The sequence below is a fragment of the Rhyacophila brunnea genome, unplaced genomic scaffold (assembly GCF_057557595.1).
Source record: "Rhyacophila brunnea isolate RB1 unplaced genomic scaffold, BYU_Rbru_1.0 scaffold_15, whole genome shotgun sequence".
Classification (NCBI taxonomy): domain Eukaryota; kingdom Metazoa; phylum Arthropoda; class Insecta; order Trichoptera; family Rhyacophilidae; genus Rhyacophila; species Rhyacophila brunnea.
The window spans coordinates 4,616,668-4,760,846 of record NW_028232806.1 but is presented as its reverse complement, the minus strand read 5'-3'; the positions used below and the strand labels follow the sequence as shown (position 1 = coordinate 4,760,846).

Here is a 144,179-nt window from a genome sequence, read left to right as displayed (position 1 = left end):
GTTTCAATTATTCTTTGTAAATACAGGAAAAGTATGAATGTAAAAATTATTACTCATTTTTATGGAAAAACATGATCTATTTTCAACTGTATTCATGATTTTTCTCTAATACATAATATATTATATTCTTTTTAACACTACAATATAAGTAGAAGCCCAATGACAGCAGTGTATTTAGTAATAGAAGTAAAACAATCGCAAGCACCCAGGATTTGAGAAAATCACATGAAAATGTTGTGACCTCACCAAGTCGAACCCATAGCTCCAGGATGAAATTCAGCGCTTTATGCACTGCACTTATGTATTTAAATTAACTATATATATTCAATAATGAATGTTATATTACTTCATATTATGTTAAATAAGAAAAATAACTTAATAAAAAAAAAAACAATGAAGAAACAAGATAATCACAGGGTCTCTCTAATCGTATATAATGTAATTAAAATTCTCATGAATGTGAAGAGACATTTACTAAAGTCTGACTAGTAGTAGAGGAAGAACATTTTCTTTTGGCGTTGTAGCAATGACGAAATCACTTTGCAACTGTGTAAGTGTCATTTTAAAGTAAATATACCAACACCTAAATGAATCGTCTGAACTGCCACAAGAACCTGACACAATCTTACTTGTTTTATCATCAATTAAAGTAGAAACTAAAAATATCGAACATTACTTAGGGTAAAACAACACAAAATATAATACTAACTACTAACTGAGTCATACAAGAATGTCCGGATATACCAACCACATAATTTCTTTGAATTTCTTTCGCTTTCTTCAGTTTCTGGGTCACTCGGTATGAGCCAGCTTAAAGCGTGGGTTATTTATCCTTTTAGGTAGGATGTGTTTTGTATTGTGATAACAGCAAATTTTAGCTTCATCTGGGTCAGTGAGTGCTAATTTTAGTGGAATCCTGTTATTTGTATATTCATATTATTATAGGGAAATACGTTATATAATTTCGTGGGGTTACTGCCAAACGTTGGTAAGTCGATAATTTAGGTATTTACAGTTAACAACGGATTGTGTGTCTATATATAAATATATATGCTGAAAAAAAATTAAGGTCATCATATATATAGAACATGCACATAGAGCACAAATAAATTATCATTATGACTGATTTTAGAGGGCATATCAAACTTAAAATTATTGCAATTACTCCATAACATGATTACTGAACTCACCAGTGGCGAAGGATGGAGGTAGGCTATTAACATCCGACATACATAGCGCACAGTAAACTTTGTCAGTCAAACGTATTTGTTTTAATTAACTATTTCTTTTATTCAACGAATAATTCACAAGATTTAAGAATGTATCATTCTAATTATTGAAAATACATAATTTTGAAAAACACTTTGTGAGAGAATATGGTATTAAAATTGACGAACAGTTAAAGTTTATTGCAACTAGTATGTCACTGCGTACTATAGTGGTAATGCACGGATGGGGCCCGGTAGATGCAGGGTTCGATTCCCCGCCGGGGTGGCTTACTTTTTTCAAAAAAGATTTTTTAGCGCTCTTTTAAATCAAGCTACTTTGGCAACCGATTTTTGTTTCTTAAATCAAAGTAGATACCTATTACTTCGATTACTAATCGACGTCGTGGATTTCTCCAATATTTTTTAGCACTTGCTAATAATTTATAATTAACTATTTCTTTTATTCAAGGAATAATTCACAAGACATAAAAAATATTGGAGAAATCCACGACTTCGGTTAGTAATCGAAGTAATAGGTATCTACTTTGATTTAAGAAACAAAAATCGATTGCCAAAGTAGCTTGATCTGGAAGAGCGCTGATGAGTAGGTATTAAAATTGACCAATAGTTAAAATTTGTCGCAATTAGAATGTCACTGCGTAGCATAGGGAATGGGACGACTGGCCTCCGGACAATTGGACGCCGCACTGTCGTAGACACGTGTAGACGAGGTATTTTAATCAGTTTCTATCTACTTCTTAGTAGTTTGAATTCATTTTACTCTTAACATAATGTATTCTTTATCGCGGATTGAGAATTACCATGCCTAAGGCTTTATATTAAATAAAAAACTCTTTTTTCATTGGAACTTAAACATATGCACGATTAAATCATTGTTTACGTCTGCATATTTACATTCTTACCAACTATTAAATCATAATATAATCATTGAAGTATAAATAATAATATTGAATATTTTTTTTAAAGTACCTATAAGTACCTAACCTCTATTTATTTTAAAATTCCGTGGCGTCCAGTTGTCCGGTGCCAAATCGTCCTAGACCCGTAGCATAGTGGTAATGCACGGATGGGGTGTAAACTCGATAGATGCAGGGTTCGATTCCCCGCCGGGGTGGCTTACTTTTTTCAAAAAAATATTTTTTCTATTGGTTATAATAAATATTCTCTCAGAAAGTGTTTTTCAAAATTATTTATTTTCAAGTATTTGTTTTAATTGAACTGAGACTACAATCTCTAAATACATAATATGTACAGTGTCCTTCAAAACATCACATTCATCGCAGAGCTGTGAATCGCTTCTTCCCATGAGGACATCAAATCTTTAACCCATTGTGTGTCCTGTTCTTAGCCTCTACAAACCAGGGCATCAACTGTAGGGAATAAGCATATTAAAATTACTGGTATTCAACGTTTTTCTTCATACATAAAATAAATTTTATAAAAAGTTGAATCATTTTGTACAGTTAATTTATCAAAATTTTAAGTTAAAAACTACAATTAATTATTGTACTTACATGATATTATACAATAAACTACTTACGTAAATTATTTGTAGTATTTTAAAATTATTCATTGACTTCCGGAAAACTTTGCATTGATTAGATTTAAATGCACTCTTTTATTACGAATCAAAACGAAAGTGAATGTTAGTTTAGGCTTTGATTCCGTATTCTTAGAAAAGAAAATATGATCATAGACGGATGCAGACTCTTCTATCTATGGCATACTACTTTCGAAATGGTTTTACTGAAAACTAACCTAACATGTTAATTTAAGATTAATCATTGAATACTATTAATAATGATTAGTCAGTATAATTACTATTTCGAAAGTATAATTTATTCATCCGGCAGTATAATTTAATTTGTCGACAGTATCAATAGTCAATAACATTTAATTTGAAATATTATCGCGGGGTTGCTGTCAAAAGTTGGTAAGTCGATAATTTAGGTATTCAGAGTTAACAACGGATTATGTGTCTAGATATAAATAATATGTATGCTAGATAAAATTCAAGGTCATCCGATATATTATAGAACAGGGGTTCACAGACTTTTTCGTCAAAGGGACAATTATTTTGAAATCAATAATATTTGGCGGGCCGCCCTTTATTTTGTAAATATTTTCTGCTTTTAAATATCGTAAGGCAAATAAAATATTTCATTATGTAAACTTACATTTTTAACTAAATCTATATTATTATTACTCTTATTAATATACTAAAAATAATTCTAATGGATTTAAGCTCTGTACTATTCCATTTAAGTCGTTATTTGCGACCCGGGTTTTGCCTTTCGGCATCTTCAGGCGTCGTGTACACTCACCAAAAGCAAACACACACTGACAGTCATGGTGAGTGTGTGTTTGCCTTTGGTGAGTGTACACGACGCCTGAAGATGCCGAAAGGCGAAACCCGGGTCGCAAATAACGACTTAAATGGAATAGTACAGAGCTTGAATCCATTAGAATTTAAATTCAAATTCCATCAAATACCTTCGGTCGAAAGTATTAATATACTAAAAATAATATTTAAAAATTTTCACTACGTGATGTATGCAATTATTTGTTTGAAACTAAATTCTACAATCTAGGCTCAATTTTTGTGGTGTGAATACGCAAAACAGATGCAATATGGTTGTCTGGTAATTTTGATCATAAGTTTGATTTATTAATGCTCATGATAAAAAAGGTTTTTTCACAAATATAGGTAGGCACTTCCAAATTATAAAGAAGTGATTTGATGAGCATGTTTAACTATATTTGGATATATCTCAAACGAACGTCCTCATTCTTGCAAGATGATATTTAATTTCAAATGTAATTTTTAATATTTGATATGAAGAATAAAAAATAATACAGATTTAACATAAATCTCGTGGGACACATCCGAAAAGTCACGCGGGACATAATTGGCTCGCGTACACACTTTGTGAACCCCTGTTACAGAACATGTGCATGTAACAACAAAGCACAAATAAATTAGCATTATGCTTGATTTTACAAGACATGTCAAACATTAAAATTGCGATTACTCCATAACATGATGAGACTTACCAACTTTTAGCTATAACCCCACGATGTTATCTAATGCCTGGTCTTTAGTAAGAATATTTGTACGTGAATAATGTTTTCCTCAAGAAAACAAAACTTTTACTAGTAGGTATCAAAAACAGCGAAACCAGACACCAACACAAATTTTGTCATTAACAGCGAACCAATCGAACGTGTGACCCATTATAAATATTTAGGTACATGAGTCAATGAGAAATGGGACCAGTCTCAGGAAATAAAAACTAGAATTGAGATCGCAAGGAGCGCCTTTCTCAAAATGAGACGTCTCCTTATCAATCGAGATCTTAACCTAGGTTTGAGACTGCGTATGGTACGTTGTTATGTGCTCTCAATTCTTTTCTATGGTATGGAAGTATGGACGCTAAACCAAGAGATGTCACGGACACTTGAAGCTTTCGAGATGTGGCTGTATAGACGCATCCTCAAAATTCCTTGGACTGACCGGGTGACAAATGTTGAAGTTCTCAATCGAATGGGGAATGACCGAGAAGTTCTACGTAGTATCAAAACTAGGAAACTACAATACCTCGGCCACATTATGAGAGGACAAAAATACAGCATTCCCCAACTTGTCATTCAAGGAAAGATCAATGGGAAGCGTAACAGAGGACGGCGCCGCATTTCGTGGCTTAAGAGCCTCCGTGATTGGTACGAGTGCAGATCCACCGAACTGTTCCGGGTAGCAGACGACAAAGATAAGATCGCCTTGATGGTGGCCGACCTCCGCTAGGGGATGGCACAATAAGAAGAAGAATGTTTTCCATCCGCAGCGGAATGCAAAATAACTTGGACGATTTTATCTGAACATTTTAAATGTTATAATAGTTGTTATACGTTATATTTATTTTTTCACGAACATGTCTATCTTGGTCTGGAATAGTAGCCAATAACGTAATCAATTACAATAGGATAATTGGCCCCAAACATTTAAAATTTATTAAAAAATAGAAATTCTTGATAATTTTATTATTGGGGACTTCATGATCGCATCTATAATGTTGAGAACGTGTCCCATGTAAAATAACAGAAAAAGATTATCGAAAGTCACCCTATAAAGTTGGTACCTAATCCCATCATAATTGTTTTTACTGCTAATGTAAATATGTGCAATATTTTTGTCGGATCGCCCATAGCATACCTAAACAATTATGGTTTGGTTTAGGCAGGGTTCAATTTAATTTTAAAAACTAACCAGCACCATCTGAAAATTGTATTCCTAGTTTAATGAAAACAAATAATTATGACTGACAACGTTTAGTGTGCACTGTTTATGTTGAATCTTAAGGCTATACCTCAGCTGAGGCATGGTCTAAAACAATTATACTCAACCTTTTTTTTCTTCGGGCCAAATACATATATTTGTAAAGTAACGCGGGCCGCATCACTACTGGTGTGACGAAAAAAATCATGAAACCGTTTTTTACAAAACGTTTTTTTAAATTAATCGTATGCAGTAGCAACACTCTTATACCAGATTTGATGTGGACCATAATGACAATCCTCTTCGGGTGTCGAAAAAGTCGGAACGAATCTCAAGATATACGAAATTCCTGATAATAAATGTGTTTCGGGCCGCACATAAAAGCTTAAAGGGCCGAATGTGGCCCGCGGGCCGCAGGTTGAGTATCGCTGGTCTAAAAGATCGAGAACGAAATATAATTTGTCATGAAAATTCAACATGCGTCCTTTTTATGTTATGTTTATTATTATATTCGTAATAATAATAGTATATTCATTAACATGTTTTCTTTTTCAAGTACATGCGGAACGTTTTTTAGTCATCTTTACACGATTTAATATATTCCCCCGACGCCATCACAAAACAAATTGACGTGCAAACAGATCGATTATCGCTCTCCGAATGACAACGCGGCCGAAATTTCGTACCACATACAGTTTAAAATTATTTGCCGTTTCACTTATGTACGCTCTTAAGGGGGATGACATCACAAATTGTGATTTTTCCCATTGTATTTAGATGGGTATTGATCGATTAAAATATGTTTAAAACTTTAATTAGATAATAAATTATAATTAATTTCTATGTCTCTCCCCCTTAACAGCTTACCTCCACCCCTTGCCAATGGTAGGTTGAGTTTAACGTTACTGAAAATATGCGCGTACAATCTTTACCATACTGCGAATGACAACAATGATACTATATCCATTAATTGTGTGTATTTGTAATTGAATTCAAAATAATGTTTTTAAAATTGGAACTGCACAGAAAATACGTGTGCATTTCCGGCTTCATTTTTTGGAAAATTTAAACTTACATACTTAATATAAGATGTTAGCAATCGGCGCTATAGTACTTTATTTAAAACATCAATAATTTATGTACATTATTATTATTTCAATTTTATTGTTTTATTAGTGTTTTTTATTTTTAATTAAAGTTGCTAAAGTTGTCATAATTTAATATATTTTCTTTCATTTTGTTTCAGTATCTCCTAGTGCTCGAAACATCAGACATCTTCCCTGCGTATCGAGAAGAACAAAAGAAGAAGGAATATGCATGTTCGCGATAGACTGTCTCAAGGCCAATGGCACCCACCTGGGCACCTGCATCGACAGGTTCTACTTTGGATCCTGCTGCCAAGTACCTGACGCGCAATTAGATCCAGAAATCGCAGACAACAGAATAGAAGATGACACTGTACAAGGAAGACCAGTTTTAAGCGGCAATCAAGGAAGTTACGACAATAAGCCAACTCTGGAAAAGACTGACCCACTCTTGGCCAGTGATCTAGGATCAGGTATTACTAATCAGAAACCTAGTATCGTGAGTCAACGACCAAGTATTGGTAATAAGCCAGAAAGTCATAAAGATGTGTCAAGTCAAAAACCTATTATCACTATTACAAGACCAGGTGTTTACATTCAAAAACCATCTGTTTCGACTAGTAAACCTGGTGTAGTTAGTCAACAAAATTCATCCAGCCAAAAACCAGTCGTTAAACCAAGCGTTAAACCAATTTCTGTAAGCATTATACCAAGTAATGTATATCAGTCTTCGACGCACTTTACGAGTCAAAAACCACTCACGACTGAGAAAAATAAACCAATTGTCAATGTAACAAAAAAACCAGTCGGCAGCAGTACATTTGCGTCAAGCCAAAAACCAGAATTTAATAACCAAAAGCCAGGCTATTCTAGTATAAAACCTACAGTTTCAACTCAGGCCACTACCACACAAAAGAAACCAGAGTTATCAAGTCAGAAACCAATAGTATCTTATCAGAAACCTAGTGGAGGACATTCAAAACCAGGAGTATCATCACAACAGCATAATACTAAACCAATATATACAAAAATAAACTCTACTGTAAATTCTCAGGCTTCAAAGCCTGGGTATAGTTCTCAGGGTACAAGAAAGCCGTATCCATCAACATATGGAAGTTCTATTGCTACAAAAAAACCAATTACAACTGGAGTTGTTGTCAATAATACGTACACAACTAATTTTAATATGAGTAGTAAATATCCTTCGAGTACTATGGTGCCTATTGATAGGACGGAAGAAAAGGATAAAAATAAGGTACCAGATCTGATGCCAAGTCTAAAACCGACGCGTCTTAATGTGACTAGTGTTCAACCATATACGACTAGTACTTATAAACCGTTTTACTTACCATCACGGCCTACTAAGGTTACAACTCAAAAACCGCAATCTACAATCAGTGGTCAAACCAATTTGTATGTGAATAACCAATTATATAATTCTACAAGACCGAATTATAGTACGGTCACTAGAAGGCCAGTTGTTACTAGTAATTCTCCCACCACTACAGAATTCCCAATTAAACTGACTACATTCCAATCAGTGCAGCTTGTAAAAACAACGGAAAAACCGACTACTGCTAATATTATATCTTCAACGGTTAATGTGATATCTGTAAGACCGAGTAATAAGCCAACGCAATATGATACAACTAAAAATCCATCATCAAAACCGATATCAGATATTCCTTTCGGTACAAGACTTCCATCGTCAACTGTAGCTCCATTAAAACAGAGTTCTACCTACGGAACAAAGCCATCGGTAAACTTGAGTACAGTTTCACAGAATACGCCGTCTTATGTATCAACGACTACGGCATCTTCGACGCATACTCAAAGGCCGATACAGAAACCAACGCCTTCTCTAAGACCTGACAGACCTAGCACTGTAACGAATCGTCCTGCAGTACAGAGACCTCAAAACTCAACGTTGTCAAATCGAAGAACCACCACAACGCGACCAACTACTGCTTTTATTAAAGATCAACTATTAAATAATCAGTCAAATAGTATATTAGGATCTACTGGACCCACTAAAAGACCAGTGACTACTGTAGTTTACAGACCTTCGTTATCTACACAAGGAGCTGTAAAGCCTCCAAGTTCTACTTACGGTGCAACCCAAAAACCAATTACGACGGTTGGTTATCAAAAACCGTCTACAACAGTATCGCAAAAGCCTATAGCTGGAACAACTACATATCCTTCAAAATTAAGACCAAATATTACTACTACTTCAGTTAAACCGACAGTAACTTCTCAAAAACCAACTGAAAAACCGAAACCAAAACCTGATGTTTCCACAACTGTCACACAAGTAATTTCAACAGTTTCTACAAAACCTAGCACAGCTGTGTACAATTTTACTACGGTTGGTATCACAACGTCTACAGTTAAACCGACTATCAAGCCAACTGATGCAACTAAAAGACCTATATTAAAACCGACAGTGGTTCCGATTACCACGCGACCAACCCAGGCTACTGTAAGTACGATTAATAATGAAATTGATGGATCCACAGCGCATAAACCAACTGTTGGAGCTCAAAAACCGTCAGTGGTTACTACAGAAAAGGTCGGACTGGTGACGTGGACCAACTTTGTGGATCAAGCTGTCACTCAAGGAACTGTTTATAACACAAGCATTAAGGGTAAGTAGTGTATTGTTTTTACTAATCAAATTGTATGTACATCGTTATCTTTATTAGATTTCAAATTAATTATAATGTGTTATTATATAGCAGAAAGAAAAGCTTCCAATTGAAGAGTACAGTCAGCTAAAATTAAAATAGATATTGAACATAATATCTACATAACTTGAAAACACCTCAGATAAAAAATCATATTTGAAAAAAAATCGGCGGGAGTTGAATCCGTATAACCATTGGTGTCTCGCCAATCTGTACATTAACCAATTATGCTACGAGCCTCTCATCTAATTACGACAATTTAAACTAGTAGGTCACACATGAAATGCTTATCAAATTGTGGTAATATTGACTATTAGTTTTTGTGTATTAAATCAAGGAATATTAATTACCTTAATTACTAACCGACGCCCGGCTCTGGCCAAATGGTACACCAATGGTTATACGGGTTCAAATCCCGTCGAGTTTCGTATATTTTTCAAATATGTATTTTCTATATGGAGTTTTCAAATTATTTATGTTCAATATATTATGGAATGTTACATTCTCAACATCTTTTCAATTATTCATTGAATAAAAGAAATGGTTTATTAAAAATTGTTAGCAAGTTCAAGTAGACGTTATCACTAAAATATTTGGCTTGAACCGGGCGTCGGTTAGTAATTAAGGTACCTAATTAATATTCTTCGATTTAATACACAAAAACCGATGGTCGATATTAGCGCAATTTGATATGCGTTTAATGTAGGACCTACTAATTTAAAGTATCGCAACAAAATCATATTACCTACTTGATTGATTTTTAGAAATAAGTTATATGGCAATTACTGTAAACTGCAAATCAGATTTTCGACTATCTTCGGGTAATTTCGAACAAATGAAGTCACTGCATATCAGTTTATTGAGTTTTATTTAAATTTTATTTATTTGCTATTCTCAGGGCTTAATTTTTAGTAATCAAGTACAAAAATAACATTGTCTGAAAGCGCTACATAATATCTATTTATCTATAATATCTATATACACATCACATAATATCTATATATCGATACACGGAGTAAGCCGTAGCAGTTCCATATTTGAATATAATCAATCTGAGTTACAATTAATTATTAAAACTAAAGTGTATTTATTTATAAAAGTGAACAATACAATAAACAGTAAACATATATTTAAAAAAGCAGGTTGAAAGAAGATATACAAAAATAATTACAAGATAAAAAGAACTTTTTATATACCACTTTTTAAATTTTCTGTTGTATCATATAAACTTGACAATTCTATGTATTAATGAATACTTTTTTTGTACTTGAATACTGAAATGTCATTTTAACATTACATATTATGTATTTCCATAGAAACGCACGTATATATTATTATTAATTTAGTTGCTAGAACCCCCTTGCAACCAATAATAGTGTTTTAATTTTTACGATTTTTGCCGAAATAACTTTCCATACAAAACAGAATCAACTGAAAATGAATTCAATTCTGCTTAAAGATGGCTAAAAGCATTAAAAAATGCATTGTCATCGTGTTCTGATATATTCTAAAAGTTTCAAATGTCTAGCTAGTCGGGAAGTTAGTTAAAAATCTTCAATCGTCCAATACAAATCTTGGACAAACAAGAAAAATGTGTACTGGATAAACAAGAATACGAGCTAATAAAAACGTGGTAATAATACGAGGTCCAAGAAAATACACTGAGTGAGCTAAATAGACCCTTGATTAAGAATTTACAAAATAACGTACCAATTTTAAATGATTCCTAATTACAGATCCCCAAGAAGAATGGAGTCCAGCCACTCCTCCAGATGGTTGGGTTCTTCTCCAGACAGTCACAACAAACAAAAACAACATGACAACATCAACACTTGTGCCTTCGATTCAATTAACAACAAAACCGGTGACATTTTCAACAGAGAAACCTCTGAAGACCCCTTCCCCGAGTCCTACAAACGCCACGACAATTGATAAGCCAGCTAAAATACCTGCTGAATCTAGTACAGTATCTTCGACTCTGACCCAAAGGCCAACGAAGCCCATATTCACTGTTCAAGTGACGACTAGGCCAGCTGTTACTTCGGCGCCTAGCAACGAATCTTCGACTGAAGTTCCAACCGGAGTAGAGTTCAGCACTTTCATGTCGGTTTCTAGTGGACCGGGTACTGCTGAATCTGCGTCAGCAGCGGATAAAGACGAAGTCACCACTGTTGAATATTATGATGCTGATAATGACACGATTACAACTGATGCTTTTGATTATGGAAACGATACAGGTGAGAGAATCATTTGTATCTATTTTTGAAGTTATACTTCTTCTGGGGCGTTTGGTAGAGAGTGAAATTGAGAGCTGCGCGCGCACACCGTTACGAAAGTGTGTATAAAGTATGAAGTTAGCTGCGAATCAGCTGTGTACAAACGCAAGTTTGATAGTAGAATAGTTCCGTTGCGTAGGCAACGAATTTATTAATGTCGGCCATTTGAATTTCCTTACGTAAACAAACGATTAAACGTCAGAGTGACAGTTGTTACTTTAAAAATAAAAACAACGAGAAATAATTATATAATATAATAATATAAGTTAAAGTGTATAGAAATAAACCAACGGTGCTCCAATAAGCGGCCCATTTTCTTGCGTGTGTAATTTAAGAAGATAATTAAGAGCTAGTCGAAGTATTTAGGTTATCACAAGTTTTGTTTTTGTTTTGTTACGCCAAAGAAGTATAACTTCTAACGCGCGTACATAAGTATACACACAGATTTTTTTGACCTTGCCCGATCCTGAGATAATGAAAAATTCACGTTTTTTAGACTTTTCTTAAGAAATTTTTCGATAATGTGGATAAATCTTTTGATTTATGGTATTAGCAAAAACCAATGAACAATTTGTCCATTTTTATATTGATATAAATTTTATACTGCTTTTGACTTTATGTCAAATGCTTCAGAATTTTACGTCGAGTGTACTATAGGGTACACTAACTCAATTCGTGATTTTTGTCGAAAAGCTGATTTTTTCCTTATGGGGGGGGGGCAGCATAGTAGGTGCCTGAATTACCTGTCCAATTATTTCCTCATAAAAATGGGGGGAAAAAAACTACAATACGTATATTATGTCATGGAAAAGCCTCAATTCCACAATCTAACCCACCGTGTAGTTTCTACACCTGTGGGTCTATTCTATACTTATAGACAGCTAAAGTGATAGATATTATCAAACTTAGAGTAGGTTTGTATCAAGGTATTAGCACTTATTGTAACAATTACAATAAGTGCTAATACATTTAATATTAATTATTTTAATATAAATTAATTAATATTAATTAAAATTACAATTTTATATTTTAACAGCAGCAAGAGAGGCGCTGTTAAAATGTAACACTTATTGCAACAATTACAACCAACGTATTATAATTGTTACAATAAGTACTAATACTTTGAGACAAACCTACCCTAAGTTTGATAATATCTATCACTTTATCACTTCAGCGGTCGATAAGTATAGAATAGACCCACTGGTTATAATTGATCGTATCATGAGGCGAAAATATATGACACAAGATATTTACAGTTTTCATTCCTAGCAATGTTTCATCAGCAGTCATCTGACTGACGTTGGCACGCACTTGAATGTTCTTTGGCTTGAATCTAAATCTATGAGGTCTTCCATATATGACGTGTTGCTCGAAGGGGAGTCTGAAATAATGTAATACTAATAGAAAAAAGGCAAACTAAGAATCATTTTCGACGTTTTTTTTTTTACAAATCCTCTACTCACTGGGGTACTTATTTTGAAAATACTGGATATTGAATTTCATGTTTTATAATAATTCCATGTCAATTCCTTCCTCATTGATTTTGATGATTGGCTATGGATGTTTTTTTATTCTAAGAATAATTCACAATAAAATAATTTATTTTCTTACAGAATCCAGTGGAAATGTGACATTATCACCTGATGATTTTGGCTCCACAGAAAAGTCAACAGTTTCTCCAATCGAGATCATCACATCGACCGGCTCTTCAGTTGTATCTGCCGACTCCCTCAATATGTCCGACTATAAAGATGGTAAGAATTTAATTATATTTTGTATCACATTCAAATGGAAAAAAAGGTATATACTAACAATGTTTTTAATTTAAGGTAATTTTATATAATAACCAATACATACCAGCCACAAAACGTGGTCGATTTTCGTCTGTACTCTGTAATCAAGCTTCAATATTGGGACCATACCTAAAATAAAATTTGATAAAAATAAAAAGGATTACAAATTATACACATTTATATTTTTAAATAAAATCGACGTTTTTTGAAATAAACATAAAAATTATTAAAACGATGAATTAGTCAAAAATCTACACGGTAAAAATTGAAAACTTAATAAACTAAATTTTAATAATAAATATGACCTTAAAATATAATGTAATAATAAGATATTATGGTCCTGTCAAATTCACATTTTATAACATTTTTTTACAATTTGTAACGTTATCTTTTTCATATTTTCAGATACATATTTATTAATTAATACAGTTGAAATTGTAAATTATCAGAAAAATGTCTCAAGTTGCAAGCTTCGTATTTTTCCGCTAGGTGCCTCTGCTGGTATTCTGCTGGTATAAGCTTCGCCCTTAAACCAAACTATTACATATAGTTCAAAATTATTATTCTATCGCACCACTTGTACAATAATATAAAAGTAATCAACTCTATATTAGACGATTTTTTTAAAATATATTTTTAAGATATGAGGCGTCTAATTATAAAGAGCGACACATCCACAATTTGATGTTTGCGGGAAACAACGTTTTTTTATTTCAAGCTTCAATTATTTGTTTTAACGTGAGATTATTTTTTCCGTTGTATTCTACGTCGAAATTAAATGGCAATTTATTTCAGCCGATAAACTCTTAAATGTAATAAATATAGGCAAAATAAAATTGGACGTAGCGCCACTTGAACCTCACTTTTTGATTTATTCCGCATAAGGCACATATTTCCGTGGCACTGTCATGAGTTTACAGGATGCTACAGCATGGGAGACGCCATTTCCAACATTGAACGTTCCCTTATTGGCTAACTTAAACAACCGCGAAATCAACCAAGCTTTAAATAATATGAAACACGGACTTGGCGCTTTTTGTAATAAATCGAGACATAAAATATTTTTTTTCGTAGGGTTTTGTCGCGTTTTGGAATTTAGAGATTAATGCATATTGTGTAAAATTATACAAAGAATACGTGCGTATTTTTTTCTCGATTTTGACCAAATGTGGACTTATCGCTTTTTGGAATTAGACGCCTCATATAATATCCACCTTGATAGTATGGGAAATATTGATCCCAGATTAGTTAAACGGCTTTAAAGCCAAAACAGAATTCAGTAATTATAGTTTAAGCCAACGAGGATTGTAATTTTTTTTCTGACTCATAGAAACATCTTACAAATGAAAAGTTTTCAGTTAGGGCAAAAAATCCTCTTGGTTGAACTACGTTTCATACAAATCAGTCGACATTTCATTGACTTCATATCGCATAATACCAATAGGACAATCATTGAACGGCAACAAACTTCTGCGAATTCAGTTAAAATACTTTCCTATATCTATGCTATATCAATAGTTTTAACTAATTTTTGATACGTAATTACCTTTTTTAATATTCGGTATTAAATATAAATATTACTGATTGTTGTATTTAGTTTGGAAGCTTATTAGAATTATTTCAAAATGTGAAAAATATAATATGCTTAGATACACACTATCAATTACCTAATCGGGAAAGTGCTGATATATAAAAATTTAATTCGGCTTGAATGCTTTTATATCATTTGTAAATCATCCCGATGGTTTCGGTCAATTTTCTTTCGTACAAATAACCGCACGCGATGCCAAGTTAGTGTTAAAAATGTTTGTAGATAACGTAACACTGGCGTTCATTTAACTCGTGAGATTTTTTTTAATCAACCGCAAGCCGTGAAAACAGATTCATTGTTTCGTAATATCAGATTTTAATCGTCGACTATCATTTTTGCCTAAGGTCATTGGCTATTATGCCAAACAAATCAGTATTTCCTGCACACTTAACAAGTACAATAATTATTCTCTGTTACTAATTAGGTATAACGTTTACTTAAGACAGATAAAATGTCATTTTTTTTAATGTATAGAATGCAATTAAAACTTGGTATTCACAACATAATACAGAAATTGTTTTACAACACATTATAAGATTAATTATCGACTACATTTATGTTTCTATTAATGTAATGCTAGAATTATTGTCAATTGCCAAAACTATTTGGAAAGGGTAGAAAAGGACCTATTACAATAATATAGTAACATGTAACATGTAAATTGTACATATTACATTTCACCGTGAGCTTTCTTACCGGAAAGAGATGGCCATATACTATACGATGAAAAAATTACGCGTTGTTCGTGGAGCATTGCAGATTCCTTCAAGAATGAAAACCTAATCTAACTTCACCTAACCTAACCTAGCAAATAATCCAGTAGATCGGCTATTTTTTTTTAAACAATATGTTTGCCGCTGGCTTTCTGTAAACCGACAAGAACCGCGTTTTATTTAGACATGAATATTATCTTAGTAGGTACTATACGACCCAAAGAGGTTGGTTAATATACGACCATATGTTTTCGATACAACATTTCACGATGAAGTGTGATACGGCGAACTGCATATGTATAAATTTCCGAACACGCAATAATATATATCAGTAACGAAGGGTGCCTCTTGAAGGAAGGTAGTCTGTGGTAGATAACTGAAAAAGACCTAGGACAGCGATATTTACAGGACAAGAATTTTAATTTGGTTTAATTTCAGTATTTCACTGATATTCACTGAAAGTAAAATACTATATTTTACACTTTTATATATATTTTTACGGCGTCCGGACCTCCACAGGGTGGAGGTTGTATTAACATATTTTTATTTTTACAAGAAGTGGATATTAACGACTTGCTCTAGCTATTGCGTCCATACTCTGACAACAAACACAGATGAAAAACAACATGACTCGGGACTCGAACTTGTGACCAACGACATTATAAGCCTAACGCGTAACTGCCCGGACATTGTGAGCGTCAATAATTCACTAATTATATTTTACTGAAAAAAGCCCTACCGGGAATGGAAATTTTATAAAAATTGATGTTTTGTAAGTAAATATAAAAAAAATCATTACAACTGTTAATTTGTCAAAAATCTTAATGTAGATTAAAGAAAACTTGTTAAACTAAATTTTAATAATAAAAATGATCATAAAATATTAATTGTAATATTAAGATGAGATCATTTAAGGAATTCACATGTTGTAAGGTTTTTTTTGTAAGTTTATATTTGACTTTAAATAAAAAAAACCATTTTGGTTTCGTAATATTTTTAGATTCTTATTTATTAATTAAAACACGTTAAAATGTAAATTTTCAAAAAAAACGTCTCAAATTGCAAGCTTCGTGTTTTTCCGCTAGTAGCGTAAAAGTAGTAGTAGTAAAATAGAGTCAAAATATTGACAATAAAATAGATAGAGTCAGGACACCGCCATCTTTAGATTAATAAAGCCTGAGCATAGCTTATTGCACAAGCAACGAGTGATCCACTGCTATACTATTTATTGACAACGTACTTGCAGGCAGAGTTTGGTATTCTATAATGACTGAAGAGTATAAATAAGGTTATTAGTTATTGTCGTTTAGAATCGACTGTCACATTGACAAACAATCCTAGTGCATTATGATATTATTATACATAGAAGAAGTTTACTTACTTTGATCGTCACTTCCAATTATTAATAACACATAACCACCAAATCAGATGAACTCCAAGGTCTCCAAGATACGTTAAAATAATCTGAAAGAAATCTGAAACTAAGAATACTCCGACAAATGAACACGACAGACGCGTCAGTATGAGCACTCTATAGACAATGACAGGTCATCCATAGACAACGGGAGGGGCGAAAAGTAGGACCAGTCGTGTAATGTATCGGCTTCCTTCTTCAGTGGGCAATGGTCAGGATCATTCCAAATATTAGTTTTAGACTACTCGCACATGCTTATATTTTTTAAATTAAACTATTTTTTTATTAAATGTATAATATAGTCGATTTAAGAATATGACTAAATCTTTAGTATTATATACTGAATTAAAAATAGTTTAACTACAAAATGTTCCCATATTTTATTGTTATTAAAATATTATAAACATTTTAATGATATCTGATTGCTATTCGATTTTAGTTTTAAAACCTTTTCGTGGAAGTAAACATGTCATTACGAAAATCACCTATTTCTGATCATCGGAAAATCAGATACTTAATAATATTGTAACCTGCAACCTTTTTAGAGTTAATGACCTAAAATTAATATAATAAAATAATAATATATTCGCCTGAAACTATTAAAAAAGTAGGATATTGTGGTCAATGGGCATCAATCGCTATTCTGAATCAGTGTTTTCCAATCTTTTTACGTACACTACACCATTCAAATTATAAAATATATTATCTACAGTCTACACATTACTTTTTTTAAAGAATTATTTTTAATGTTTAGGATATTTCACTTGAAGAAATAACCAGATGCTATTCTTTATTAGAAAAGTTTATCATGGTAACATAATAATATAATAGGTATAGTATACTTATAAAAAAAACTAGAGAAACGTATAAAAAATTCATAATAATTAAATGTGTGATGGTTTTCTCGCCTTTTCATTGACGGAAAAATTTGCTTTATATTTGAAGAAGTTAATCATGTTTACAAAATAATATTATGTAAAGGTTGGAAAGCTTTGCTCTAGAGCAGGGGTAGTCAATATTTTTATACCTAACGCTCACTTTTGTATCTCTGTTAGTAGTACAATTTTCTAACCGCCCACCGGTTCCACAGTAATGGTGATATACAAAGTAGGGAAGTAACTTTATTTTATAAAATTTATAAAGTAGAGTTACAGCAAGTTAAAGCATATAATAATAATTAGTTACCAAATATTTTATGTCAGACTTTCGCTAAGTTTAGCAGAATAAATCTTTATACACCATCTTACTGTAGTTAAATCTATCTTTTTAAAACACCTACCGTCCACCATGAAAGCTGGAACGCCCACTAGTGGGCGGTAATTACCAGGTTGACTACCCCTGCCAGAGTCTAGACTATAATATTAGACAGCATAGATATAATGTATACTTTATATTACAACCTTATCTCCAAAAAGAACACTTTAGGAAAAGTACAATATTTTTTAATGGAATTATGGCCCTATTATTTTAAGAATTTCGGGTTTATGTTATGAATAGTCTCACAATGAAAATTCTGCGACAGTTAAGGCGAATCCTCTACCAACCAGAGTCACTTAGTAGAAAATACAATGCTTTCGATTTGAGATATTTTGTTGATAATTGACAATTTGAACTGTATTAATTAAAAAATATGCACCTGAAAATATTAAAAAGAAAAATATTTTTCTCATAAAGTCCCATGTGTTTTAACAGATTTTTGGGTACTGTTCGGTTATCAGGAATACAGCGGACAACAAATTTTGAAAATAGCCGATAAACTGGATTATTTGTTAGTTTAACCTAACCAAACCTAACCTAACCTAGCCCAACCTAACCTAACCTAAACTAACCCGAACTAACAAATAATCCACTATATCGGGTATTTTCAAAATGTGTTTTCCGCTGTATTCCTGATAACCGAACAGTACGGACTTTTGTTTTTACCATAAATGGATGTTAGCCACTTGCCCAACCTATTAGGTCTATACCTACTCTGACTCCAAAAGCAAATCGAAAAAAAAATGTGTATTTACCAGAACGATGAACCCACGACATCATAAGACGACGCGTTAGCCGCTCGGCCATATTTCATTACGCCCAAAAAACTTTTCATAGTCTTCAAAAACATTTACGGCATAATAATTCGACGAGTTCACTTATCGTTAGCAAATACTTTGCGCAATTTTTACGATTCCAATGCGTAATATTAAAAAAATGAGCTATACATCGATCAGCATAAGTTAAGTTGTCCGCTAAGTGAGGGCGCCACATGCTAACATTTGATATATTATTATCATTCAATAGGCGCTTTTTATACTGTGACAAGCTTAGTTCTAAATTCGAATACCTGACAATTTATAATGGTATATCTATAACGTTATCTATTACTCTTTATTATTTTTACATGTTTTAGAAAAACTAAAAGGTAGGTACACAAGATGCTGCAGATGAAGTGTAAAGTTGCTTTAAAAATAATACCATTATAATATATTCATCTGCTTAAGTGTTTATTATTGACATTTAAATACCCTTATCAAAGTGTTAACAAAACTGTCATACATAGAAGAAATCCCATTGAATATAATATTATTATTATGATGTACCTATAATAAATTATTACGATAAATTTTATTCTTGGTATTTATTATAAAGAGACGTTAACCTTTAATAGAAAAAAATGAGACTTTTTTTAATGTATACCTTTTTCATGACAAATATCTATAAATTTAAAACAGATGCATAGACATGTACTAAGCTAATTTAAAAGCAGTAAATGGTTTTATGTGTGTGTGTGTGTTTTACGAAGCCTTTTATATACGTGATATGAGGGATACTAGATAAATACTGCGATAATTGTGCAGGTAATAATAAAATCATGTAGACTGCAGTGGCGAGGGATAAAGGTAGGCTGTTGAGATCCGATATAAATAGTGCACACTAAACTTTGTGAGTCATACTTATTTATTATGATTGAACTAAGAATAGGTACTACTTGCAGATGGTGCCGGTTAGTTTTCAAAATTCAATTAAGCCCTGCCTAAATCAAACCATAATAATTTAGGTATGCTATTGGCGATCCGACAAAAATATTGCACACTTTTTCAGTCATAGGTAGGTCGGTGCCTACTTAGATTTCATATCATACTTTTCGTCGAATTAAGAATAAGTAGGTACACATTACAGATGGTGTTGGTTAGTTTTAAAAAAAAATCATTAAGCCCTGCCTAACCAAACCACAATTGATAAAAAATATAAGTACCTATCCAAAATTATGTAGGTATAGTTTAATGGTATAATTTTAGATATTTTATAGATAAACGAATATTTTCTGACTATTATCTATAGTGGCTTGGATTAGGCCGGGTTTAATGTAGACTGTAGTGGCGAGGGATAAAGGTAGGCTGTTAAGATTCGACAAAAATAGTACACACTAAACTGTCAGTCATACTTATGCGTTTCCGTTGAACTTGGAATACATATTTCCGATGGTGCTGGTTAGTTTTTAAAATTCAATTAAACCCTGCCTAAACCACACCATAATAGTTTTGGTATACTTAGGGCGATATGATAAAATTATACATACTTTTCGTTCATACTTATTTGTTTTTGTTGGATTAAGAATACATATAACACATATTTTTGATTGATTTTTTAAATTCATTAAGCCCTGCCTAAACCAAACTATAATAGATAAAAAATATTATTCTATCTATAAAATATCCAAAGTTATGTATGATTTAATTGCATAATTTTAGATATTTTATAGATAGATGAGTATTTTTTGACTATTCTCTATTATGGCATGGTTTTCACAGTGTTTAATTGATTTTTAGAAACTAACCAACACCATCTGTAAATTGTAGTCGTATTTAAATGAAAACAAATACGTATGACTGACAAAGTTTAGTGTGTATTATTTATGTCAGATCTCCACAGCCTGCCTCTACCCTTCGCCGTCCATATGTAGTACCTTAGTCGGAACTTAACTCGTAATAACTCTGAACATGCCCCTCTAAAACAAGAAGCAAGAGAATATATAGGCGATCGCGCTGGACGATAAAAAAACAACAATTATGACATTGAAATGTTGAGGACCGCAAGTAAGACATTCTCAACATTTATTTACAATGTCGCGAATATAAATATTCAATTAAATTATACTATTAATTAGATTTTATTATCGCTACAGCAAATTAAACCTACTTCCTAGTCCAAAAGTGCACGATGTCATATTATTATGGTTATCTACGTATATTTTATTTCGTCTAATACATCTAAAATAATCGCAGTTTGTTGTCGTTAGTTTTGTAATCTTTTTTTTTCGTATTCATTGGAAATTTTTTAATTTTAGAGTTTTTAAGTAATATTTTTGTTACTTATTATAACAATCAAACGCATTTTTTATCGAAATATTTAAAAAGCATTTTTGATCATTCACATTCACTTTTTCGTGGAATGAAATAAAGATAAAGTACTAAAAACTACGACCATTGTATTGGTATTAATTCTATTACTTAAATTGCTGCACGTGTATTTTTTTGCGAATTTAATAAATCCATCGGCGCCAAGATGACAATAGACCATTCTTCCTGGCACCCAGATGGCATCAACAATTAATCGTCCTCACCCCTACCCGTATTATCCTGTTCTCTCAATTTTCATATCGTCTCTGTTCTGGCAGAACACACTAACTGGAGAATACTAGTTTTGAGTAATTTGACTTTGAAGTTGTTAAAATGTTTGAAATGGTCTATCATGTGAGTTTATTAAGTAATCGTAAAAAGGATGACTTTAAAATAAAGACTGTTTATTTATTAAGAAGGTTTCCAGACGGTATAGTTTGAAATAAGGAATATTTTGGTATAACTAACTCAATATGTCATTTTTTCGAATTAGTGTCTTCTGCCAGAACAGTGACGATATTATAGTGTAATGCAAATTTTGTTATGATTACATCATAATGTTATGTATTGGTGGATTTTTTTTTACAATACAACCTAAAATAGATGATAATAAATACTTCATTATGGTTCTAACTGCACTCCTCAATTTCTTAACAGTCGGTTGGATACCATTGTGGATAACTTCACATTGTCCGTATATTGGTCTATAGATCATTCCAGACTCAAAATATATACCATACATCACGTCATATTACTTAACCATGACTGACGTATTCAACCAATGCTTTTCTCTCTTAAAACTTCCCTCTATATTATATATTATGAAAATTTACACTAATATACAAAAGTATGTAGGCCTCCGAAAGTGAATTATTAACATTTAAATGTGTAATATTTTATGTACAAAAGCTGTACTTAACTAATTTTCTACAAGTAGTGCATTGTAGAGGTTTTGTATAATAACCCTACAACTGTCATGTTGTTGTCTATGGTCATTTATAGACCATAGACGACAACGCAACTGATATGAAACAGTTGTCTTTCGGCCTTCCTATAATGTAGTCGACACGTGCCACTGTTCCGTGTCTCTCACCATATCGAAATTCCAAAGTATAATGTAAACTTGATTAAACAGCACACTGATTCCGAGCTACAGATAATAGATACATCATCATAAGACGGGGATGATCCCTATTATACGAAAGCTTTCATTCCACTCTTATTGGTCCTTAGCTTCTTAGCCACGTACTTTAGGGCGACATTTAGTGCCCCTTGGGTGCCGTATGATAAAGAAGTACCTACATAGACGTCGCGTTTGCTTTTGAATTCATGCATTTGTGACGTGATTGTACCAATTTACTCTTAGCCGGCTCTCACATCAAAACTAGTCTCATAATATTACTGACGTCATCGTTATTCACAAAACACAGGTTGCCAAATGGAGCTCCGCAGATTGGTCGAATGCGTCTTTTTAGTTTGAAAAAAAAAACATCGGCTGTTGCAATCGACAAGTATCATGCTTCTCGGGTTGCGAGTCGAAAACGCCAGAACACATACGAACACCTACGAATTGGTCATTCCTACACCGGCTCGCGGTCTTCATATGAAACACCGGATCGACGTTCTTGGAAGGTTTTATGTATGGTTGTGCGGCAGACGAGGCCAGTTTAGATATGAGAACCGGTTTAAGATTCAGGGAAACTTTCATTCATACAACTAAATAAATGAAACCCTTGAGGTACGAAGCACAATGTATAAAATATTTCGTTAAATCTGCATACTTTTTTAATTCTGAAAACTGTTTATAATAATAATATGATAACACTTGGAGTATAACCAGTGTATCAATAATATCCCTTTTCGCCCACGCACGCCTCGTATATTGTAAATATATATTATTATATATGTGTAGATATATATTTAAAACCACTGCCCGTGTGACTTTGCCGATACTCTGCCATTGTCTTGGGAGATCAGTCCGTCTGTGACTACTTGTTGGTAAACAGCTTTCGGTTCACATCTCCATCTCGTATATATATGTAATATAATATGAACATATTATATATCGCTGCTAAGCGACCGGAAGATTAGATATACGATAGTAAATTACAAGTGCAAATTAAGCACGTGTTTTAACTTTGTGAAGTGTTTTTTTTAATGCCAAATAATTATTGTTTGTGATTAGTTTTTAACATAATATATATCTGAAAAATAATACAGCTTAAAGTTTATTAAAAATAGTTCATAGATTCTTTGTTGTGTGAATCATTGATTGATATCAAAACAATTAATATTATGTACATTAGTGTTGTGAATATTAAACAAGTTTTTCGTGATTTAGTTTTAGTTGTATCCTATCTAATAATCGAAACCGGTCCTGATTGTGTCTCACTGTACGATCTAAATAAAACATAAAATAATAATATAGTATTATATTATGTCATATTATTCATTGTCTAAATATATTTTTAATGTATTTAAATTTTTTCCAAGACTGATAATGTTGCCAGCGATATAAATGTAATATTTCTGTGCAATCAATTTGTTCGCTATTAATTAAAGTTACCGACCATTTAAAAATAAAAATTATATATATTTTTTTGAATTTTTTCAATTCCAATAAGAACATATAGGCCTCCACAGAGTGGAAGTTTGAACAGATTTTGTTTTTACGAGAAATGGATGCTCAACCTATTAGCGCATCTATTCTATACGCAAGACTGCATTCGGTCCGCTACGGCAGCTAAATGGGGTAGAAAAGAATCGAATTATTAACATTTATTGTAACAATTACAATAATTTAGTTATACTTGTTGAAATAAGTGCTATGTTTTAACAGCATCTCTCTTGGCTATGATAAATTTTAGACTGAGATAGACAGTTTTGACAGTTCAGACAGCTTATTGTAATTGTTACAATAAGTGTTAATATTTCGATACTTTCCTACCATATTTAGCTGCCGTAAAGGCCGAAAGCAGTCTTGCATATAGAATATATGCGTAGGTCCATACTCTGACTCATACACAAATTGAAAAACAATATGTGTACTTGCCGACCCAGGATTCGAACCTGGAACCCACGACGCCAACGCTTAAGCCGCGCGGCCATCGTGGATATCTTTCATGGGCACTTTTAATTTAAATTCATGTAAATTCAGTCAAAGCACACTTGAGTTCATGGTGACCTAAGTCTTGAGTAAATGCTCCTGAGACGTTCACAGTCATAAAAAAAATACTGATGCTTTACGTCAAACGTGGGGTCCCATGATACGTCTGATTAAGACCAGGTGTGGTTTGGTAGGGTCATTAACTTCAATGATAAAGGAATTGATTAATGAGTACTCCGCACATGCTTATGGAATGAATGTCGAATATTCTATTAATAAATTGTTTTCAATGAAGATGACTTCATAAATAGTTTTGTTCAGGAGGATATTCTTTATTAATAATTATTTTATTTTACTTTAGTTAATGGCTAACAATTAAACCTTTTATTTAACTAACAACACATTATTAACTTTATGAGTCCATATACCAGTGATACTCTTTCTATAGCAGATATATTATATTAGTAGGTATAAGGACATTTGCGCCCATGTGTGCGAGCGGTAACGTGTGGGCTTATAAAGTTATTGATCTCGTGTTTGAGTCCCGGGTCTGGCAAAACTGTGTGCTTGGACCCAAGTAGCTAACACCGATTTCTCGTAAAAATAAAAATCTTTCACGAAACCTCTTCGTGGGTCAACCAAGATCACCATCTTATTGTAGAACAAATTTAAAAATGTATAAGAACATTCTATCAATTAGCGTATAATTATTTAAGTATATATAAAAAATCAGACAATAATTTATTCAAATTGCCTACTTAAAAATTAACTATTAAACTCAGTGTGATATTGAAGGAAATTAATAATCATCGTGACATTACAATTTGTTACAAAACAATAATTGTTTATAAACTACTTTGCTTCGTCACAAATAATGTTTTATACTGTGGATTGGAGTTTCTACTTTAAAATAATGTGAATATTTCTAGTTTGTAGTCAACTAAATTAGTTACGATAGTAGATTTCTTTTATTATGTATTCCTGAAAGATGTAGGGAAAAAACCCTTTCATACCTATTAGAAAATTCCTTGAAAAAATCAATCTTGAACCAAGTAGGATTTGTGTCCACATTTATTTCAGCTCAGGGAAGCCTTTTGCTAATTATTAAGCCAAAGCCATGACACTGAATAATTTTGAATTACAGTGGTAGTGCAATAAACATACAACATAAGCGTGAAGTTCGATAGTTTTCACAGAAAATATGACGTATTCAGAGTGACGCCGAGCGAGAGAAAACTATATAGCCGGCTCTCACATCTAAACTCGCCTCGTCTACCGCACAGCCATAAATCAAATCTTCTAGGAATGTCAATCCGATGTTGCATATGAAAACCGCGCACATCTACCTAGCGACAGTCTGACACGTAACCTCTCGAAACGTATATATATTTGAATGCGGCGACCAGCGAGCCGGTATAGGAATGACCGATTCGTATGTGTGTATTTACGTTCTGGCGTTTTTGACTCGCAGCCAATGACATTAATATGGACAAATCATCTGGAAAAGAAAGTGACACTCACTTTATTGTCGGGTGTACCGAATGGCATAATCTGTTCTAACGCCATTACAATAAAGGTAATATTGCTATAAATTCCTGATGCTTTTTGTTGGGTCTGCCGAATGGTTCGGTTTGAACGGGTTCGCTCAAATGAACATTGACGTTAGAAACACTGCTCTAACGCCATTACAATAAAGGTCATATTGCTATAAATTCCCGATGCGTGATAACGCATAATGGAAATTGCGTGACGTTTACCTATACATGCGAATGCGCGAATTTACTTGCTTGCTACTGTATTGAGTGCGTCGTCCATTAATAATGTCATTGCTCGCAGCCCAAAACGCAGGCGATTTGTTGATAGCAGCACTAGATTTTTTTTTTCAAACTAAAAAGTCGCATTCGACCAATCTGCGGAGCTCCATTTGACAACGTGTATTTTGTGAATAACGATGACGTCACATCGACGTATTCGAAACGTTGCAGGCGAGACTAGTTTTGCAAATTGTTGCATGCGTGCCAGTGCAGCGACGTCCGTGACAGTGGGGTTATGATCACGGCCTTGGTCAATAATAAGAAAAGTCCATTGTAAATGTAAAGTTCTCACGTCATGTTATTGTTTATTGTACAACTTAATGTCAATATTATCGATTATTTAAATTACAATAACCCGTTTGAAACATGTGATAGTATTTGAAATAGCCGAAACTAGTTTATGATCTAACTGGATGTCATAAATTACATTTTTTTAGACAATACTAACTACTATCACAATCAACATTAATGCCCCAACAATTCTGAGCGAATCTTATCTTCCACCATATCCCTTTATCTTGGACAAGTGTCCTCCGGGTTTCTGCGTCGGCAGCTCTAGCATATTTATTGATCAGCGGCGGAAGGATGGACTTAGGCTGTTAGGATCTGACGTAAATAGTGCACTCTAATCTTTGAACTAAGTCTACAGTTTACAGGTAAAGTTGATTAGTTTTTCAAAATCAATTAAAACCTTCCTAACTAAACCATAATAGTTTTGGTATGCTATAGCCAACGCGTTGGTTTATAATGCCGTTGTTTCCAGGTTTGCATCCTGTGTCTTGAAAATACACATTGTATTTCAATTCGTGATTGGAGTTAGAGTATGGACCTAATAGGTTGAACAAGTGGCTTCTATCCATTTCTCGTAAAAACAAAAATCTGTTAATACAAACCTCCACTCTGCGGAGGCCCATATCGCATATATTCTATACACAAAGCTGCTAACGGCGCCTATCGAGGATAGTTTATTATATGTATGTATTGAAGCGGTTAATTGATACAATAAGTTAACCGTCTGAACTGTCCATATACTAAATAATTACAAGATAAAAAGAACTTTTTATATACTTACAACGTTTTTTAAATTTTCTGTTCAATTATTATGCTCAATATGCTCAAATCTTGTACTTGATATGAAGTAAATAAAAAAAAACAAATAAACAAATATATAATACTGAAATGTCATTTTGACATTTCATTTTCATTTCCATCGTATCGCACGTATATATTAATAATTTAGTTGCTAGTACCACCCCCTTAGCAACCAATAATAGTCTTTTACTTTTTACGGATTTTTCTGAATTAACTTTCCATACAAAACAGAATTAACTGAAAATGAATTCAATTCTGCTTAAAGATAGCTAAAAGTATTAAAAGAATGCATTGGCATCGTGTTCTGATATATTATAAAAGTTTCAAATGTCTAGCTGGTCAGGAAGTTGGTTAAAAATCGTTTGCAAGATTTGTACTGGACAAACAACTACCGGACAAATAAGAATACGACTTAATAAAAACGTTGTAAAATAGACGGTATTATCCGGTTATATGAAGCTATTTTCTTCACATATGATGCATATTATAGCTTCAATTTTATTATTATTAACTTACCTATGAAATATTATACCTTCATCTTTCCAAATAATATAAGCACAGCAACCACCTTTTCTATTAAAAAAATTAAAAATATTGCTTGTTTTCTAATTATGTGGGGGGGTTCAAAATTAGTCAGTGTGTAAGGCCTCCACCACCCTAACAGCGCCACTGAGCCGAATGCTCTCTCACTCGCATGTATTCAATATATCAGTGGCGAAGGGTGACTTTTGGAAACAGGTTGGCTGTGGAGAAAGCACACTTCTTAGATGTATTTACGGGAAATAATAAGATAATCCGACATAACTACTGATGAATAGGTAGGTACAAAAAAACCGATGAAATTTCAAAAGCTCACTGATAGTATAAAATTAAGCAATTAATTTAAATATAAACGCAAGATACGCTCAAAATATATTGAAAATATCCGTTCTTGTGAATTTGTTCCATAACAATTTATAATTTAACCCGTAAGCTAGACATTTTAAAATACTTCTATATTTAAAACACAGACTTAGATACACTATCAGATTTCAGCTTACATAATTGGCTGAATAAATTGTCTTAGTCTATGAATAAACTAACTGACAAATAAAAATCACGAGATAAATTATTTATTATTTTTAACAACAATCAATATGTATATGTGATTGAATCCCTAGAAATTATTTTTTTAAGTTATCTTATAAATTATTTTGAATAAATGTGCACTTACGTAATATGTAAGCGTAAGCGCTCCTTAAATAGCTTACCAATTTATATGGGCCGCCGCAGATTTCTTGAAATTATGAGAAACAAACTTCATATAAAAATGTTTTCGATTCACGCGAACGTAATCCATACAATATGTAAAGCAAAACGAGATGTCGCTTATTTTTTAAACCTTCGAGACATGCCATAAATGGTGCTTATTGAAATAGTGGAAAAGATCGTAAAATCATTATGACAATTATACGATAGATGTCGTTGGGCATATTGAATATATTATTATGTGATTATATTATTTAATATGTCAATATAAAATTAAAAAATATTTTTCTTAGGAAGGTAGGCTTTAAATAATCGCCTAGTATGGAGTCTTTACCACTGCCATATATACCATAATATTATACATTCGAATTGTTTATATATTTTTTAGTATACTATGTACGGTAAAAGTAGCATTGTGTAGTTGAAATGAATACGTCCTTCGTGCCTTGAAATTTTAAATCACACCTGTGAACGTAAATGCCATTATAAAATATAATTCTATGTATGAATTCGCAGAAGATTAGCTACGATTTCCTTCAAACTAGCTATTATTTATTTACTGTCAATTATTGACGTGAGGTCACGGAATACAATACAAAGAATTATAATAAACAGATTTTTAATATTGTTATCATTCTCTACTAGTTTATACTGATTAAATTTAATTACTTATAAAAATAATAACTATCCTAATTGGACGGTATATTCAAATAACAGAAAACGATCCCTGTTTACGATCTGGCCCAATTACCTGCATCATACTAAAATTGGCCGTAATTGATTATGACTATTTCTTTGCTTGCTTTACTTTTGTTTGGAAATTGATAAAAATTAAAATTAAACGATTTACCTACATGAAAGTGTGCACTCACTGCAACGTCCGGCCGTTGTGACTCGACGAGTCTAGGACGATTCAGCGCCGGGACAACTGGGCGCTACGCAATCGAATGAAATTCAAAAATAAATAGGCGTTCGTGAATTATAAACACTTTTAAAAAATATATTTAATTTTGCTATTTATATTAATTAAATTATTATATTAGTATATCATACTTGGTGAGAATTTAAATAAACAACGTAAATAATGATTTAAATGTGCATAAGTTAAAGTTCCAACAAGAAGAGAGTTCTTTTATTTTTATATAAAACCTCAGGCATGATAATTATTGTCAATTCACAATAAAAAAAATGTTAATAGCAAAATTAATTAAAATTACTAAGTAGTGGACAGAAACTGATTAAAATTCCTCGTCTGCTTTCTGTATAAAATCGTAAGGTACGTATATTTATTTCATTCGACACTGCAGCGCCCAATTGTCCTGGCGCCCAGTTATCCCATTCCCTGACTTGACACCGCTATACCCCAAACAAACCTTACACGTTGACTGTCTCCTGACTTTCTGCAGCTAAGGTCGGTATAAATGTATAACGGGGTCAAGTCACAGCGGGCAGATATTTAGTGTTTGCGCACTATAACTTACAAAATTTTGAAGGATCCTGAGGCTGGTTATGAATCAAGGTTATTGGTCCCTTGATCCAAACCACAAAAACCGGTCGCCAATAATAACGAAATTTGATAAATGCTTTAGTGCCATTCATAGCTAGTAGTATTAATTTCGCCATAATTAGATATGATACAGGTGACCAAATTAGTAAAACACATAGGCTAAATACACCTAGCTATATTTTTTGCAAGATTTTCTCTAGTATGTGTATTTCTGATATATTTATGATTTATGTATAACTCAATTAAATGGCTGTAAACTTTGATTAATTAAAATAATTATGAAGGAAATACCTACTCCAATCCGTATTTTTGAACGTAATGTATGATGAAACAATATGATAATTACATAAATATTATTATTTTATAATGTCATTGCGATTAGTAAATATCAATTTTGTGTAGGTAATAGGTAGTTTTTGCATTAATGTGAATCAATCCACATGAATTAGTCAGTGTTGTGCTTGCAGGACCCGACTCATTTCGAAAGAAATTTGTTAGTTTATAATATATAGGATTAAGAATGTATTTTTGGTAACAGGACAAAACAGAACATGACAAAACAGAAAATGACAAAATAGAACATGACAAAACAGAACAGGTGAAAAATGAAACATAATTTTTTGTGAAATCTGGTTAGGTTAGGTTAGGTCATTATTTCGTTGTACCTAGTCACCCAATCATTTTGAATATATTATCCTAAGCTTGCCAGCAAAGTCCCGTTTATTTGAGGCTTTATAGCGTTTAGGAATGCAGAAATTATGTATATAATTTGATTTATTATGGCGTATTGAAAATCTGTGTTATTAAGAATCTATCAACATAATAGATATAGGACAATTATTTCAATATTAAATTAATATTTTTCCTGAAAGGTCATAGTTATATTTATCGTTGTTCTGTTTTGTTACTGTTCTGTTTTGTCATGTTCTCTTTTGTCATGGAACCGTATTTTTGTATCAGTTGAGAATGCCGTATTGAAGCAGACGAAACCGATCCCAATCGTTGTTAAATTATATGCAATAAGTATTATATTATGTTACATTTTTTCTTGATTAATACAATGTCTTCCCATCAAGAATTGACAGTTAACACCATTAAAGTGATTGCAATTATATATGTGAAAAACTGTAACCAACATGTTGCTGACTGTAAACTCAACCATTGCCTTGCTCCTATCAGTGTGTGGACGAAGGCTGTGGCCAGGGGCGCGCGTCGTCGGTGGGGCGAGGGCCCAGTTCGGAAGGTGGCCCTGGCAAGTGTCTCTCAGGCAGTGGCGTACGAGCACTTACCTCCACAAATGCGGAGCAGCGCTTCTCAGTGACAGTTGGGCAGTTACAGCAGCTCACTGCGTTGACAGGTGAGATGAATATTTTTTTTTACTTATTCCTATCATATTGCTATACCTTCAGACTGAGCATATAGCAGTGGCGAGGGGTGGAGGTAGGCGGTTTTTGTAGTGAGTCATATTGATTTGTTTTCATTGAACTAAGAATACAAATTGCAGATGGTGCTACTTAGTTTTTAAAAATAACATAAACCCTACCTAAACCAAACCATAATAGTTTAGGTATGGTATGGGCGATCTGACAAAAATAATGCTCACTTTTTCAAGTATGATGATGTATAAAAATACATACTGTTACAGAATATTTTTAAAATTGATTAAGCCCTGACTAAACCAAACTATAATAAATAAAAAAATATTCTTCTATCTATAAAATGTCCAAAATTATGTATGTCTTAATGGCGCAATTTTAGATATTTTATAGAGCGATGAATATTTTTTGACTATCATCTAGTATGGTTTGGTTTACGCAGAGTTTAATTGAATTTAAAAAAACTAACCAATACTATCTGCAATCTTTAGTCTCAGTTCAATGAAAATAATACGTATACCTACCTGACAAAGTTAAGTGTGCATTATTTATATCCGATCATAACAATCTACCTCCACCATTCGTCACTGGTATATGAAAGCTTGCATAATATTGTTAGCGAGACACCAGTTGTTATCCATTTGCTCAAAATATACTGTGGAAAATAATAACTAGTGGGGATGCATTTACTAAGTTCTGGAGTGACACCCTGTAACCACAGAAGATCCAGCACGACGAAGAAGACTAGAAGAGTACCTAATTGTAGTTGTTGACATTTTTTTCTCACACCCCTTCGTTAGCATCCAGTATTACGAATCAGATAAAAGAACTGTTCGTTATGAATGCGTTTACAATGGTTTTCTCGTAACTACAATTTTGAAGGGATAGAATGAGTAGAATTTAGAAAACCGTTATTAAATCATGATTCATTCATTGACTTAAATAAAAAAAATCCCAATATTAAAGTGGACACGTTAGCAAAGAATGTCAAAAATCTCAAATTTACATGAATTTTCAATATGTATAGGTACACTCTTTATGTAATTTACGTAAATTTAATTTTTTTTAATCAGATTCAAACCATGTAAGATATAGGTAAATGGCAATATTAATTAAGTATTTGCGGCTTGGAAAAAGATGCTAGCTATGAAGGTTACATGTAAGTTGTACGTATGCAGTTCATCGTGGGACACTTATTCGTGCGCCGCAGTACGTGAAATATGAGTTCGTATAACATTTTATCAAATTCTTCGTTGAACATTTCACCGTGAAATACATTTGTACGTATCTTACAAAATGCGGCGATAGTTTGCAAATAGTAATATTCCAATTAGATTAACCCTAACCTAACCTAACCTAGTAAAGACATCTCCACATGTTTTAGCATACGTACAAATACACTCCACGGTGAAATGTTCAACGAAGAACTCGTCATTTGATTAAATGTTACACGAACTCATGTTTCACGTACTGCGGCGCACGAATAAGTGTCCTGCGGTAAACTGTTTACGTACAAATTTCCGGATACGAGCTATGAATGCTATGAATGCGGCTTAAGCGTCGGCATATGACGTCGTGGGTCCCATGTTCGAATCCTAGGTCTGGAAAATACACATATTGTTTTTCAATTTGTGTTTGATTCAGAGCATGGACCTATTAGGTTAAGCAAGTGGCTAACATTTATTTCTCATATAAACAAAAATCTGTTAATACAAACCTCCACTCTGTGGAAGCCCATATGATAATATTATTGGGATTAGATTAGGATGGTGAATAAATTTACATTATTTAAGGAAAGTTTCCATCGGAATTGGACGACGATGCTGTAAACACAATACGAATGAAGATTTGAAAGATGCACTATTATTGCAATATACGTGGAGTTTAACACCGAACTATATTCACTTGTTAACGTAAGAATGTTATCTATGAGTAGACCGAGATCTCTATAAGAAGGTTAGTTTTAAAGGAAATCATTTAGATTCTCTATTAGTAAATCAACGATGTATTTTATTATATCAATTATTTGTATTTTCTTCTGTAGTTCATAGTTCGTTTACTTCAAGATTTTTTCTTTTGACTTGTATACTGATGAAACGAATTAATATGTTTGATTTTAAATTCAATTTCACTCAGTCGATAGTATTAATTTGGATACATTAAACAGATAACATCCACAATATAAAATGTATTAAAGATGTAGATTTGTGAGGTACTGTTAATGATAGTGGTTATTTAATATTTTAATCACTCACATATTAATATTCCCCATTATGAATAACAAGTACGTCGCTGGATGATGCAACTCATTAGAAGACTAATGCAGTGTATTCCAGAAATAAATATGTTGATTACATATTATGGTCTAATCAATTTAGTGTATTTTGGTAGACATTTAGGAGACATCATTAATTGATATTATCTATTTGTACAAATTTAGATTAAATACGATGGTGCTTCATGACTACTGTAGTTAATTGATATTTTAAACTAACTATACTCCTCATTATTAAGAGTGATCCATTTTAATGATGAGAGTGTGGTCACATGAATTTAAAACTCGATCAAATGAGATGAAACATACGTCATTAAGTATTACTTAAATACGTAATGAGATTAATGACAAGACAAGACATTATAGATACCTACCACCAAATTGATTGAAATGGTGACGCAAATTTCTTATGAGCTTATACATAAATACAGGTAAAAAATATACACAATTTGGACAACATAAAAAAATATTTCCATCTGTCACTAATGTCAGGTGATTTTATCCCAGTGCAGGTCTGGCTAATAAATCTTAAAATAAAAAACGGTATCTGTTAAAAATAAATCTATAATTCAAAATGAACAGTGCTTGGTAATCTGTAAGACTATTCTAATTTTGGTATATTTGTAATTCTTGATATTAGCAATACTGACGTATGATATAAGCCAGAGGAGAAGACTCTATACTAGACTTTGCATATTATTAACGTATTTAAATAATAACTTGGTTATTTTATATTCTACAAAAATAATTTAATTTGTCAACGATATCAGACAATTTTGTCGTATAATGTAGAAATGTATTATTATCATCATCAGCCGGGGTCAATCCACTGATGGATGAAGGCCTTCCCAAGCTTTCTCCAACTCTCTTGGTTCTGTGTCGTTCGCTGCCACGTATTTCCGCCGAACTTTACTAGTTCGTCAATCCAGCGGCTTTTAGGGCGGCCCTGTGGCCGTTTCATGCCCCTTGGGTACCACTGGATAACGGCATTTGTCCAGCGGCCGTCCTTTCGGCGAGCAATGTGCCGTTCTGTATAAATTATAAATATATTTATACAGAACCATCTGTCATAGATTAAAAAAATGCAACAGCGCCTGCTCTTTTTAACTAGTGTATGTATCGGATTATTTTAAGAAGAATATCAGTTTTTTTTTGTATGGACTTTACCTCACGGACCTCAGCCACGTCTATCGTAATGTATGCGCCACAGTAGGCTCGAAAGGCGAAGCCTAAAACCTTTGCGCATAATAATATTATTTTAAAAAATAAAAATATTTTTTTTCTAATGATTTTTCATGTATATAAATGTTTAGAAAAATACGTTATTTATAATTTAAACTCAATCACGCCCAATTTTATATTGTCACTGAGGTATGGAAATTTCATCGATTTAGTCATTAGTGTGTACCCTGTAAGTATACCTGACAAGTGTGCTCTTTTTCTCTGATCTCCACAGCCTACCTCTTTCCAAAAGTCACCATTCGCCACTGAAATAGGCCAATCATGAAAGGTGTCGATGTGATTCAATTGGTATATTAAATGTGCAATAGTATTTAATGATTTTTCTCGTACCACTATAATATATGGGGTGATCATGTATATACTACATAGGTAACATGCATAAAAAGTGGTATATTATAATATATATTATGATAAACACGAATAGTCATCTACCCATTATAATAAAATCTAAATGCACGTTTTTCAATTGTTTATTCTACCGGACTGCTCAAACTGGTACCGATAACAAAATGAAGAATTTTCGTCAAAGGTGTCTTGAATATTAAAGATGACTTAATTAAAATTTATTTGTACGACGCGCTCTGACCCACATTTAGAAAGTGGCTTTTAACGACATACCTTACCTTACTAGTAATAACATTACATGGGTACTCACTTAGTTACTATCAGCTGTTAATGTGAAATCGTAATAATAATTAGAAAGAGTTCGTAGTATTTGGGAATTCCTCATTTGTATTTGTGGCATCATCTGTTGCATAGATAATAATTAGATTAAATTTAATGATTAAGAGGCAAACTCGAGTATAATATCGTCTCTGTTCTGGCAGAACACACTAATTCGAGAATACTAGTTTCGAGTAATTTGACTTTGAAGTTTTTAAAATGTTTGAAATGGTCTATCATGTGAGTTTATTAAGTAATCGTAAAAATGATGACTTTCAAATAAAGACTGTTTATTTATTAAGAATGTTAAAGTAAAAAAAAAAGTAAAATTTTCTTTTTTTATGTTTATTTTCTTATTTGCTTAGAAAAAAACGAATTAGTGTTTTTTGCCAGAACACATTTTGTCTTTTTAAGCGGTACTGATTGCACTAAGTGTTTTCTGCCAGGAGAAAAATGCAGAATATTCTCAAGCTATTGTCATAGTTTTAGGGAAAAATTTTACTACGTAAAATTATCTAGGTATTTTTATAAAAAAAATGAGATAGATACATACTGCAATAGTATATTCTTATAGAGCGTAGATATTATAAGTAGGTACATGTGTAAATAGTGACAAGTAGAAGACATATTAATTAAGGGAATTTCAGAGTAACTATCATTGGTGAAAAAGTAACATCGTTAGAGTCATCATCATCAGTCTGAATCAATACACTGCTGGATGAAGCCCTCTCCAAGCTGATTCCACTTCTCTCTGTCCTGTGCGTTGCGTTGCCACGTACTTCCACAGTACTTAACCATTTCATCGATCCAGCGGCCTCTAGGTCTATTTTGCGGACGTTTTGTATCTCTTGGGTACCACTGGATGACTACATTTGTCCATCGGTTATCCCTTTTTCGAGCTATGTATCCATCCCATTTCCATTTGTGGTTTTAGAGACCACTATTACATCGCAAACCCTTGTCTGTTCTCTTATACAATCATTCCGCTTTTGGGTCATTTTGCGTTATGCCCAGCATGCACCTCTCTATACCACGCTGTGCTACTATAAGTTTCTGGGTCTTTCCTTTACTTAGGGTCCATGTTTCACACGCACTTGTAATTACGGGAAGCACACACTGGTTTAACATTTTGCGCTTAAGGCGCGGGTCATTTTTGAAGACATTATTCAGACGGTCAAAAGTTTTTCAGCCCAGCTTCACTTGGCAAACAATTTCATCGAAAATACATCCACCTACAGACACCTTGTTGTCCCAGAAAATATCAATTGAGTTACTGCATATGCAGTGATGTTCCAAGACAAAATGCCGCCCCTAAGCAGTGCCGAAATGCCGCCTCATTTTTTTTATACCTACCGTATTTTTTATCATTCTTTCATGATACCAATATCTAAGAAATGTGTTGTATGGATACATTACTAACAATACCTATACCACTAAATCTAATTTAAATACATCTCTACTTCAATAGACAAAAAATATTGTGAGTCCACGGTTTCAGATAGGTACATTTTAAAATACACGTAACAACTTCCAAAGCTCGCGAATGACTGGCAAAAATATTTGGATTTTTTTTTTAATTAGGGTATGTAAGTATGTAGGTACATACCTATAATTCAAATGCAATACGCTAATCTGCGCATGTGCGCAAGGACGTGACGTCCAAAGACAACGGAAGTAAACTAGGCATCGCGAGACATCGCGAACCCGGCAAAAAATTACAGTCCTATTAAACCTTTTTAGTAATTATGAATACACTTTGTTTCCAACCAGTGAGCTGATTTTTTTTAAGGAAAGATATTTCCGTTATAACTAAGTTTAGGTAGCTATTTCTGTATACACCTAATGATTCTCCTCGATTGTCCGCTCTTCGGGTAACTGCCGCCCCCAAGCGACGCTCAATCTGCCTACCCCCACGGGACGTCACTGTGCATATGGCTCTTGCAGACGAATCATAAAATAAATTGCATCTCTCATAATTATTACGAAAAAGTGTTTCAGCAGTGGCTTAATAGAAAATCAACCATGTGCATGTAGTCAAGTTACGTGGTGATTCGTGAAAGGCATGACCACTTCTACGACTAGAAACATGACTTTCCTGGTTTCCTATTGCCTCGGGTAGATATATCACAAATGAAACAATTGCGTCTTTCATGTTAGAAGAGTCACGTTAGCTTTGTTAGTAGAAGCACATATTGAATTCGTAGTTAATTTGAACACGAAGTTGGGTGTACAGAGGGGTGGAGCCCATATGAGTCACGACCTTCGGCCATGAGGTTCCTACTATGAAGAAGAAGAATGATGGTAACGCCAAAGTAACCAATACACTGGCTGGATACAATGGCACCATGCCTATATTCTTGACAATGGCCAGCGTTAACTAATATACAAAGTCATACTGCATCTCTCATATACATACGAAATTAAGATGCTCACACAGTGTAATTCTAGTTAAGTAGTGAGGAGTTGGATTCACGACTACTTCCGATGCTGCTACCGTGACTTTTCGTGTATTACTTGATATCGTCTTAGGTAGACGAATTACAAAATAGACCGTGTAGGTATATCATATTGTGCAGGTGAATCAGAGGTGCGTTCGCGGTGCCCATCGAGGATGTGAGGAGTGAGCATGGCATGGTGCTATATCTTTTCGTGTATATGTACTATCGTCTCAGGTAGACAAATTGCAAAACAAACTTTATATGATTCCGACGAATCCGATGTACCAAGTTACGGAGGTGAGGATTGAGAGTCACGACCACTTCCCGACCTGGTACCATAACCTTTCGTGTATACTATCATTTCAAGTAGACAAATCACAAAAGTATGTCTCTATGATTATGTATACGGTTTGTTAGGTAACGCACCTGCACTACATGTAAATAATCTTTTTAATATATTTTATACATCAGTGGCTTGTTGTCGATTTTGATTATAAAATAATAAATGTATAAATAAAAGGACTACGATGATTAAAAGCAATATTTATAATTGCTAATCAGGCTCTGTCAATCTCTCAGATCATAATATTGTTGTAGAATTGTAGAGAATATAGACACTAAGTCGCTTGCCAGTATAAGGTGAAAAGCAGAAATGGTTCTGGCAGAAAACACTAACTCAATTAGTTGTTATTTCCAGGCAACATTTCGTAATTTTTCATTTAGTACGTTTGCAGAAAACTGTTTTTAAGTAAATGTATATTTTATAAAAATTAGTGTGTTTTTCCAGACGGTAAAGTTTGAAATAAGGAACATTTTGGTATAACTAACTCAATATGTCATTTTTTCGAATTAGTGTCTTCTGCCAGAACAGTGACGATATTATATCCTCAGTAAATTTTAACTCAGGTTTTTGAATGATTGAGTAAGTGTCTTACGAAAATGAAACACGCATTATACACGTGCAGTTATGTGTGTAATACGCCAATATTAAATGAGCGTCAATGCATAAATCGAGAGCAGTTTGTTGTCAGTATTCGACATATTAAGTATTCTTGACACGTGTTTAAATTTATCCCGTATTCTTCCTTGCTTGAGATCGGTTGCCTGCTTCTCCTTACCCGTTAGGTATTTCAGTTCCCACTATTTCTGAGTTCCCTGGTTATACATCATAAGAATATTACTGAAATGTATCGTAGACATTTTTTATTTAATAGAGCAGGTGTCTGCAAACATTTTTTGTGAAGAGCAAAAAAATAGCATTTTTTTTAGGTTTTGATGATCAAGAGGCAAACTCAAGGATATTGTCTCGCATTAGATGGTTACATGTAAATTGTACGTATTACATTTTACCGTTGCACAGTTAGCCGTGAGATTTCTTATCGGAAAGAAATGACCGTAAAGGTACTATACGGTCATCTCTATAATAGCACCGAGATGAAAAAATACGCCTTGTTCGTGGAGCATTTTCATAGCCGATTTTGATAAAATTCATGAATTTAAGAATGAAAAATTAACAAATATTCCAGTATAATGGCTATTTTCAAAATTTGTTTGCCGCTGGCTTCATGTAAACCGACAAGAACCCTATGTTTATTTAGACATGAATTTATGTCAGTACTATTACGACCCAAAGAGGTTGGACGGTCTTTAATTTACGACCATATATTTCCGATACAACGTTTCACGGTGAAGTGTGATACGGCGAACTGTATACGTACAAATTTCCGGACACGTACTTAGATAACAACAAGTTTTCACCAATTTATTGAACAAAATCAAACAAAAAGGGCAATTCTAGAGGTACGCTAATTGAATAGAAAATCAACTCAAAGTTTTAACGTTTAAAGTTAATAATGCCATTCAATTAAGAAAGGTATTTACTTTATAAAGTCATAAAATCGAATAAAATTTTCTAGGATAAAACAATAATAAATTCAATTATATTCGGGAATATCTGGATTGATTCTTTATTAAACTTTAAAATTTAACTGTTCATTGCTAAACTCCTTAACCTAACCTAACCGATTTTTTTAAACGGTACATGTTCAAACACGCGCGTCACAATGATCTTACTTTCTACTTCATTTATCGTCTGTCAATTTATGGCTACGGCCGTATGATGTAGCTTAACCACTGGAAATTGACAATAAAAATGGCGTATTTCAAAAAAATACTAGGTACCTTATTCTTAGGTCAATAATTATTATAAAGCAATCATTATTCGTAGGATGTTTATCATATTTGAATGGTCAAACACATAGCTTATAATCAGTATCTTTATAATTATCTTCAAATGTGTAATCGTGCCAATTTTTTGAATAATAAAATGCCTAATTCTTGTCAAATTTTGGATCACAAAGATTATAAAACATAATTTTTATCGTAAATATGTCACTATATAATGTTAACATTAGTTTTACTAATGGTTTTGTAAATGCGTTTAAAAATTAATAAATCTAAAAAATCTTGACCACAAAGACCACTGCACATGGATGTACTGAAATATGACCATATTATAAAAAATTAGAGCGAGAGGTTTAAAATAATACTATTTTATGTAATAAAAATACTTTATGCAGTCATCAAATGTTTAAAATAAATATAAAGGATAATAAGCCTTCAAAATTATATAAATAGATTATCTACAGCGTTTAATGAATGTCCAGGATTATGCTCTGAAAATACCATAAAAGCTCCATTTTGACCTACGCTGAGCATGTGGGCCCTTAAACTGAAAAATCAAGTTAAAGTTTCAAACTTAAATGATAATATTGTGCAAAAATTTCAAACCCCATTGTTTTATAGTAGGTACCTAAGTATAGAACAAGGTTTTTTGAGTTGTTTTAATTTTGAACTATGGTATCTAAATGCGGTTATCGTTTCAGAAATATATTTTGAAATTGTTTATTTGTGTCCAGTGTGCCACCTTCGGATCTTCTCCTGCGACTTGGAGAGCATGACCTGGCCAGCGAAGAAGAACCATACGGCTTCCAGGAGCGAAGGGTTCAGATCGTCGCGTCTCATCCGCAGTTCGATCCGAGGACATTCGAATACGATCTGGCTCTTTTAAGGTAAGCTAAATATCAATATTAGAATAATGGTAATATTTAAGACGAATCCTCTACCTACCAGAGGCATCTAGCGGAAAAATACGAAGCTTGCAATTTGGGACATTTTTTTGATAATTTACAATTTAAACTGTATTAATTAATAAATATGTATCTGAAAACATTAAAAAGAAAAATATTTTTTATTTAAGTCACAGATAAACTTATAATTAAAAAAACGTTATAAAATGTGAATTGGTTAAAAGATCCCATCTTATTATATTAAATATTATTTTATGGTCATATTTATTATTAAAGTTAGATTTTTGACTAATAATTAATCACAGTTTTAATATTTTTTTTATATTTATTTTAAAAACATTGATTTTTATAAAAATATAAATGTGTATAACTTCAATAATAAAAAAAAACCATCCGTATTAAAATTACTTTTTCTGCTGTCATGTTGACAGTTTAAGAATTCCATACCTATTTTGCCTAATTCGTGAATAAGGCAACGGGCTTGCATTTTTCATGAAATAGGCAAAATTTTGCCGATTTCATGTAATACGCAATTTCACACATTCGGCAACATATAAAACAATCAACGTTTTCAGGCTGAAGAAAGAAACAATCAAACTATTCTTCCTGGTCCATGGTTCATTAGTAATTTCCCAGTGACAATATTACAAGTGTTTCCTCTCATTGTCGTCTTTAGGTTCTACGAGCCAGTAACCTTCCAGCCGAATATACTCCCAGTGTGCGTACCGACGAACGACGAAGGCTTCGTAGGAAAGACTGCCTACGTCACAGGATGGGGGCGATTATACGAAGGTTCGTTATAACACTTTTACAAGGGTTTTCTTGTGCCATTTTAAAGGTATAAAATTTTATTCACATTACAATTCATTAATAGTCGAATCAATGTCGTGTACATCAGAGTTTTTGTACTACGAAAGATAATATTTGACTTTAGTCATTTTTGTAAACCTCAATAACCACCCGTCTGATACTACAGTAGAACCTCGATATAACGGACTATCTGGTCAAATGTAAAAATGGTTGAAAACGCCCTATTATTAAAATCCAAGTGTCGCATGATAATCATGTCATACCTCTCTAAATGTTTTCAAAACTGGCCGCTAATTCACACAGCTGCACCGTAGTTTAATTTGTTTACTCGAAATGAATGGATGCATTTATTACTCCATTCAATAAGTTTACAATGATTAAAAGTAGATGAAGATGACGCTGAGTATCACATCATGATTGAAAGTGAAATAGTTGATAAAGTTAGTATACGTGTAAATTGTACGTAAAACATTTCACCGTGGCATAGTTCGCCGTGAGCTTTCTTATCAGAAAGAGATGACCGTATACTATACGATATATTTTATTAGATTCAATATGAACATTGATTCAATTTTCATAGCTGATTTTGGCAAAATTCATGAATTTAAAAATGAAAACTTCACCTAACCTAACAAATAATCCAGTATATCGGCTATTTTCAAAATTTGTTTGCTGCTGGCTTCCTGTAAAGTGTAAACCGACAAAAACAGTGTTTTATTTAGACATGAATTTTATGGCAGTACTATACGACCCAAAGAGGTTCGACGGTCTTTAATATACGGATATATATTTCCGATACAACATTTCACGGTGGAGTGTAATACGGCGAGCTGCATACGTACAAGTTTCCGGACACGTTAAAAAGACATCGATATTATTTTTGTAATTATAGAGAGTTGATTATAAAAAAAACATTAGACTTCAAAACTACGTACAAAACTTGATTCTTTCTTCAAATCAGGATTACCGAAAGCAAGCTCGTCGACAGCGTTACTCCACAACGGGCGTGTCTGGATATAGATATAACATCCGAAGACGAATAAACAGATTTTTTTGTGTTTTTATATAACGGACAACCCCTCACCGGCATTAGTCCATTTTATTATCGAGGTTCTACTGTAAGTACTACTCCCCGTTTTATTTCATCACTGATTACATTCTTACAAGGGAACTGAGGTATAGATATCAACACACTCGAAAAGGTACCTAGCTGTTGATTTGAAGATCTGGGTAATTCTTTGCTCGGTTCATCAAAATGGGCGTATATAATGTCTCATTGATTTTTAGACCCATGTTTTTGTAGATGATTCCAAAGTAGACTACTTGTCTAGTTTTGATAATAATTGTGTGACTACCAAAATAGCTATAGAATAATAAACCAATCTCTGGAATCTATTCTATCTTTTTTTATACGGAATCCTTCAAATTAAATACTAAATCAATATGTAATTAAAACGTACAGTATTTATTGTATTGCAGAAACTGACATATGGAAGTTTCTTACCTCATGTATTTCTCTCCATGTTCATTGTATTCGGCTAATTATCTTGCATGTTAATAATTATTCTTGCAGGTTTATTACATCTACATTTTTTTTAAATTATTGTATTTGCAGATGGTCCTCTTCCCAGTGTTCTTCAGGAGGTGAGCGTACCAGTCTTGGAGAACTCGGCCTGCGAGTCCATGTACAGCAGCGCTGGATACATTGAGCATATTCCCCACATCTTCATCTGCGCTGGATGGAGGAAAGGAGGCTTTGATAGCTGTGAAGGTACGTTGTTTATTTTCTTATTCTCCTTTTACACATATTTAATTATAACAAATCATTAAGTACAGCACTGTGCATCCAGGAATTGTCTCCACTCTCCTCTATTTGTAGCTTCCTTCACCTTCTTGCACCTTTGTTTAAATACTTCAATCACCTCTGTTTAGGTCTACCGACCTTTCTTTTCCTTTCCGATCATGTGGGATCTAGGCAAGTAGATGTTACATTAATATAATGATCAATGAAAAAACTAAACGGTCTATCCTCTAAATTAAAAGCAAAAAGAAGGTAAATCAGGCAGTACTACATTGATTATTAATTATATATTTACTTTAATTTCTCAGGTGATTCCGGAGGACCCATGGTACTCCAGCGGGAGGATAAGCGATTTATCCTGGCAGGAATAATATCGTGGGGCATCGGATGCGCAGAACCGAACCAGCCAGGGGTCTACACGAGGATATCAGAGTTCAGAGACTGGATTAATCAGATATTACAGTTCTAGAATTTGGAAACTGTAGGAACAATTTTATATATAAATATAGACATTTTGTGACTGAATATATTGTGAAATATTTTAGTTTTGATCAAGACTAGAATGATTCGAGTCCACGTTGTTATTGAATTATCACATTCAATCATTGGTACTACGATTCACTGTGGGTTTTGACGGACAACGAGAGTTCTGGAAACGTTTCCAATCCACTTAATCTGTTACAAGTTTTATCCACTTCCTCAAAGATGCGTCACAGACCTAGCCGCATTGGTTTAGGCTTCTTGACCATAGTTTTTTCTTTGGATTTTTGTAGGGGCATCTTCCAACTTTGGGTCATGGTATGGGCAGCAAAATCATCCAACTTACACACTTGTTGGACCATTTTCTTCATTGAGTGTCGTCTTCTAAGCGTTGGTTAGTTATTATTGTTTTAATCTCAATTTTAGTCATCGTGGGTCTGAAAAGTGACTCTTTACTTTGGTAGAATCATCGATGAAATGCATCTACTTTTGCTCTCTATCTTCCACAGTATGATTAACTGAAGCAGTATATATTTGTAATTTCACAATTGCAAGATTTAGTTATGTTTGGACATTTTAAAGTCATTCTTTGGAGCAAGATAGAATCGTTATGAATGCTTTGTTCTGATAATATCGTAAGGATTTTCTAATAAATCTTCGTCTGAAAAGCCTTTAATTTATTACTCATTGTTCACACTTCAGTTAAAGTCTATGAGAATAGGGAAGACATAGCATTATTTCGCTAACCATGTCCTTAAAATGCAGGGAAAAATCAAGATTGCACAATATGATTTTAATCAGCGCGGTGACGCATCTCGCCTGTTCAATCCAGTATATTATATCCATGCTTTGCTCCCAGTTTTCAGTTCTTTACATTTTACTTATATTATATTTACTTAATACTGTACCTTAGGGTTAAAATTACGGGAGTCACATTTAATCACTTTTAAGTTAGGTATGCAGATTTAAATGTGTATTCACATTCTCTTAATGCTGAAAATTTGGGAGTCCAATGTCACATGGTTTTCAAAATACTTACTTCCAAAACGACGGTAGTCCATTTATTATACTTTAGAACTGAAAGAGTGGATTTGAAATTTAAGTCATTTTTGCTTTAAGCTATAGCAAAAAGATTAATTACAAAAGTACGGAAGTCCAACATACGGAGTTTAGTGAGTATTTTAACTAGATTAGATTACTCGTAACTATGTTAAAACTGACTTCCAGATCTTCAGCTCTATTATAAAGGCCTCTCTAAGCTTCAATGGGAGAATTTCTAAACGGGATGGGTCGGTGACTGGTGTTTCTGTGGACGTTTATCTGACTATGAATTGGTTTATCGTCAATATTTGGAGCTTTGAAACAGGATTAGGTGTTGATTTATCAAAGTTATTCACAGAAGTGAATTTTGGTAAATCTATTCTAAAATGTCTCTTATTTATTTCCGATGCTATATAGGACATAGGTACTACTAATGAACATCGAGACTTTGATAATAATATTATTTATACCAGTGAAATGAAATTATTTTTTAAATAACGATCGTCATACCAGAGACAAAATAATATATAAAAATCCCATGGGTTCCTGTGTGTAAGGTTCAGCTGTGTCTCACTTGGCCCTGCATACAATAATAACCATGCGATTTTATTTATAAACGTTATTTTTTCTGTGTTATGATTATACAATTGTTTTGTACTTATTTTGACATTTAATCGATAGATGTCATTGTTTTCTATTTTTACCATTTTCATATTATCATGTTCATAATATTTTTTTTACATAACGATCGATTTAATTTTTATCACGTTGACTTATATATCTATAAGATACATAGTTAAATATTATATTATTTAAAATATAAATAGATAAGATGACCGAGAGAATGTATTTATTTATTTATTGAGATTTATTCAACGAGAAGTTGGTCGTGGTATATGAAAGATAAACCTAAACTGTTTTTACATCACAGATAGTAATTACACTGTTTTGTTGTATTTTTATTTATTCAATTTAAGGTATAATACAATACCCTAAAATAATGTGTTTTGACCCTTACATTTTCATAACATTAGATTCCATTAAACTAATAGCGTCTGTCAGTAGCGAATAGTAGAGGTGGGCTGTTTAAATCTGCCAAAAATAGTGCACATTAAACATTGTTCGTCAAAAGTATTTGTTTTTATTGAACTAAAAACTTATCAGCACCATCTGTAAATTGTAGTCTTATTTCAATGAAAACAAATACGTGTGACTGCCAAAGTTTAATGTGCACTATTTATGGCGGATCTTAACAGCCTACCTCCACCCTTCGCCAGTGGCGCCTGTACACATGTATGAATTTACTGGCACCAATAGTGTATAAATTAAATTTAAATTTAACTGTTTACTCGCAAAAGTGCTGACTGCCTCACCAATTTCATTCTTTAAGCATAAACGAGATGCAATATTGTCATTGTATGGTGCTATTTGATAGATTGTAAAAATTGCTAAACGTCAAAATGCTCTGCGCGGTGTAGTTCATATTTTTCCCAGCAGGCTTTCTACTATCGTTCACAGATATTAAAACAAGTTTTAACTATCGCATGAAAATTCAGAAGCCGCTGAACTTTTTTGATCCATGCATGCAATCTTGCAACTTTCACGTAATACGTGTTCACACATGTATTTTCTTGTTTTGGCCGCGATGATACGTACTGTCAGCAGTAAATCTATGTATGTGTAAACGGACTATTAAGTGTCCTGTATTATTAAAATTTATTTTTCATATACCTACTATACCGCTACTCTGTAAGTCCTATGATATTATTATAATTATTTTTTATAATTAAAAATTGTAAATATTTTTTTATAGTTAATTAATTAATCTGTTAGGGAGTTAAGATAGCCATTGTGTGAAGGTTAATTTTTAATGAAAAAGTACTATTTTTATATTATCATTAATGAATGAAAAATAAAGTCAAATGAATAAAATGAAATAAAATATAAATAATTATTGTTTTATTCCAAATGTCAAATAAGAGCCAGGCCACACTGGGTAACTCTGGTTACGCAGTCAGTTGCACGATCATGGTCTCTCTGGCAATTTATTTGGGCAACTTGCAGGCAACCAGGGAGGCAGCTATGAATCCTCTCATTTTCAAGATGAACTCATGCTGTATTTACGGCATAAAAGATTCTAGAGGTGAGTTAGAAATACTGTCACCAGTTTGTGTACTCAAGTCTCGGCATGCTACTACCTATACTCAGTACGTGTGGCCCAATAAACTTGTTCTAAGAAACTTGTTCCAAGAAACTTGTTCCAAGAAACTTGTTCGAAGTTTGATGCGATGAGATCATTGCCACGACTTGCTAGTTGGTACTGTTGGTAGACTTTCAATACTATTGACATTAACGCTTTCGCTGCTGAAGAGATAATGAGATTTTAATTGCCCCCTTTAAAATGCACGTTAATTACATCGATCGGCCGCCTGGTTATTACGCGCCGTATGCGTCTTCCGCGTCCAAAGTATTAAATGCGCGTGAGAGAGCTAACATAACACGTATGTCGAGCCGTGATATACTCAACTTTACTGTCATTGGCGTCATTGCTCTTCCTTTCTCCCCAGTTGTAAAGTTGGTATAGTGAAGGACAGAAATCGTAACAAGTTCGTTTTATAGTAATAATATGGAGTTAGTTTTAGTTTCAATTGAGTATGAGACTGATAAGTATTTACGCGTTTATCTGGTTTCGTCTCGATTTTTTAGTTTTATAATTGGAACTTATAAACTGAATTCAAATTGTATGTGTGATTGTGTAAATGGATAATAATTAATAAAATAAAATAAATAATAAAATATAAACAATGTGTGTGAAAATGGCTTCTAAAAAGCACTGACAGCTTTGCACGCCAAACGCTCGATATAATATCCCAAATACTAGTACCTCAGTATTTTGGAACAAGTTTCGATACTAAGTATTATTTTTATACTGGTAGTAAGTATATTTTTGTCTTCAAAATCAACCAAATTTCCCACCTCTAAATCTGGACTCATCCTTTCGCTGCAACTCACTTTCTGTGTGGAGTTATCATATTGTATTTTTACTTGAGAAAATACCATAGCAAATTCTTTAACCATGTTAGAATGTCAATATTATAATTTTTTATGAATTATTAACTTTGTGCAGTGCAATAATGATGTAACTAAAAATATCCATATTGAACGCCATGGCTGGCAATGAATGAACACGCAATTGGTGATACAGGAGTGAGAAGTGACGCAGGAGGGAGGAGACAATGGGTGGAGGAGGAGGTTAAAAAATAGGCAAAATCGTGTGATGCTATATAGAACATTTTATAATATTATTACTTTTTTTTTTAAAGATCAAACACTTTTATTGCCAAATTTTTTCAAAAATGGACATTGCCGTTTTGTTTCCAAATTCCTCACATACATTTGTTCAATCATCAGCAATATTGTAGAAATATTAAAATAAAAACGCCACAGTACTGTAATATAACGTTTATTTTTCTTTTACTAATTTTCGTAAAGAGCCAAATATTGGCTACGCACATTAAAAATTTGCTAGTCTTTTTAACAACACTCATTTCTCTATAATTTATAAATACAGTATTATAATAAATATAATCTCTAGAAAAATTCTCTCCCACCTTCAATAATATAATCGTAATAGATTCACTATCTTTGAAAAGCACATGAAATCCCAACAATACATTTTTTTATAATAATAATATAACCAAGTGTAATAATTATTAATAATAATATTAAATTTAACATTTCTTAGCAATTGATAATAAATGCACAAGTAATAATTATTTTAATACCTAAAAATAGCTCATTCCAAAAGATTTAAAAAAATAGTTAAAAGCATGACTCATAGATGGCAGTGTCTAACTCAGAATTTTGCAACTGATGTGTGATTGGGTAATTCACGACAGAATTGATGGTAAATGTAAGCCGGCTCTCACATCTAAACTCGTCTTGTCTTCCGCATAGCCATAAATCAAACCTTCTAGGAACGTCGATCCGATTTACGAACGACTAGAAAAATGTGTGACTCCGTTTTAATCGAAAATTGACTTCTAATGCCATCTAGTGGCCGTTGTTAATATCTTTCCGTCTTGCAAATGATTTAATTCCAAAAAAATTGTAACATTGTTAAACTCCATAACCATACATTTTATAGGAAACCATAATGTTTTTTGTCTCTCCTGTAAAGTAGCGTTTTTGGAGTTACACAATTTTCTAGTTCCAACGACGATATAAAGACCGCACCGCGCATATCTACCTAGCGACAGTCTGAAACATAACCTCTCAAAACGTGAATATATTGAGATGCGGTGACCGGAGAGCCGGTATAGGAATGACCAATTCGTAGGTGTGCGTATGCTTTCTGGCGGCTTCGACTCGCAGCCCGAAACGCATGCGATTTGTTGCTAGTACCACAAGATGTTTTTTTTTTTCAAATTAAAAAATCGCATTCCACCAATGTAAATTATTAAAAAATTTAAATAACGATAACGTCATATTGATATATTCAACACGTTGCAGACGAGACAAGTTTTGATGTACGAGCCGGCTAAGTCAGTGGTGGAGGTAGACAGTGGAGAATCAACATAAATAGTGCACACTAAATTTTGCCAGTCATACTTCTTATTTGTTTTCATTAAAACAAGAATACAAATTGAAGATGGTATTGGTTAGTTTATAAAATTCAATAAAACTCTGCCCAGACCAAACCATAATAGTAGAGGTAAGCTGTGGAGAGCCGACAAAAATAATGCACTCTTTGTCATGTCATACGTATTTGTTTTCATTGAACTAAGAATACAAATTGCAGATGATTTTTAAAATTCGATTAAACTCTGCCTAATCCAAACTATAATAGATAAAAAATATTCTTCTATCATATATAAAATTATATATGATTTAATGGCATAATTTTAGGTAAGTAGGTACCTATTTTATAGATAGAAGAATTTTTTTATCTAATCAGAGAATTTTAGCCAATTCCAAGAATTGATAATTATTACTATCATTCTATAGAAAGTGTCTAACTATCCTACGACCACAGTGACATGTTATCAATTGACTTATTCTCCGGACTTCATGCTTTTTACTATTTTTTTTAAACTTATTTGTATGGAGCGTATCTACATAATACATGATGATATTTCGACTATCCCAAATAAAAACACTGTATACGCCATTTTGCATTTTTAGATATACAGTGGAGGCATCTATCATTTGAAATTGAATCTCGCCTAAACCCAGCCTAATTATGTGATGTAGCACTAATAGATCAATGATTTTCAGCTCTATACATTCATATGTACAGATGCATATAGCATTATAATGTATGTATGGATGGCATGTTACTGATTGACATACATAATTTGAAATACCTCAGAAACATATGTATTAGAAAATAAACTAGAAATTTCTTCAACCGACTGAGATCTGATTATACAACTTTTGCTTTCCATACAAAGTGTTAATAATAAGTAAGCCTAAACATTTTTGCGAGGAGTGGTTGTTAGCCATTCACCCGACCCATTAGATTCTATCATTGAATCAAACACAGGTGTAAAAAAACAATATATAATTATTTTGATTACTGCAGGATCGAACCCTTCCAATTAGCCCACCGTTCTAATCTAGGGGCGGCAAGTTATATGAAAGTATGGTGAAGCAAGTAGGTTATATAAAAAATGAAGGGTGAGGCAGGCTGGTAATCAATTTGCGGCATAATTAATGTTAACATTATTAATTATATGAGTATGTTATAATAACCAAAGTAAATCCTCCGTGATGGCCTGCATTTTTTTATCGTGTCACTATTTCTCAGTTGTATCAGAAAGTCGATTCCTTGCCCCTCTTTTTATTTAATACCTCTATGGTTCTAATCCTAGAAAAAATCTTGGACGAAGTGAGATACAAATACAAATCTTTTGCTTTCCACAATTAGTGTTATAACCACTAATCTACCAATTCTAGTAATTAACCTTGCAGATATTAGCTAGTAACTATTTTATCTGAGATATTTTCAAATTCCGCCAATAATAGTAATCCATCTTCGTAATCAAGTACATTACCAAAATGATTCATAGATGGTGTTAATATTAGTCTAAATTTAGATATGACATCCTTTTCTTGCTAATAACCATTACCATATTAGTGATGGGAACACACCGCTTTTTGATGGTGTCAGGTGAAAAGCTTTTACCTAGGTTTATACAGGACAATAAACCAATAGAATAATATGAGAAAGTGGGGTTACTCGAATGATCGTACAATCTGATGCTGAGGAAACCATCCAGCATGTGATGATATGATTACTCGCAGGTGTACCATCGACTACATGTCCGAGGCCAATGCTGCAGTTATAATAGTGACTAAGGCGTAAACCAAAACACAACAGAAGAAGAATTAAAAATATATTATATTGTACTATCTAAAAATTTTATGTATACAGTGATTTTACTTGGCTCAACCGATTTCACCATGTAATCATAATTAATATAATATAGAGAAATTAACAATACATAATAATATCAATGAACAACTTTATAATAAAAATGAACAATATTATAATTCCATGAACATTTTTATAACAATAATTAATGATGACTGATGCATTCTATACAATTCGTCATGATGCGTTGATGATCGACTCCACGATGACTAATATTCTACCTAACCAAGCCGTCAATCTAAGGCTCGAGTGCCCGGTGAAATTTTAAAGCTTTATTTCATAATTTCTATATAATATTTAATTGTCTATTATATTATAATATTTCTATCAAATAAATACGATTCATACATCATTTGCTCATAAAATTAGGAACACAATAACTTTGGTTGAAATTGAAACGATTTTTTACAATGATTATAATTATTTGTTACATCTATTGGTACTACAACTAGGTAACTTAATTTATATGTTGTATTTTGAAAATAAAATTGAATTTGATGCGTTATTTTTCTTTCTCTACCTGCATAATCCAATCATCAGATAACTCAGTGTTTTTTTGCCAAAAGTAATTATTTTTATCAACACCATTGTCAATCCCGTGCAGGTAGGTAAGTCATATGTTGCGTGTGACATCTAGTGATACATCAACCTAGTAGGGGTTCCCTGAGATTTACGAAACACTTCAAGGGTTTCGCAAAATGAAAAATTTTGAGAATCACCGATATAACGCTACAATTGACGACAATATTAATATTTTTAGATATCCAGTCGTTGTTTACTGATTTTTGAGATTCGCGAGATAATCGATTACGACCATAATGAATTGGCAGGATAACTAATTCAACCCAGTTATATAATAATATTATGCACTAAATTTAAAATTCATTTTTAAAATAACATTAAAATCAAAGTTACCTAGTTGAAGTCTTTAGGTGACGAATATAAAAAAAAATTGAATGTAAATTACAATTTTTTCTTTTAAGTGGATCATATAGGCAACCATGAAGGCTTTTACTCGACCCATCGGTTCATTATCTGGATTAAAAAACACATTGAAAAACAACATGAATTTCTATAAGTCACGGGAATTGAACCTGTGACCCATGACTTAAGAGGCAAATACCCTGCCACTACTTCACTGTTTATTACGAGAGTAGAAAGAAAATTATACAAAAATGTATAGTAGCTATTCTATACGACATAATAGCACCTGTACACGTACATGAATTTACTGGCAGCAATAGTGTGTATTTTAAACTATCGTGACGTAAAAGTGCTGACTGTCTCTCCAACCATCTTCAAGAGTATGCAAAACGCGATGTTGTCATTTTATGGTACTATTTGATAGGTTGAAAAGATCGGTTAACCTCAAAATGAATCTTTCCACGGTGTAGTTCATTTTTTTGCCGGCAGGTTTACCACTATCGTTCTACTGCGCAGGCGCAGACCGAAGCAATCTCAACTGTCGCATGAAAATTCAGAAGCTTCCGAACTTTTTTGATTCATGCATGCAATCTTGCAAATGCAATATAATACATGTTTACACTTACATTTTCTTGTTAAGGCCACGATAATACGTACTGACAGCAGTAAATCCATGCACGCGTAAACGGGGTATAACTCTCACATTGTCTATACGAGTATACCATAGTATTAGTAGATACTATGAATAACTAATACATTAATCCCACTAAAATAGACTTTTGTGTACAGTTAATGAGTTTTGTGTACGAAGATTACATAAAATGAAGATTTAATTGTTTTTCATCAAAAGACATTACGCATAAAGCCTAAGCCCAGATTATGCTAGCATTTTAGTCGATTGATTAAAAAAAATACTAGCATAATTTGCATTAGAGATAAATTGTCTTGATAGGAGAAATTAAACAAAATTTACAATCACTCGTGTCAATCGTGATATTTTTAAAAAATATCTCACAATAATAAAAAAATTATATTCTCACTATCATCTGGGAGTATTTTTTTAGAAAGAAAACACAAGATAATAATGATAGGCGAAGATTTACAGCAAAGTTCTATCTATACAACGAATATTAACATAGTACAAAATGTATAAAAAAAATAATGGTAACAAAATGATGTTAAACAATTTTTAGACCTTGCGTGTTTAAAATAGGTAGGACATGGTAGGTAACTGCAAGAAAGTCCATATACAGAACTTCAATTAAAATTTCGTTGATCTTCAGTATGTATTTTACTTTTATATAAGTACTTACTATATATTTCACGAAAAAAGGGCGACAAGCAATAAAATAGATATAAAAAAGTAATGTTCAACCGTGGTTCGAACTTTGAGCTAGAAAATTCTACTGTCTCGGTAATTAGGACTATTTGGCATTGAATCTAGCATAAAAATATTTTGACATTGTATGCGTGTGTTTTTTATAATACATGTGTAATCGTTTGTATGTGTTGTATGCATGAAATTTACCAAATTAGTTTAAGTCTTTGTTATGTAGATTGTGTTTTTTTTGTGTAGACTGCTTAATATGCAAGCTAGAGTCTGTCTTCTATAAGCTGGCGTGCCGGTTTCCCCCCGCTTCGGCATCCATCCTATTGAAAACTTCTAACAGTTGAACGCGATGGCACAATGCTTTCCATGTGACGTGTACGCCAATTTATAGAATACAGACTCTAACTGCACTTTTGATCAAAAAATGAGATTTTGAAGGAATTTTGTTATAAAGCACGTTTTGTATGCTCACACAAAGTTTAAAATTCCTAAACCTACAAACAAAGTGCATTATCGTTCTTCAAACAAAACAGCCAACTGCAGGTGCCAAAGTTCCAATATCGTAATGGAAGTCTGCTTTTTATATAAATTTCCTTTATATATATAAAAGGGTAGCTAAAATAGTGTATCAATTCATAGTGCAGCTTATTTGTAAAAAAAAAATCTCGTCAAAGGTCAAAATTGAGTTTTTATTGTATTTTCAAACCATGATCCTGGACACTCCTTAAACGTTGTAGATAATCTATTTATAAAATTTTGAAGCCTTATTATCCTTTATAGTTATTTTAAACATTTGATGACTGCATAAAGTATTTTTGTTACATAAAATAGTATTCTTTTAAACCTCTCGCTCTAATGTTTTAGAATATGGTCATATTTCGGTACATAACTGTGCAGTGGTGTTAAGATTTTTTACATTTATTAATTTTTAAACGCATTTATAAAACCATTAGTATAATTTATTACGAGATAATTTTTGTAAAATATTCACGATAAAAAATTATATTGATAATCTCTGTGATCCCAAATTTGACAAGAATTAGGCATTTTATTATTCAAAAAATCGGCAAGATTAACACATTTGAAGATGATTCTAAAGATACTTATTATAAGCTATGTCTTTGACCATTCAAGTGTGATAAACATCTTATGAATAATGATTACTTTATATTAATTATTGACCTAAGAATAAGGTAGTGTTTTTTTTAAATACGCCATTTCTTTTGTCATTCCCTAGTGGTTAAGCTACAACATACGGCCGTAGCCATAAATTGACAAACTATAATTAAAGTAGGGAGTAAAATTATGTTAACGCGCGTGTTTGAACCTGTACCTAACCGAATTTTTTTTTATTTTTTTTTAAACGGTTTTTTAAACGAGAGGTTTAAAAGAATACTATTTTATTTAACAAAAATACTTTATGCAGTCATCAAATGTTTAAGAGAACTATAAAGGATAATAAGACTTCAAAATTATATAAATATATTATCTACAACGTTTAAGGGGGATGCTTATACTATGAGAGGCGAAAAGAGGCACCTAACGGAAAAATACGAAGCTTGCAATTTGAGATTTTTTTTGATAATTTACAATTTCAACTGTAGTAATTAATAAATATGTATTTGAAAACACTAAAAAGATTTTTTATTTTTTTTTAAATTTAAAGATGAACTGGCAATTGTAAAAAAATGTAATAAAATGTGTATTCGTTGCAGGGTCAAATCTTATTATTACATTATATTTTATGGCCATATTTATTATTAAAATTTAGTTAATTAAGTTTTAGATTTATGTGGTGTAGATTTTTGACTAATTCATCGTTTTATTATTTTTTATATATATTTTAAAAAACATCGATTTTAAAAAAAATATAAATGTGTATAACTTGAAATCCTTTTTATTTATATCAAATTTTATTTTAGGCGTGGTCACAATATTGAAGCTCGAGTTGATATAAATAAATAGGATTTCAAGTTATACACATTTATATTTTTATAAAAATCGATGTTTTTTAAAATATATATAAAAAATATTAAAACGATGAATTAGTCAAAAATCTACACCACATAAAATCTAAAACTTAATAAACTAAATTTTAATGATAATTATGACCATAAAATATAATGCAATAATAAGATTTGACCCTGCAACGAATTCACATTTAATTACATTTTTTTACAATTGTAAGTTAGAATACATATTTATTAAATAATACAGTTGAAATTATTGTAAATTATCAAAAAAAAATCTCAAATTGCAAGCTTCGTATATTTCCGCTAGGTTCTCTGCTGGCATGCGTCTCCCCCTTAAGGAGTGTCCAGGATCATGGTTTGAAAATACAATAAAAACTCAATTTTGACCTACGACGAGCACGTGGGCCGTTAAATAATTTATTAAGTTTTTTCTCCTTCCAGAACAATTTTCCCAAATGGAGTTAACCGGTATGCATAGTCGACATATGGCAGTAGTCGACATTCAATTATTTATAATGCATACCTACACACAGATGTCATTGGCAAATTATATTTTTTTGTAAAATTATTATTTAAATACGCCAATAGGCAATTAAAAATTAAGAAGTATGAAGTCTTCGCCACAGCATTTCATGTATAATCAACTTAACTTGCCAATTTCAATGGATGCCACAAAATCTGAATTATATTGACTAATCTAGATGTAAGTGTACTGTGACCGGCTGGACAGCACATTTTGCATCAATACGCAGAAGATACTCCTCGGATATTTATACAAATCAATACATTGCTCGAAGCCATTCTTATACTTTGGTAAAAAGCTGTATTACATTACAATTTTACAATAATAATTTAGGCATGATCATAACAATACATTATTATTATAAAATGGAACGGATTTATATAATAAGTATGTAATAATGCAATAAATATTTTAAATTCCCTAACGTCTATTAGTACATATTTTCAACATTCACTATTTTATTTTATTTTATACAAAATGTATGTAACACTGGTGTTATTATAGTCGTAACTCTTCTATCATTATAAAGTTTTAATATTTTGCACATAGATGGCACTATAAAATTATTATAAATATTAATAATTGTTTTTTTTTTTCATTAAATTTATCAACTGGTCAGATTATAATTGATATATTTTTTATGTATATTCATTTTTCAGCAGTGGAGGGGCTCAATATTATGTGTATTTAATTTTATATGGCAACTATATTACCGAAAAATATAGAGTATAAATGTCACTATTGATATTATACATAGTGTTAAATACAAAAGATGAATGTCATTTTTTTTGATATAGTCTTTTTAAATTATTAATCTGAAACCTACGAAGGCTTTAAATATTTGAAATCTATCTTTTCTATAAAATATGCATTATTATAGCTCAAACTTGACAGATTGATAAAAAATACATAAAATTATATACAAATATAATATATTAATTCATAATTCAGCAAAATTTTAAACTACCGCTAGAAAATTTAATTTACTTCTGAATATTATAAGCATTAGTTTTACATAATATGTAAATTAATTTTCTAATTTATAAGTAGATAGGTAATATGATATTGATAAGGTGTATTTTGGACTCGGCTTGTAAAAATTTAGAATCAGTTTACGCAGGGTGAAAGCAATAAAAATACTTTTATAAAGTTTAGATGAAATGTATAGACTAAGTGTCCTATGCATAGTCATATTTATGTAAATAAGTAGGGTCATACGCACTCGGCTAATTTTCCGGCGTATAGCACATAATGAGTGGCTCCTGTGAAATTGGAACAAAAGTGACAGCAGTCAAATCAATACTTATTCTAAACAGAAATCAAGTAAATATGTAAAACTTAATGTCATTTACTCGTATCAGACACATTTAGTATTGATTATCTACACAAATTAATACGAAGAACATGTTGCCATTTCAATAATAAACAAAATTAATGCTATGTACACTGTATACTGCATCCGCTGTGTGTGCCCTTATTCAAATAAACCACTGATAAAGAAGCCATTAAATTATTATTTAATTAGAAATTAAAGATATCAAAATGACTGCAAAAGAAAAAGAATAAATTTAAAATAAGAACATATTTAGACTTATAGGTAGAATTTATGATAAGAATTAAATTATTGGCAAAAAATTATTAATAAAAAATTCGAATTACGGTTTTCGAATTAGTGCGTTTTTTCTATACTATGTAATTTTTGATGCTTTTAAACTTGCCTCAATTTCTCACTTGTAAAAAGATGTTTTTATAAAAATGTAATATAATATTTTTACATCGGGCTAATAAATAATTCTGTAATTCCTTATCTAAGACTATGCGAATAAATAATGCATTTGAAAAGGATAAATATATCTTAAAAGTAGACACAAGATGGTACAATAAAAGAGCAACCGTTTAAAATGCGTAGTTTAAATAAAATTGAACGTTGTTAAATAAACCGTAAAATATAATATAGTGTACATTGATGGTAAGATCTGTAATGTGATTTCATTAAGGCCATGGATTCACAATATTGTGTGCAATATCATTCGTTTAACAATACATAGATGGTATTAGTGGTGTCACCATAATTGAGAGTCCAGCTTAAAAACGCAGATGTCGTTGATGCCTGGACGGAATTCAACATGTAATTTTTTTATTTTTAGCCAATCATAATAATTTAATTTGGTTTCACAAATATTTTTATAATTTTACACATCTATCGACAAATATAATATATATATATTTTTCTACAAAATAGGATACTTTTAATTTCAATATATATTCTGGACGAGACGTCAACTTGACATTTTATTGGACGAAAATTTCTGGACTAATGGAAACTCTTCCAACTAGGTAATTTTTTTAAAAACATTTCAGTTATTTTGTTTATATTAATATGTCTTCAGTGTTTTAATGAATTGACAGACAAAGTTAAACATGCGATTTTAAATTTTACATAACAGTTATCAACATTCTATAAATGAGATCTCATTCTAAAGTAATCCTTTTTTATTTATTGTAATTGGTTTGAAGTAAATCGGGTTAAAAAGTTCAATTTCCATACGAATACTATGAAAATAATAATATTTTGTATACCATTTCAATAAGACAGGGTTGGCAAACCTATGACATGCATGCCAGAGGCGGCACGTACGAAAATTTAGCTGTAGTTCTACAAATTTCCGTACACTTATATATTTTTAAGCTGGCAATACTTCCATTGACATTAAATAAATGTCAATGGCAGTGTAGCCGACTAATTTTGTTATCATTGGAGGTTATGTTAGTTATTGATTACAATAATTATTATTAGATCCAGCTAATGTTCCCCGTTACAAAATGTCAGTGAAAACAAGTGCATGCATTTAATTTAATTTAATAAATCCTATTTAACATGGCTAGTGAAAATAAAAAAATATATTATTAGAATTAAGTAGCACGGACTTTCAAAGCCGCCGGTCTGAAGAGTATTGAATTATTAACGAAGACAATAAAGTAGTATGTATTTTGTATTATAGTACAGTTGTATGCAGAACCTCGTCAATAAAACAGTATTAATCATTCCTTGAGAAAATCAAGGACGAACAAAAAGAATTTATTGAACAGGCAAACAAACAAACCTATTGACATCTATGAGCAGTCGTTCAAATATAACAGCTGCTTGTTATTTTGCATCAAACATAATTGGTAAAAATGGAAAACGGTTCTGTGCTGGGGAATATATTAAAGACGCATAGTTGGATTAATGCTCCCACGATCTCTTTGAAAATTTTGAAAACAAGGAAAAAATTATTCAAAGAATAAAATATATGCCTTCGGCTAGAAACACGGCGAAAGATAGAACTCTTTTCAAGAACTCAATTGTAATTTTTAAACTTTTCTAATTCTTCAGACAGTTGAAAAATAATATTTGGGAAACTTTGGCACGCGCACATAAAAAGGTTTGCCAACCCTGCAGTAGCATATACTCTAATATTACGAATAAAATGGTTATATCGTTAAGACAAAACAGTTTCATGTTTGAATCCTGTTTCATATTTAAATAGGTATGTAAAAACTTGTTTTTTAATCATATGTCACTTGTATTTGTTTAATCCTCAGCACGGCAGCAAATTAACAGTGACAAAAACCATAGAGACTGGACTATTTTATGGCAAGTTCTGGAACATTTTAGGTGTGGTAGAATTTGGTAGCTGGTTATTTTTGTAATAGTGTCATTGGAGTAAAAAATGTTAAATTTACCATTTTTTACTTGTATGCAGTATATTGTTTTCTCTTAGAGAATAATAATTGTGATTGCTAAAATGAGCCAGTTTGAAATTTTCAGGCTGTCCACAAATAGAAAGTTAAATATTTTATATTTCAATTGGACTGGTTGATATTGGTTAGTTTTTAAAATTCAATTAAACCCTGCCTGGACCAAACCAAAATTGTCCGAATTCTTTATTATTATAATTTTATTCAATTTACATGGTTAGCAATAAAGATATGACACCAGATTTTTTGACAGCCAAAAGTGACTAACTTTTATAAAGTGCATGAAGGATACCCTTCTATTCAAAATAACTGACAAAGCTGAAGCACATTGAAAGTTTGCGGTGGCATATTGTGTAAAATACTTAATATTGTCTAATTAATATAACAATATTTTTAAACAATTATTTCATTAATTAATATAAGTATGTTTTTGCAGTCAATAAAACATGTCAAATTCATGTGCTGTGACATTAATGCCATCTGTTGGTAAAATATTCAACTTAAATGTGTAGTGAAAGAATTCAACAACCAATAATTTGAATTTCCAATTATGCAATACACGCCAATAAAATGACAACTTCAAAGCTCAAAAATTTTATACTGATTAATAAATGCATAACTTTTTTAATATATAGGTAGCTAAATATTGAATTCGATGAATCTTATACGGTTATTTTATAAGACAGAGGTGTTGATTTCATCATAAATAGCACATTGAGCATTTTACTTTTAATTACGGTAACATTTACAAGACAAAATGGCACATTTTCATTACGTATTCTTTTAAAAAATAGTAACAGTGTGAAATTAAATTCATGTTTCTTTTTCGCTCTAATTGAAACATAAAATATTACATATTAACAATGTCACGTGCAATAAATCTTCCTATTATAATAAATATATTATTAAATATTGTATATCAACAAAAGTGTTCGGTTTAAAGTAACCAAACATAGCACATCATAAGCCACATATATTCACTAATATATCTACCTATTACTGCTAATTAAATACATTGATTTGTTTGTAATCGTCAATTACAAAAACTCTAGAGCACTATTACATTCATAATAGATATTTCATTTAACTATAATAATAATTAGAAACTTACATTGTATAAATATAATGCAGCAAAAGGGGCATTTTCAGAATATCGTCATTTTTTTATTCAATATAATAATAATAATTTCATCAGTAATTATTTTTATTATTATCAGACCAAAAGTTCTTTTTATTTTACTTATATATTGTCTATAGACATCTATGAGAATGTAGTATAACTACTTACTATCCGAAATGGGTGTGAAACCTTGATAAGACTGAATCGAAATATAAAAATTTATAATAATTTTTGTTTCATAGAGGCTGAACAAAAATTAGACATGATATTTAAAATTGTATCAAAATGCTTACAGTGGTATTACAAATTTGAGTTAAGTACATCAACTAGTCCATCTTTCATTTCATTATTACAGAGGGTAGCACCATTGACGCAACCCGGGGGGGGGGCAAGAACCCTGGCACCCCCCAAACATGGAAATTATCAGAATGATTTTAAACATTGAAACTGAAAGCCAATAAACTATACCTTTGGGCTTAGACAAATAAAAACACGGCAAAAAATGATTAGTAATAATAGCCAGCACCCTTTTTAGAAAAATTTCTTAGATTTTAATTTCCAACACAAAAATTTCGAAACACTAATGTCGAGTTTTTTTAGAAACCCAATCCTTAATGGAACTGTCAAAAAAATCTCGGTGTCCACCCGAATTCCGGAGTGGTGTAGGTCATGGCTGGGGAGGGCTGACAGGGCCCTAGCCTGGGGTCACGGGCTGTGGGGGGCCCGGCGTGTCGGGTTGACCAGATAAGTGAGATAAACACACACATCATAAATTAGCTTTAATAGTAAAAAAAGGCGCTATTATACTTCATAGCCATGAACATTTTAGATTATATGATTGTGCAATATATTTTCTGATTATTATGTGTCGATACTTGACAGCTCCATTATTAAAGTGGATGTATTAAAACTCGTCAATAATTCACTGTATAAGTACCCTTAATTTGAACTAAAACACAATTCGAAAAACGTTAATGTAGTGTTTCACAGTGCCTTTAATCTTAGCGGTAGGTAGGGGGGCCACCAAATATCCTAGCCTGAGGGCCCGTTTCAGGATGTGGGGGCCATGGTGTCGGTACACCGAGTGCAATAGACAGAAGGGCGATAAACGAGAAATTAGGCTGTGAAGAAGAAAAAGAGCCTCTGGGACTAATTTACATTCTCCTCTTTGGCCCCCCCAATATTAAATCCTGGGTGCGCCACTGGGTGGCAGGTTATATGAAAGTATGGTGAAGCAGGCAAGTATGGTGAGGTAGGCTGGTAATCAATTTGCGGAAAAATTTCCACGTTAACGCTCTATTATATGGGTACGTTATAATGACCAAAGTAAATTCTCCATGATACCCTGCATTTTTTTTATCGCGTCGCTATTTCTCGTAAGTTGTCGGCTATTGTTGGCCTGCTTCATTCAGTTGTATGATAAACGAGAAATTAGGCTGTGTTGTGTTGAGTAGGTTTGTGTATAAGTTAAATGCACTAATACTTTTTTTGTCCATTTTCAATTAATATTTTGGAACCTCAATATTAAAAAACCAAAAATCGACAATAAACATTCGGCGAAAAGAACGACTACACCCACTAGTCGGTGGTGGTGTAAATCAAAAGAACATTTTTTTTCAGTGGAATTCGGCATAAATATTGTAGCTCTCTAGACCAAGCGGGTAGCACAGCCGATAATATTTGAGTAATGTTTTAGCATACTAGGGGTACATGTCCAGCATGGTCGCTGTTAGTCACTTCCAATCCGCCAATCGCTGATGACACGCTCAACGGTTACCGCCGTTATGCCTCCAATTTAATAAAAACTAGGAGAAACTGTACAAATATACCGCCGTGTATTGTCAAAATATGTAAAAATAATTATATGAAGAAGAAAAAGAGCCTATGGGACTAATTTACATTCTCCTTCTTGGGCCCCCCCAATATTAAATCCTGATTGCGCCACTGGGTACCATTATACATTGTCAACAGTAGAGTTGAAGGAAACGTATTACATAAAATATGAAGATATGAAACATGTATTGAAATCGGGCAGGCACACAAAAGGGGATTTTTGGGTCCGGATCCCCCCCAGAAATAAAAAAATATAAATTATTTAGGCGAATGAAATAATGCTTTTTTTATTATGAATGCTGCCATCTTGAATTCAAGACGTCACTCTGGCCATCTGCCATGATTTCAAGCAAAAGACCCAGTAAGCCACGTTTGTAGAGGATATAAGGAATGTATTTCACTTAGTCATTCAATTTCTTACTTCAAAATACCACAAACTATAAAAAGCTTAGAACCTATTCTCATAGATGGCATACTAAACACAATTTTAACCAAAAATAATGGTTGACACTATTTAAAATCGGGTCCTTCATTTCACAGGCGACATCATTTATTTGGAGTACAGTACAATACATATTATGTGGTCTATCTGGAGCTGATATTTGATGAATAAAATACCTACTCCTTAGCAATGTTTCTAAGTCTGATGACAAAATATTAATTCTTGATGGTGAGTTCTTAAATAGAATGCTTTTTGCTGCCGGCACTGATGATGGTGATGTGATGTGTGCTGGTGGCGGGTGTTAATCTGCTAACAGTGAGGCAAGAATCTGAGGAGGCCTTTATTTCTCTCCGGCGGGGGTGCCATCAGCATTGGCACTTGATTTTTATGTGTGATAATGATCTGAAACAGTTCAACAAGAAATTTTATTAACGTCACACAAAAATGATTTTAATATGTAATTATTTCATGATAATTAATAATGGTACCCTCTAGGTGGGAAAACTGGTCGATCCTGAAGACTAAGTATACTTTCTACCAGTATAAAAAAATACATAGTATCGATACTTATTCCAAAATACTTTCTATATTTCGAGTGCTTAAAGTCAGACAACGTTATCTACAAAAAAGTGTTTTTTTTTTTTGAGATAACGTTATTTTACATTTATGGCTACATGATAGTCAAACAACGTTATGTCAATCTTTTCTAATTTCTTATTAAATCGTCAGTAAAGTTTAACGCTAACTACATAAGTTACCCTTGTTTTCATATTTTTTAAAAACTATCCCTATAAATTTTAACATCATCATATTAAGCAAGATAAATGTACAATACACAATAAATTATGAAATATCAACATTAGGTTTTAAATAAACATTTCCCTTGTTGAGTTACAAGAATCTAAAATAACGAATTTTGGCTCTCCTGTAAAGTTGCACTTTTGTAGATAGTGTTGTCTGACACTAAGCCTCGATTTGGGATATTATATAGAGCGTTTGTGTGTGCAAAGCTGTGTCAGTACTTTTTAGAAGCCATTTTTACACAAATTATTTATATAATTATTATCCATTTACACAATCACGCATAAAATTTTAATTCAGTTTATAAGTTCCAATTATAACACCAAAAAATCGATAAACTCGAAGTGATGAAACCAGATAAACGCGTAAATACTTTCATAGTCTCATACTCAACTGGAACTAAAACTAACTTCATATTATTACTATAAAACTAACTTGTCATCATTTCTGTCCTTCACTATACCAACTTTACAACTGGGGAGAAAGAGAGAGCAATAACCCTAATGACAGTTGAGTGTATTACGGCTCGACATACACTTATATTATGCTATCTCGCTTGTGCGCATTTAATGCCAATAGTATTGAAAGGCGAGTCGCGATGATCTCATTGCATGCGTTTGAACAAGTTCCTTCTAACAAGTTTATTGGGCCACACGTACTGAGTATGGGTATAAATTACAGGCTTAGGACCACAGGGGCCTATCTACAATAACATAGTTTTGAGATAAACGCAAATAACGATTTTGCTACTATGAAATTCATTAAATAAAGACGTACACTTCACTTAACTATATCTTATAAACGGATATAAATGTACGACATGGACCTTTGTTTCACCAATAAATATGATTATGGCATTATGGAAACTGGGGTTAAATAAAAACATTCATTTTTGTAGTTAGTCACCTGTGATTCTATTATATTCAGTGAAGAATGAATGTATGAAGATCTATGAAGATATAATTTAAGAATCTACATTCTTAAATCTTGTCTGGGTAAAGCGACCGATATATTATATCCGAGTAGCTCTCTTCAGCATCTAGTAGCATATTATTATGTGTGTGTCATGCCACTGCATGTAATTTGCATCCGAGTAATTGCACGGTGTTTGACTTTTGCGCGTGAGAGTCAAACGCGATATAGATGGAAAAAAAGGTGGGGAGCGTGCAGCGCGACACATCAGCACAATTGGGCGTATATTTGAAGTATATTATCTATCTATTAGTAACTAGTGGAGCGTTTAGTGTGTACACTAACCATCAAGCATCCGAGTAGCTCGCATACGATCATACCTTTTGGCACTAAAAAATAAACCATTAACACATGCAAGTTTCTCAAATTTAAAATTTAAATCCTGACACCATCTATGAATAAAAGTTAATAACGTTATTATCTTGATTTAAAATTATAAAAGGTTTCCATTATTGCCAGTCATTATTAGTTCTTGGGTTGATAGCTTAATTGAATATGGTCTAAGTGGGTATGAACTTCTACTTTTATGGTTTCTGGAGCTGTTTTAAATTATGTATATCCAACCAAATATAATATTGTACATAATATACAATAAAATTAGTAAATAAACAACTCTCATATACAATTGTAGTAAAATCTATCACTGAAGGCAACCATTTAAAATCTTCATTACAATAATTATTAATTACAGCTTACGAGTTAACATTTTATGCTATTTATAAAAATAATTTTATAATTTTTCTAAAAGGTATATTTATGTCAGAGACAAATTATGAATACAAATAAGGCATGCTGCATTATTATTTTGTACCCCATACCTGACATGGTGGCTGCATCCAAGGTTCTCCGTCTATCTGCATGGGGAGGGTTTTTCTCGTCACTATTGTCACTGCTTTGCACTGCGCCAACCGTTGCCCTGACGCTCGTAAACCTTCAAATAATCACAAAATGTCATGTCAACACAGTTCTCATAAACTATTTTAATCCACTATTATGTACCAACCAGGAAAAAGTAGGTAGGTAGGTCTTGTTTTCAGATTGTCATAAGTGATAACTTCTAAATTAATTAAGTTATTACTTATTTATCAAACTAGGTATAATACGGCTAAATTTTAAAACTGTATTGTTATACTTTATTTGTATAATTAAATAAACAGATTATTATATAATTAAATATAAAATAACAAAGCTTAAATCGTTCCCTGAAAAGTTGCTTCTTGAATAGTTACCTACTTGACCGTAGTTATACGCAAAGCAGCCAGTCCACACAAACCTCAAACAGAGATAGAAGCACTTTTATGTAAAGTGTGTTTCTTTAAATCCACAAATCCTCTGTATACTGTTTATACATTTTGAATGATAGATATATATGATTTTGTGTAACTTATAAAGAGATAAAAACATAAAATCTATGAAATTTTGGTGTTTTAGCAGTCCAGGCTGTTTTGCGCAAAACAGGTTTTTTAGAATGTTCATTCTTGAATGCAACTAACTCTTATTTTTGTAAGAAAAATCGTTATTTTTGTATCCATTTTCTTAAAAAAAAACCTTCTAAGTTATTCAAGTATTATGGGAATTTCAAAGTTCTGAAAATAATTCGAAGTAAATTATACATTAATATTTAGCTGCCTGGCACTAATTTTTACATGAAAAATCTATATATTATAATATTTTATATATAATAAAATGAAAAACATATAATGTAATTGAGAAAATAATGTTTATTAATTGAATATAGAAAAACACACCTTACTGTCAGGATTTTAATAATTAGGTAAGTACATAATATTATCATGTGGCTACTTTTTACAGATTGAATTTGGCATATTTTTAGAACGCATTTATATGACATTTTTGTATGGCAGCAGCTTGGTTGCTTTATGCGGATCGAAAATGTCATATTCTGCGATTAGCAAAATCTTTAAAACGCATTTATATGAGATTTTTGTATCATAGCAGCTTGGCTGATTTGTGCAGAATGTAAAACAAACGTGTGAGATTATGGAAATCACGATAACTCATTTTTTTCAAAATTGTGGCCTGGCTGCTTTGTGTATAACTACGCTCACTTATTCACGGTTTATACAGTATAGTAGTGTTAAATCCAGGGAACACAGAATTAATGGGAACTGAAATATCTAACGGGTGTGGAGTAACAGGCAACCGATCTCGCGTGTGGAAGAATACGGGATAAACTTAAACACGTGTCAATAATATGCTTGTCTTTCGATCTGACAACTGCTCTCAGTTTACGTTTATTCAATATTGGTGTATTTGAAGGTTGCAACACACACTATTGCACGTCTATAATGTGTGTCATTCATTTGCGTAGGAAACTCACACAGTCTCAGTATACGAGAACACACCAGAGTTAAAGATCAGAGCATGTAAAGCCAGCTTTAAACTCGCAATTATTGTCGCTAATAAATATGTAAAAACTATAGAATTAAAATTAGAGCAAAATGGTTTTTTTTTTTTGACACCATTAGCAATACTTCTCGCGGCGGCCGTGATACCTTATGTATCCTTGATTAAGAACAGTATTTTAACTTTTTTTGTTAAGAATTCTGGGCTACATTTTGAAACAAAATTAACACTAATCAAGATTTTTTAATGAGTTTAAATATATTGTTTACCTGTCCGTACTTGTCCCATATGTAAACAATTCTCCAATCCAATGACTTCAATCAATTTGTCACCAATATCTGTAAAAAAGTATCACAAAATTAAATACAAAATAAATAATAAGACAAAGGTTTACAAAGTGTCCACCTCAGGGCTTTAAAGTGCCACAGGATACAGCAGGGCTATTCTAAATGGTTAATATGGTAACACGTTTCCGGTATTTTTATTGCTCCAAAATAACACAGATATCACTCGGCACAATTCCTTAAGGCTATATTTCAGCTGAGTCATGGTCTAAAACGATCATGACTAGGCGATGCGCGGAGTGTGCAAATGCCGTGTGCCGAACATAATATAATTTGTCATAAAAATTCAACATGCGTCCATTCAATGTTATGTTTATTGTTATATTAGTAATAATAATAGTATATTCATTGACATGTTTTCATTTCATGTACATGCGGAACGTTTTTTAGTCATCTTTACACGATTTAAGAATATATTCCTACGACGCCATCACAAAACAAATTGTCGTGCTCACACCTCGACTGATGGTCTCCGATTGGCGACTGTTGAAAATTATTTGCCGTTTCACTTATATATGCTCTTAAGGGGGATGCTTATACTATCAGAGGCGAAAAGAGGCACCTAACGGAAAAATACGAAGCTTGCAATTTGAGATTTTTTTTGATAATTTACAATTTCAACTGTAGTAATTAATAAATATGTATCTGAAAACACTAAAAAGATTTTTTATTTTTTTTAAAATTTAAAGATAAACTGGCAATTGTAAAAAAATGTAATAAAATGTGAATTCGTTGCAGGGTCAAATCTTATTATTTCATTATATTTTATGGCCATATTTATTATTAAAATTTAGTTTATTAAGTTTTAGATTTTATGTGGTGTAGATTTTTGACTAATTCATCGTTTTAATATTTTTTATATATATTTTAAAAAACATCGATTTAAAAAAAAATATAAATGTGTATAACTTGAAATCCTTTTTATTTATATCAAATTTTATTTTAGGCTCGGTCACAATATTGAAGCTCGAGTTGATATAAATAAAAAGGATTTCAAGTTATACACATTTATATTTTTTTTTAAATCGATGTTTTTTAAAATATATATAAAAAATATTAAAACGATGAATTAATCAAAAATCTACACCACATAAAATCTAGAACTTAATAAACTAAATTTTAATGATAATTATGACCATAAAATATAATGCAATAATAAGATTTGACCCTGCAACGAATTCACATTTTATTACATTTTTTTACAATTGTAAGTTTATCTTTAAGTTAAAAAAAAAATAAAAAATCTTTTTAATGTTTTCGGATACATATTTATTAAATAATACAGTTGAAATTGTAAATTTTCAAAAAAAAATCTCAAATTGCAAGCTTCGTATATTTCCGCTAGGTTCTCTGCTGGCATGCGTCTCCCCCTTAAACAAGGCGGTTATCTACAATAATTGTTAGTACAGTTAACACATCTTAGTTTATTCAAAATATTGTATCCCATTAGAATTGGATAAAAATAAGTCCAATAATTGTAGATTCTCATAGAATACAATTGGAATCAAGCAAAACGTTTTAACTGTGTTACTCAATGTTATTTGACAGCTCGCGGTTAACGCGGCAGTCATTGGTGCCCGTGTTAAAAAAATATATTGTCTGACAGTTAACTTCCCGGGATAATTACGTGACTGAATACGACATATCATGTTTATCACTTTTTTATTGCTTTTAGAGTTAAGTGATATGTTAGAATAGCCCTCACCCTGCTGAAATATTTTAATTCTATACAATTACAATTCAATCCGCACAGTTACAATGCTTCCGTAGCATTCATTTCTTCCGTTGTCGCAAATAATATGCAAGGAGTCAAAATCGGAAATGACTTCACCTCTCTACCTCTTTTTGTCAGTGATGACAGAAGCTATGTCATAATATTCTTATCGATTAACGATTAATGCCTTTTATTGGTAACTTTGCATGCCTTATAACTCCAATCTGTATTATTAAATGTTATTTATGGTAAAACAAAAATTAAGATTAATACATAAGTATTCAGTCATGGTGATTAATAATTCTCTTTGACATCGCAGTGGATGGTTAATAGTTTTCCAATACATCTGTGAATCTATCAGCATGTGTAATTGCTAAAGTACGCCTTACCTTGCATAGCTTGGGCGAGTGTCTGAGGCTGGGAGGGCGCCCTACGCCGTCTGGGTCGCTTTGGTGCCGGCTCCCCCCACAGATTCGAGCCACCATGAGCATACGGGATGTTGAGAAGGGCCACACCTTGGAGACGAGAACCTCTTGAGAGATCTAACGGCACTCCGTCACACTGTAAAATGTAACAACCAGACAATCTAGAAAAATCATTCCATGGCATATAAAATAATATGACCATGGTTTTAAAAAAACCATTTTTTACTTTGTTGGCGAGTCTTATGAATTATAAATCCGACATTCCTATCGCCTTTTCTAAAAAATCAGAAGCATTAGTTGTTTGGTCTTACAATATGTAGAACAATAAATTTGTGATGCCAATTGGAAGGGCAATAGCTGCAATCTACCAAATTCATCGTTTATTTGAATAATTTATGTTGACAGCTGTTTCAGACATATCTTTGGAACGATCCAAAGTAAAATTCGTATTATAATTATATCATTACTCGAATTGTTAGGTATGTTTTATGGCATCGCGTGTGTATGATGTGCACGGTTCGTATCGGGTGGGGTCATGTCATATGGCATGGCGTGTCCTTAATCTGTTCCCACTTTTACTATTTTCCAAAAGAGATATAATGTTTACTTATGCAGACACGTTTCATTGTGTTCTCATTGTGTCATGTTCTCATCAGGGTGTGATAAAATAAATAGAAAAAGAAAAGGAATAGACGAATTTATTAATTTGGTGTAAACTCACCACAATGTCAATGTGCTCCTGCAAATTCTTGCAAGAAGCTGCAAACTGCTCGCTGGTGGCGTACTCAAAGTACCACAGTTTATTCTTCATTCTGGAGCTGAACTTGTCTGGATTCTTTTCTCTCTCCACATGGAACTTTACACATATCGCAGCATCCTGAAAATATTACGGAGAAAGGTCTTCAAAAGTAATGATTTGTGTGCAATTATTCAAAACTATTTTGTCTGTGTAAATTTATATGGCAAATAAAAGCGTTGTGTACATGTAAATAAGCTGTACGCATTACATTTTACCATAGCACAATTCACCGTGAGCTGTCTTACCGGAAAGAAATGACTGTATAGCAATGCAATCAAAAAATTACATGTTGTTCAATAATAAGAACATTTATTTGATAGGTACGACTTGATACTTACGAGCACATACAAGAATTTGATATAAATTATATAGTTACAATACGATCGTATTTTTAATCAACTAATCTTTCTCTTGGTTTTTATTACATATTATATAGTATAAGTGTTTTATTTAAAAATGAATTTGATCTCAATACTATACGGTCATCTATTTCCGATATACAGTGTAATCATCCGCTCACGATGAACTGTAATATGACCAACTGTATAGGTATGTACAAATTTTTGGATATAAAGAAAAAGATTTATACAAGGAATTTGTAACTTGTGTGAACCCGTCATATCAATTGATTCATATTACAGCACTCACAAAGATAGGTTACCCCCCGTTTTAAACTGAGGGGTAATTTCCACTTACCATCGCGCAGTAGGCTCTTTACACAGTATGAGAAATTTTTTTGAGAATTGAGAAGTTTTTTTTTTTTCGACCATGTCCGATCCTAATAAGGTCATATGGACCTCCACAGGGTGGAGGCTTGTATTAACAAATTTTTGTGTTTGCGAGAAATGGATGTCAGCCACTTGCTCAACCTATTAGGTCCATACTCTGAATCATGCACAAATTGAAAAATAAATATTGTGTACTTGCCAGACCCAGAATTCGAACCTGGGACCCACGACGCTATAGGCGCGACAAGTTTAGTGTGCACTATTTATGTCGAACAGTCTACCTTCACCCCTCGCCACTGTTATGGATATCGTAATTATTATGTATATACTTACAACACCGATGGAGAAATAGTTATTGATGATATTATAAGGCGCCATAGATGGAGCAGGTCTTGCGCAGGGCTCTGAAGGAGTCGTCGGAATTTCGTTCTGAAACAAAATAGATCAAAGGGTAAATCACAGGCTGTAGAGGACTCTTTATCAACTTTACAAGTCGATCGCCGGTGAATATGTTAATAGGTAGAATATTATTCTGTTTACTAAATAGGTTGGTACTCAAAGAATTAATATAATAATACTGCCAAAAGTTGGTAAGTTTTCAAATCATGTTATGGAGTTATTGCAATTTGAAAGTTTGACATGCCCTCTAAAATCAGGCATAATACCCCGTTTACACGTGCATAGATTTACTGTGCACAGTAAGAAAATGTATGGGGAAACATGTATTATCCTGCAGTTGGCAAGATTGCGTGCATAAATCAAACAAGTTTGGAAGGTTCCGAATTCAACGCGCAAGTAAGATTATTTTCGATCTGCGTCTGCGCAGTAGAGCAATATGGGTGTATATGCCGGTTAACCGATTTTCCAATACGACCTGTCAGATAGTACTATAAAATGACAACATCGCGCCTTGCTTACTCTTGAAAAATTAGATTGGAGAGACAGTCAGTACTTTTACGTGTAAACAGTTATTGTCATGATAGCTTAAAATAAGCACTATTGCGGATAGTAATTCCAAGCACGTGTACAGGTGCTTTAATGCGAATTTCTTTGTGCTTTATGTATACGTTCTTTAATAATATATCGGATGTCTTTGAATTTATTTTCTAGCATACACATTTATATACGGCCACATAAACCGTTGTTAACTATAAATACCTAAACTATCGACTTACCAACTTTCGCAACACCACAATATATTAAATATTTAACGCATGAATATATTGCAGTTTTGGTTTTTGTTTAATGTTTCTTTTACAACACTAATAAATTCCGTCCATTCCGGTGATGTCACCTTGGGTTACCAACGTTACCGTACGAGATACTTAATTTATTAATTAATTATTAAATAATTAATTTATTAATATTAGTAAAAGCGAAATGCCAATGTTGGCTACATAGATAAGTCTAATATCGTTTCATCGTTATTATTTATTATTAGTTTTATCTAAAAATGATTCAAAGGCACCAAAACTTAATTATAATCGTACGAGTATTTCTATATATTTTTACAACCTACAAGAAGGCCGGTCATAATACTATCTTCGTCGTACTGCTTACTTCATATCTTTTTCTCACAATTAAGTATGTCTCTCTTTACATATTTCACATACTTTTAGATCTATCTCTTTTGTTTATAATGGAATGTGATGCTCTGATGTGAATTTATAAATGACAGGAAAATTAAATCTGACAGATATCTATCAATGGCACGCTATCAATTTTGAATATAATAACATTTTAATTAGATGTAGTATTGATGATTCTAGCAATAGGTGAAATATGAAGATGACCCTCGGGTCTCAAGAGGTTATATTAGAATATATTATTATATTCTTAAATAATAATATGTAAATGAATTTTTGTCTAGCAATTTTTTTCATCTAGAATTCCATTCCACTGGCAACTTTAATTTACTTTTAAAATTAGTTATGGTAACTCACTGCCATCTGGTTGAAACTGGCCAAAGTTTTTAGTAACAGATTTTTAGAAATTCATGGTAGATGCCTTTAAATATAAATAGATGGCGTAAAAGTCACATTATATGTGTTATTTAGGCCAAAGACATCGCCTTAATGGGTCGGATAACCTTAAGGTGACATTACAGTAACAGGAGTGTTAAGAAGAACTGGTTAAGTATATTTCCCATTAAATTCCCATTAAACAGAATAACTTTTGAACATTTGAAACATGAATATCTTACAGATTCTGTAGTGTTAACATCAATCATCCATCTATCCATCATGACTGTTGTGGAGTTGTCAATCTTATCCAAGATCTTGTGAAGAGATTCTCCTTCATACCTGTAAAATAATTTTTTGTCAATACATAATACAAAATCTTAAATATATGGTATAAAAGCAATAGTATCACTGAAAAACATCTTATAAAAAGACAGAAGTATCTTAAATTCATCTCGAATAGAGTTTGGTCTTTTTGTAGTGAAAACATAAACCATAAGTGCGATCGTATCCGGAAATTTGTACGTAAACAGTTCAACGTAGAACACTTATTCGTGTGCCGCAGTACGTGAAACATGAGTTCGTGCAACATTTAATCAAATGACGAGTTCTTCGTTGAACATTTCACCGTAAAATACATTTCACCGTGGAATACGTATTCTACAACATGTGGCGCTGGTTTGCTGTTCCAATTAGATTCAATACGAATTTTATGAGATGTCTTTATTGGTTTTAAATAACTTAATGTTGAAACTACATAAATATATTTACAATATGAAAGTATTTCTAATTTAGTTACCTACTTATTTTCTTCCGTCTTTCCCATATACTCCGATGGTTTAAGTGCTATAATTTTACATACATATTATATGTTACCGAAATAGCATTATTTACTTCAAAATTGTAAATAAAAAATATTATATTTCTTTACATTCGTAAAAGAAGTGGTTATGTCGATATGTCATTTTTTCCAGTACAAACGATTCTTTAATGCCTTTCAAAGTCATTAATTGATAATTTAAATAATAAAATGCCCTATAGTTTTTTTTATGTTGTTTTTAATGCAAGTGAAGTAGTAGAAGTATAGTCAATAACCACGTGATAAAGAATATGTTATTTACATTATGTAAGTATCATGATATGTTTTATTTTGTTAACTTTACTGTCAATTCATGGTGGAACTGCATTGTTGTTGTTATATTATTTCTGTCGCTTTGGAATTTGTTTGATAAATATTGTTTTAAAAAAATGTATTCAGTTGAAAATGTCCCTCTGAGGCGGACGAAACCGGTCCTAATTAAAAGTAGAATAAGTACTACAAAAAATGCGTTTTATTAAATTATAACAACAATATCATAATATGCATTAAAGTTTTTAACATAAACGAAACGCGCATTCAATATTGGCAATATTTGAAGACACTAAACGGGCTTAGTATTTCTTGCGATGCTGGCTTCGAATTCTTGATCGATGGTGACTGGCTTTCGCATTTCTATCTTATTATTCAGTTCTGTGGTATGACCTATAGATATTTAAAATGGGTACTGTTCGGTTATGCGGAATACAGAGGAAAACACATTTTGAAAATAGCCGATAAACTGAATTATTTGTTAGGTTAACCTAACCTAACCTGACCCAACCTAACCTAACCTAAACTAACCCAAATTAACAAATAATCCAGTATATCGGGTATTTTCAAAATCTGTTTTCCGCTGTATTTCGTATAACCGAACAGTACCAAAAAATATATATTAAGTAAGTATATGAAAAATATTCTCTTAGGTATAAGTATAAATAAAACAAATCAAATGTTTCTCCTACACATAATTTTGCGTGCGGACAGTGGACTAATTGAATTAAAACTTATTGTAAGTAGGTATTATTGAAAATACAATACCTACTTTAATTTAAAAAAAATAAATGTTTTTACCTAGGTATATAGATAAATGCTGTTATTTAATTCATTTAGGATAATATCGATCTTTATATATGTAAAGTATGCAGTACCTACCAACATGTCCTAAATATAATTAAAAAATCAATAACTCATGTAGTGTTTTGAAATAAATCAATTACAAATCCGTTGTATTTTGGTGGAATCTTCTGAGACTGCATTTCATAAAAATGACAAAAGACGTATCCAGATGGTAATGATTTTGTATAGAAATTAGGGTCAGTTTATTGTATAGGTATGTCCTTTAACTTTCACGTGCTTCTATTATTGTGTGCACAAAAAATATTTGGCCACTGTAACATACCTAATATCCGGAGTTAGGGTTTATAAATAAATATACCTACAGATATTTCACGGGCCCCCTACCTATCGCTAAAGATAAAGATAGTATGATGATCTTTTCCAAATGGTGTACGCGGTGAAATTAATGTATATATTTAGTGTTTTTGTATATTTGAATTCATCTATTTGTCTTTTTTTACTATTCGAGAGAATTTGTGATGTGTTTAAATCACTTATCTGGTTGATTCGCCACGCCGGGCCCTTCCTGAGCTCGGGCCCTCAGGCTAGAGCCCTACCAGCCCTCCCTTTGTGGGAGCCATGTCCAATGGTATCCAAGAAGTACAAAACGTCCGCAAGGTAGACCTAGAGGCCGCTGGATCGATGAAATGATCAAGTTCTGCGGAAGTACGTGACAAAGCAACGCACAGGACCGAGAGAAGTGGAAGCAGCTTGAAGAGGCTTTCATACAGCATTGGATAGATTCAGGCTGATGATGATGATTATCAAACTTAGGGTAGGTTTGTATGCTATATTTTAACAGCACCTATCTTGCTGCTGTTAAAATATAGCATTTATTGCAACAATTACAAAGATCTTATTGTAATAATTGTTACAATAAGTGTTGGTCTCACGTTGGATTAACACACATTAAAAAAACAACATGTATTTTTTATCCAGTCACGGGATTGAACCCACTTTTTATATGGAACCGCTCTGCCAAGTCGGATACCATACCTGTATTATCAGGATATGCTAAAGTTAAAGTACCTATGTAGTAGTACCTATCTATAAAGTTGTAAAGATCAATCATATCCAAAATGAATTCAATAAATGCAGCAGCGCTCGAAATGGAAAATTTTACGAACCGGAGCGCTTGATAATTTTACGAAAATAATAACACTGTTACTTATCTAATTCTATACATATATGTATTTAAAAAAACTATTGTGTTAGATTTTTTATTATATGACATATCTCGCTCAGACGGTCAAATTAATATTTACACGAGACGGAGCGATAATTTTGGGGATTGTGTGAACCGGAACGGCGCTCCGGTGCGTTCCGGTCTATTTCGAGCGCTGAAATGCAGTCATCTATATAAGTAGGTATATTTATTTTTAAGTTCGTATTTCCAATAATATCCATTTACAAAAAGTTTCAAACCAACATTGTCCATAATATTATTTTATAATAATCAAGTAAAATAATAAGAACACACATTTTTTATAATACTATAATAAAGTTTCAACATATTTGGTAGTTAATTAAAATAAAACGCAATACATAAGCCACATTAGACACATTTAAAAAAACAACGTGTATTTTGGTACATCCAAGGGATCGAACCCACTCTTTATAAACGACCGCTCCCCCAACTCGGGCACAAATATTTAAAATTAAAGTAGGTACTACGTACTTATCTATAAAAATCAATAATATCCTAAATGAATCAAACAACAGCATTTATCTACATACCTATGTACCCATATACATTAAAAAAAAAAAAAAAAAGTAGGTAGGTATTGCCATCTTTGTATTTTCAATAATGCCTACTTAAAAAAGGTTTCAAATCGACATGTCCATTGTGCACACGCAAAATTTATGTGTATAAGAAACATTTGATCTGTCTTTATATACAAATATAAATATACATATTAATACAATAAGAAAACATTTTTCACGTAATTTTTTTATTCAAATGTTTTGGTAAGAAAATATGATTCTGAATAAAACATTTGAAACCATAATATTCTAATAATAAAGATAATCTCCTAATATAATATTTTACCAATTACCACCAATAAATAGCTGTTGATAATTTATACCATTAAAGTGCAATATTACTTACTAATATACTAATACTAGCTAATACTAATATATTACACAGGGAATTATAAATATAATATTATTTATTAATCATATTTAAAAAATATATCTATTTCGGTAACTGACAATACTAATGTCTAAATAAAACACTTAAAACAAAACCATCGTAATATAAGGAACACACATTAGAAAATAGGTAGGTAAGTAGATTATGAATACAATCACATCGTATAGGTATATTATTTACGTAGTTTCAACATTAAATTATTTAAAACCAATGAAGACATCTCATAGAATTCGTATTGAATCTAATTGGAACAGCAAACTAGCGCCACATGTTGTAGAATACGTATTCCACGGTGAAATGTATTCCACGGTGAAATGTTCAACGAAGAACTCGTCATTTGATAAAATGTTATACGAACTCATGTTTCACATACTGCGGCGCACGAATAAGTGTTCCACGAAGAACTGCATACGTACAACTTACATGTAACCAAGTGCGATAGACCAAAAAATATTGATGCTTTTAAAATATGGCATTACTCAAGATTCTCTGGACTGTCATACAATAGCCTACATACAAATACATGTTTAAAGACCTAAAGATAAAAGACAAACTCTCATCCATCAATCTGAGACGGATTCTTTAGTTCTTTGAACATGTGACTCTTTTTTAAATGTCGGTTTATTTCTGAGGATGTATTTAGTTTTAATAAACTATTTATTTTATTCAATGAATAATACACAAGATTTGAGAATGTAACATTGTATATAAGTACTGAATATACATAATTTGAAAACATTTCATGCATATACACACTAGAAAAATTCATTTTGTCGAACAAAATACGACACTCCACGGGACTTGTACCTGTATCTGCTGGATTCGTGCCAGTATGCTTTTCCAATCTTGTGTAAAAGAAATAATTTATTTAACTATTAGCATATTTAAGTATGTTATAAAAACTAAATAATGGAGTAATCCGCAACGTCGGTTAGTAATTAATGAATTAATTGATACCAACCTTAATTTAATATACTAAAACCAATAGCCAACATTATAACGCAATCGTAGTAGATTTTTGGGTTTCCACCGTGTGTCCTTCTTCCTTCTTTACTCAACGTTTCGAGCTCGTTGCAGAGGCCATTATCAATAGATGATATGTTTTTATGATGTTTTTAAATGTGGTGTAGGTATATGAATGTAAACGTTGCTCTAAGAATGTCAAAAGGAATCCAATTAGATAAGAGCAAACATTGCTCAGAGTAATCTGTCAATCGTTACGACCAGACATACCGGCTCGAATATTGGATTTTGCTGATAGTGCCGGAAGCCATGACGTTTTTAACCGTAATCCATCATCCCTATTAATAGGGTTTCTATGGATTTCAGTCGAGTAAAGAAGGAAGTAGGACACACGGTGGAAACCCAAAAATCTACTAAGATAAAAAACAACAGTGAAAGCCTCAAACATTATATTATAACGCAATTCGATAAGCATTTCATGTTAACAACTACTAGTTAAAATCGTCATAATTCAATAAGATGCCCGTAGCTTAATTAGAAAAGCATACTGGCGCGAATCCAGCAGATACAGGTTCATGTCCCATCGGGTGTCATATTTTTTTTTCTTCTACAAAATGATTTTTTCTAGTGTGGATATGTATGAGATGTTTTCAACTTATGTATATTCAGTATTTAGTTTCAATAAGATCGCCATGTGTCTTTCAAAAATGTGTTTAATTCATAAATAGTTATAATTCTCTACAGCTGAGCAATTAGAAATTATTTATCTTTAGAATTTTGCAACTGCGTGCCCTGCTTAGTAGAGTGGGGGTGCGCTTTCATAAAATAAAAGATCTATACCTAAGTACAATATACATACCCTCCGCCCCATCTTAAACATCTTGCGAGGTCGTTTCCTGTTCCAAGAGGAATCACACTGACAGCTGGTTGTATTTCCAATGGAATCTTATCTAAAGAACAGTAAAAAGAGGTTAAATTTGAAATAAATTTGGAGTTCAGAGGTACCTACAGTTAAATGCCGTAAAAATATAAATGTAAATATTAGGTAATTCTATAAAATAATGCGGTATTTAAAGTTGAAATGATACCTACTAAATATTTTTTTTTACATTCTCTTCTCTGTTTCTCTGTTACCATTATAATATTATAGTCTGCTTATATTAAAGTTCTTAAAATTTATTATGAATAAGTACAAAAATATTTTATCTTGGGTCGCGAACCAAAATTATTACCCTAAATTGGGTCGCAGATTAAAAAGGTTAAGAAACACTGCTTTATTTGCATGTCAGTACTATTTTTCATGTTTAAAATTCGCATTTATGTGTATGTTTTCTTTCACATTACCCCTTTTAATACGTCTTCTCCCTGTCTTGCTCTCTCCTACACATTTACATATATTTTCTCTCATTTATTATAGACAGACAGATAAATAAATCAAGACAAATATATTATAATGATGTATCTCTATTATGAGAATGGTAAATGAGAACAATGATATAATCTGATGGACTGAAAAAGTTTCTTTTTCCATTTCTGTCACCTTAGCTCTCAAATCCAAAATGACTACATGGTATAGGTACTGTTATATCTGTATAGTCCAGAATTTTTTAATCTTCCCTTTAAAGCACCTGTGGTAAACCTGTGGCACCACTCTACCTGTGGTAAACTCCTATTACACTAAGGACCAACATAATAATAATTTGACATGTCGCTCCCTATAAACAAAATGCCCATAAATTCATAAATACTATTAAAATAATAGTTACCCATCGTTTCCAGAACCCATCCGACCGTTCCATCACCACCGCAGCAGATGACACGAAAGTTTTTCACGTCTTTGAACATGGAGAGACCTAAACAATAAAAAAATATGGATATACATACATAGGTACATAATTATATTGCATTATAATAACTAGCAAATACCTATTACCAGGTGGCAACATCACCTGTCAACATTCTCATATCTCTTCTCCCTGTATTCCTTTCTCTCATATGTTTACGTGTATGTTCTATCTTACTGTCATAGTTCTGGTGTTGGCAAACTATTATGAGAGTATCATTTGTTTTCTTTCATGATCCAATTAAAAATAAACGATTCCACTGATTTTTCAAATTTAGACTTTGCATTTATCATGTATATTTAATACGCTTTCTCCCTGTCTCTCTCTCTCTTACATATCTTTTTAATATTATGTTTTCTTTCATGCATTACTGATAATCCAGGACAAATGACGTATTTATAAGGTGTCTATTTCTGTAAATTAAATATAGGTAAACAAAAATTTTGTGTGTACAACTGTTTTTCGAAATACTAAACAAATATTATATTTTAAAATTTGAACAATATGCCCATTTTTATATGGCGATAAAGCGTTTATTGCAAATAAAAAAAACTCTCGAGTTGAATTTGAATTTTGGGAGGAAAACTTAAAAAAACAGATATGTTTATAGTAAAAAAGCTCTCATCTTAGATTCTAGACAAAAAAATTGTAGCCATTGATCAAATATTTCCAAGAGGTGCAAGGCATATAAAAGATTGAGAGCTTGTGATTATTAATGATTATGATGATTAATATAATTTTACATGGTGCTGCAACTTGATATATTGTTTAAAGCTATGCTTTCCATCTTCAAACTCTAGAGATTTCGTGAATTTCTCTCACCATTAGCTGGCCCTCCGCTGCTCAAGTCGTGCACCTGCCGAGGATTCAGAATGTATCTAAACTTCCGCATGATCCTGCCGCCTTGTCTCCCGCCACTCTTGGGATTGACGAAGACCAAGAGTGGGCAGGCGCGAGCTGGTAATGGGAGGACACGCATCGAAGGCATCGGTGTCGCGGGTGATATTGATATTGACGTCGATGACGACACTCCGAAGCCCATCCCCAAAGGCATCGATTGGGAGGTTGATAACACAGCAATGTTGGTCTGAAATATGCCAAGATATACATTAGAAAAAGGAAATAGATATATTCATTGTACCTTTAGGTAATTCTATATTGTCTTCTTTTTTATTTCTTCAGCTATGTTCAAACATCAGCCAAATCTCATAACATAACATCATCATGAAAAAAACGAATATTAATTGAAATAAAATTACCCAAATTCCCTCATATTTGAAACACTTCAAACGCATAGCTATTACTTAATTTCAGCATGATCAGTGGTGATGTAGAGCTAAATACAATAGTTCTGGGTCGCTTTCCCAAAAGAAAATTTTTTTATATTAAAATTTTTAGGTGAGTACACAAAATTTCGAATTTCATAGCTCTAATTGAAAAAGGACAATAAATTTTTACATAATCACTTCGGAATTTGACTGACTAACCGCTTCTCTCAAATTTTTATGCCCAGTTTATTAGGTTATAAGTAAATAGGTCTATTGAAGTTCTCGATTTCATCCTAAGTGTAAAATAACATTGAAGTAATTCTGTACATACATTTTCAAGTGAAACAAAATTATTATTATATTCAATTCAATTCAATTTATTTATTTTACATATTGTGAACATTACAAATTATAAGTTTAAGACGTTCACATGACATGAAACAGTATTATAAAGAAAAAAAAAAAGTAATGAAAGGGATAAAAACATAAAATATAAGAAGAGAACATAATATAAACATACAAACGCAGTGAAAATACAATTATACATCTATAGTAGTTCAAAGTAATACACCGAGCTAGCTAAGGAGACCCTATTATAAGAATTTACAAAATAGCGTCCACCTAACCTCACCCTCACGCAAGTGGAATATATCAACACCAGAAGCAATTTGGTTGAACAAAAATAAATAATAAATATATAACATAATATGCAAATGACAACCGCTGGGCAAATGACGTCCTGAATAAATAAACTTATAAAGTTCGGTGAATGTACGTAGCAGCAAAGAATTAAGGACCAGAAGAGTGGAGAGAGCTAGGGGACACCTTCATCCATCAGTGAATTGACCCCGGCTGATGATGGTAATAATAATAAGATAATATCTGTTTGAAGAAGTATCTAGCAAAAAAAACCCTGTGTCGCCTATGCTCCGTGGTGACCTACACAACTAATGATTAGGTATTGTCTAGTTAGCTTAATTTGTAAAGTATATTGGTGACATTCCACATCTTCTATACAAATTCGGCAGTCATATTTTTCAAATAATAATGTGTAAGTATGTTTCTGAGGTGTTTCCAAATTATATGTTCAATAACGAATGCTACATTCTGAAATCTTGTGTATTCCTAATTGAATAAAAAAAAACAGTTTGACAAGAAAATGCTAATGTAATCTCACCTCAGATGGTGTTGGTGGAGGCGGTAAACTTCTCTGTCTGTCCAAAACTCTTGGACAGATGGCACTAGGAGGAAGTATGTGTGTTGCGTGTTGGCCAAGAGTGCATTCCGTCTTTATACCACCGCAACATCGATTGTGAACCTAAAACAAAAAAGATACTACTACTTTAGTTGCAATAATTCACAACTGTACTTGATATGTAAGTTTCACAGTTACAGGGCATTAGAGGCCCTTGTAGTCCAGTGCAGATCCTGGCCTTTCTCCAGGGTCGATTCTTGGTGAGGTCACAGTATATTTATGTGAATTTCTTCAAGTCTAAGTGTTTATAATAATTGTTTCACTTTTATTATTGCACTACTGTCATTGGTCCAGAAGGCCTGTTATAGTGTTGAATAATATATATAATATATATATCATCATCATCATCATCATCATCAACCGGGGTCAATTCACTGCTGGATGAAGGCCACCCCAAGCTTCTTCCAACTCTCTCGATCCTATGTCGTTCGCTGCCACGTATTTCCTCCGAACTTCGTCTATTACATAGCGTACACCTGTCTGCTTCCTAACCCATTCTCTCTCAGTTTCTCTTACGGTCCTTTCGCGTGAATGAATCATGCGAAAGGACCGTATATATATATTTAAATATGGGGTTAAGATATTCAAACAGGACATAGAATATAAATTGATACATTTTATATTCAGCTGGATGAATCATTTTATCTGTTTTAAGTCACGTGGTAGGTATTCGTTCACAAAAGGAACAAAGTTCATAATAATAATATTATCTAAATTAGTTTTTGCAGTTTGTATCATTTTATGTATTTTTAAATGGTTATGATTATTATGTTCTGCTTGTATAAAAAAACAAACTAACAGGATTTAATTACAATATATCATTTTGTACTGACTTTATGTGGGGGCACTGATGAAATGTACGATTTAAAGAAAGGTATCTACACAATCCAAAAAAGATTGGGAAACTCTGAGTCATACATATATTTTAGTAATCACTTTTAGCATTTCTGAACATTTTACTTGTTTATATTATAATATAAAGTGTTTTTATTTAGTGCAGCTCTACATCATGATTATATACTTAGAAATAAGTATGCATGTTATTTCTCTTGTTAAAACTACACTCAACAACATCTCACCAAGGTCTGGCACCATCTACACCGCATTCCAGTGATGCCATCAGCCCCTCTTACGGGAGCTCTGCACCTGGCACACCTCCCTCTGCAATTGCCTTCGACCCAGTGGTGCCTGGGAGGCCCGACGACTCCAGTACCTCCTCGGGCACCAGAATGCGTCTGGATGCAGTTGCTTGGGGCACGCTGGACGCAACGCTCGTGTACTGTGTATTTGCAGACTAGAAAAATAGATTTAAATAATTTTGGTTGATTATGATTAAAACAATATTTTACAGAGACATTAGCAGAAAGAAAATATACGAATGATAGTGAATCTTGTGCTTATATAATCTCTACTGTATATCCACCAGTATAAGTTGTCTACTGAGCAGTGGCGAAGGGTGGAGGTAGGCTGTTGAGATCTGCCATAAATAGTGCACACTAAGCTTTGTAAGTCATACGTATTTGTTTTCATTGAAATAAAACTACAATAATTATTTTCAGTTTTGGTTAGTTTTTAAAATTGAATTACACCCTACGAAAACCAAGCCATAATAGATAATAGTCAAAAAATACTCGTCTATCTACAAAATATCTAAAATTATACAATTAAATCATACATAACTTTAGATATTTTATAGATAGAACAATATTTTTTATCTATTATAGTTTGGTATAGGCAGGGCTTAATGAATTTAAAACCAATAATATGTGTAATATGTATTCTTAATCCAATGAAAACAAATAAGTATGAATGAAAAATTGTGTAAAATTTTGTCGAATCGCCCAAAGTATACCAAAACTATTATGGTTTGGTTAGGCATAGCTTAATTATTTTTTTAAAACCAACCAACACCATCTATAAATTGAAGTCTTAATTCAATAAAAACAAATACAAATGATTAACAAAGTTTAATGTACACTATTTATGTCAGATCTTAACAGCCTACCTCCACCCTTCGCCAATGCCACTACTCAGTGGGTGCAATGAGGTGCAATAGGTGACATAAGGCGTCTGCGGTTTTTTGGTTTTATGCGAGTAATTGTGTGCTTTTATTGAATTTATTTTTAACTAGAAAAAATACAAGATGTTTAACTTAGATAAAATTATTATATTATATACATATAGCGAGAAAGCTTACATATACAGCAGAGTCCTTTCTTTCCAAGTCCTCCCAACTTGGTGAGGCACAAATTGCAAAAAGCTGGTCGGTTGAAGTGCTTCAGTCGCCAGCCGTGCTCTCCGTCTCCTGAGACGCTCGTGTCCAAGCCCAGGAGTACAAGCAGAGGTATTGTTGTCAACCTGTAAGACAAACGTGTAGAATTTAAAATGATTATCTGAGAAAACAATATATTTTAAAATAAATAAATATTATTGGAATGTAACGACGTTGAATCATCAAAATATTATAAGTGTTATCATTAATAATGAGTCATTGATAAGCACTGATTTTAAAATATTGAATAGAATAAGGAATCGAAAGATGTTGAATCATAAATATTCAGAAAAATAGAAAATAGTGTTCGGAATGACAGTGAATCATCTCTAATATAATAAATAAGTACATGTACATTGATTTTAAGATACCTAACTACTGGGATCCATATTAGAAATATTATATTGATTATTAATTTACAATATATTTAAATTCAATAAAATGTGGGAGTCATTGAAGCCATTTTTGTGCTGGTTTAAAACCTGCATCTAGCAAAAATTATAGGTCTTCCATTCTTCATACAATTTCTGCCAAAAAACACTTTGTGGAAGGCCATATATTTTGCTTCACGTAATAGTATATTTTTACTTTTCGTCTTCACATTCATAATAATATTATTATTGTGTCATATGTAATAAAAATGATAATATTATTATTTTCCATTATAATATTATAATACTATTACACTGACATCTATTAGCTTGATTTTTAAGGTAATCTATTAAATAATTTTGTTATACAATATTTGTATTAAAAAAATTCGACAGATGGAAGTAGCAGTAACCAATATAATTATTAGTTTTTATGAAAAAAAATAATAAAATTGTACTGAATTTGATCTAATATTATTATAAACAATGTGAGCTTAATAAAATTAATAATTAATTAATAATGTTGGTAACCATAAAATTTTTTTTAATCTATCTGAGAAAGTGTTGAAAGAAATGTTTTCATGCATTATTATATTATTTAAAAAAACATATAGAAATTAAAATATGTTAATCCTCACCCTCCGCGTTTCCATTCTTCCAAAGAAACGGTTCCATCAGCATCATAATCTATTTCCACCATCATCTCTTGTAAGATCTAGAAGAGCGGAATAAATAATGAAATTATTAGGTACTTACATATAATTTAAAGAATTTCGACTCTATATAGAGAATTATACGGATTCCAGATTAAAAATGTTAAAGTCAAATTCGATTTTGCAATCAAAATTATTGAACGTATTGTATTTGTAATAATTTAATTAATTATAATTTAATTTTCTTCTATTGGCAGTCCCAAAAACAAAATGGGGGTTCACATTCTGGATTGAAGTCTATTGTCTTATCTAACTATCACAGATACCTACCAAGAATGGTAGAGTTTGTACTTACACCACATATAAGTCGGAATAAATATATCGCTAAATATAAATCTCTATAATTATTACAATGTCTCGACAATTATCCATACAGCCTAGAGTAAAGGAGTCTCAAAAATTTCTTCTGAACCCTCTCCACCATATGACCGTACTTTAACTAATACGGAGCCCAGGCAATAGACCCACTCTCAAGCCTACTTCTTGCGTTGATTCCATTCCTTGTAAGATTAAGATTTTATTTACCGGTCTCAGTTCTGATACATCCCATCCAAGATATTCTGCGACGGCCATCATCTGGTTGACTATGCAATCCATCTCGTTTGTGTCCAGCACTCCGTTGCTGTCTGTGTCATATAGCCGGAACATGACTGGAAAAATATTACTTTCAATCAAATATAGTGTTTTGCTTGTGGGTAGTAACAATCCGCCATCTTCAGTGACGTCCCTATACAAAATGTCGCCCCTAAGCAAAGCAAAAATTCCGCCACATTTTTACACACTTTACTTTTTACTTTTCATCATCCTTTCATGACTCCAATATCTAAGAAATGTGTTGTATAGAAAAATTACTAACAAGATATATACCACTAAATCTAATTTAAATGCCATCTCTGTTTCAATAGATAACACTGCGAGGCAACAGTTTCAGATAGCAACATTTAAAAATACACCTGACAACTTCCAAAACTCGCGAGTGACTGGAAAACATAATATTTGGATAAATTTTAAATTAGGTAAGTATGTACCTTACTTTAATTCAAATAAATTTCGCAAATAAGCACGTGTGATTGCTGATATGACGTCCAAGGATGACGAAAGTAAACTAGACATCGTGAACACAACAAAAAAAGTCTTGTCAAAACTTTTATAGTAATTAATACATTTTGTTTCCACCTACAATGGAAAGATATTTCCGTTATTACTAAGTTTAAGTACCTAGCTAATTCTATATGTACCTAATTATTCTCCTCGATTTGCTGCCCTACGGGTAACTCAGCGACGCTCAGTCTGCCTACCCCCACAGGACATCACTGTCCCTCTTGCTTCGGACCAATACAGTAGTGAAACATGGAAGAGAAGGAGTGGAATGTTTTTGTGGAAGTGAATTGTGTCAGGATCAGTGTTGCCAGATAATTATTTAAGGATTTTCACCGTGGGAAAAATGGATTCAGGTAGCAAAAACTGGGACACCCTAAAAAACGCATAGTTCAATATTTCTGTTTATTTCTATAATATCAATCATAAATGACATAACACAAACTACAAAACTCTTTAACTATCAAAATGATAATATTAAACAATATTTTTTCCCAACACTCGCCCATTTGTACTTGGCTGAAGATTTTACTGCCTGAAGAGTTTCTTACTGGTGCTTAATAAATTGTGGGTTCTAGGTTCGAATCAAGGATCTGACAAGTACACATATTGTTTTTCAATTTCTGTATGTGTATGAGTATGGACCCAATAGGTTTGAGCAAGTGGCTGACATCCATTTCTCGTAAAAACAAAAAATCCGTTAATACAAACCTCCACCCTATGGAGGTCCATGTGATCTAATTAGGATCGGACATGGACAAAAAAGAAAATTAAAAAAAAATATATTTTTAAAATTCAGCACACGAATAGGTATATCATGTTGAATTGAACTAGTAGTTCCGATTTTATCAACTCAATAGAACATCTGTTTCTTGCATCTGATTTTAAAATTCATCTGAGAAAATACCCGTTCAGTATATATTAGCAATTAGATGTTAATATGCTTAAAATAAATTAAATTAGTATAGAGTTCTTTTGTTTTACCCTAAACGTTTTTTTTTTGTATTTTTTGTTGAATAATCGTAAATTTAACTGTCCCGCGCGGGACAATCTATTTTTGTTTAAAAAGCGGGACTTCCCGCAAAAATCAGGACATCTGGCAACATTGGTCAGGATGAATATGGATTTAAAAAGTTAAGTAGGTATAAGAACCGTTTACAGAACGCGTGTGTGGAATATTTAGAATGCGTCAAACTTATTCGACATGCATGAGGATCTGTGACTTCCCGTGAAGGCAGACTGGTCATTCGTTGCTTAGGGGCAGTCAATTAAAAAGGACTTCAAATGAAGGAACGAACACGATCATTACAACTTTTGAAAAGCAGTAACGGTTTTCCACGAAACGGACAACGTGGTTACTTTATTAGAAAGTATCAATCATCTTGGTTTTTAAAAATCGTAAGGGGGCCTCCAAACTTGTCAGTGCCTCAGTCTTTCATGTACCTAAAACCACAGCTGTTTCATATAAATGCTGTAATCCTAAGTAGTATTATGTATGTCATTATGTTAAAGATTTTCGTTGCATCTATCTGTTGAAGATTTTAAGATGGTTAGGTACATATAAATTGTACTTACGTAAAACATTTCACCGTGGCACAGTTCGCCGTGAGATTTCTTATCGGAAAGAGATGACCGTATACTATACGGTTTCCAATTTTATTAGATTCAATATGAACATTAATTCAATTTTCATGGCTGATTTTGGCAAAATTCATGAATTCAAGAATGAAAACCTAACCTAACCTAACAAACAATCCAATATATCGGCTATTCTTAAAATTTGTTTGCTGCTGGCTTCCTGTAAAGTGTAAGAACCGTGTTTTATTTAGACATGAATTTTATGTCAGTACTATACGACCCATAGAGGTTGGACGTTCTTTATATACTGCCATATAATATCTCCGATACAATATTAATTCACTGTGTGATACGGCGAACTGCATACGTACAAGTATCCGGACACAGTTTAAGATAGGTGTAAGTATGCACTTAACAATTCTGCATACAATTTGAGACTAACAATGAAAGGGGGTAGGTGTCCTAAATCTACTTGAGGGTGGTACTTTGACTTGGGACGTCACTGATGAGATTGAACTGAAAACTTTTGTTCCTATGGGGGAATGAACTTCAAATGCATTACAAATCGACTTTACGATCGTAAGCGGGGCTTTAAATGCGTACATTTATGTGTGAAGTCATAAAAAGTGCGATGTCAGTGGGTATCTATCATCTTTATCTTCTGGTAGACATTTGCACTAAGTACCCTCACTACACAACAGAAAACAAATTCAAAAGAAACCTTCTTACACTCAAGTTTATCTTCTGGTCTGCCAGCCTCCAGGAGTGAGAGGTAGCAGACAATGTCTTTCAGGGATACTTTGACAGTGTGGACATCCATGGCTGATGCTTTTCTTACCAAGTTTTTGATATCTGGAAATAAAGAATAATGATTCCAGTAATATTATTTCCATAACACCTCAGACACATTCCTATTAGAAAAAATCTTGAAAAAAAATCTGTGTGAGTTATACTTCGTTAGAAGTTATACTTCTTTGGCGTAACAAAACAAAAATAAAACCTGTGATAACCTAGATTCTTCGACTAGCTCTTAATTATCTTATTAAATTACACACTCAAGAAAAATTACCGCTTATTGGAGCGCCGTTGGTTTATTTCTATACACTTTAACTTATATTTTTAAAGTAACAACTGTCACTCTGACGTTTAATCGTTTGTTTACGTAAGGAATTGCAAATGGCCGTCAATAATAAATTCGTTGCCTAAACAACGGAATAATTCTACTATCAAACTTGCGTTTGTATACAGCTGACTGATTCGCAGCTAACGTCATACTGTCGCGCACTTTCGTAACGGTGTGCGCGCGCAGCTCTCAATTTCACTCTCTACCAAACGCCCCAAAAGATGTATAACTTCAAAAATGTTGTCATACAGGACTCGAAACTGTATCCATCGGATTACGACCACAGAACAGATAATAAATAGTACTCCGATAGGCAATATTCAAACACTAAATTTTGATGCAGGGTTTTGAATGTATGAGTGTCCTACGAAAATGAAACATATTATGCACAAACAATAGTGTGTATAATACACCAATATTAAATGCGCAATGCATAAACCGAGAGCAATTGTCAGTAATTCGACGTATGACGTATTCTTGACACATGTTTAAGTTTATGCCGGATTATTCCTTACTCGAGATGGAAATTGTTAGTTCAATAAAATAAAAGTTTATTAAATTAGTGCAAGTACATTAAGACTAAAATTTGGAAAGATCCTGACGCTGTCTAGCAATCAAGGTAAGTATCAATTATTAATAGTATCTGTACATTTATTCAAACCACAAAAGTCAGTAGCTAAAAATTTTGCAAAAATTCACGTGAAGCGATTAAATTGCATGACTATTAATTAATATAGTCTTAATTAGGTAGGGTACAAATGGCTAAATCGGTAAAGCACATTAACCGGAATCCGATTGATGTAGTTTCGAGCCCTGTCCGTCGTCATATATGTTTTTCAAGATTTTTCGAATTTTTGAGATGTTTCCGAATTATGTGTGATATATAAAGAATGTTACATTCTTAAAAATAGTGATTTATTCGTTGAATAAACGATATTGTTTATTATGATAATATAATCTTCCATTTTTGTTATTTTTTTAATTCAAGTGAAAATCTAACCAAACGATTTTAGTATGAAATTCTCGAAAATTATGAGGAAATCCTAATACTTAGGTACCATTGTTGACTAATAATGAATTATTAGACTTTCTGGAAGAGTTTCTGGACATTTGGCTGTGGTTTGGGCTACTACAGTCAGGCGTCTTCTTCTCCAGCACATCCTGGCAGGAGTAGCTGGTGTGCATCACCGTCAGCACCGGATGAACACTTCCTAGAATGGATACAATGCTCAATTAAAATTCTGTAAGCATTAAAATCTATGTTCCTCTCCATTTCCATTTGAGACTTTTTAGTAGACTATTATACAGCATACCCTTGTTTATTACCGTATCCAGTTATTTTATCTTGTTATTATGGCTAACATGCACAAGTAACATATTCCCACGAACCAGATGTGTGGCTATTAGTTTCAAAGTCGGTAACTTACATTTTGCTTTTAAAATATTTTTCCTAATTCTGATTCTGTAAGTATTTTTCAGTCGTACCACAAATCGTCACAAAAAATCAAATCCAGCTTAGTTTGGTTAGTTTAAATAAAATTATACCCAAGATTGATTTTAATGTCATTTCAACATGATACTTTATTTCGCTACTAATTGCTTATTAATATTATGTTTATAAAAATAAAATATGCCCTTAGCAGTTCTAAATGTGCTTGACGGTTTTTTGTAATTTATTATCTCAAAATGGTGGAATATGGAGTTACCCACTTTGAAACTAATAGTCTCATACGGCGGTTGCTTTATCAGAAAATATAAAATATTGAAAAGATGCGTATTTTTCTCGATTTGACTGTAAAAAACCCCAATAAAAATGTGAACAATCCTAGCTACATAATAATTGTTGTGTTGCTATACCCCGTTTACGGGTTTGGGTCGAAATCCCGAAGGCCAAAATCCCGAAGGCCGAAATCCCGAATGCCGAAATCCCGAATGGCCGAAATCCCGAACGGCCGAAATCCCGAAAGGCCGAAATCCCGAATGGCCGGAATCCCGAAGGCCGAAATCCCGAAAAATAAAAAAATATAAACAATAATAATTTTCAACCAGCGGTACCCAAATAGGCGGCTCTTTAACTTGCGTGTGTAATTTACCGAGATAGTAAAAATAGTTTTATAAAAACTATTATTAATTATGGAATCAACCATAAAAATAATTTTCAACCAGCGGTACCCAAATAGGCGGCGCTTTTTCTTGAGTGTGTAATTTACCAAAATAATAAAAATAGTTTTATAAAAACTATTATTAATTATGGTATGAAGCATAAAAATAATTTTCAACCAGCGGTACCCAAATAGGCGGCGCTTTTTCTTGAGTGTGTAATTTTACAAGATAATAAAAATAGTTTTATAAAAACTAATATTAATTATGGATTGAAGCATAAAAATAATTTTCAACCAGCGGTACCCAAATAGGCGGCTCTTTTTCTTGCGAGTGTAATTTACCATGATAATAAAAATAGTTTTATAAAAACTATTATTATTTATGGATTGAAGCATAAAAATAATTTTCAACCAGCGGTACCCAAATAGGCGGCGCTTTTTCTTGAGTGTGTAATTTTACAAGATAATAAAAACAGTTTTATAAAAACTATTATTAATTATGGAATAAACCATAAAAATAATTTTCAACCAGTGGTACCCAAATAGGCGGCGCTTTTTCTTGAGTGTGTAATTTACCAAAATAATAAAAATAGTTTTATAAAAACTATAATTAATTATGGATTGAAGCATAAAAATAATTTTCAACCAGCGGTACCCAAATAGGCGGCTCTTTTTCTTGAGTGTGTAATTTACCAAAATAATAAAAATAGTTTTATAAAAACTATTATTAATTATGGTATGAAGCATAAAAATAATTTTCAACCAGCGGTACACAAATAGGCGGCGCTTTTTCTTGAGTGTGTAATTTTACAAGATAATAAAAATAGTTTTATAAAAACTATTATTAATTATAGATTGAAGCATAAAAATAATTTTCAACCAGCGGTACCCAAAAAGGCGGCGCTTTTTCTTGAGTGTGTAATTTTACAAGATAATAAAAATAGTTTTATAAAAACTATTATTAATTATGGTATGAAGCATAAAAATAATTTTCAACCAGCGGTACCCAAATAGGTGGCGCTTTTTCTTGAGTGTGTAATTTTACAAGATAATAAAAATAGTTTTATAAAAACTATTATTAATTATGGAATCAACCATAAAAATAATTTTCAACCAGCGGTACCCAAATAGGCGGCGCTTTTTCTTGAGTGTGTAATTTACCAAAATAATAAAAATAGTTTTATGAAAACTATTATTAATTATGGATTGAAGCATAAAAATAATTTTCAACCAGCGGTACCCAAATAGGCGGCTCTTTTTCTTGCGTGTGTAATTTACCAAAATAATAAAAATAGTTTTATAAAAACTATTATTAATTATGGATTGAAGGATAAAAATTATTTTCAAACAGCGGTACCCAAATAGGCGGCTTTTTTTCTTGAGTGTGTAATTTTACAAGATAATAAAAATAGTTTTATAAAAACTATTATTAATTATGGAATAAACCATAAAAATATTTTTCAACCAGCGGTACCCAAATAGGCGGCGCTTTTTCTTGAGTGTGTAATTTACCAAAATAATAAAAATAGTTTTATAAAAACTATAATTAATTATGGATTGAAGCATAAAAATAATTTTCAACCAGCGGTACCCAAATAGGCGGCTCTTTTTCTTGAGTGTGTAATTTACCAAAATAATAAAAATAGTTTTATAAAAACTATTATTAATTATGGTATGAAGCATAAAAATAATTTTCAACCAGCGGTACCCAAATAGGCGGCGCTTTTTCTTGAGTGTGTAATTTTACAAGATAATAAAAATAGTTTTATAAAAACTATTATTAATTATAGATTGAAGCATAAAAATAATTTTCAACCAGCGGTACCCAAATAGGCGGCGCTTTTTCTTGAGTGTGTAATTTTACAAGATAATAAAAATAGTTTTATAAAAACTATTATTAATTATGGAATCAACCATAAAAATAATTTTCAACCAGCGGTACCCAAATAGGCGGCGCTTTTTCTTGAGTGTGTAATTTACCAAAATAATAAAAATAGTTTTATGAAAACTATTATTAATTATGGATTGAAGCATAAAAATAATTTTCAACCAGCGGTACCCAAATAGGCGGCGCTTTTTCTTGAGTGTGTAATTTACCAAAATAATAAAAATAGTTTTATAAAAACTATTATTAATTATGGTATGAAGCATAAAAATAATTTTCAACCAGCGGTACCCAAATAGGCGGCGCTTTTTCTTGAGTGTGTAATTTTACAAGATAATAAAAATAGTTTTATAAAAACTATTATTAATTATAGATTGAAGCATAAAAATAATTTTCAACCAGCGGTACCCAAATAGGCGGCGCTTTTTCTTGAGTGTGTAATTTTACAAGATAATAAAAATAGTTTTATAAAAACTATTATTAATTATGGAATCAACCATAAAAATAATTTTCAACCAGCGGTACCCAAATAGGCGGCGCTTTTTCTTGAGTGTGTAATTTACCAAAATAATAAAAATAGTTTTATGAAAACTATTATTAATTATGGATTGAAGCATAAAAATAATTTTCAACCAGCGGTACCCAAATAGGCGGCTCTTTTTCTTGCGTGTGTAATTTACCAAAATAATAAAAATAGTTTTATAAAAACTATTATTAATTATGGATTGAAGGATAAAAATAATTTTCAAACAGCGGTACCCAAATAGGCGGCTCTTTTTCTTGCGTGTGTAATTTACCGAGATAATAAAAACAGTTTTATAAAACTATTATTAATTATGGAATGAAGCCCAAAAATAATTTTCATTTTAAATATCATTTTAGATGGGTAATAACCTAATCATAATTATCAAATGCGCTTGTAATACAAGCCTTGTATATTGATTATAGGTTTTATCGGAATTTGATTTCTGATGATGGTCAGTTCAGTGTGGTCTTATCTGAGAACGAAAATGATAAAGCTGTCTTTTATTAATAATTATCAGGTATACATAACATTTTCATTAGATTTGTTAATACGTAGTCATGTTCCAAACTCAATCTGTAAGTTTTCTTTCTTTTTTCAACCATGTCCGATCCAGGTTTATTTTTTTACGAGAAATGGATGTCAGCCACTTCCTCAACTCATTAGGTCCATACTCTGACTCATACACAAATTAAAAAGGCAATATGTGTACTTGCACAGACCCAGGATTCAAACCTGGGACCCACAAAGCTATAGGCCGACGCTTAAGCCACGCGGTCATTGTGGGAATAGTCTTAGTTCAATAAAAACAAATACGTGTAACTGACAAAGTTAATATGCATCATTTATGTCAGATCCTAACAGCTCACTTCCACCCTTCACCACTCTAAAACCTAGCATCCAATTAAATAACATTTTTTTGTATTTTAACTAATCAATATGTACGTTTCTTAAAACTCACAATTTAAAAAAACCGTCGTAAAATGTGCGCTCGTTCAACAGCCGTCTTTGATTATTATAGGTATCAGATTTTATCGGTATTTTTATCACTTAAATGTAGTGTGATAAGTTTGTTGAATTTAATAAAAATATTTTTGAATAAATCATACTTTCTATATTTCATTTTTGAAAATCGTGAAATCTCTTTTATTTATATCAAATCTAGCTTAACACTGGCGACCTTTTCGAGACCCAGGGTCGACTTGGACTAGTAATGATATGAAATAAATATAATTATGTACAAAAACGTTGAAGAAAATTTAATTTTATTGCAGTGATTCCAAACCTTTTTCATGTCACGGCACACTTTTCATATTATAATATTTTCGCAGTACATTGAAAAATACTTAACATGTTGGTTGACATATAACTTCATTCGGACTTTCAAATTATCGTTTTTTATCCATTTTTTAATTTAATAATTAATTTAACCACATCAGAGTTTTGACCAACTAGATTACTAGAGGGACATTTTTATATGTATCATATAATAGCGATTTCACATTGATTTTATTGAATTGGTAGCCATAAAATTTTTTCTGAATGATAGCAAATATAAACTCTTCCTTATAATCATTATCTTTAGTGACTTATTATGTCACACTGTTAATTGCATTTTTTTGAAATAATTCAATCAACATAAATAATATTAGGTTATTAGTTTCAAAGTCGGTAACCTTCATAAATACTTTTATTTATATTGTTCTTGACTCAATTTCTGTGAGTACAATTCCATCGTACATATGTATTTTCATAAAATATCAAATCCAGCTCCGATTGTTAGTTAAATAGAATTAAACAGGAAATCGAGTGCAAAGTTGAATACATTCATCAGGCTCCATTTTTTATATATATCAACTCTATACATGATTTTTTATTAATTCTTATGACGTTAAGGATATTTTATTTTACAACTCGCTTTTCCTAATTGATCATTAATATGTTTGCAAAAATAAAATATTCTATTTGTAGTCCTAAATGTGCTTGACAGCTGTTGTTTGCGAGTGTCTCAAAATGGTGGAATATGCAGGTTACCAACTTTGAAATTAACAGCCTCATAATATGCAAAGCCAGTGCTGCTATATTCCACAAAAAGAGTGAACTTTCAACATAAAAGATAATTCACCAGGGAGAAAATGCTAAAAAATGATAAACATTCATCGAAAATATAATATGCTATGGCGTACATATTTTTCACAGTACAGTTTTTTAATACCAAATAAAATTGCGCCACAAGCGACATCTTTACTTTAACATACTAGTAGTATAAAAAAAATGTGGGAAAAGTTTATTTTTCCTTTTTTTCAGAATTTCTATGATTTATAAAGAAAATAGAATGAAATTCTGCAGTATATTTCTTAATCGTTTCCGATACCCGTTTGGAATCACTATTCCATGGTCCTACCAAAGTTTTTGGTTATAAACATAATCTAAAAATGTGCTTCATATGGATTTAATTATATGTATCCATTAATTATTTTGTTCATTCGATAGTAAGTATGATAAATTGTATGAAGGGTTGCCAACTTTTATTCAGATGAATGAAAGTTGAGAGCCTTTTTAGCTCTTCTGTGAATGTTTTTTTCCGGGACATTTAAGAAAATTATGTGTTTTGAGATAGAAAATTATTTTCTTACTTCATTCCATAATTAATAATAGTTTTTATAAAACTGTTTTTATTATCTTGGTAAATTACACACGCAAGAAAAAGAGCCGCCTATTTGGGTACCGCTGGTTGAAAATTATTTTTATGCTTCAATACATAAATATTAATAGTTTTTATTAAACTATTTTTATTATTTTGGTAAATTACACACTCAAGAAAAAGCGCCGCTTATTTGGGTACCGCTGGTTTAAAATTATTTTTGTGCTTCATTCCATAATTAATAATAGTTTTTATAAAACTGTTTTTAAATCTCGGTAAATTACACACGCAAGAAAAAGCGCCGCCTATTTGGGTACCGCTGGTTTAAAATAATTTTTTGCTTCAATCCATAATTAATAATAGTTTTTATAAAACTATTTTTATTATCTTGGTAAATTACACATGCAAAAAAGAGAGCCGCCTATTTGGGTACCGCTGGTTGAAAATTATTTTTATGCTTCAATCCATTAATTAATAATAGTTTTTATAAAACTATTTTTATTATCATAATAAATTACACACGCAAGAAAAAGAGCCGCCTATTTGGGTACCGCTGGTTTAAAATTATTTTTATGCTTCAATCTATAATAAATAATAGTTTTTATAAAACTATTTTTATTATCTTGGTAAATTACACACTCAAGACAAAGCGCCGCCTATTTGGATACCGCTGGTTGAAAATTATTTTTGTGCTTCATTCCATAATTAATAATAGTTTTTATAAAACTGTTTTTATTTTCTTGGTAAATTACACACTCAAGAAAAAGCGCCACCTATTTGGATACCGCTGGTTGAAAATTATTTTTATGGTTGATTCCATAATTAATAATAGTTTTTATAAAACTATTTTTATTATCTTGTAAAATTACACACTCAAGAAAAAGCGCCGCCTATTTGGGTACCGCTGGTTGAAAAATATTTTTATGCTTCAATCCATAATTAATAATAGTTTTTATAAAACTATTTTTATTATTTTGGTAAATTACACACGCAAGAAAAAGAGCCGCTTATTTGGGTACCGCTGGTTGAAAATTATTTTTATGGTTGATTCCATAATTAATAATAGTTTTTATAAAACTATTTTTATAATCATGGTAAATTACATACGCAAGAAAAAGAGCCGCCTATTTGGGTACCGCTGGTTGAAAATTATTTTTATGCTTCAATCCATAAATATTAATAGTTTTTATTAAACTATTTTTATTATCTTGGTAAATTACACACTCAAGAAAAAGAGCCGCCTATTTGGGTACCGCTGGCTTAAAATTATTTTTGTGCTTCATTCCATAATTTATAATAGTTTTTATAAAACTGTTTTTAAATCTCGGTAAATTACACACGAAAGAAAAAGAGCCACCTATTTGGGTACCGCTGGTTTAAAATTATTTTTATGCTTCAATCCATAATTAATAATAGTTCTTATAAAACTATTTTTAATATCTTGGTAAATTACACACGCAAGAAAAAGCGCCGCCTATTTGGGTACCGCTGGTTTAAAATTATTTTTATGCTTCATTCCATAATTAATAATAGTTTTTATAAAACTATTTTTATTATCTTGTAAAATTACACACTCAAGAAAAAGCGCCGCCTATTTGGGTACCGCTGGTTGAAAAATATTTTTATGCTTCAATCCATAATTAATAATAGTTTTTATAAAACTATTTTTATTATTTTGGTAAATTACACACGCAAGAAAAAGAGCCGCCTATTTGGGTACCGCTGGTTGAAAATTATTTTTATTCTTCAATCCATAATTAATTATAGTTTTTATAAAACTATTTTTATTATTTTGGTAAATTACATACGCAAGAAAAAGAGCCGCCTATTTAGGTACCGCTGGTTGAAAATTATTTTTATGCTTCAATCCATAAATATTAATAGTTTTTATTAAACTATTTTTATTATCTTGGTAAATTACACACTCAAGAAAAAGAGCCGCCTATTTGGGTACCGCTGGTTTAAAATTATTTTTGTGCTTTATTCCATAATTAATAATAGTTTTTATAAAACATTTTTATTATCATGATAAATTACACACGCAAGAAAAAGAGCCGCCTATTTGGGTACCGCTGGTTGAAAATTATTTTTATGCTTCAATCCATTAATTAATAATAGTTTTTATAAAACTATTTTTATTATCATGGTAAATTACACACGCAAGAAAAAGAGCCGCCTATTTGGGTACCGCTGGTTTAAAATTATTTTTATGCTTCAATCTATAATTAATAATAGTTTTTATAAAACTATTTTTATTATCTTGGTAAATTACACACTCAAGAAAAAGCGCCGCCTATTTGGATACCGCTGGTTGAAAATTATTTTTATGGTTGATTCCATAATTAATAATAGTTTTTATAAAACTATTTTTATTATCTTGTAAAATTACACACTCAAGAAAAAACGCCGCCTATTTGGTTACCGCTGGTTGAAAAATATTTTTATGCTTCAATCCATAATTAATAATAGTTTTTATAAAACTATTTTTATTATTTTGGTAAATTACACACTCAAGAAAAAGCGCCGCTTATTTGGGTACCGCTGGTTGAAAATTATTTTTGTGCTTCATTCCATAATTAATAATAGTTTTTATAAAACTGTTTTTAAATCTCGGTAAATTACACACAAAAGAAAAAGAGCCGCCTATTTGGGTACCGCTGGTTTAAAATTATTTTTATGCTTCAATCCATAATTAATAATAGTTCTTATAAAACTATTTTTAATATCTTGGTAAATTACACATGCAAGAAAGAGAGCCGCCTATTTGGGTACCGCTGGTTGAAAATTATTTTTATGCTTCAATCCATTAATTAATAATAGTTTTTATAAAACTGTTTTTAAATCTCGGTAAATTACACACGAAAGAAAAAGAGCCGCCTATTTGGGTACCGCTGGTTTAAAATTATTTTTATGCTTCAATCTATCATTCATAATAGTTTTTATAAAACTATTTTTATTATCTTGGTAAATTACACACTCAAGAAAAAGCGCCGCCTATTTGGATACCGCTGGTTGAAAATTATTTTTATGGTTGATTCCATAATTAATAATAGTTTTTATAAAACTATTTTTATTATCTTGTAAAATTACACACTCAAGAAAAAGCGCCGCCTATTTGGTTACCGCTGGTTGAAAAATTATTTTATGCTTCAATCCATAATTAATAATAGTTTTTATAAAACTATTTTTATTATTTTGGTAAATTACACACTCAAGAAAAAGCACCGCTTATTTGGGTACCGCTGGTTGAAAATTATTTTTGTGCCTTATTCCATAATTAATAATAGTTTTTATAAAACTGTTTTTAAATCTCGGTAAATTACACACGAAAGAAAAAGAGCCGCTTATTTGGGTACCGCTGGTTTAAAATTATTTTTATGCTTCAATCCATAATTAATAATAGTTCTTATAAAACTATTTTTAATATCTTGGTAAATTACACATGCAAGAAAGAGAGCCGCTTATTTGGGTACCGCTGGTTGAAAATTATTTTTATGCTTCAATCCATTAATTAATAATAGTTTTTATAAAACTGTTTTTAAATCTCGGTAAATTACACACGAAAGAAAAAGAGCTGCCTATTTGGGTACCGCTGGTTTAAAATTATTTTTATGCTTTAATCTATCATTAATAATAGTTTTTATAAAACTATTTTTATTATCTTGGTAAATTACACACTCAAGAAAAAGCGCCGCCTATTTGGATACCGCTGGTTGAAAATTATTTTTGTGCTTCATTCCATAATTAATAATAGTTTTTATAAAACTGTTTTTATTATCTTGGTAAATTACACACTCAAGAAAAAGCGCCACCTATTTGGATACCGCTGGTTGAAAATTATTTTTATGGTTGATTCCATAATTAATAATAGTTTTTATAAAACTGTTTTTAAATCTCGGTAAATTACTTCTTCTTCTTTGCCCATATCCGCCCCTTAACTGGAGCATATGGACACCACGCGGCGCCTCCAAGAATCCCTGTCGCTCGCCAGTCTTCTTGCTTCGTTCCAGGTCAAACCAGCATCCCGTAGCTCCGCCGTATACACTCTGTAGATTGTATTTAGCGGCCTTCCAGGACGCCGGAATCCGGTCGGCTTGAAGAACAGGCAAGCCAGGTTAAAGTTCTCTTCTGGCATCCGCAGCACGTGGCCGAGCCAGGTCCAACGTCGCCTCTTCACTTTCAGCGTGATGAGAGGCTGCTTGGTACGTTCTCTTATCTCCTCGTTGCTCCTAAAGTCATACCACCGCACACCCAGTATTCGTCGCAAACATCTGTTTTCGAAGCTCAGTATACGGTTGCTCTGAGCCTTCGTAAGGTGCCATGATTCGCTACCGTAAAGCAGCACCGTCAGAATGCAAGCGTCGAATAGGCGGCATTTGGTTTTGACCGAGTACAATCGTGAGTCCCAGACATTTCGCATCGAGTTGAATGTTGCTCCAGCCATTCCCATTCGGATAGCGAGCTCTTTCTGCAAAATGCCATCTCCCGTGATGTGTACCCCCAGGTACTTGAAGCTGTCGACGCTCTCGATGCTCTGTCCATCGCTAATCAGAGGGAAATCTGGATCAGGACAGGTGCTATTGCACAAGACGTTGGTTTTCTTCGCGTTGATTTTCAAACCAACGCGAGAGGAGTTGTTATGCAACCTGTCGATTGTCTCTTGAATGCCCTCGATTGAGTTGTCGAATAGGACAGCATCATCGGCGTATTCCAGGTCGCATAGCTTCACCGTGGGGGTAACAGGTATGCCTCGGTCGGGTGGTATTGACTTCCGTAGTATGAAGTCAAAGAGAATGATAAAGAGAAACGGTGCAAGGACACAACCCTGTCTGACTCCGGTCGTGACCCCGAACCATTCCGTGACAGTGTCTCCAATTCTGACACAGCATTCGCTATTCTCGTGCAGGCTTTTGATTATGGCAATGATCTTGGGAGGGATCCCGTATGCTCCCAGTATCATCCAGAGGGAGGGGCGGTGCGGACTGTCGAAAGCCTTCTCATAATCCACAAAACAGCAGGCCATCGGACTGTTCAACTCATGGCTCTGCTGGAGAAGACATCGAAGGTTGTGGATTTGGTCTGCACACGCTCGACCAGGTAGAAACCCGGCTTGGTTTTTCCTGAGGACGTGCATTATTGGGTCCCTTATTCTCATCAAAATGATGTTTGCCAAAATCTTTCCCGGAACACTGAGTAGCGTAATGCCTCGGTAATTGTCGCAGCTTAGAGGGTCACCTTTTTTAAGAAGTGTGATGATTTCACCGTTCACCCAGTCCCTTGGGCAGCGCTCTTCTTCCCACACCTTTGTCATCAGATGAAACATAGGGTGCAGGATTGCGCTCAAGCTGTACTTGAGGAATTCAGGATGAATCCCGTCTCCCCCCGGTGCCTTTCCGTTCTTGAGCCTTTTCACAGCCGATTTTATCTCGGTGTGCGTGGGCGGGCAATCGGAAATGTCGGTCGCTCGGGGAATGTCCAAAAGTAAAGCTTCCGCAGATATGTCAAAGGGATCCAAGGGGGGTGGGCGGTTCAGCACTCCGCAGAAATGATTCTTCCAAATCTTCTTGACGCATTCTGCGTCAGACTCTATTGCTCCACTGGGACCACGAATGGCTCCGGGAGTCGGTGGTCGCCTGCCGCAGACTTCACGGGTGATTCGGAAGAGTTTCCTGGTGTCATTTCTGCTTGCTGCCTCCTCTGCCGCTTCAATTTGCCGGTTCATAAAATTGCGCTTGTCCAACCGCACGGATCGTTTGACTACCCTGTCTTGGGTCTGGTAGTCAGTCCGGCGGTCCTCGGTTCGGTCGGGGTCTCTCTCCTCGTCTCTCAGGGCTTTCAGCCTGGCTCGTTCACCAATTTCAACCCACGTTTCGTCAGACATCCACTTTGGCTGCTCACTCCTTCTGGTACCAAGGACGGTACGAGCCGACGACACAATCGCACTCTTTATGAGGCTCCAGTCCGCCTCAATGAGGTCGGATTCAGATTTGTGCCGCTCGTAGATACGATCTACACTATCTCGTACAGCAGTTTCGAAGTCGGTCCGAATTCTTCGGCGTCGGAGCTTCTCAACGTCAATTCGTTCGCACTTTGGAGGCCTCGCCTGGCGACTGAGTTTTACTCGGATGTTTCCAATAAGTAACTCATGATCGCTATGGATATCGGCGCCTCTGTAAGTACGCACGTCGAGAAGTTCCTTTCGGTGCTTCAAGCTGTATAAGAAGTGGTCAATCTGCGTCCTCGTGCGTCCATCAGGAGACGTCCACGTATATTTGTGAATGTCTTTGTGGGGAAAAACAGTGCCTCCGATTGCAAGCTCGTTCAGAGTGGCGAATTCTACGAGCCGCTCACCATTATCGTTGGGGTCACCGAGGCCGTGTCGTCCCATCACCGTGGGGCCAAGCACCGGGTCTGCTCCTACTCTCGCATTATAATCCCCCATTACAATCACGCGGTCTCTTCGGGGGATGGCGGAGACTGCCGCGTGGAGAGAATCGTAAAAAGCATCCTTTGTCTGCGCGTCGGCATCCTCAGTGGGGGCGTAGCACTGAAAGACGGTCAAGGAGCTACCAGGCGTCTTGAAGGAGGCACGTATCAGTCTCTCCGAGATTGGTTCCCATTTCACGAGGCAACGGGCCGCTCTCTTTGACATCAACACTGCCACTCCCTGGCGATGGTATTGCTCCTGACCTGAGTAGACAATAGAGTAACCCTCAATCAACTTTCTCCCGGCTCCTTTCCAGCGCACTTCGCTCAGCCCTAGGATGTCCACACCATAGGTGTGCATGATGCGTGTGGCGTGCAGGTCCTTTCCGGGGGTACGCAGGGTGCGAACATTATATGTCCCAATGCGCATACTCGAGTTGTTAGAGAGGATTACTCTACCTGTTTCATTGTCCATTTCCATGCAAGGTCGTCGTTTTACAGAGCCGGTTGTCGTCCGAGGCTGCTGTGTAGGTGTTTTGTTAATCTGTTTCGTTTAAGGAGGCAAGGTGATTAGCCCAGCGCTCCCGAGGCCTGAGCCACGAGGGCCCTGAAGGTCGGCTCGACCAGGTTTTTCTGTCGGGGATTTCCTTCCCTTAGCCAGAAGGCCAGTTTTATGGCGCCGGTCACTCGCCCTTCGCCCCCTGCTGTTAGCTACAGCGTACGCTGCATTGCCCGGAGGTCGCCACGGGGAGGCCAGCAGATGGGACTTGCTGGCAGTTTGGCATTTCCCAACTTTTGCTATGAACACATCTACTGGCGTCAATGTGCCGACACGAAAGAAAAAGAGCCGCCTATTTGGGTACCGCTGGTTGAAAATTATTTTTGTGCTTCATTCCATAATTAATAATAGTTTTTATAAAACTGTTTTTAAATCTCGGTAAATTACACACGAAAGAAAAAGAGCCGCCTATTTGGGTACCGCTGGTTTAAAATTATTTTTATGCTTCAATCCATAATTAATAATAGTTCTTATAAAACTATTTTTAATATCTTGGTAAATGACACACTCAAGAAAAAGCGCCGCCTATTTGGGTACCGCTGGTTGAAAATTATTTTTATGGTTGATTCCATAATTAATAATAGTTTTTATAAAACTATTTTTATTATCTTGGTAAATTACACATGCAAGAAAGAGAGCCGCCTATTTGGGTACCGCTGGTTGAAAATTATTTTTATGCTTCAATCCATTAATTAATAATAGTTTTTTTAAACTATTTTTATTATCATGGTAACTTACACACGCAAGAAAAAGCGCCGCCTATTTGGGTACCGCTGGTTTAAAATTATTTTTATGCTTCAATCCATAATTAATAATAGTTTTTATAAAACTATTTTTATTATCTTGGTAAATTACACATGCAAGAAAGAGAGCCGCCTATTTGGGTACCGCTGGTTGAAAATTATTTTTATGCTTCAATCCATTAATTAATAATAGTTTTTATAAAACTATTTTTATTATCATGGTAAATTACACACGCAAGAAAAAGAGCCGCCTATTTGGGTACCGCTAGTTTAAAATTATTTTTATGCTTCAATCTATAATTAATAATAGTTTTTTTAAACTATTTTTATTATCATGGTAACTTACACACGCAAGAAAAAGCGCCGCCTATTTGGGTACCGCTGGTTGAAAATTATTTTTGTGCTTCATTCCATAATTAATAATAGTTTTTATAAAACTGTTTTTATTATCTTGGTAAATTACACACTCAAGAAAAAGCGCCGCCTATTTGGATACCGCTGGTTGAAAATTATTTTTATGGTTGATTCCATAATTAATAATAGTTTTTATAAAACTATTTTTATTATCTTGTAAAATTACACACTTAAGAAAAAGCGCCGCCTATTTGGGTACCGCTGGTTGAAAAATATTTTTATGCTTTAATCCATAATTAATAATAGTTTTTATAAAACTATTTTTATTATTTTGGTAAATTACACACGCAAGAAAAAGAGCCGCTTATTTGGGTACCGCTGGTTGAAAATTATTTTTATGCTTCAATCCATAATTAATAATAGTTTTTATAAAACTATTTTTATTATTTTGGTAAATTACACACGCAAGAAAAAGAGCCGCCTATTTGGGTACCGCTGGTTGAAAATTATTTTTATGCTTCAATCCATAATTAATAATTGTTTTTATAAAACTATTTTTATTATTTTAGTAAATTACACACGCACGAAAAAGAGCCGCATATTTGGGTACCGCTGGTTGAAAATTATTTTTATGCTTCAATCCTTAATTAATAATAGTTTTTATAAAACTATTTTTATTATTATGGTAAATTACACACGCAAGAAAAAGCGCCGCCTATTTGGGTACCGCTGGTTTAAAATTATTTTTATGCTTCAATCCATAATTAATAATAGTTTTTATAAAACATTTTTATTATCATGATAAATTACACACGCAAGAAAAAGAGCCGCCTATTTGGGTACCGCTGGTTGAAAATTATTTTTATGCTTCAATCCATAATTAATAATAGTTTTTATAAAACATTTTTATTATCATGATAAATTACACACTCAAGAAAAAGAGCCGCCTATTTGGGTACCGCTGGTTGAAAATTATTTTTATGCTTCAATCCATAATTAATAATAGTTTTTATAAAACTATTTTTATTATTTTGGTAAATTACACACGCAAGAAAAAGAGCCGCTTATTTGGGTACCGCTGGTTGAAAATTATTTTTATGCTTCAATCCATAATTAATAATAGTTTTTATAAAACTATTTTTATTATTTTGGTAAATTACACACGCAAGAAAAAGAGCCGCCTATTTGGGTACCGCTGGTTGAAAATTATTTTTATGCTTCAATCCATAATTAATAATTGTTTTTATAAAACTATTTTTATTATTTTAGTAAATTACACACGCAAGAAAAAGAGCCGCCTATTTGGGTACCGCTGGTTGAAAATTATTTTTATGCTTCAATCCTTAATTAATAATAGTTTTTATAAAACTATTTTTATTATCATGGTAAATTACACACGCAAGAAAAAGCGCCGCCTATTTGGGTACCGCTGGTTTAAAATTATTTTTATGCTTCAATCCATAATTAATAATAGTTTTTATAAAACATTTTTATTATCATGATAAATTACACACGCAAGAAAAAGAGCCGCCTATTTGGGTACCGCTGGTTGAAAATTATTTTTATGCTTCAATCCATAATTAATAATAGTTTTTATAAAACATTTTTATTATCATGATAAATTACACACTCAAGAAAAAGAGCCGCCTATTTGGGTACCGCTGGTTGAAAATTATTTTTATGCTTCAATCCATAATTAATAATAGTTTTTATAAAACTATTTTTATTATTTTGGTAAATTACACACGCAAGAAAAAGAGCCGCTTATTTGGGTACCGCTGGTTGAAAATTATTTTTATGCTTCAATCCATAATTAATAATAGTTTTTATAAAACTATTTTTATTATTTTGGTAAATTACACACGCAAGAAAAAGAGCCGCCTATTTGGGTACCGCTGGTTGAAAATTATTTTTATGCTTCAATCCATAATTAATAATTGTTTTTATAAAACTATTTTTATTATTTTAGTAAATTACACACGCAAGAAAAAGAGCCGCCTATTTGGGTACCGCTGGTTGAAAATTATTTTTATGCTTCAATCCTTAATTAATAATAGTTTTTATAAAACTATTTTTATTATCATGGTAAATTACACACGCAAGAAAAAGCGCCGCCTATTTGGGTACCGCTGGTTTAAAATTATTTTTATGCTTCAATCCATAATTAATAATAGTTTTTATAAAACATTTTTATTATCATGATAAATTACACACGCAAGAAAAAGAGCCGCCTATTTGGGTACCGCTGGTTGAAAATTATTTTTATGCTTCAATCCATAATTAATAATAGTTTTTATAAAACATTTTTATTATCATGATAAATTACACACTCAAGAAAAAGAGCCGCCTATTTGGGTACCGCTGGTTGAAAATTATTTTTATGCTTCAATCAATTAATAATAGTTTTTATAAAACTATTTTTATTATCATGGTAAATTACACACGCAAGAAAAAGAGCCGCCTATTTGGGTACCGCTGGTTGAAAATTATTTTTATGCTTCAATCCATAATTAATAATAGTTTTTATAAAATTATTTTTATTATCTTGTAAAATTACACACTCTCGAAAAAGCGCCGCCTATTTGCGTACCGCTGGTTGAAAATTATTATTGTTTATATTTTTTTATTTTTCGGGATTTCGGCCTTCGGGATTCCGGCCATTCGGGATTTCGGCCGTTAGGGATTTCGTCCATTCGGGATTTCGGCATTCGGGATTTCGGCCTTCGGGATTTCGGCCTTCGGGATTTCGTCCGGCACCCCCCGTTTACACGTGCATGGATTTACTGCTGACAGTACGTATTATTGTGGCCATAACAAGAAAATGCACGTGTAAACACGTATAATCTTAGAAGTTACAAGATTGCATGCATGGATCAAAAAAGTTCAGAAGCTTCTAAATTTTCAAGCGACAGTTGGAATTTGTGAGATATCTGCGCCTGCCCAGTAGAACGATAGTGGCGAACCTGCTGGAGAAAAAAACGAACTACGCCGCTCAAAATATTTTTGATGTTTACTAATTTTCACAACCTCTCAATTAACACATTCCATGCTGGCCAGTTAATTACCACATCACGGTCACTGTGTATCAATTAGTATGATAATTAAATGTGGTAATTAACTCGTCAGCAGTGAAAGTATTAGGTCTAATGGCCACGCGTCTAGCACGTCTTTAGCGGTGAAAGTCTTAATGACAACATAAAATGACAACACCGCGTCTCGATTATAATACGTCTTGAAGAATGGGATTGGCGATTTTTGAGCGTCATTTTGAGGTTAACCGAATTTGACGACCTGTTAAATGCTTCTATAAAATTACAACATCGCGTCTCACTTACTCTTAAAGAATGAGATTGGCTAGGCAGTCTGCACTTTTACGACGTGTAAACAGTTATTATCGCGATAGTTTAACATACACAGTATTGGTGCCACTAAATCCATGCATGTTGTGTACAGGCGCTATTCTGCCCTTCTAAGGAAGAAGGCAGTAACTGACTCTCACACACTTTCGAGATAAATGACATAATGTGGTTTTTTTCCAACTTTAGTACTGTGAATTAATCAAAAACGGTGATAATTTTTATTAGTAGGATGTTAAAATACAAATAAAGTAATAATAAACAAGCACTAAATGCAATAAATAGGTGCAATTACTGGCTTTTTGCTACGAAATTTGTATTATTTTAGCAAATGTCCATTTTTCACTAAGGATTTTAACGGTATTTTAGTGATAATTCTGATTTTAAAGTGGACAAAATATATAGCTTTCAAAATTACCTAACGGATGGCATTCATAACTCAATTTCACAAATTTTGCGAGTTACTGCCTTCTTCCTTGGAATGGCAGTATTATTCTCAATAGTGGTTTATCGCGTAAGCATTTGTTTCGGAATGGTGCCTTCAAACCAGTCAAAACCGCTACTAAGCATGCACGCCTAGTTGTATTATTCTAATTGTTAGGATTTTATTCTACTGAGGGCACGAATATCTAATTACTGGAAGTACACATGCCATACTGCCATATCTGTCGTGTGGAATCCACAGTACGCCACATACATAAATCGTCTCGAAGCGGTCCAAAAGCCATTTCGTAAGCACGTCAATTTTAAAGCTTACTGTTATGATTTATCTAATTCTATTTCGACCACTGGAACTTTTATGGTACCATCTTTGGAAAGTCGACGTTCTATATCTGATTAATATTTTCTTTTTAAAATTATCAATGGTTTTGTTGACTCGCGAAACCTACTCGAAAGGGTGGGTTTCCATTGTCCATCAAGATTTACGCGAAACCAAACTTTTTATCATATCAGCCGTAGCTAGGGATTCCAATCCCGAGCTATTTTCGATACCTATGAATCCCGAGATTTCGGGATTGATTATTTTTATCAATTTTTATGGAAAATAAAATAAAAGCGAAAATATAACAGAAAAATACTTTTAATAAAAATAACTACATTAGAAATAAACTGAGTTTGAATGAAGTTTCATTTATACCCATGTGTAGGTTGCCGATTTATTTTATTTTTTCACATAAATTATTAAAAATGGAAAAATTGGAAAAAACAATGCTTCGCACTTTTAACAAAGTAATTCCACCATGATATCATACGTTTTACGGCAGTTTCATATTTGGCTGACTAATTAGATTTATGAAGCGGAAAGGCCATAAGTACGCCATGATTATTTGCTTTACTATTTTAAATCTCGCTAATCCATTCATTAAGTCTTTACTATCAGAAAAAGCAATCTCCTATTAAATTCACATTATTATTTATATTACAATATTATTTACTCCGTTAAACTTGTGTATTTCCAAGATTGAATGTATACGATATTAACAATAAATGTCTTCAATAGTATAAATTATACTAGATTTATTTTTCACCGATTTTATCAATGTTATTTGTAAATATAAAAATTTTGTATTAACAATGGAAGAAATGCCAATCCCGGAATTGTCAAATTGTAATCCCGAAATCCCGGGATCAGAATTTTGGCTCGGGATTGGATTCCCTAGTCGTAGCGGTTCTAATTATGCACAAAACTCTTTTATTCGGCGCTCTTGTTTAAATTATAAAATATATTTCTCCACCGTTGATCCTTTTAATAATTGACCTGTTTCATTTAAACGCGCTATCTCCAAAATTTTGTATAAATAGATATATATATTTATATATATTAATATTTTTTTTATGTTACTTTTTTTGTATATAATTTAATTATTCATTATTCTTCCTCATTTTTCTCATGTAATTTTCTTATGTAATTTCTTTATATTTATATTATTCTTACTCTCTATCTTGTTAGGCTTAACTATATTATAATGTATACATGGAAACTTTGCTGGTTGCAATAACTTTTCATTATTATATTTAAAATTTTTATAATCAATATGTACCTAACTGTTTGTTTCCTTAATAAATGAAATGAATAAAATACCGATGTCGTATAATATTATGGTGGTCACAGTACCTACTTTATATAAGTATTATTTGAAACAAAATCCTCACCTGTTCTTTGCGTCCTGGCATCCGCAGACTGCGGCCGATGTGGAGCGAGGTGGAGCCTCTCCGTGAGACCCTGCAGCCTGGAGACGATGCTTTCTCGCTGTGTCTGGCTGGTGGTGGAAGCCGAGGCCCGCTCGTCGGCGTCCGTCGCCAGTGGAGACCGCCGGACGAACGAGAGGAAAAGATGTCTACAACAAAATAAGACAAATTATCACGTTATTTAATTTAAATGTGTTGGTACAGGTCGGTGAGGATAAGGAAGAGCTTCCTCTAGATCAGTGATTACCAACTTTTTTGGGTTGGTGAAACCCTTGACATTTTAAAGATGTCGCGGTACCTGTCAACATTCGCATACGTCTTCTCTATGTCTCCCTGTCTCTTTATATCTCATGGTTACATGTAAATTGTACGTTATTACATTTTACCGTAGCACAGTTCACCGTGAGCTTTCTTATCGGAAAGAGATGACTGTATACTATACTCTGCCATTCTTAGTAGTATTGACTTATATGTTCCTGATAATTATCTTATAAATCGGGAGAATCAGTTGTTTGTTCTCCCAAAGAGCAGAACTAACCTACCATCGCTGACGCCAGTTGGGAGGGCAATAACTCTGTTCAACCAAATCGCTTCGGATGTTGATATATTCCACCTACGTGAGGATGAGTGCAGGTGGACGTTATTTTATAAAATAGGGTCCACATAGCTCATTCGGTGTGCTTCCATGCTTTATATATATTTTTTTATAATTTTGTACTCGTACCTTTTTCCTTTACTTTTCATACTGTTTTTGTGATACTGCATATATTTATTTCTTCTTTACACTGTTTCTTTTTTTTAAATGTCATGTTGTGACCGTCTTAAATTTATAATTTGTAATGTTCACGGTATATTAAAAAAAATGTATTTAATTGAATTGAATCTCAGTACTATACGACCCGAAGAGGTTGGACGGTCTTTAATATACCTACGACCATATATTTCCGATACAACATTTCACGGTGAAGTGTGATACGGTGAACTGCATACGTACATATTTCCGGACACGCTCTTGTGTGTACGCGTCAATGACATTATTAATGGACGACGCACTCAATACAGTTGCTAGCAAGTAAATTCGCGCATTCGCATGTATAGGTAGACGTCACGCAATTTCCATTATGCGATATCACGCATCGGGAATTTATAGCAATATGACCTTTATTGTAATGGCGTTAGAGCAGTGTTTCTAATGTCAATGGTCATTTGAGCGAACCCGTTCGAACCGAACCATTCGGCAGACCCAACAAAAAGCATCAGGAATTTATAGCAATATCACCTTTATTGTAATGGCGTTAGAACAGATTATGCCATTCGGTAGACCGGACAATAAAGTGAGTGTCATTTTTTTCCCCAGATGATTCGTCCATATTAATGACAATTGGTACGCGTAGATAGAGCATTCGCCACCTGGCTTCAGGCACACCTTCATAATATTAATAAAAATCACGACATCGACGAATCCCACATAAATATAAAGTAATACAGAACTACACGCAATAAAATGTAATAGTTCCTCTAATTTGGTTTTCCCATCTGATAGATAAAAAAAGGGATGCGGCACGAATGGCATGCTCGAGTGGGCAAATATCCACCGGCGTATCGACCTGTTTACAGAGCCAGCCGATTCATTACGCTGCGAGTCCGGCCCTGTACCAGTTAGCGCCCCTCGCCGCCCCTGTAGCGAAGGGCGTTCTATTTTGGTCCAAATATCAAATAACAGAGTGGAACTCGATACGCGGGCCTCTGACAGTTTGTACAGGCGATTTACGAAGTCGCTGTAATTAGCTCTATAAATTAAATCCTATTATGACGGTTTGTTTTGTATTTAGTATTTTATTAAGTAAAGGTTTTTAATAGGTAATTAGGTATTAATTATTTTTTTATTCAACAAATAATTCACAAGATTTAAGAATGTAACATTCTAATTATTGAACATACATCATTTTGAAAACACTTTCTTCAAACATCTTTTTTCAAAAAAGATTTTTTCTATTGGTTATAATATATTTTCTCAAAAGTGTTCGGTTAGGTAATTAAATTATATCTAATAATAACATGCACATATCCGTGGTGAAGAGTGGAGGTATGCTGTGGATATCCGACATAAATAGTATAAGTACACTAAACTTTGCCAAACATACTTATTTGTTTTCATTTAACTAAGGATACAAATTGCTGGTGGTGTTAGTTTTTTAAATTCAATTAAACCAGAGACAATTTTATATTTTCAGAGATATATCATTATCAAAATCGTGGAATCCAGAAATAGATCCAGAATCGATAGGAACCCGACATACTTCTTCATGCCTTTTCGTAGATGTATAACACATTAAATTGTAGTGTCAGTTAATACTTTATATACATATAGTCGATATATTATGTTTCACATTCATCACTGTCAAACTATTATGAGAGTATCTTACCAATTTTTTTGTCATTCACGAGTCGATTAAAATAAACGATTCATTTGTAATTTACGTGTCAGCTTATTTTTCAAATTCAGAATTATCCATTTTAATATGTTTTCTCCATGGCTTTGTCCCTTGTCGCTCTCTCCTACACATTTACATATTTTTTCTCGTGCTTTACAGATAGACAAATACATCAAGAAAAATATATAAAATGTTTAATTAGACTTTGAAGGAGTACTTACGCATCACAAACATTACTTTTAAATAATAATAATAATATTTTATTAACGGAAGTTCATGGATTGTCATGTATATATTGATCACTAAGTCATGTTTAAATCCATTTCATGGACAATTCTATAATGTATATAGTGATGTAAAAACTGCTTCTTATATGTGTGGATCAGAACCAGCTTGTCCAACCCACAAAAACAAAAAAAATGAGTTAGACATCTCATTGCTATTAAATATTTATTTTTTGTCAAGTTCAAATATGACTAAAATTGTCTAAAATTGACTAAAATTGAAAAAATTGTCATCTAAGTAACTACCATCTACAGTGATTTCTTCCAATCATATAAAATAATTCATTATGAGTGCCATATTTGTATATTCCACATAAAAATGCCGGACAAATCTGACATTCGTGAAATGCTGGAAGAAATAGATACAAGCCTTCAAGTGATTCATCTGATAAATTATCAGGTATTTTTCTGAAACAATATAGCACACCACATCCTCTGGGAATGTCCTAAAATATGTATGGAGAAGAAAGAGCTGCTCAAGTCAGTTCAACCAGCTGTTGGGACCATCGGACCGTTCGACCTGGTCGCCACAAAGGCCAATTTTATTGCATTTAGAAAATATGCGGCGTCATACTGCCAACGTGATGATCTCTTCACTTAGAATGTTCGGCAGCTTTGTATTAGCTTTAATTTGTTACTTACTACAATTTTTAATATTGCCTATCTCTCCCATGGGTACCTTGACTTAAAGTCATGTAAATTCAGTCAAAGCACATTTGAGTGCATGGCTACTTAGTCTTGGGTAACTGTCACCCCAGTGATAGTAAAATAATGTCCAAACGTAGGGTTCTGTGATACGCCCGATTAAGACCGGTGAAAAATCAATCAATCAATCTTCAATGAAACAATATTGAGTTTTTTTTTCAATGAATCTATAAAAATAATAATAAATATCTCTAAATAATTGTGGGTTGAACAAGTCTGGTTCTGGTCCACATTATGTAAGTTTATAGTCCGTTAATCTTCAGACCCTCATTATTGATGACTTGACAAGTGACATCCCAAAGTGGCGCCAGTTCATTACCTTCTCGACGAACCCTGTCGTACCCCGACTGAACAGGACTTACCACAACCCATCGAAAAGATTAGTTTCACACGTCGGCTCTCCGATATCGTAAACACCCTGTAGATATTTCATCAAACCCTGTAAATAAAGCGGTAGAATCAACAAAACTGTCTGTTCCGTTAGGTAAATCTATTTACACATGTATACAATATACATGGATTAATTAGTCATGGAAACTGGTTCTACTATTTATATAAGGCGTATGTACTTACTTACATATTTATTTACGCGGAGAATTTTATTTCGGTAAAATTCTATAAATAAATACCTACTTACATAGTGGACAGTTACAAACATTCTATATTACATATAAATTTGAAATCACTTCAGAAAAATATTTAACCCCTGGGATTCACCGTGTCCGGAAACTTGTACGTATGCAGTTCGCCGTATCACACTTCACCGTGAAATGTTGTAACGGAAATATATGGACGTATTTCTTTTATTTTGTTGACTGTCAATTCATGGTGGAACTGCATTGTATTGTTGTTTTTATTTAATAAAACGCAATTTTTTTGTAGTACTTATTCCACTTTTATACAATAGAGTTGAAAATGTCCCTCTGAGGCGGACGAAACCGGTCCTAATCTATTGTATAAAAGTGGAATAAGTACTACAAAAAAAATTGCGTTTTATTAAATAAAAACAACAATATGGACGTATATTAAAGACTGTCCAACCTCTTTGGGTCGTATAGTATTGACATAAAATAATTTATGTCTAAATAAACACGCGGTTCTTGTCGGTTTACACTTTACAGAGAGCCAGCAGCAAACAAATTTTGAAAATAGCCGATATATTGGATTATTTGTTAGGTTAGGTTAGGTTAGATTTTCGTTCTTAAATTCATGAATTTTGCCAAAATCAGATATGAAAATGGAATTAATGTTTATATTGAATCTAATAAAATTGGAGACCGTATAGTGTATAGTATACGGTTATCTCTTTCAGATATGAAAGCTCACGGCGAACTGTGCCACGGTGTAATGTTTTACGCACAATTTACATGTAACCGGGATTCACACAAATGTGATTTACCAACTAAGCTAGCTATATGTGCCCTATACAATTGTGACGAATTTATCTATTGTTTATACAATTCTCTCAGAAGCGCTTCCTAAATAATTGCATAATATACATAATTTGACGAAATACGACGATTTTAACCAGTAGTTGTTACATGAATTCTTATGTACAAGTATATTCAGTATATATATGGAATGTTACATTTTCAAATCTTGTGTCTTATTCGTTGAATAAAAGAAATAGTTTACTTAATAATTGCGTTATTGTTTGGCTATCGGATTTTATATTTTAAATCAAAGTATTAATATATACCTTAATTACTAAATGGTATCGGGATGTCTCCAAACTTTTGTTATAACGTACTTGCATTTGCTAATAATTTAATAAACTATTTTTTTATTCAACGAATAAAATTTACACAATTAATACAACATTCTTTATTGAACATGCATACTTTGAAAAACACATCAGAGAAAAGAAAACACCTCAGACCTTAGACTATAGATACATCTAGACGCCACCCGTTGCATTGCTAAATGAAGCCGCGTGCCTTGCGTTTGGCTTGTGAGCGAGTGAACGAATTCGTCAACAAATGTTCGAGACCATAAGACCATAACACCACAAATACCAACGTGTGTTTCCGTTAATGCTGCCCATCACATGTCACACACACGACACAACCATCTGAACTATATACATAACATCGGGGGTAAGACTCAAACGTCGAACATCCCCCCGATATACAATGACTATAAATTTAGTAATAAAAATATTTTTCCATTAAAAAAATCACTGATTGGAAACAAAACGTATTAATTAACATCATCCCCCCAATATATCGATACAATGATGCCCCGTGGGGTACGCAGATTGAGCGTCGCTTGGGGGCGGTAGTTACTCGAAGGGCGGCAAATCGAGGAGAACCATTTGGTATATATAGATATAGCTACCTAAATTTAGTAATATGGAAAATATCCATTAAAAAGGTCACTGGTTGGAAAAAAAAACGTATTAATTAACATAAATGTTTTAACAGGACTGTATTTTTTGTCGTGTTTGCGATGTCTAGTTTACTTCCGTTGCCTTTCGACGTCTTTGGTAACCAGAAACGATCTGAGTATTAACCAACGCACGGAAATTGCGTTGGCCGTCGAAACTAAAGACGCCCACGTACCGCTCATCGTCCACGATTTAATTTTGTTTTCAGTGGTATATATTTTGTTAGTAGGTATTGTATCCATAAAACACATTTCATAGATATTGGAGTCATGAAAGGATGATAAAAAATACTGTATAAAAAAGGGGCGGAATTTTGGCGCTACCTAGGAGCGGAATTTTGTCTAGGGACGTCACTGCCGATATATTATATGAAGACTATGATGTTGAAGAATTTAAAATGAAGATCAAAACTGAAAGTTTCATTTCTCGCCGAATACAGTATTTTTTAAAACTATGTAAGTATATTATTGCATAGATATATGTCGTTTTTTTAATTAGAAGTATAAAACGGAGCTGAATTTAGTGAAACGAAACGTGACAGACATAGGAAACAGGGCGCATTTTCCGGGCGGAAATTGGCAACTAGGATTCGTTGTTTAACGGGGCAGGGCGGTTTTTATTGCGCCCCTTTCTACGAGAGAAGACAACACTACAAATGAAGCAAAATAACTAACTCGATCACTCGAAATAAATGAGTGACAACCAAAGTGTTTGAACTATATTATAATATAACAAATAAATATAATTATTTCACAAAGTACATAATACATCATATATCGTCAGAGCTAATTAAAGCTCTTATTAGATAAAAGAACTTTTATAAATACGCATTACGTATTAGAAATTTTAATGGTAGTTCGATTTTCAAACCGAACTATTGTAAGTGCTGTTTGTTGTATTGGTAACAAGTGTTATTATTTTTATCCTTCAATTGGCAACCCGGAAAACAAAATGGTGGTTCGCATTCTGGTTTGACGTCTCTCGTTTTGTTTACACAAACTACGTACGCATTTCTCGATGTCTTATGTGAATATTTATCTTAAAACAGTAAATATAGTATATTTCTAAAATTACGAGTTGCTCAACGTGCCAAGGAAATGTGCATAACGCAGAACGATTACAAAAAAAACAAATTAATAAGATAAGCAGATTAAATAGCAATAGGCTGGATAACCGCTGGACAAAAGTCGTCATATAATGGTACCCCAGGCGCACTAAACGTCCACAAAGACGCTCTAAGCCCCCCTGAATGGATTAATTCTTAAAGTTCGATTAATGTACGTGGTAAAGAGGAACTAGGGACCGATAAGAGTGGAGGGAGCTAGGGTAAGCCTTCATCCAGCAGTGTTTCGACCCCTGTTGATTATGATGACGACGACATATCATTGACGAGGGAGTATTTTTTAAGTATTTATAACTAAATTTTAAATTCAAATGACTGCTTTAATACAGATATATGTAGGAATATGTGACGCGTGAAATGTTAAATTGAAATCGAATTTAATTATATTTTTTTTTACCATGTCTGATCCTAATATGATCATATGGGCCTCCACAGAGTGAAGGTTTATAGTAACAGATTTTGTTTTTACCAGAAATGGATAATAGCCACTTGCTCAACGTATTAGATCCATACTATGTATCCAAACAATATACTATGTAGGTATTTGCCGGACCCAGGAATCGAACCTGGGACCCACGACATTATAAGTCTACGCTTAAGCCGGTATTTATGAATTCTAAGTTTTCAAGGCAAACTAACAAACACTATCAAGTTTAGTATGCACTATTTATGTCGGATCTTAATAGCTTGCCTTCACCCTTCGTCACTGAAATACCTATATAATATACGATTGTATATTATATAGGTATTATATAGATAATACAATAATGATATTATAATATAACCAATGAAAAATTACGATCTTACCTGGATAGATCATCAGGTGTTTTGACGTCCAGGAATGTATCCAAGAATCTTCTGAAGCCCTCATAGTCGATATCCTAAAACAATAAGAAAACAAAGATAAGTACCCACATTATAAACACAAATAACATGCCACGGTAATAGCAGGGAATTCAGAAATAATGGGAACTGTAATACCTAACGGGTGTGGAGTGACAGGTAAGCGAACTCGAGTGTGGAAGAATATGGGATAAACTTAAACACGAGTCAAGAATAAGTCATTCTAAGCTTATAATTCGTTCTGACCATTGCTCTCAGTTTATACACTGACGCTCATCCAGTATGGGTGTATTTCAAGGTTGCAACACACACTATCTATCATGTGTGGTTTATTTTCGTAGGACACTCACATATTCAAAACCCTGCGTCAAAATGTAGTGCATTGGGGTATAGCCTATCGGAATTTCATTTATTAATCTGTTCTGTAGGTAATAGTTATAGACTAAACTACCCTAATACAGGGAATAAAACTAACTTTTTGCATTAAAATGCTTGACGTTATTTAGTTGCGAAGTCAGCTGTATTATGTAACTTTTTTATGTTCGTCAATAATTTTGCTGAAGGCCCGCCCTAACTGACTTAGTCACCCATTTGCAAAACAAAAAATCAATTTTCATGTACAAAAAATCAATTGAAAAAAATTGTGTGTATAGCGAGCAAGCTAAACATTGTTAAATTATTTACGATGATGACAATATTTTTGTAGAACTAAAACCGATTTTTTAAAAAATGCACTAAGTGTACCAATTTTATTTTTCACTTCCGAATGGCGAAGTCCAGGGTTCTCAACCGGTCGGTCGATCCAAAGCGCAAAGTGTTCAACCAGTGTGTGCTTCCCGTAATCACATATGCGTGTGAAACATGGACCCTAAGTAAAAGAGAGATCCAGAAACTTAGAGTAGCAAAACGTGGTATGGAGAGGTGCAAGCTGGGCATAACGCGAAAGGACAAAAAGAGGAATGGGTGGATAAGGAAGCAGACAAGGGTTTGCGATGTAATAGAGTTCATTAAAAGCCTCAAATGGAGATGGGCTGGACATATAGCTCGAAAAAGAGACAACTTTTGGACAAATTTAGTCATCCAGTGGTATCCAAGAGGTACAAAACGTCCGCAAGGTAGACCTAAAGCCCGCTGGATCGATAAAATGATAAAGTTCTGCGGAAGTACGCGGCAGAACAACGCACAGGACCAAAAGAAGTACAAGCAGCTTGAAGAGGGCTTCATCTAGCAGTGGATAGATTCAGGCTGATGATGATGATTAGAAGAAATAGTGGGTTGTTTAATAAGAGATTTATTGATTTTAATGAGTTTCATAATATTTACAGCTTACAAACATTACCTTTAATAATGTCCGAATTCTAATTCAAAGCATCGCAATAGTGTTTCCATTGATGTAGGTAATTTAGAATTTACGTTGACATAATTAAAATCTTTTGATATAATATTATGAAAAGTATTGAATCCATAAAAATACTCATATTTAAAGGACGTCTATCTTAGAATAATTGTATCATGTTTTAGAACTAGGTGCATATTTATGTGAATCCTCACATTTTCTTATATGACATTTATATATTATGTAAACGAAATATCGAACACATTTGACGGATGATCACCTTACGGCAGCGGTTTCCAACCTGGGAGGCGCGCCACCCAGGGGAGGCGCGATCTATTGCCAGGGGAGGCGCCAAAATTTTTGAATAAATTATTTTTTATACCATAATATCTACAAATAAATAAAAGTTCATATCTTAACGTAACAGTGAAAATTCAGTGCATGAATGTTTATTTTAATATATAATACATATATTTAAATCCTATTAAAAAAATATTTGGAGCGGAGAAATTTTAAAATGGCGCTTTTGCAAACGCTCTGTTTCGGTAATGCACAAAACGACCGCTGGTTGCATGAAAACAATAACCTCAAATTTAAATGTCACTCGTAGCTAAAGTGTCAACTGAAGCGTGTAAGCAGGGTGTGATATTTTTTTTTTTAATTGTTTTTGACGTGATTTCTTTAATATAATATAACAATAATACATGTCTCCACTTTTAAATGATTTCTACGCCAGATATATTGAAGCAAACAAAAATCTATTTCCTGAGTTCTTGGTTAGTTTGCTAATGCATTTTTCATATAATTTTATTAATAGTAAAAAAAGTCGCCTGCGGCGCTGCTTTGTTTCAGGACTATTAAATATTTTTAATATATGGGTGAAAGATCCTGGCCTGTGGGCCCTATTCACTATGTGGAGCTCATGATAGAATCCATTAATTTTTGTCAATGAACGATGATGAATTTGGTTGACTTCTTTTAAAATTGATTGTGGTAATAAACAAGCTCATTCGTCGCATGAAAAAAAAATTAATTAAAAAATGAATTTGATATAAGTAAGTAGTAAAAACTTGTGTGTTAAAAAAGTGTCTGTATTATTTAATGAAATAAAGGGAGGGAGGCGCCAAGATTAGATTTTTTTTAAAGGGAGGCGTAGTAACATAAAGGTTGGAGACCACTGCCTTACGGTAAAGCCTTTACTCAGTCTTTCTACAAGAGGCACCTAGCGGAAAAATACGAAGCTTGCAATTACAGACATGTTTTTGATAATTTACAATTTAAACTGTATTAATTAATAAATATGTATCTGAAAACATTAAAAAGAAAACTATTTTTTATTTTAAGTCAAAGATAAACCTATAATTTAAGAAAAATGTTAAAAACTGTGAATTTTTGGAGGATTCCACGTTATATTACATATTATTTTATATTAAATATTAAATATTTATTATTAAATTTAGTTTATTAAATTTTCTATTTTTTGTGATAGAGATTTTTGACCAATTCATAATTTTAATATTTTTTATATTCATTTTAAAACATCGATTTTTATAAAAATACAAATGTGTATAACTTTAAATCTTTTTATTTATATCAAATCTTATTTAGGTATGGTCCCAATATTGAAGCTCGATTTGATATAGGTAAATATAGCAAGCATGCTATAAAAAATACGAAAATAGGAAAATTATTTTATTTTTACAGATAATTAACGATATTTTGCCTTTTAAAATAGATATTTTTAGCTTTTAACACAGTCACTGCTGACCAGTTAATTACCACAACTCGATCAGTTCTCAAAACATGCCTGGCATGTAGCAATTAGCATGATAATTAAATGTGGTAATTGACTGGTCAGCAGTGAATGTATATTGTGTATCTAATGGCCACACGCCAGGCGTGTTTTGAGCACTGACTGTGTTAAGAGCATACATAAGTGAAACGGCAAATAATTTTCAACAGTAGGTGTAACGAAATTTCGCAGTCGTCGCCAATCGGAGACTGAAAGTCGAGGTGTGAGCACGTCAATTTGTTTTGTGATGACGTCGGAGGAATATATTCTTAAATCGTGTAAAGATGACTAAAAAACGTTCCGCATGTACTTGAAAAAGAAAACATGTCAATGAATATACTATTATTATTACGAATATAATAATAAGCATAACATTAAAAGGACGCATGTTGAATTTTTATGACAAATTGTATTTCGTTCGGCTCGCGTCATTTGCACAATCGCCTAATCACGATCTTTTTAGACGATGCCTCAGCTGAAGTATAGCCTTAAAAAAAGCAACAACAAAAATTCTCATAAGATTCTTATGAGAAGTCGACCGCCATGAAAATTAAGATAAAAAGAAGCTCTCAGCCTTGAAAAGGTTGGGTACCCAATAGCATAGACTAGTTCCGGGCAACTCGAATATCAAACAATTTATATAAAAGTTTTACATTACTGCGCTAAAATATTTCTGTACATATTTTGTGACCCATGTGCATCGTCTGGAATATACATTACGAAAGGATAAAATAAATGTAAGTAATAAAATAATATCGCTTAGAGAACCACAGTGGGTAGGAGAGGCATTCAATGTCTATGTCTATTTTGATAAACGTCAGGACAGGATAAGGTCTTTTGAAAAATATTTGAAAAATCGCCCACCTCTGAACTCACCTATATAAAACTTGGACAAATCCGCGCGACCCTTTTTTATATGCGAGAGGTAAAAATATTTTTTTTTCGGGATCACAACATTTATTTAGGAGGGGGGGGGGGGAAACTTTCTAAACTTTCGCCGGAGCGCTACCCCACGCCGGAGTAATAATAAAAAGAGTTTGAGAATGATTCGAGGCGAGTTTTTCGAAAGGTAGGAGTAAATAAAATATTATATAAATATATATAATATTTATATATATATAATGTGTATGCATTTTTATACCTTTTATATCTTTATCATAATATTGTGGTATAACTATGATATTGATGACTGGTTTAAACTGTTTCGAGACCCCTTTTTGACAAATAAATTGCGTCGTCTCGCTTGTGGGTGTGACACGTCGCAATAAGTCCTTGGCGAACACTCTGAGTTATACTTGCAGGTCAGAAGTGTATTGTTTAAATAAAATCGCTGAATGTCTGAGTATGGGGAATGTACGTGTGTACGCCAAAAGCCAGTAAAAAACATCATGAATTGTTTTTCTAAATGGACCCCAAAATTACAAATCGTTACCTCAATACTAGATACAAATACCTAATAGATAACTAGATTTTCACTGTTTTTGATAATATAGCTATTGAATATGATTCTACATTTACTTCACTACACAATGAGAAAACAAGGTAAGTCAGAAGTTAATGGGAACTGTATTTTGAAAATATTAGATAACTTTAAAACCATAAATGCATTAATTAAATAACATAATAGGTATATCTACAATATTTAATTATTCCCAATTAAACAAGCACGATTTTCCATTTTTATTTTAAATACTAATTACAATTATAGATATTTTATGTTAATCAACTAAAGTTTAAATTTCATTTTCCCAACAATGACCAAATAAGAGTTATCTAGTTGTAGAATTGAGGTGACGAAATTATAGTGCTTTTATATTAATTTTCCACAAATATAATTGTTGTGTTTGGTTTATGGGATAAAAAGTTGTATACCTATTAACAGCAGTTGAATTTTCGGCACCCATATAGAATTGGCAAGTCCTACAATAATAAATTGGCCCCTATTATTAAATTATAGTCGCCATGTTGCCAAAAGATATCTCCTAAGCCGCAGAATTGAACTTTTTGGGTGAAACGAAATCGAGAGACGAACGAAGTTTGTGTGAACTAAAACTTGTTGAATATAAGTGTTAGTAAGTTATATTATATACGTAAAAATATATAGGTTTATCCCTATAAAGATGAAGATTTTATTTATAAATATTTCACAGTAATATTACATTATTTAATGTTACCTACAAGAGTTTGGGCTAGGCTTACTGGACAACCGCTGAACAAATTCCGTCGTACACTAGTACCCAAGATGTAAATAGCTTGGGAACGCCTTCATCCAGCAGCAGATCGACTTCGAAGCGAACCGGATGTCATAAGAGATCTCTATTTACCTACATAGTTTTACCGACATATACGTGGTGCAAATTTTAACTCTGTTCGTGTAGTGTTGACCTGTGTATAGGTAGAGTATAATATGCTTCATAACTTTGCACTCCGTCTCTACGATGAAAATGATGTAAGTAATATATTCTAATAATATTTTTTTTTACATTTATTATAATATTTATAATCTTATTACTATATTGATACAAGTGAATATCATTCAATCTAATTTTATGCGAAGTAACTATTTAGCTGCCGTAAAGGTCGAAAGCAGTCTTGTCACTTGTGTATAGAATAGATGCGCTGATCTAGTTATGATTAGGGAATCCAGTCCCGAGCCAAAATTCTGATCCCGGGATTTTGGGATTACAATTTGACAATCCCGGCATCCCGAGACTGGTCCCGGGATTGGCATTTTTTCCATTTTTAATATAATTTTTTTATATTTAAAAATAACATTGATAAAATCGGTCAAAAATAAATCTAGTATAATTTATACTATTTAAGACATTTATTGTTAACATTGTATACGTTCAATCTTGCAAATACATAAGTTTAATGGAGTAAATAATATTGTAATATAAATAATAATGTAAATTTAATATGAGATTGCTGTTTCTGATAGTAAAGACTTAATGAATGGGTTTGCGAGATTTAAAATAGTAAAGCAAATCATGGTGTACTTATGGCCTTTCCGCTTCATAAATCTAAATAGTCAGCCAAATATGTAACTGCCGGAACGTATGAGATCATGGTGGAATTACTTTGTTAATAGTGCGAAGCATTGTTTTTTTCCAATCTTTCTCATTTTTAATAATTTATGTGAAAAATTAAAATAAATCGGCAACTTACACATGGGTATAAATCAAACTTCATTCAAACTCAGTTTATTTCTAATGTAGTTTTTTGTTATTAAAAGTACTTTTTCTGTTATATTTTCGTTTTTATTTTATTTTCGATAAAAAATGATAAAAAAATCAATCCCGGGATTCATAGGTATCGAAAATAACTCGGGATCCCGGGATTGGAATCCCTAGTTATGATTAAGGAAATGCTGACGATCATTTTCGCTCCATTGTATTGTTTTGACAACAAAACATACATATTAAAGTGTGTCGTCCATTTACTGCTGAGTGATATGATTGCTACACATTAAAAAAATAAATGTTACCGTTACATTTGAATATATTATCAACGACTGCTCATATAATATGAAGCTTTTTGCATCGTTTTCTCTCGCTCATCGTCGCTCTAAATACGCCATATTATATTCTGTCAAAACTATCGAACTTCACACTTATGTGGTATGTTTAGATATATTATATTATGATTGCACGTAATATGCCAAAGTTGGACAACTACGTATTCAAATAAAGCTCTCTTCCACAGTGACGTCCCGTGGGGGTAGGCAGATTGAGCGTCGCTTGGGGGCGGCAGTTACCCCAGTGCTCGAAATAGAAAATCTTACGAATCATTGAAAAATATCAAATTATGTTAAATATTTTTCGGATATCATAAGGGCGATATGCCTAATAATCAGGGTTTCATTTATACTTGAAGGGGCTCTGCGCTAATACACATTACTCCCCGCCCCCAATACATTATTAAAATGTAGTTTTTTTTTAATGGGTTACTACACATTTTGCAAAATCACGTATTTTTCGTCAATTTTCTTTTTTTGTAATTTGTGGCCCCTTTAGCCCTTTTTGTGAATACATTTGAAGTCCGAACTGCCTATATTATATTATAGACCTTGTAGGACTAATCATTAATAAATAATATACACATTTTGTCAGCGCCGCAGGCGAATTTTTACCCACGAATCAGTTCTTACAATTTTAAAAAATACATACCTACATGCAGTATTATCTCAATAACATGAAACGGAACGCAATTTTCAAAGAAGCCACGAGCCGGAACGGTATCTTTTAGAATTACACGAACAGGGACGGCGCTCCGGTGCGTTCCGGTCTATTTCGAGCCCTGAGTTACCCAAAGGGTGACAAATCGAGGAGAATCACTACGAATATATAGACATAAGTAGGTATATCAGTAATAACGGAAATATCTTTCCATTAAAAAATTCACCTCACTGGTTGGAAACAAAATGTATTAATTAGATACTCGTACTATAAAAGTTTTAACAGGATTTTTTTGTCGGGTTAGCAATGTCTAGCTTACTTCCGTTGTCCTTGAACGTCACGTTCTTGGTAAACAGCAATGACACGTGTATACCTAATTTAAAATTTATCCAAACATGCCACTCTCGAGCTTAGGAAGTTGTCAGGTGTATTTTTAAATGTACCTATCTGTATCCGTAGACTCGCTATATTGTATATTAAAGCAGAGATGGAATTTAAATTAGATTTAGTGCTATAGGTATATCTTGTTAGTAATGTATCCATACAACACATTTCTTAGATATTGGAGTCATGAAAGGATGATAAAAAGTATGTATGATGTATGAAGTATGTATGATGATGTAAGTATATAAAAAAAAATGTGTCGGCATTTTGGCACTGCCTAGGGGCGGCATTTTGTCTAGGAACGTCACTGCTCTTGCAACTTTTAAACTAGAGTATACGAGCGTGTCCAAAAGAAAGTTAGTGGGATAAAACCACAAACCGTATCCACACAATCTAGCCCTAACCTAAAGAAGTTACAATACCTAATTGATTGATAGGGTCACGGAAGAAAAAAGGAACTGTCTATCTATTGGACAGTGGTAAAGACTCCTTACTAGCTGATTATATATAAAGTCTTTAGGTATGCTATGGGCGATCTGAAAAAAAATAGTACATACTTTTTTAGTCATATTTATATATTTTGGTTGAATTAAGAATACAATATAATCTATTTTACTGTTATAGATGGTAATTAACTATTTCTTTTATTCAAACGAATAATTCACAAGATTTAAGAATATATCATTCTGATTATTGAACATTATATAATTTTAGACAAACACTAACTGAGAGAGTATATCACAACCGATAGAAAAAACTTTTTTGAAAAAAGTAAGCCAACCGGTCGGGAATCGAACCCGGCATCTCCAACGGGTAAACACCCCAAACTCGTCGCATTCAACCATTATGCTACGGAAGACATACTAATGACGACAATATTTAAGCTATTGGCTATTAAATACCTACCACTCAGCGCTCTTCGAAATCATGTTACTTCAGCAATCGATTTTTAAATAATATTGTCGTCATTAGTATGTTTTCCGTAGCATAATGGTTGAATGCGACGAGTTTGGGGCGTTTACCCGTTGGAGATGCCGGGTTCGATTGCCGAACGGTTAGCTTACTTTTGTCAAAAAAGTTTTTTCTATTGGTTGTGATATACTCTCTCAGTTAGTGTTTTTCTAAAATTATATAATGTTATAGATGGTGTTATTGGCCTATATCAAACCAAAATCGATAAAAAAAATATTTTATAGATACGTAAACGAATATTTTTTTACTATTATCTACTATGGCTTAGATTAAGCAGTGCTTAATTGAATTAAAAAAATTAACAAACACTATCTACTCATTGTAGTTTTAGTTCAATGAAAACAAATACGTTTCAAAGACAAAATTTAATGTGCAATATTTATGTCAGATCTTAACAGCCTACCTCCACCCCTCGCCACTGCTATCCACTCATTTAACAGAATAAATGGATAGGTAGGTACATATTCCGTATTCTGTCACTTGCATACAAACTATGTTTATATGACAATTTTATTTATAGTCTAATGTCAAAAAGAATCATTTTAAAAAAGTATTTTTGTCTATTGATTGCTACGAATTTTAAAACATTTATAAACAAAAATTTTACAACTTGAGTGTCCTGATATTTTTTTTAAATGAATTTTATTTGTCTACTTATGATAAATTTTCATTCAGTTTTTTTTAGCTTAATTATTAGCCATCTGACAAAATTCGTGTGAAGTGGGCAAGTTAAACGTTGATAACTTATTTACAGATAATTATTTAATAAACATATTTTTTATTATTAGGGAAACAAACAGTTACATATTGATTACAAAAATTTAAAATATAATATTGAAAAGTTATTGCAACCAGCAAAGTTTCCATGTATACATTATAATATAGTTAAGCCTAACAAGATAGAGATTAAGAATAACATAAATATAGAGAAAATACATAAGAAAATTACATTGATAAAATCGGTCAAAAATAAATCTAGTATAATTTATACTATTTAAGACATTATTGTTAATATTGTATACGTTCAATCTTGCAAATACATAAGTTTAATGGAGTAAACTATATTGTAATATAAATAATAATGTGAATTTAATATGAGATTGCTGTTTCTGATAGTAAAGACTTAATGAATGGGTTTGCGAGATTTAAAATAGTAAAGCAAATCATGGTGTACGTATGGCCTTTCCGCTTCATAATTCTAATAAGGCTGCGCGCAAACGGCAAAGCGAAGTTTCAGATTCATCCGCCAAACGACGTTTGCGTTTTGTTTCCGGGCCGATTGCGTTTCAAATGAGCTCAGAAAAATGAGGAAGAATAATGAATAATTAAATTATATACTTACAAAAAAAAGTAACATAAATATATATATATATATATATATCTATTTATACAAAATTTTGGAGATAGCACGTTTAAATAAAACAATTATATATATACTATCATTTCACTTTTGTACAATTTTAAAACGAGACTTTAAATTTCCACTAAGTATACCAATTTTATTTTTCATTGGCAAACAGCAAATTTTACATCACACCACATTTGCTCCCGTAGGGAGTTATTCCGGGAAAATAGTAGATTATTATTAGTGTATTCTTAATTTCTGTGAGCATGACTGACAATTAGTGTCAATAATTTTTCAGATCCTTTTCGCCTACATTTTTCCAAAAAATATTCTTCAGCACTGCAATTTGAAAATGAAATTCTATTCCAAGGTGCAATATAACACTTTTCTACTTAAACATATTAAAATTTTCTTTCACTTTATAGCTTTACTCTATAAGTAGTTCTCTTTACTAGGGCATGTCAATATTGAGCTAAAGTCGACAGAATACAATGCACTTTCGTAATGGCTACCATTAGCTCATTGTAGTACAATGATTGTACATACTAAAAGGGGTGTGTGCCGACTTACACACGGGTGTCAATTAATTCATGAGGGTTGTTACAACGTCACAGGGAACACAGTCGTTATTCATTAAAACTGCTTCTAACAGGATAATATAATATAGATGAAACGCGAAAGTGTGATTAAAAGTTTTTATTAATTTGTATGAATAGTATAACGGTGTTTTTTTTTACTTCTTAAAGCGCATGGATTTACTTGCAGAAATAGTGTGTATTTTAAACAATCGCGATCATAACTGTTTACACGTAAAAGTACTGACTATCTCGCAAATCTCATTCTTCAAGAGTAAACGAGACGCGATGTTTATTTATTTATTTATTTAATAAAAAAAACATTGTGGACATAACAAATTTAAATTCAGGCTATTCACAACATTAGATTTACATTATAACAAAATATTACTCTCACAAGAGAGAAGAAGAAAAAAAAACATTAACAATGGTATGCAATAAAATAAAGTTTCAAAAACAAAATGCAAAGTACATCATTGAAAATGTATTTCCTTAGGGGGCGCATTTACTAATCTTCCACCTCTCGCTAATTGTGCCTGTTCTAAGGAAACAGTTCTGACCCAGAATAGGACATGGCTGCGACCACGTAGGTAATTGACAGGCGCATATGAATTTAAATTCCTTAGGACGCCAGGATCAGAAATCATCCCTCGTGGCGTGAAGATGAGCACAGTCCTTTTCACATAACACGGCGACAGTTAAAAACTGAAACGGCTCCGTATAGCAGCCGTCCATTTCACTGTATTCACGGCACCCTGACGGCCACCGATGACTCAGTAGTGTACGAGACATAATGCACGCTTTCACATTAGATGGTTTTAATCGTCATTCATTATAACCTAACAGCACAACACTCAACCACAAATTCAGCTTGTGACGGAAAAATCCGTGCATAAACCGTATAGTGTGAAAAGAGAGTACTGGATCATGATCAATGATATTATGGATAGACAGATGTGACATTTTTTTGATGAAACCAAGCCCCATTCGATTTTCCAACTAGAATCAAAAACCCGAACCAAAGCATTAAAAAACGACTCTGATTAAAATGATTATGTAATTAAAACCTATTCAGTGCGGACCTATTAATTAATATTTAATTACCACATTTAAATAACATGCTAATTATATATAATGATATGACGTCGTTGTGGGTTAATAATTAAAGTAATAGATATTTTAATTTAGAATACAAAAACCGATCGCCTACGGTAACTCAATTTGGAGAGCGGTTATGAGCAGGTAATAAAAAGGCCAATAGTTCAAATTTTTCGCAATTAAGCATGACAGTCGTAACATCGTAGTAATGCACAGGGCGCGATTCCCAAGAGACGCAGGTTCGATTCCTGCTGGGTGTCTTACTTTTTTCAAAAAAAGATTTTTTCTATCGGCTATATTTTCTTATGAGGGTTTGCAAAATTGTGTATGTTCGATTATGTAATAATTAAATAATTTATCTATAATAATTAGTGAGTTTGACATTCGATATTTTCAAAATTCTCCGATAGAGGGCAGGCCAGAATGTGCCCACGGCAAAATCCCGAAGCCTTTAATGCGCTAATATCTCGACTATTCTCATATTTTTCGCTGTGTAAATATGATATTTCTTAACAGTAATACGAAAATTCAATCATTAATGCTGTGGCGCGTCCATGAATACGTCACGTAGGAGGCTCGACGCGTTGCCATGGCGACGCCACATTTGCATGGCAACTTCACGGGGTAGGCTGTGCGGCCGACGCGCGAAGCCAAAACGGCGCAAGCGACTGTTACGCAACTTTGAGCTTTCATCGAGAAGTCATATTTAAAGCGCGTTAAGGGGGATGATGCCACTAATAGGTCAAAAATAAATAATTTAGAGCTTTTATAACTCTAAAACATATTATGAGACCCAAGAGTAGAGTTAGTAGTTGTAGTAGAGAAACAAAAACAAAACAAACAGGCTTGATAACTCACAAAGCTGTACAACTATTATAACTTCACCGGGAATCGAACCCTAAATCCCGGCATGAGAAGCCAGTGCTTTGCGCAAGGTCACCTAAGCACATGTATAAGTCTAAACAATCCTTATACTTTTGTAGGGTCAATACCCTACCATCCGCATGACTTGGCAGGAAACCATTAATTTATAATTACAATGTATCTTGCAACATAATATTGTTTAAATTGCAAAACAAGCGATTTATGTGAATCAATCAATTTCAACAGAAAGCTAATGTAGCAAAATTATAAAATAATTCAACTAATAAATAGTATTACAAACTAATAAATAATGCTACGTAAGTTTATCATGATATGCACAAAAGTCGATTATATGAAAATCAATCTTGCCCAATTATTAAAAAGTGCATAATTGTTCAAATTGAAATCAATAGTTTATACTTAATGAAACGAATCATGGGTTCCACAATAAAGCATGATTATCAAAATATTCAAGTAGTGATAGCAGCATTTTCTATTGTATCAAATCACTATAAAAACACTCAGTACATGAAATAAATATGTCAGTCAGTTATCAAAGATTTAACCGTAAGGTTATCGTTCAGCTTCGCCCGGTCGATTTCGTAAATTCATCAGAACGCATGCTCGTGATTTCACCCATCTAAATTATAATCTGTAAACTTATCTGTAATAATTAAATTGATATTTATTTGGAAGGAGATAATAAAACCAGGGTTAATTTCATTCACGCACCAAATTCTGAGTTATTCACTTCTGATACTTTATTGAAAAACAATTCATCACTATATTTTTAACAGTCACTAAAATATTATTAAAGGTAAATCAACATAGTATATTATAATATTTAGATTCATTCTTCAAAAAAACTAATAAATCACATTTACAACAATATGACGACGTATCTACTTACTTAATGATAACCTTCCATATTTTCTTAGTAGGTACACTTTATCAAATGACTCTACAATCCAGTATAGATATTGGTATAATTTTTAAATGGAATTAGTTGTTAGCCATTTGCTAAACCATAAATCCATGGTCTGAATCGAAAAACACATTAATACAAACTAATTATTATGTGAATTATCACATGCTACAAAATTCTGTTATCAAATAGATTATGCTACAAAAATATAGTGACCCAATGGGATTGATTGACCTACTACTTTTTTTTAAGGATTGTAATAACGTATTCAGCATCTCCAGCGAATTTAATATATTAGTCGATCCATCGGTCTCATGTCCGTAGACTATATGGTTGTTTGGTGTATCTTGGATACTTAATAGCATTTGTGCACCCATGGCCACCTCTAACAACAAGCCATTTACAAAGTTTCGCGCTGAAACTCTGTCGTCCTATTTCTGATTTCGTACCTGTCAAAATAATTAAAATTTATCCTTGATAATTTAGCCTGATTTTTTGTATTATTATTAGCAGGAAGCACAAGTTGAGAATAAAGGTATAAATAAGAACTCTGCCATTCTAGGCAGTGTTGACCTGTGTGTCCCTGATAACTATCTTAGAAATAGAGAACATCAGTTGTTTATTCTCCCAAAGTGCAGAACCAACCTGCCACTGGTAATGCCAATTGGGAGGTCGATAACTATGTTCAACGAAATTGCTTCGGGTGTTGATATATTCCACATACGTGAGGATGAGTGTAGGTGGACGTTGTTTTATTAATTCTTAAAATAAGGTCTGCTTAACTCATCCGGTGTACTTCCTTGTACCTATCTAATTTATATTTTTTGTATTTACACATTTCTACTGTTTAATAACTTACTATTTATCTCTTTTTTTATGTAATACTGTTTTATATATCTTTGTTTCTAAATGTCATGTTGTGAGCGTCTTAAACTTATAATTTGTAAAGTCCACAATATGTTAAAAATAAATAAATTGAAATAAAAAATATTTGATGATAATTGTTACTCAAAATATCTATAAGTAATGGAATAAATGTCTAATTTACTTTTTACCGAGATCAATCAAATTCAAATGAATCAATTGTACATATTATAGTAAACACTAGGGAACATAAAATGAATAGGAATTGGCTTATCCTACCGGGTGTGGTAACAGTTTTGAATCACAGTTCGCTTTATTACTTTGACCCATAAAACTAAGAGACACAAAGTGCGCCAACTGTCTTTTAATATTGAATACGCGTTAAATTTACGTGACAAACTTTAATCCATATTATGAAACAGACGTATCTAATAAAAATACCATAATATTTAATATTTATTTAAGTCTATTCCATATTTTTCCACACTCGAGATACGTACCCTGTTATAATAGATACCACATCTGGTAAAGTAAACAAGTTGTCATTTAAGCGTAAATTACATTGAGCTACTTTACGAGCTGTTTGTTGGCGAATTTAATAGCGGGCGATTCAGCTACTGCGATTATGATGATGACACACAAAACTTTCCATTCGCTGAGAAGCCACAAGCCAGCGACTATTTTGACAGAACGTAGTTCGTTTTTTTACCGGGAGGTTGCTACTGCGCTCTACCGCGCAGACGCAGTAGGCTCACACGCTGGCGTGTAGCGTGTAAAGTTGACCGGCTTTCAACTTTTCTCGGTAGAGTGTTTACAACCTGCTTGTTAGCTTGTTCGATGATTACACTGGGCGACTTTATAGGCAGATTGTAAATTCGCCAACAAACAGCTCGTGAAGTAGCTCAATGTAATTGACGCTTAATTTTGTGTTTTCTGGTAAACACTATAAATAATAAATTCAAGACGTTTACAGTTTTATATGAAAAAAAACAAAGAAATTTCACGTTTGAAAAAAGTAAGCCATCTACAATCGGGACATATTTATTTAAGACTCGGTGGAAGGCAACTAAGAACTACAACTACATTATATACAAATGAGTATAATATTATAGAATCAGGACCGGATTTTGAACCTGACTTTTAAAAGGCATCTGAACATTTTATAAACAAACTTATATTCACAGAAATATGCATATATATATATTAACATTAAGTATTTTATCAGAAAGTGTTCGGTAACCCTGCGATTTTTTGAAATTCACTGACCTTCTACGACTACCTAATCAATTATTTTAACTCAAAATACAACTATTTTCCTGAAATAATGATGTAGTTAGTTGGTTACTAGTGAAGCAATATCCGGTCCCCTTAACGACCAATCAGAAGCTCGGATATATTACGTCTATTTCCGTCCGCCATTAACAGGTCTAATCTCGGAAGTATTTTATTAAGTATTAATAATATCATCTAACTTTAATTTCACCTTTCCCGGTAAAGGTTCTATTTGCGGCCATGTTTTCTAACATCTGACAAGAAAGATGTCGTATTACATGAACAGTCGTGGGAAGATATTTCTATTTTAATAATATGAAAGAAGAAAACATTCGTAATATATTTCTACCATTTTCACTTCAAGAAAGGAAAAAGGATCCACATAATTAAGGGAATTGAATTAACAGGTCTCTGGCTAAGGTATGGACAATTCGATTCTGAAACTTATTTTAGACTTGCAACACATTATGGTTATTGGTTACATATAAGTTGTACGTATGCAGTGCATCGTGGGATACTTATTCGTGCGCCGCAGTACGTGAAACATGAGTTCGTATAACATTTTATCAAATGACGAGTTCTTCGTTGAACATTTCACCGTGGAATACATTTGTACGTATCTTACAAAATGCGGCGATAGTTTGCAAATAGTACTGTTCCAATTACATTAACCCTAACCTAACCTAACCTAACCTAACCTAACCTAACCTAACCTAACCTAACCTAACCTAACCTAACCTAACCTAACCTAACCTAACCTAACCTAACCTAACCTAACCTAACCTAACCTAACCTAACCTAACCTAACCTAACCTGACCTAACCTAACCTAACCTAACTTAACCTAATCTAAACTAAACTAACCTAGTAAAAATATAAAATATTATTTTATAATAAAATGTAGCATAGGTATGTACAAATATACTCCACGGTGAAATGTTCAACGAAGAACTCGTCATTTGATTAAATGTTACACGAACTCATGTTTCACGTACTGCGGCGTACGAATAAGTGTCCTGCGGTGAACTTTTTACGTACAAATTTTCGGATATGACATATTATACCCTATAAACCGACGAATAAAAAAATAAAGGAAGGAACATACTGATTCATTCCATTATAAAAACAGGCAACCAAATTCGCCATTTTGGAAAGCGACGATCTTGCGTAAACAAATATCACGTGGTCTGTAGGTACGTCTACGTAAAAACTTCGTATGTGTTTGTAAGTTTGTGTATTTTATGTTTGTGTATCACGCAATGTCGGCCATATTTGCCGGCCTTTCTGATTGCCGTGAGTTGTACATTCATTCCTTCTTTTTTTATTTGTAACTATAAACCAAATGCCCCGCACATAGGGCTGTCATATCGAGAGAAAAGTAACGATAGGTACCAAAGTATTGATAAAAAATCTGTTATTTTATTGAAAACAATAAATTATCAGTCTTACAAAATTTGAGGCAAAAAACAATAATTGGGTGAACAAAGTTTTGAAAATTGTTTTGATAAAATCTTACCCCATTTTACGGTACATATTATTATTTACCTCATTTTACATTAAAATAATTACAAAATAAAAATAACTTTTTATATACAACGTTTTAAAATTTTCTGTTGAATCATATAAACTTGACTTGACTAGCTTTAACGATCAAAAAAAATTGTACTTGATAGAAATAATACTGAAATGTCATATTGGTATTTCATATTGATTTCCATAGTAACGCAAGTATATATTAATAATTTAGCTTCTAGGACCCCCTAGTAACCAATAATGTATCGAAATAACTTTTCGTACAAAACAGAATTAACTGAAAATGAATTAAATTAAATTAAAGATGGCTAAAAGTATTTTAAAAAAATGCATTGGCATTGTGTTCTGATATATTCCAAAAGTTTCAAATGTCTAGCTAGTCGGGAAGTTAGTTAAAAATCGATTGCAAGATTTGTACCGTACAAATAAGAATACGAGCTAAGAAAAACGTTGTAATAAACGTTGTAAAATAGTTCGTGTTACTTACTGATCACTGGGGGTAGGTTGGATTTTTTTAACACAGTGTAGGTATCAGTGGTGAAGGGTGGATGTAGGCTATGGAGATTCGACATAAATAGTACACACTAAGCCTTGTCAGTCATACGTATTTGTTTTCATTAAACCAGGGCTCGAAATGGACCGGAACGTACCGGAGCGCCATTCCGGTTCATAAAATCTCCAAAATTATCGCTCCGTCTCGCGGAAATATTAATTTGACCGCCTGAGCTAGATATGTCATATAATAAAAAATCTTATTTTTATAAAATACATATATTACCTTTCATAAAATCATTGAGCGCTCCGGTTCGTAAAATTTTCCATTTCGAGCGCTGCATTAAACTAAGACTACAATTAAACTCTGCCTAAACCAAACCATACCTAATAGTTTTGGTATGCTTTGGGCGATCCGACAAAATTGTGCACACTTTTTCATTCATACTTATTTTTTTTCGTTGAATTCAGAATAAGTACATATTATTACACAATAATGTTGTCAGTCAGTTTTTAGTTTCAGTTTAAGCCCTGCTTAAACCAAGCCATACTATATAAAAATATTATTCTATATATAAAATTATGTATGATTTAATGTCATAATTATAGATATTTTATAGATAGACGAAACACCTTGTGATATGTTTAAACTATGAATGGCAGTACTTTCTAACGAAGCGTACGCATGGTCCGCATGGTTATCATAGCTAGTAAGTATTCATTCCTTAATTCGCCGTCCCTAAGCAACACATGATCAGCTTACCCCCACGGGACGTCACTGTATAGTATTATTTGTATAGCATTTTAATGTATTATTAAATTTGTATTATTTCTCTTTTCCTATTCATTTATAATAATCATTGGTTGACCCATTTATATTCGCATTCATCCTTTCTTTCCACCAACCTCAAATCCCCAATTATTATCACAAAACCACCAGTCACGGGTCATGATGAACCGTGATCACAGTTAAGTATAGTTAGCTCGAGTGACATCAAGAAAGCGGTCCTGTTCGGGCTTGTTATTGTAGCTTAGCCCTCGTTAACTACCGAGTGACTCAAAAGACAAATGGTCTACCTTCGTTGCACTAAATCTGTTACGGTTTGAGTGAACGTCGCGTCTATATCATCCATCCTGAACTTATCATCATCATTCCTCAACCTCATAATATATCATCCATCAAAAGTGTACCGTCCGTTCACCAGTGCGTGAGTGCGTGAAACCAAACCGGCTCCAGCGCGCGCCAGCCCTCTCAACATAAAGGTCAGTGTCTGGCATCCTGTGTAACCCCCCACCCCCCCCTTCTAGATCCGTAATCCAGCATCACCTTCAAATTACAGCCCACTTCTAAAAGCGCCACCAATCATTAATTAGTGTTTGCACCAGAAATAGCTATTTCCAAGTCTGCAGCATAATTCAATAGCAATTCACTTTGTAAGATTTGTTTGGTTTTGTTATATTATTATGTTCATCAAAATATTCTTAATCTAATTACATGTTTCTTTGCTGTAATTCTTTTGTAGGAAAATCGGGGGCAAATTCCAGTTCTGGCAATTAAGATTTGGTTAATTCCACTGTCTCTACACATTTTTGACTTTGACTGCAAAAGTTTTTGTAAGTGTTTTTTTTAATGAATAATAAATCTATTAAAAGCTCCCACGGTTTAAAGGTTATTTTTTAATCATTAAATATTTTTATAGGTTAGTTAATAATAACAAAATTGAGGTTCTACTATGCTTCATATGCATATAGAACGGTTTCATATAGCCGGATAATATCCACTCTCTCAGAGATGGTCCAGGGTTTCCCAAACTTTTCCTCTGATGGAACACTTCGCAAATCTCAAAAATCATAACGAAGCATCTATCTTGTGGAGTAGGTAAAGAATACATAATCGATTGTTTTTGTATAAATAAGTAAAACAATAATTATGTATTCAATAATTATTTTTAAAATATAGCATATAAAAAAGTTAATGAAGTTCTTTAATAACTTCGATGATTTTGGGTCATTGAATTGCAAATTTTCTGAATGTCAACACAATAGTATTAATTTATAATTAATAAATTTTTTTATTCAACGAATAATTCACAAGATTTAAGAATGTAACATTCTTTTTATTGATCATACATAATTTTTCAATCAACCAATTTCCCGACTCGTTTTCTTCTGGGTATGCTAACATTGCAATCCCTGTCTACCCGAAGAGTGATTGATCTTTTAAAGCATTTCTTTTTACTTCTTCGTGGGTTCATTTACAATCCGTATATACTGGCAAATATTAATTTTCATGTTCCCACCAATATCACTCGTAGCTCCACGGTCTTCAAGATACCTCGTCGCAGGACAGATGTTATGTTTCATGATGCTGTGTATCGTGCAATAGCTTATTTGATGGCACCATAAAGGTTGATTTGTTTTTTATTAACTATATAATGTTTGTGGACGTATTAAATAGGTTAAATTTATAATTGTATAAATTATCATATTTCATTAATATTTACACATGCTGTCTTTTTATTGTTATTTGTAATTAAGATATTTGTATACATTTGTATTTATTATGTATTACAGCGCATTGGCCAATAGCTGCAATGCCGTAATACTCTTTTTATAAATAAATAAGTAAATAAAAAAAAAGCTAAGTATGGTACATTTAGCATTGTGGTTTATGTACGTGGGCGCGATACCAGAGAGATGCAGATCCGATTTCTGTGGGGTGGGTTATTTTTTTCAAAAAGATTTTTTCTGTTGGTTATTATATCATTATTTTCTCAGAAGTGTTTTCAAAATTATGTATGTTCATTAATCATTAATATCATCGTTTAAAGCTACATTATTTGCACTTGTTCAATTTATTCCTTATCTGTATAATATATAAGTGGCGAAGGGTGGAGGTAGGCTGTTAAGATCCCCCATAAATGGTGTACACTAAACACGTATTTACTTTCATTGAAATAAGGCTACTGTGCATTTACAGTTGGTCTTGGTTAGTTTTTTTAAATTCAATTAAATCCTACGTAACCAAGCCATAATAGATAATAGTCAAAAAATACTCGTCTATCTATAAAATATCTTCTTCTTCTTCTTTCACCCTGTCACGTCCCAACATTGGGGCATAGGGCAAGCACAAGTTGGCGCCACTTCCCTCGGTCCATCGCCAACTCCTGTGCCTCCCGCCATGTCAGACCTGCAGCACGTAGGTCGCTTTTGTAGCATCGCTGCAGGGTGAGGGAGGGCCGGCCACGGCGACGGAACCCTTGAGGCTGTGCCACAAGGGTACGAAGTGCCGCACTCTTTGGCGGCATCCGGAATACATGTCCCAGCCACGTAAATCGTCTCTTCATGATAACTTCAATCACCGAAGGCTGTTGTGTCTGCTCACGAACTCGGGTGTTCGTAACGCGGTCGTACCAATGCACCCCTAAGATTCTGCGGAGACATCGATTCTCAAAGCTCAAAAGCCGAGACTCTTGAAGCTTAGTAAGATGCCATGTCTCACAGCCATACAGGAGCACAGGTAGCACGCACGCGTTAAACAAACGACATTTGGTCCTCACAGAATACAGCCTTGACCTCCATGCGACTCCAAGTTGGTTGAACGCAGACGCAAAATATCTAAAATTATGCAATTAAATCATACATAACTTTGAATATTTAATAGATAGAATAATATTTTTTATCAATTATAGTTTGGTTTAGACAGGGCTTAATGAATTTAAAATATGTGTAAATTGTATCCTTAATCCATCGAAAACATATGAATGTTGTGCACAATTTTGTTATATCGCCCATAATATACCAAAACTATTATGGTATGGTTTAGGCAGGGTTTAATTGATTTTTAAAAACTCCATCTGTAAATTGTAGTCTAAGTTCAATAAAAACAAACACGTATGACTAACAAAGTTTAACGTGCACTTTTTATGGCGGATCTTAACAGCCTACCTCTACACTTCGCTACTAGTAGGTATATTATATAAAAGATAAAATGAATAATATTACAATTAATAAATATAATTTAGGATTTGTGATGGTCTTAAAACAGCCCTGCTTATAGTTTATGTTTATCATTAACGCACTGCTCCTCAGCCACGATGTCGCGTGGCTACTAATACAGGTGTCATTATTCGAACGGAGGCATTGAGAGGAACACGATCCGATTGCAATATCCGGCCATCTCGTCGACCAATCGGATCGCCGGAAACATTAAATCTATTTTCGTCCTCCATTTAATCTCGAATGCCCTCTGAAGTAAGCCTATAAACGATATTAATAGGGTTGCTAGGGTAATAACGACAGTCTCGTAATCCGGTACACCGGATACCAGGAAGACTGGTGTATGAGCGTTGAGGCAGTCCAGACATAAGAGTTGCCTAGAGTCATAACTCACATATTCCAAAAATCGAGTTTCGAGATAATCACAAATAATTACAAGATAAAAAGAACGTTTATACAACGTTTTTAAATTTTCTGTTGAATCATATAAACTTGACTTAACTTAACAAAAAAAATTGTATTTGATAGAAATAATACTGAAATATCATTTTGAAATTTCATATAAATTTCCATAGTAACCCACGTATTGCTAATTGCTAGGACCACCCACTTAGCAACCAATAATAGTGGATTGGATTACGGATTTCTTCCGAAATAACTTTTCATACAAAACCAAATTAACTGAAAATGAATTAAATTCTACTTAAAGATGGCTAAAAGTATTGAAAGAATGCATTGGCATCGTGTTCCTATATATTCTAAAAGTTTCAAATGTCTAGCTAGTTGGGAACTTAGTAAAAAAATGATTGCAAGATTTGTACTGGATAAACAACCACCGAACAAAATAAGAATACGAGCTAATAAAAACGTTGTAAAATTACCAGAGCACTGTTTTTTTGTAATTAGAAGAAAAGTATTGAACTCCCTTGAATATTGATAAGTGAGTGAGTCGATTTACATCACTTTTTAAAAAATATACAATACTGCAGACACACAGCATACTATGAGAAATAGAGCTCCCTGATTGGTTAGACAGGCCTTGATGACAGAACTCACATAATCGTTGAAAAATGTGAGTTATGACACCAACAGTCATCTTTGTCAACGATTTTCACATGGTTTAAAGTAACTTTTAATAGACAACTTTTTTTTAAATATAAATTAATGCCTTTAGAATCACTTGGTATACTTATATTGTATATATGATTATAATATATTGTATTACATATTGTAACTTCACACTTTTACGGAGGATACTAAAGTTGTGATTACTTTGAGATGCACGTCGCGTACTATCACGTGACGTCACAGTAAGCTGCAAATACGTAAAAAAAAAAGTGTGTAATGTCGTGTTAAAAATGTTATCAGACTGATGCTCCCATCCCGTTAAACTTTAAAAACCTTTAAACGAACATTTTCAGTTGGCAAAATCTACCGAAATCACCAGAACAACAATGAGGTTACGTCACGACACCTGCATGACTCAATGAACGTTTTTTTTATAATTTTCTACATGCTTACACATTTTTGACTCATGTCAAAATCGCGTGTTTTTTTGTTGTTAGCGGTTGGCACTACGTATTTTCTATAAGAATGTTGTCTATTATGTATTCTCTGCAGGTTGGTTTCTGTCTAAAATATTATATATGGATATAATATCGTAAGTACCTACTTTTAACGTACGCACAAATAGAAACTCTTAAAATTAATTGAAATTAGCATGAGTAATGAATAATAATTCAAAATACTAAAGCATTAGAGTTGGCACTCTCCATCATTGAATTTACAGAGGTGGTGATCGTTCAAAATATTCTGAAAAATGACGAAACCATCGACTAAATTTGTCGCCATGACAGCGTGAGAGTACGCGAAGTGCATCTCAATATAATCACAACTTTTTTGTCCGAAATCCTCAAGCCGATTAACGAATGACCGATGAGCATTGAAGCTGAAAGGAATTTTCGTCAATCGGCACTGACCGATTTGAAAAGCTTTTTTCTTTCAGCCGACATAATATGGAAGCTATGCCAAAGGATGTGTTCGGTATCCTCAGTGACATCTGTTGAGAAAACTGTGGCAAGTGTCCCTAACGGTAGCAATACCGAGTATTCGTTTAATTTTCCCGTCCCTACATATTTGACCCTTGGGGCATTACGACTCGGCCATTTCGGGCTTCCGTTAATTAATTGTTTTGGCAAATTGAAGACGAAACGAATCGGTGTGAACGTGAACTAAATAATTACTCACGATACACGTAACAATTAAATAAAAACCAAAGCACACATCGTTCACTTGCCCGTGGTTGCCTACCACTATGTTTCACCGGAAGACCATTTATCTTCATGAAATCACAGTCCTTCCTTACAAAATGCAATACAAGACAATTACTACGGACACAGGTGGCACCTGCTTACAGAAATAACAAACAGAACTTCAGGTAATTCTGAAAATATCGTGTTTTTATAAAGCATTAGTTATACATTTTTATGGTAGGGCCTCAACATCAGTCTGCACCTGGGGCCGTTTCTAATAATTGCGAGGCCAAATTCTTAGCATCATACACTTTATAATCAGATACTTAATATTCCAAGACATGATACTTGGCCGCATTGTTCACCTAACAATATTGTTTAATACAGTACTTCTCAAACTGGGAGGCGCGGCCCCCTAGAGGGCCCTGGAGATCCTGCCAAGAAGCCGCGAAATATTTCAGTATTTGAAAAAAATCATAACGATAATATTGTCCAAAGCCAGTATTTTATAAAGCATTCGTTATACAGTTTTATGGTAGGGCCTCAACATCAGTCTATACCTGGGGCCAGTCTTAATAAATGTGAGGCCAAATTCTTAGCACCATATACTTTATAATCAGATACTTAATATTACAAGACATGAAAATACTTGGCCGCATTTTTCACCTAACAATATTGTTTAATACAGTACTTCTCAAACTGGGAGGCGCGGCCCCCTAGAGGGCCCTGGAGATCCTGCCAGGAAGCCGCGAAATATTTCAGTATTTGAAAAAAAATCATAACGATAATATTGTCCAAAGCCAGTATTTTTATAAAGCATTCGTTATACAGTTTTATGGTAGGGCCTCAACATCAGTCTATACATGGGGCCAGTCTTAATAAATGTGAGGCCAAATTCTTAGCACCATATACTTTATAATCAGATACTTAATATTACAAGACATGAAAATACTTGGCCGCATTGTTCAGCTAACAATATTGTTTAATACAGTACTTTTCAAACTGGGAGGCGCGGCCCCCTAGAGGTCCCTGGAGATCCTGCCAGGGAGCTGCGAAATAGTTCAGTATTTGAAAAAAAATCATAAAAATCACTGGACGATAATATTTTCCAAACTTAGATGAAGACTTAGATTGAGACGCCTCCTTAGTAATCGAGATCTTAACCTAGGTCTGAGACTGCGTATGGTACGATGTTATATGCTCTCAATTCTTTTCTATGGTATGGAAGTATGGACGCTAAACCAAGAGATGTCACGGAGACTAGAAGC

At 32.9% G+C, this 144,179-nt stretch overlaps 2 protein-coding genes across 2 annotated transcripts; one reads left to right on the top strand and one right to left on the bottom strand.

Annotated features, from left to right (window-relative positions):
* Positions 1-13,279: 13,279 nt before the first annotated feature.
* Positions 13,280-44,373, top strand: Np (serine protease notopleural). Its single transcript, XM_085942965.1, has 6 exons — positions 13,280-13,304; positions 31,390-31,567; positions 41,123-41,275; positions 41,970-42,085; positions 43,719-43,874; positions 44,213-44,373. Exons 1-6 carry the CDS (start codon positions 13,286-13,288, stop codon positions 44,371-44,373), a joined length of 783 nt encoding a protein of 260 aa, XP_085799091.1. The 5' UTR covers positions 13,280-13,285.
* Positions 44,374-64,034: 19,661 nt separating this feature from the next.
* Dgk (diacyl glycerol kinase 1) lies at positions 64,035-134,878 on the bottom strand. Its single transcript, XM_085943256.1, has 20 exons — positions 134,837-134,878; positions 118,996-119,069; positions 111,220-111,404; positions 91,532-91,684; positions 90,080-90,202; positions 87,200-87,324; positions 86,600-86,676; positions 85,516-85,676; positions 84,398-84,612; positions 83,241-83,381; positions 81,618-81,882; positions 80,718-80,804; positions 79,811-79,901; positions 74,071-74,200; positions 72,231-72,299; positions 71,092-71,247; positions 70,335-70,506; positions 68,157-68,225; positions 66,339-66,451; positions 64,035-64,149 (listed from the first exon to the last, which is right to left on the bottom strand). Exons 1-20 carry the CDS (start codon positions 134,876-134,878, stop codon positions 64,057-64,059), a joined length of 2,541 nt encoding a protein of 846 aa, XP_085799382.1. The 3' UTR covers positions 64,035-64,056.
* Positions 134,879-144,179: the final 9,301 nt, after the last annotated feature.

Coding starts and splice junctions, on each gene's coding strand:
- Np (XM_085942965.1), top strand. Junction 31,568..41,122: donor GCAGCTCACTGCGTTGACAG/GTGAGATGAATA, acceptor ATTTGTGTCCAG/TGTGCCACCTTCGGATCTTC. Junction 43,875..44,212: donor AGGCTTTGATAGCTGTGAAG/GTACGTTGTTTA, acceptor TTAATTTCTCAG/GTGATTCCGGAGGACCCATG.
- Dgk (XM_085943256.1), bottom strand. CDS start 134,878: ATGGCCGCAAATAGAACCTTTACCGGGAAAGGTGAAATTAAA. Junction 90,203..91,531: donor TTCATTATTAGTCAACAATG/GTACCTAAGTAT, acceptor CTTTATTTCCAG/ATATCAAAAACTTGGTAAGA. Junction 71,248..72,230: donor ACTATTTCTCCATCGGTGTT/GTAAGTATATAC, acceptor TAATATTTTCAG/GATGCTGCGATATGTGTAAA.